Here is a 128,325-nt window from a genome sequence, read left to right as displayed (position 1 = left end):
CCAAGTGCAGAATGCCAGGTCAGTCACTTGGTCTTTAAGGGCCCTATCTTGCCTCAGCCCTTTTTTTTTTTTACTGTTTTAAAAAACATTTTAAAATAGTTCAAATAGCCGATCTACATGCTCCCTACAAGTGTCGATGTAGATCGGTTAGTTGAACTATTTTAAAATGTTTTTCAAAATAGTAAAATATGTCTAATGAGTTCAGGCATAAGGTGTAAGGCGGCGCCTTACCCCTTAGCACTATCCGCTACCCGTGAATTACGCACAAGGCAGCTGGCACTGTATCTTACGGCCACACTAGCCGCTATACATTATGCCGACTCGGTTATTTGCGCCTGGAGGTGTGGCCGTCGGCATGTTGTTGCATTATCCTTAAAATTGCTATCTTGCCCACTTCTAAAACCACCCGCTTTACGAAATTAGTTTGGTGTCTGCAATAGACATGTCGGAAGTCAGGCCTGGCGCACAACGGCACAACATTCAGAGGTCTCCTACTCTCCTAATTAAATTAGGAGATAATACAATATATTTTTTTAATGAATAAAATGTAATTTTGTTCAATCTGTATGGTAGATTTATACAATTAGGGTGGTTATATTTTTGTCTCCCTGCTCTTCTATTGAGACATTTAGTTCGTGTCAAAGGTTGTGTCTCACCTAGACACAGGATCTGACATGAATTTTGACCTGATGGTCAAGATTCAATTTAACCCCTGAGCAAGCAAGCGGCTCATGAAAAGCCAATAAGAAAGAGTTTCCCCCGCTCACCTCGCCACACACGCACACGCACACACGCACACACGCACACTTACACTCTCTCTCTCTCTCTCACACACACACACACACACACACACACACACACACACACACACACACACACACACACACACACACACACACACACACACACACACACACACACACACACGCCCAACTGTGTCTTAATAATCCGTAATGGTACAATCTTTGTCACGTAGGCTTGTAGCCTACATCAATGACATATTATGATACCAATCACATCGCCATGAATGGAATACGTTTGTAAATACATTTATTTAACCCATACCGAGCAGTGCGCGTTCGAGTTAAACTAAAATAAAGCAGTCATGTAGGCTATTCCCCATGAGACTCGGGCGGGCTGCTGTGATCCTGTGCCGCCACGTTAATAAGAGATTGGAGCGTTGGGTTTATATCCTTAACCCAGCCAGGTTGTAGCCTACATAACTCCATACCATAGGACAACTATTATTAGTGTGTTAGATATACATTTTGAAGTGTATACAAGTGTCAGACGGTCAGACAATGCTACTCCGCAGGTCTACAATAGAACAAACGGGTGCAGCCAAAGCCAACAACTGCCTGCGACCCAATCTGGGAACCCATCGCCAAATAAAAAGGAAAAACAGCGCCCTCTGCTGTTTTTTACTTATTCACTTGGCTCTGGGAGGAGCTGAACGGACGACCCGTGCGCAGGGAAACCGAGGTTTTGGTCTCCCTTCAGCCATTCACTTCCGGTGGTGCGACTATGTTTTCATTCCCACTAACAATATCTCTCCACGGAACACTAACGCCACTTCTCCCAAAGAACATGGATCGTTTTGGTTATAAGCCCACTTGTTTCTATGATGAAAGAGCAATTTAAAATGTTACTAACTTTCCGTGGTTTTGTCGGCTTCGAGGTCGCTATTGTTAAATGAGTTTAGGTTTGTTTCCAGTCGGGAACGAACGGCACATCACACGTAAATCCCGCCCACTACATTTGATTGGGTAAAGCGCGGCCTGCTTCCTGATCTGATAGCACACCCACTTGTAGCCAATGCGCATGGGTTGTCAACACGGCTACCGACAGATTCAAGCGCAGCGATGGATCTGTTCTTCAGAGATTACCTGCGACCTGACGTGAGATCTGTACAGGCGGTAGGCTGAAGACAACGTCAGGATATAATGATAAATGCCGAAAGTTTCGGGGATCTCGCCGTACGCCCATTATTTGGTCTACACCGCGTTGATAAATGAGGGCCAATGTGCTTTGAAACTTACACAGTATTATCAGGTACTCAAAGAATTTTCATAGGTCAGTAAAATTGTTAATTAATAGACTGGAACAAAGCTATTGTCAAGTAAAGGTTTATTAAATACATCCACTGCTGAGTTTACAAAACCCTGTTTACAAACATTATTAATGAATCAACAGTAAAGAATTTTTGTCTCGTTGGCAGTGAAATTACTGTACCTTTACTGTACTACATACTCCTCAACAATGTGCCAACAATAGAAATATAAGATATAAAGCCAAAAGCAAAATAGAAAAAATCGCAAAAACAGTAAGTAAAAGTAATTAAGTAAAGTGTAATATTTTATTAACTGTTTTATTTTTATTAATTTATCTTTGAATTTATCCCATGATTTTGTAACCCTTATTTTTCACCCGGTGCCAATTTTCTAAGTGATCTTGGGTGCTACATTCCCCCCACCAGCCTAGGGAGGCCAGGGCCGAGCTCATGCCTCCTTCAATGCATGAGAGCCAACTGACCTTCTTGTCACCTGACAGGGGGGAGTTTCCCTGGTTGGACGTAGTGCGTGGAAGGAACACGTTATTCCAACCAGTTCCATTCGCCTCCATCAGGCGCCCCGGCTGTCATGGGGGAGGCCGTATAGCCATAGATATAGAAACCTAGATTCCTCATTGGCCTCTGCAGTTCGTTGGAGCGACTGGTATCGCGGTCGCCATTTTAGAGTAGGCAAGCTACCATTGACACACGCGGAAGCTTGCCTACTCTAAAATGGCGCCCGAGATACCAATGCCTCAGAGCCGAAGGAGGCGTATAGGCTACCTTTATATGTCTATGGGTATAGCGACCAGGATTATTACATGTTTTTGTGAGGGTATTAACTACCCTGAGAGACACAGGGAGAACATGTAAAATCCACACAGAGTACACCCTTTCGCCAACCCCACCTAGGGTATGGGCGCTGATGACGCGGAGGAGAAGACACACCCCCAGCACCCACAGCGTCCCCGGCGGGAATTGAACCTAGCTGTGAGGCGACAGTGCTACAGACTGCGCCACCGTGCCCTCATTAACTGTTTTAATAACCCTGGTTAATTTGCTAAATCTTCAAAATCACTCAAAAACAGACATCTACAAGGCAATTAAAAAAAATCTAAGTTGTCTCAAATACACACAACAAAAATTTAATGAAAACCGTTCCAAAACAGCAGAAGCCTATTCATAGCAGTGTTTAGACTGCTCAGCAGTTTTGGTCATCTTATCGCATGCTAAAATATAGGCATTGGTCAGCTTTTGATGGAGGTCATGAACCCAACCCCATGAACCACAATTTAGCTGTTCATGCAAAAACACCTATAACCCAACATGTACGTGTCTCCAGTCAGTCCAAGTGCAGACCACCAGGTCAATCTCTTGGTCTTTAAGTCTATTATGAGGTTATTTATTGTTGATTGAATGAACACGAACGTGTGTATTTGAATGAACACGAACATGGAAGCAGGCTAAGGTGCTGGCCATACTCAAGCCAAATAAGACACCAGATGAACCAAAGAACTACCGCCCAATATCACTTCTGTCACATCTTTACAAACTGCTTGAGAGGGTCATTCTATCAAGAATAAACAACATCATTGAAGAGAACCTTCCCCACACCCAAGCTGGTTTCCGTAAGGGTCGATCAACAACAGATCAAGTGACCCGGCTAGTTCATGACATCGAAAGCGCCTTCCAGAGGAAAGAAAAGTTTGGATCAGTCTTCATCGATCTCACTGCGGCATATGACACAGTCTGGCACAGGGGCCTCTACCTCAAGCTCCTGAAGACTCTGCCTGATGTTAAGCTCGTGAAGTTCATCATGCTGCTTATACAGGACCGTACCTTTGTACTGGAAACCTCAAATGGCCAACGCAGTAAGAGAAGGAGACTGAGGAACGGGCTCCCCCAAGGCTCTGTTCTTGCCCCAACACTTTTTAACATCTACACCGCTGACATGCCTGTTGGAGAGTGCTCGCAATACACATATGCCGACGACTCAGCCATTGGATTTGGTGACAAAGCTTTTAGTGTGGTTGAGAATGCCCTTGGAAAAGATCTCTCACTACTGAGCGGGTACTTCCACAAATGGCACCTCAAGCTAAGCCTGCCCAAGACAGTATGCTCTGTGTTCCATCTTGCCAATAGATGTGCCAATACCATGCTGAACATTACACTCGATGGCACCAACGTCAGGCATGACCCCAACCCCAAATACCTTGGTGTCACACTTGACCGTAGCCTCACTTTCAAGCCACACATTCAACAAGTTGCTGCCAAGACCGCTGCCCGTGTAAACCTCCTGAAGAGACTGGCTGGCACTGGTTGGGGTGCAAACTTCACCACCCTGCGCACCTCTACCCTTGCCCTGGCATACTCTACGGCTGAGTATGCTGCCCCTGCATGGAGTCACAGCAGCCATACAGCCTCTATTGATGTTGTGCTGAACACCGCCATGAGGCTAATTAGTGGTGCCTTACCATCAACCCCTGTCGAGTTCCTCCCCATACTGTCTGGCATTCCACCTCCAGAGCTCCGTCGAAACTTCCTGACCTTGAAGCTGGCCTGCAAGAGTGCAGATGAGCCAAAAAGCCTGATTCCCCCGCCTGCTGAATATGGCCACCAGAGACTCAAACGCAAACACTTCTCCACCGAAGCTAGGAGACTCCTTACCACGAGCCCTCCACACCCTGGATGGATCCTTGACTGCTGGAACAAGCAATGGTCCAAGTCAACATCCACGTTGAGGAAGTTCATCAACTCTCCTTCAACCAACCCACCTGGGTGTGACCTACCACGGAATGCCTGGGTCAACCTCAACAGACTTCGGTCTGGAGTAGCAAAGACCCAAATCTACCTGCATATGATTGGAGTGTCTGTCACTGATCTCTGTGAATGCGGAAAACCACAGACTGTTGAACATATTATCGATGAATGCCCAATCTTTAAATCACCACATGGAGTCAGCGGCCTCATTGAACTGGATGATGATACCACTTCTTGGCTGATGTCCCAATTGCCTGTGTAGCCCTACACGAACGAACGAATGAACACAATAACTACTCCTCTATTTCCATCTACTGGTGGTCTATACACTCTGCACACCTGATCAGCCCAGGTTTTCATAGTAATATGAAATACAGTTAACAAAACAGAAGTAATAGTGGTGACAGTGTGGTATTGTAGATAACAATGATAAACACTGGTTGATGTTCATCATAAATAATGAAAACATGGGTAGTTTATGGTCAGTAATGCAGGGAACAGGATGCTGTTAAATATTCACCTCCACATCAAGTCCTTCAAACATTGATAGTCTTAGTCTGGACCCAAGCCCATGAGAATGCATGAGCTATTTACGGGTTAAGGTTCATACCATACTATATGCTTTGATGGCTGACAGCGTGTCCCAACCTGAAAACGTGGTGGATTTGCTGCATGTCACTGCCTGACTCTCTCCCCTGTTTCCTGTCTCTCTCCACCGTCCCAAATAAAGATGAAAAGTCCCAAAACTCAGACACAGACTTGAAGCTATGAAAAAACACACTGGAACAATACTATTGTCGAGTAAAGTTTTATTAAATTCTTCCACTGTTCATTTTACAAGCTCTTCTATTATTTTTATACTCTGGTATATACGACACATTATTAATGAATCACTGTAACAATAAAGCTAGTCACATGTACTTACAATACAGCTGTGACATCAATACAAAAATATGATAGGAAGATCAAAAAGCCATAATAAAAGAAAAATACCATAACAGCAAAGCATATGCTGTAAAATAAAGTAAAATATAATTAGCTCTGGCATCACAAATGGGAGCATGTCATTAAAGGCAAACATTTGTAAAATGTGTAAAAGTCTGTAGAAAAAAAACACTAAACAAAACAAGTCACACATAACGAATATATCTGCAAGCTCACAATACGTCGCCTTGCGAAGCATTTTGAGCTTGTAGATCTATTTTTGCTGTGTGACAGTGTCTTACGTTGAAGTACCAAACAGTACATAAATGGTGAAATTGCATATCGTCTCTTTCGGGTGGAAACCTCACGTCCAAAACTGTTACTTTTCAGGAATCAAATTAGAAAATAATAAAAGTAGCAGATCTACAAGCTTAAAACGCGTCGCTTCGCGCTTCGTTTCAAGCTTGTACATCTGCTACTTTTGATACTTTTGTGCGATGCTGTAGAATAATCAAGTAGGGCGTTAATTTAAAAAAAAAAACACAAAAAGTTAGAACATGGAGATAAGAGGTTTCTTCCAGACAGCAACAGTATACACATCTATAGATTGTGACGTGGGGTCAGTGTGTCAGAAGTCTTTTACATCTCACTCACTTTAGTACAGAAAGAACAATGAAGAGTCAATCTGAGAGTCATAATGATTTGTATTAAACATTTAAACGCTATATCCTTAGTTGACTGGAGTTTCTCAGGGCTCTATACCAGGCCCCCTCCTACTACAAAGAATGTTCATTGTAAATATTATAGCCAAACCAGGAGATCAGAACCTGTCATGTTGCGACGCGACCTGAACTTGTAGATCGGTTATTTTTGCTGAATCTTCACTCCAGAATAGGTGTGTACTTCTGTACAACAAAATATTTGGGTTTTTGTCATTTTCACTATTAATTACTACTATTTAACTTGACAAAGCAGAACACTAAGCTTCAGTTTGATCAATGAAGTTAAGAGAAACATCACTTCTCACACATCCAGTAGGCATTACGTGTACATGGCTCATTAGACCATCCCCTATCGTAGTATGCACAGTTGTAGTCTCCATTCTTAAGAGGCCTTCCACTGTCCCAGTACCTGCAGAGTAAACAACAAACAACATGAGGTATTTTAATCACATCCACTCAGTCACTCACATACACATACAGTGATTTTGATAGAATGACAACAGAAAAACGTGTAAATGTCTCACTGTGTTGTTGTCAGTGGTGTTCCATCAACCCAGGTCCATTTTCCTGCAATCCTGTTCAGACCAATCCATGACACATACTGATCCCCAGTGGTCAATCCTCTGATGAATTCCTGGTAATGTGTGCATTGATAGAAACAATTAATCTTCACTAATGTGTTAAGGTTTTCATTATAATAAGAATTACATAACATGCAACAATACTTATGTATGTATTATGGACACCTGAGCACGCGCGCACGCGCACACACACACACACACACACACACACACACACACACACACACACACACACACACACACACACACACACACACACACACACACACACACACACACACATCCACTAACCTGTTCTTCTTGACTGTTAATGATCACCAGATCTGCTCCTGTTTTCAGACATAGTTCTCTATTTTTCTCCCAGGTTGTCAGTTCAGTAGATCTGTAATAACAGCTGGATCCAAACTTCTTCCATCCACTGGGACACGACTTGACTAAACATCAAACAGAGTTTAACTGATGGATTTTTAATGCACTGATAATCATTTCTAACATGGAGAGTAGTTCTTCAAATAATAGTAGTCAGAGACAGTGTTGCCAGATTTTGCGAGAGAAACAAGCAACCAGGTCTACGAAAATAAGCCCAAAAGAAAAGGTTGCATGATCAGACACGAAAGGTTGCATGATCAGACACACACAGTTAAAGCATCAAAATCAGTTTAACAACTTTAACCTGATATACATTGGCTATTTGAAAACAGCTGATCTATAAACTCACAATGCGTCGCAATGCAACGCGTTGTGAGCTTGCATGTAGATCTGATATTTTCAAACATTCTTGAAAAATAAATTGATACATTTGTGAAAGACACAAAACTAGTATAAACCGGCCCAAAGTATATTTTCAGGGTCCAAGTACATATATATTTTTTTCACTTTAGAAACAAACCCACAAAACCCACAACCTGCAACTACCAATATGTACAAGCTTTACAGAACAAAATGTCCAATGTCGCTTATAATAAGCAGACATGGCAACACTTGTCAGACCTGTAGTGTAGGGTAAATGTTAGCCTGGGACCAGATGAATCTGCGAGTGCAAAAAAAAATTGCACTCTGCGATTTGGGTCTGGCACTGCTCCATAGAGAATCCATTTCCTGCTCCAGAAGAAGTGGGGGACCAATCAGGGCCCAGTATTCGAATATGGGAGACTGTAATTGGTATTTGGTTGTAGGTCTAACCAATTGCGTCGAGGGCCATTGTTTTGATCCCGCCCCTTGGGAAAAAAAACGTCCTCATGGAAGCACCAGACTCATATCCACGCAGTGATATAGTCTGGCTACGCCAGGCTAGGTAAATGTATGTATGTATGTATGTATGTATGTATGTACGTATGTATGTATTAAATTGTGTTTTGCACCTTTTTTAAGATCTACAGTATGTTTAAAGAGGTGGTGCCATGTTTTTGCACTTTTTCTGTTTTTCATGTGTCTATGAGGTTGATAGAACTTCATTAAGCCCCCCGGAGGCGGTTTTATGGTGTTTTATGTCTTCTCTGATTATTTGGAGTTTCTTCCTGGAGGCTGAAATCTTGAGGGTCAAACGTGCCAATAGAGAAACAGCCCTTTAGTGACATCACAGAGCCCCCAAAAAACATACCCTCCCCCTCATTATCATAACACAACAGGTGTGGGCATGAGGAGGAGGAGGGACTAGGACAGGTGGGTGGTGCTAAGGTGGTGGAGGAGGTGCTAAGGTGAGAACCAGGCATACTTAATGAACTGGAGGAGGTGCTAAGGTGAGAACCAGGCATACTTAATGAACATAAAACATTTTTTTTAACAATTTCTGTACACTTTTTTTTTTTGAAAAAAATCCTTACATAATAATAATACCTTATAGTACAGTCACTGGAGGGGGGTATCATGCACCCCCCGGAATTATACTTCTAATCAGGTTTTTCTTATTGGAAAAAATGTGCTGAAAATGATGAGCTATGATAAAAAGTTGTCAAAATGTCCCACCTACCTCAAAATCCCCTTTTTTGTATATGGCTCTGGCGAAATTATGTAAATGCAATATTAATTCACCAAAATTCCAAAAATAGACATGGTAGTCTGAAATTTGTCATGGACTATCCTGACACATAAGGGTAAGTAGCAGAATAGCATTTTGGGGCTTGCTACCATTGCATTTATAAATATGACCTATATAATCCCCAGAAACACAGAAAAATATACTGTCCGCTTGACAAACAACAACACAGATGGTCATTTTCCAGCACTTTCTTGTGAGTATCACTGCCCCATTTGTATATAGAAAACTTCCCATATCCCTAAGCTTTAATTTAAGCCCAAGATGACCTTTCTATCTTGAAAATTACTCTTTCTGTAGCCAAAAGTCTGCACTATACCTCAAATCGGAGAAAATATTAAATTCAGTCAGTAGCTTTCTAGAAGCCTAGAATCCAACAAGAGGTTTCTATGTGCAAATAAGATGTCTAGACAGGGTTTTTAAGCAAGCTTTATAACATATAGCATAACATCACACACAGAACAACATCCTCTGTAATGAACAATGAACTAAATACACACATTACAGTATCCTGCCCTGTACACAGGGACATTTGTAAGCAACAGTGTACAAACAATGTCCACCATATACACTAACTTGCACCATGCAGAACAAAATGCACAGTCACATTAATCAGTCATCATAGAACTCGTCAGAGTCAAACTTTGTCATGCTACCTTGTCGGGAAGGGGGCTAAATACCTAATGATTCAAAGTTAAGACAACATTTTGGCGAGGGAAAAACGACCACCACCATTTTCCAAATGGTCCCTTGAGCTGTCACCTCAATATATGTGAATGGAAATGGGTTACATGGATACCTACAAGCCTCCCCTGTACAGACATGTCAAATGTATGCATATCTCATGCAGTTTTGGGCAAGAACCATGCAGTGTTTTGCATGCAGTACAAATATGTAATTTCCGCCTATTGTAAAAAGGAGACCACTTTACTGTATCTATAGCTGTATGAGACCACTTTACTGTATCTATAGCTGTATGAGACCACTGTACTGTATCTATAGCTGCATGAGACCACTGTACTGTAACTAGAAACCACTGTACTGTATCTAGACCACCATACTGTGTATATATTGCTATATGAGACCACTGTACTGTATCTAGAGACCACTGTATTGTATAGAGACCACTGTACTGAATCTATTGCTACGAGACCACTGTACTGCATCTAAAGCTACACGAGACCACTGTATTGCATCTAGACCACTGTGCTGATCTATAGCCCACTGTACTGAATCTATAAACCACTGTACTGCATATATAGACCATTGTACTGCATCTATAGACCATTGTACTGCATATATAGACCATTGTACTGCACCTAAAGACCACTGTACTGCATCTATAGACTAGCTACTGTATATATAGACTGCTGTACTGTATCTATAGACCACTGTAGTGCATCTGTAGACCATGTAATGCATCTGTAGACCATTGTAGTGCATCTGTAGACTACTCTAGTGCATCTGTAGACCACTGCCGTGCATCTATAGACCACTCTAGTGCATCTATAGACCACTCTAGTGCATCTATAGACCACTCTAGTGCATCTATAGACCACTCTAGTGTATCTGTAGACCACTCTAGTGCATCTATAGACCACTGCCGTGCATCTATAGACCACTCTAGTGCATCTATAGACCACTCTAGTGCATCTGTAGACACCTATACTGCATCTGTAGACCACTCTAGTGCATCTGTAGACCACTCTAGTGCATCTGTAGACCACTCTAGTGCATCTGTAGACCTCTCTAGTGCATATATAGACAACTCTAGTGCATCTGTAGACTACTCTAGTGCATCTATAGACCACTGTAGTGCATCTGTAGACCACTGTAGTGCATCTGTAGACCTCTCTAGTGCATATATAGACAACTCTAGTGCATCTATAGACCACTCTAGTGCATCTGTAGACCACTCTAGTGCATCTGTAGACCTCTCTAGTGCATATATAGACAACTCTAGTGCATCTGTAGACTACTCTAGTGCATCTATAGACCACTCTAGTGCATCTGTAGACCCCTATGTTGCATCTTTAGACCACTGTAGTGCATCTGTAGACCACTGTAGTGCATCTGTAGACCACTGTAGTGCATCTGTAGACCACTCGAGTGCATCTGTAGATCACTCACTGCATTTGTAGACCACTCTAGATGCAGTACGTGCTCTCATATAGCAATAGATGTAGTACAGTGGTCTCTATACAGTACAGTGGTCTCTATACAGTATGGTGGTCTCTAGCTGCAGTACAGTGGTCTCATGCAGCTATAGATGCAGTACAGTGGTCTCATACAGCTATAGATACAGTACGGTGGTCTCATACAGCTATAGATACAGTAAAGTGGTCTCATACAGCTATAGATACAGTAAAGTGGTCTCCTTTTTACAATAGGCGGAAATTACATATTTGTACTGCATGCAAAAAACTGCATGGTTCTTGCCCAAAACTGCATGAGATATGCATACATTTGACATGTCTGTACAGGGGAGGCTTGTAGGTATCCATGTAACCCATTTCCATTCACATATATTGAGGTGACAGCTCAAGGGACCATTTGGAAAATGGTGGTGGTCGTTTTTCCCTCGCCAAAATGTTGTCTTAACTTTGAATCATTAGGTATTTAGCCCCCTTCCCGACAAGGTAGCATGACAAAGTTTGACTCTGACGAGTTCTATGATGACTGATTAATGTGACTGTGCATTTTGTTCTGCATGGTGCAAGTTAGTGTATATGGTGGACATTGTTTGTACACTGTTGCTTACAAATGTCCCTGTGTACAGGGCAGGATACTGTAATGTGTGTATTTAGTTCATTGTTCATTACAGAGGATGTTGTTTTGTGTGTGATGTTATGCTATATGTTATAAAGCTTGCTTAAAAACTCTGTCTAGACATCTTATTTGCACATAGAAACCTATTGTTGGATTCTAGGCTTCTAGAAAGCTACTGACTGAATTTAATATTTTCTCCGATTTGAGGTATAGTGCAGACTTTTGGCTACAGAAAGAGTAATTTTCAAGATAGAAAGGTCATCTTGGGCTTAAATTAAAGCTTAGGGATATGGGAAGTTTTCTATATACAAATGGGGCAGTGATACTCACAAGAAAGTGCTGGAAAATGACCATCTGTGTTGTTGTTTGTCAAGCGGACAGTATATTTTTCTGTGTTTCTGGGGATTATATAGGTCATATTTATAAATACAATGGTAGCAAGCCCCAAAATGCTATTCTGCTACTTACCCTTATGTGTCAGGATAGTCCATGACAATTTTCAGACTACCATGTCTATTTTTGGAATTTTGGTGAATTAATATTGCATTTACATAATTTCGCCAGAGCCATATACAAAAAAGGGAATTTTGAGGTAGGTGGGACATTTTGACAACTTTTTATCATAGCTCATCATTTTCAGCACATTTTTTCCAATAAGAAAAACCTGATTAGAAGTATAATTCCGGGGGGTGCATGATACCCCCCTCCAGTGACTAGACTATTATGATCAGGTTTTAGGGTTGAAAAATATCATGGCACTCCATCTTTAACTAATTTCATGAACTCACACTTCCTTGACAATAGTTCAAATATCAATAATAATAGACTAATATTCCTTTAGAAAGGTTTGTAACCTCTCTCACCTGTTGTCTCTCTCTTAAGCTGGTTTACTTCACTTTGCAATTGGTCTTTCTCCAGGGTCAAGTTGTTAAAGCTGGTTTTCCATTGGTCTCTCTCCAGGGTCACGTTGTTAAAGCTGGTTTTCCATTCGTCTCTCTCCAGGGTCACGTTTTCAAAGCTAGTTTTCCATTGGTCTATCTCCAGGGTCATGTTCTCATACTTTGTCTGTAACTCAGTAAAGGTTGAATGATCTGCAAAGGACCAAAAGTTGACAATAAACACAGTTGTTGTTATTGTTCATAATGAGATCAAGCATCTGTGTGGAAAGGAAGCTTTGAGAAGAAGAAATCTGGCATTATATTGATAATCTGTCCTATATCATTAATACTTTTTTTTAACCTCAATATGGAGTCCCTCAGAAATGTAATCTGTCATGTTGAACATGAGTGTTGTGTTGAAATTGGATGGATTTTGATTGCAATCATTGTGTGCACATTGTGAATCCACATCGTAATCCCAATAATGTGCTGTCTAAATAGTAAGAAAATGTCTGCGCTGGCAGTTATGTCTAAAAACAAATCTGGTCTAAGTGCAATTCTTTCATTCTGTGCTTAAGATAGCAGAGCGCTCTGTTTGTAAGAACGCACGCACGCACGCACACACACACACACACACACACACACACACACACACACACACACACACACACACACACACACACACACACACACACACACACACACACACACACACACACACACACACAATATCATTTGGTATTTAGACAATGGTTGGGTGTAAGAAGGCCAACTGCATTGGTTGGCAAACACTGCGCCCAGCACCGCTGAGCCAGGTGGAAGAAGGCCCATAAGTCTTAACATGTACAGTATAATAAAATACTGGTGAAGTGAACGCACACAGTATCACAATTGAAGCATCATTTCATTGTTGTAAGAGCATGAATTTGACCTTTGACCAGCTGATACTCACAGTACATGGATATGCCAATGATTCCTGCTGCTAGTAGAACACACAGCACTGTAACACACACTGCACATGCTCTGAAGTTGCCTCTCTTAACGATGATGGCTCTCTGGACAACTGGACGATATTAGTACAGTAGAGTTCAAGGTAAGACTGTATCTTAAGGTCAGGTCTATAATGCATTATGCTATTATAATGCATGATAATGCGCTTATATGGGATTATAACACTTGTTGTAAATGTTTATAATCATGTATAACAACTTATAACAAGGTTTATGAAGTATTATAAATGCTGGTCATAATGCATTATAAGCTCAGCGGACAGGTTATGTTCACCCTGTACCGTTACACCCATAGTAACTACTACCTTAAATATTGGGTGACATTACCGTGACAAGCTGCTGTAGTGAGAGAGAGAAACAATGTGAGTGTGTTACTTACATCTGACACGGTCTGTATTGTCGTACACTTTGCTCTCCTCCTCTAACAAGTCCTCCCTGTCTCCTCCAAAGTACCTCACCCTCTCTGATCCGCCTTGCCTGCCAGACATCTTTACAAGAAACAACACAAAAATGTACCATGAAGTCAATTAGTACAAGTACATGCTAATAATTTATATGTTTTATGCATCAAGTGATTACAATATAATGTACTATATTTATGAATATGTTTAAATGTTATGTTACTTACATTGTATTGTCTTGTTGTCAAACTGTCCTACAATTGTCTTCACTGTTTCAGAACAGACTGAGCTCTGTCCAGTCTGACTTTAACACTGTCCTACCCAAGTGGTGTGCGCGCACACACACACACACACACACACACACACACACACACAAAATGCAGAATAGCCAATAAACTCTTTACCACATGATGTTCAAGTGAACATGAGTCGTCAGATTCTGGCGAAAAGAGAACAAAACTACTTTCTATACTGCTGTAGATGAAACCGAAATCATAAAATAATATTTTGAAACAAGTTGTAAAGAGTCAAAAAGATATGTATAATAGTGTGTAAGTAGCACTGAGGTATAGTAGATAATAATGATAACTATTAATGATGTGAATTGATGTTCAAATAATGACCTTTATTTATGAGACCTGTTTCTCAAGACAGGAGTGTGTTTAAAACACAGCTCCTCACATCCTGTCTCCTATTATATGTGCTACAGTAAAGACAACAGTGCTGTTTATATTTTTCAATAGATATTTAGTATGTTATATGTCATTGTATTGTAACAGTACACATACATGACTTAAGATATCATTCCATACAGTGTGGTGGTAACTGTTTGTCATTGTGTATCCACTGATCTGCACAGGGAGTGGATAAGAATCAGAATCAGAGGCCCCGTACGCTGGCCTTGCGGTCCGGGCACTTTGGCTCAATGTAGCCTGACAGACCTTTGCTTCGTGTCTCTCCTCGTCTCTCTCTCCCTGTTTACTGTCAATCTTCCCTGAAAAACTATCAATAAAGGCAGAAAAATGCCCAAAACAAATCTTTAAAAAATAAATACAAAAATGATTAAAAAAAAAAAGATCTTAATCAACATAAAAGAGTTGGTGATTTTTTTTGTTTTGTGAGAGCTGTCAACATGTGCAGTTAAAGGAAGAGTTAGATTAGGGAAGAGAGAATAGAGAGGAAAGGAACACAGACCACAGAACATTACAGCTCAATAACATGAAGGCACAGACAAATGAAGCATAAATGACTTGAAGTTCAATCTACACTTTTATATACTTTTGTTCATAGATGGTTCTACAGAAACCAGAAATGCTTCTTGTGCAGGTGGGTAACATATTATCCAGCATAATTTGTTAAACCTTGTACAGTGTAAAGGGGACACAAGGTCATTATACATCAGGCTTTACTGTAGTGACCTGCCATATGCCATCACACACCAGTTTTTTGTAGAGCAGGGTGGATATCCAGGTCTCGAGTGGTGGATCCTGGCCGAGACATTGATCGTGCCCCTTGGTAATGAGGAGTCGATCTTCAAGACATGGGAAACCACAATGCATTTCACAAGACTTCTGCTGAGAAAACGAATAAAGGAAGTGAAATCTCTGATGTTTAACGTACATGAAACTGGAAGGGAACTACAGACAAACCACAAAACATTTCACAACACCTTTGACCTTTTTAACTGAGAGTACTGAGGAAAGCAGAGGGGTTTCGGTTCAGTTTCTGAAATTCAGGCTCTGTAACAGTGGGGGCCCCCTGACCTTTTGGCCCTTCGGCCTGGGCCTGACAAGCCTTCATTGATTGATTGAATGAATACTTTATTAACAGTTTGAGGATTGTGCAGAGGTACGGTTTACAAAGATAGATAGAAGACAACACAAAAAGCCCTAGGGGCTTGTTTCCATTGTGGCCCTGTGTATTAAATTCAGGGATCCAGCTCTGATCCAGCTCTGCAAAACAGGTAACACAACTGGACCGATGGCATTCTGCCAGGGTCATTGACTCGTTCCTGTGTTAATTCACGCTGCACCTCTCCCCATAATGTGATTAGCTGAGGTTCACATTCAGACCAGCAAACCTGAGCAGAATTGGATGAATGGATGTATTGGTCTGGGTTTTCAAATTGCTCCTCATTCGACCAAAAAGCCCCATATCGCATTGACCAGTCGATCTTGAAGACATGGTTGCCCACCCCTGCTCTGCAACTGGTTGTTGATGGCACATGGTCACTCACTACAGTAAATCATATGTGTCAGGCTTTAAAGCACTCTGTCATTATCTAACTGTTACAGATACTGACTGGCTGTGAAGAGCCTGCATGTTCATATGGCTGGTTTAACAACTTTTTCCCTTGTCAGTGTCACAACATTATGCCTTTGGCTGGCCTACAACCTACAATACTGTATCTCATTAATGACAATATGACAGGGGTGACAGGGGACCGGGACCCCTTGGGGGTCCTCACTGTTACTACAGGTGGGCCGCCAAATGTTTGTGTGATAGGTATTTTTTTTTTTTTACATTAACCACTTGAACCCTAGCAAAGGTCAGGTTTAAAGAGGCTAAATGTCTCAAAATACATTGGGCCCCCCCCCCCCCCCCCCCCGGCCGTTAATTCTACCGATGAGACTATCAACAATAAACGCCCAGGCAAAACCTACATGATACAATCCATAAGAAACGCCTAATGTAATAATTAAATTCAGATAGCTTGGCCTATTCATTGTGCTTGCATAACACATGGGCACAAATAAAATAGTAATTGGCCTTTTATTGAAAGAATAGTTGGTTCTCTGTTTCCTTAATTTTAGAAAATAAAGGAAAATAAATTTGAGACATAACAGAACACATAGAAAACAGCCCAAACTGCGCATTTCGGTCTATAAACAGTTGCATATTGTACAGTAGTTGCGAGGCCCAAATGCAACCACACTTTAGAAACAAGCCCAAATAAGCAACTACACTTTAGGAAAAAGCCCCAAAAAACACAACCAATAGCCACTAGCAACCACTAGCAATATTTACAGAAAAGACTTTACAGAAAAGGAAGCCCAAAGTGGCTTATAATAAGCGGACATTGCAACACTGCAGCTCAGCGCAGCCTGCGAGCCCTCGCATCCTCTGACTTCCTCCATGTTATTAGCCTACCCTCACTAGAGCTTATTTTTAACTCTATGCACTAGAGCTGTTGGGGGTCCTGCAGGTTCTAGCAGCAGCCACCGGGCTCCACCAAACTTCAGTCTACTCAACTGCCATTGCATTACGTATTTATTATTCTATTTTACCGACCGCACGGATGGGCCCCAAATGACTCTGGGCCCCAACGCAACTGTGTTGTCTGCATCACAGTAGCTACGCCCCTGTATTACGAATCCAACATATTAATACAAAAGATTGTGTGTATGTGACGGTGGCCAACTTTAAAAACCCAGGAGAAAACGGAAACTGACACGTGCTATAATGTGCCATAATAAATAAAGACCATATACTGAGTGCAAAAAGGTTTTTTTTTCCCGAGGAGACGGGACCAAGCAGGTAATCTTCTGTAATCTTCTAGTCCCACATCGTCTTCAATCTGAAATCACAAAAGCAGGGGTCAGTTCATCCGTTCCCAGATAATATACTGCGAGGTCGAACTCAGTGGGTTTACACAGCTAGTGTTGCATATGATGGTACTTACAACGACGGCAGGTATTAACCTGCCGCTGCGTTGGTTGCGCGTGCAACAGTGTAGCCACCCCGTCGTCCTTGGCTCGCTCCAGGTCCCGCTCCGTTCGATCACTTGGTCACTGTTGAATTCACTGCTTTTCCAGGCTCATCTCCTCCTCTGCATGCTCTGGTCTCTCGCAGGGTTCCTTGTCCACACGGCAGGGTTCCTTGTCCACACGGCGTCTCACACTGTCTCGGTGGTGCCGAGAGGCCCTTGGTCCCTCTTACCGCCCCAATACACTGGTCTTTTTCTCGGTTTACACTCGGCTTCCTCACCAGCTCCCACACACAACCTTCCTCTGTCCTCTCTCTTTTTGAATGAGCGCGGCTCTAGTTCATGCTCGGCTCACCGCACCCTCCTCACTCTCGATTGGCCGCCGATGACGTCGCCTACTAGGGGATTGGGCGGTGGGGACCACGCCCGAGTGTCTGTCAGCGTCTCAGCTGTTAGCTGTCATTGCTGCTTATTGCTGCTAAGTGGCTTGGGGACCGGAGGAAAAACATTGTCCAACATAACAAAATACATTTAAGACATCACAATACAGGCTTTAAAGGGGTTAAGAGATGAAAAACATGTATACATAATTAACAGAAAAATAATCATAATACCCCGTTTTCCCCCCTGTCACATGTAAACAAATAAACAAAGCAAAACATGAATTTACACATCACTGATGATAGTGCTGTCAAACAAGTCTGAATATGTCTATGAAATCTATGAAAAAGTTGAATCTGCAACACAATATAATATGTATATTATATGGGGGGGGGGTCTGCTTCATCTCTTTGTCAGCTAAGGGGTCCTTGACCTGAAAAACGTTGAAGCCCCCTGACCTACAGTACACAGTATTATGTACAGTATGTTCAGTCAGTCCAAGTGCAGACGGCCAGGTCAATCTCTTGGTCTTTAAGTCTATTATAAGGTTTTTATTGTTGATTGAATGAACAGAAGAACTACTCCTCTATTTCCATGCTTGTCTATACACTCTGCACACTGATCAGCCCAGGTTTTCATAGTAGTAAATACAGTTAACAAAACAGAGGTAATAGTGGTGACAGTGTGGCATTTATAGATAACAATGATAAACACTGGTTGATGTTGACTGGCATCATAAATAATGAAAACATGGGTAGTTTGTGGTCAGTAATGCAGGGAACAAGATGCTGTTAAACATACATCTTTCCATCAGTTCTTTGCATTTGTTCTATTGCCTACAGTAAAACCAGCAGTGCTGTTTCTATCATTGAATATATGATTTTTATTTTGTAACATTACTTCATGATCATTGTAATGTACTTGTAATAAATCTTATTCAAGGTAGTGCATTTTTTGGTTAAAACTAAAAGTTATAAAAAGAAGTTCTAAACTGCTCAAAAAAAGTTCGGAAACTTAACTTCGGTCAATTATATCTCCCCTTTAATAATACCAATTGGTATTGTGTTTTATATCATTTTTATCGTTGATTAGTCACCTTTACAACGAGGTACAGCTTGTAAGGATCGGGCATTCGTGGAATGAAAAACACAGCTAAACGTGTGGGTAGCGCCTCCAAAAAATGTGCCAAAATCACCCAATATGCTTCTGTTGGTAATCGCTCTTGTTTTGAGCAACCTGTCAGCACACACCTGCTGAGAGGTGTGTGCCAGTAGTCACAGGTGTGTGACTGCCTCACAGGTGAGTGACTGGCACCTGAACATGGGTTCTGCAACTTTGTTGAGTTTGTACTCCAAGCAGCAACACTGCCCCCATGGAAAGATGCCACGTTTGTCCCTTCAGGATAAGGCCCGTGCAATAGGGCAAGCTGGTGTGAAGCTGGTGTTCTGTTATGCAGAGTGACAGCATTATTTGATGTCAGCCCTGTTACCATTTACAAACTTAGGACTAAGTTCTGTGAGACAGGTGAAGTCAACAAGGAAGACAACAACCCAAGACCCCTTGCTTCACTGAGGAACCATAGATTTACAGGCAAGATTTGCACAACGGAACCAAACACAGATGTCAAAGTTGCAGGGCCCATGCTCAGGTGCCAGTCACACACCTGTGACTGGCACACACCTGCCTGCAAATGGTACCAGGGCTGACATCAAATAATGCTGTCACTCTGCATAACAGAACACCAGCTTCACTTGCCCTATTGCACAGGTCTTATCCTGAAGGGACAAACGTGGCATCTTTCTATGGGGGGGGCAGTGTTACTGCTTGGAGCATAGACACTCCAACTAAACAAAGTTGCAGAACCCATGTTAAGGTGCTAATCACTCACCTGTGAGGCAGTGACTACTGGCACACACCTCCAGCAGGTGTGTGCTGGCAGGTGTGTCTGTACAGGGGTACAGACACACAGGGACAGAGAAAGAGGGGAGCACAGGACACTCAGCGTTGCCATGTCCTCTGATTATAAGCGGAGTTGCCTTACTTTTCACCACAGTGTTGCCATGTCCAAAAATTATCAGCGACTTCGCCCTACTTTCACACAATACTCTCGCTCACACTGTGAGGTGGCTGTAAGTTGGATCTGCGATGCGAAGTGTACGACGCGTCAGGCTAGATGTGAGGGCCGCGCAGCGGCCCAAACTTCTAGTTTCATCCAATTAGGAAAAGTTCAAGTTCCAATTGAACACCTTGTCCTGAAATTAAAATGTATTTTCTGTTTACTAAAGAGCTGGAGACACAGGGAGACCCCTGTTACTGAACAAACACTCTATAGCAATGATTACTATGGGGATATAGAGCTATTTAACACTTATTGTATTGAAAAATATCACTAACTTTAATCGTTTTACATGTTGGTATTGAGAGAGTCAGGACAGTGATGAGACAAGATACAGTAAGTCCTTCAAACATTGATAGTCTTAGCCTGGACCCAAGCCCATGAGCTATTTTTCCATAGGTCAGTATAATTGTTTTTTTTCTTACATTTTTATCCCACGATTTTGTAACCCCTATATTTTACACCCAGTGCCAATTGTCTATGTAATCCTGGGCACTACCTTCCCTCTGCCAGCCTAGGGAGGCCAGGGCCGAGCTCATGCCTCCTTCAGTGCATGAGAGCCAACTGACCTTCTTGTCACCTGCAGGGGAGAGTTTCCCTGGTTGGACGTAGCGCGTGGAAGGAACACGTTATTCCAACCAGTTCCCTTCCCCTCCATCAGGCGCCCGGCTGGCCAGGGGGAGGCAGTATAGTGACCAGGATTACTGCATGTTTTTGTGAGGGTACCTACCTTAGGGAACACGGGGAGAACATGCAAACTCCACACAGAAAGGCCCTTTCGCCAACCACCTAGGGTATGGGCACTGATGACGCGGAGGAGAGAACACGCCCCCAGCGCCCACAGCGTCCCCTGCGGGAATCGAACCCAGGACCTTCTAGCTGTGAGGCGACAGCACTACCGACTGTGCCACCGTGCCCCTGGTCAGTATAATTGTTAATGAATGGGCTGGGGGTGCTGATGGTCAACGGGTTAAGGTTCATACCATATATGCTTTGATGCCTGACAGCGTGTCCCAACCTGAAAACATGGTGGATATGCTGCATGTCACTGCCTGACTCTCTCCACTGTTTCCTGTCTCTCTCCACCGTCCCAAATAAAGATGAAAAGTCCCAAAACTCAGACACAGACTTGAAGCTATGAAAAAACACACTGAAACAATACTATTGTCAAGTAGTTTTATTAAATTCTTCCTCGCTTGCTCAGTTTACAAGTTGATACAAATTATTTATTTTTTAAAAACTCTGGTTAAAATACGACACATTATTAATGAATCACTGTAACAATAAAGCTAGTCACGTGTACTTACAATACAGCTGTGACATCAATAAGAAAATATAATAAGAAGATCAAAAAGCCATAATGAAAGCAAAATACCATAACAGCAAAGCATATGCTGCGAAAAAAAAAAAAGAATACAATTAAGTAAAATATAATTAGCCCTGGCATCATAATTGGGAGCACGTCATTAACAGCAAATATTTGTAAAAAAAAAACAACCGATCTGAAAGTTCACAACACGTCGCCTTGCGAAGCATTTTGAGCTTGTAGATCTATCTTTGCTGTGTGACAGTGTCTTACGTTGAAGTACCAAACACATAAATGGTAAATGGTGAAATTGCATATTGTCTCTTTCGGCTGGAAACCTCACCTCCAAAACTGTTACTTTTCTGGAATAAAATTCAAAAATAATAATAATAATAATAATAATAAGTAGCAGATCTACAAGCTAAAAATGCGTCGCTTCGTGCTTGTACATCTGTTACCTTTGATACTTTTGTGTGACGCTGTAGAATGATTAAAGGACAACTTTGTTTTTTTACAACCAAGGATTATATTTTAGCTTGTAATTAAAGTAAATAAATGATGAGTGTAATTTTTTTTTCATTTACTGCTTTCTATAGTTTTAGCATTTTTTGCGATATTTTTTACAGTGGGCGGGGGCATTCTGTCCGGTGGCTAAATATGCCTTTTTTACACAATAAAAAAGGTCCGGCTGTCTGAGATGGCCAGATGTGAGTTATTGGGGGCTAGAAGAGCTACTGTAAATAATAATAAAGAAAACGCCGGGTTAATGTGTTAAAAAAATACATATTTAGCCACCGGACAGAATGCCCCCGCCCACTGTGAAAACACTGTAAAAAAGATTGTGAAAATTGCTAAAACTATAGAAAGCAGTAAATTAAAATGTTTTAACACTCATCTTTTATTTACTTTAATTACAATGTAAAACATAAACATTGGTTGTAAAAAAACAAAGTTGTCCTTTAAGTTAATTTACCAAAAAACGGAAAAGGTTAGAATATGGAGATAAGAGGTTTCTTCCCGACAGCAACAGTATACACATCTATAGATCGGTCATTTTTGCTGAATCTTCACTCCAGAATAGGGATGCTAGCGTTCATGGGGTTCATGTGATTACAACAGTTTGTAATCCTGTCAAAAGAATGTTTAGGTTTCTGTCATTTTCACTACTAATTGCTACTGTTTAACTTGACAAACACTAAGCTGCAGTTTCATCAATGAAGTTAAGAGAAACATCACTTCTCACACATCCAGTGGGCTCTACCTGTACATGTCTCATCATACCATCCTCCATCACCGTGCCAGTAGTATGCTGCACAGTTGTAGTCTGCATTGCTACGAGGATGTCCATTGCGCCAGTACCTGCAGAGTAAACAACAAACAACATGAGGTATTGTAATCACATCCACTCAGTCGCTCACACATACAGTGAATTTGATAGAATGACAATAGAAAAACGTGTAAAATGTCTCACTGTGTTGTCAGTGGTGTTCTATCCACCCAGGTCCAATTTCCTGCAGTCCTGTTCAGACCAATCCATGATACATACTGATCCCCAGTGGTAAATCCTCTGATGAATTCCTGATAATTTGTGCATGATAGAAACAATTAATCCTCTCTAATGTCTGTGTTCAGGTTTTCACTATAATCAGAATTACATAATGTGCAACTATACTTATGAGTGTACAATGGACATCTGCGTGTGCATGTGTGCACACACACACACACACACACACACACACACACACACACACACACACACACACACACACACACACACACACACACACACACACACACACACACACACACACACACACACACACACACACACACACACACAGATCCACTAACCTCTTCCTTTTGACTGTTAATGATCACCAGATCTGCTCCTGTCTTCAGACATTGTTCTCTATTTTTCTCCCAGGTTGTAATTTCAGTAGATTTGTAATAACAGCTGCATCCAAACTTCTTCCATCCACTGGGACACGACTTGACTAAACATCAAACAAGAGTTTTACTGATGGATTTTCAATGCACTGATGATCAATTCTAACATGTAGAGTAGTTATTCAAATAATAGTAGTCAGAGACAGTGTTGCCAGATTTTGTGAGAGGAAAAAGCAACCAGGTCTATGAAAACAAGCCCAAAAGAAGCAACTAGGTTAAATGATCACACACAGTTATAGCGTCAAAATCAGTTTAACAACTCTAACCTGATAAACATTGGCTATTTGAAAACAGCTGATCTATAAGCTCACAATGCATCACAATGCATCGCAATGCAACGCGTTGTGAGCTTGTAGATCTGCTATTTTCAAAAATATATTGAAAAAGAAATGGATATATTTGTGATTTGTGTTAATTTGGGGGTCCTTGATATGGAAAAATAATACATTATGAGAAAGCCCAAATAAGCAACTACACTTTAGAAACAAGCCCACAAAACTTGCAATCTGCAACTACCAATATTTACAAACTTTACAGAACAAAATGACCAATGTCGCTTATAATAAATAGACATGGCAACACTGGTCAGAGATGTAGTGGAGGGTAAATGTACGCACGCACGCACGCACGCACACACACACGAACGCACGTATGTAGTATGTATGTACGTATTTATTTATTTATTTAATAGTGTTTTGCACCTTTTTTAAGATCTACAGTATGTTTAACTAGGAGTTTTACTGATGGATTTTCAATGTACCGATAATCAATTCTAATTTATAGTTTAGTAGCTATAATAATACTAGTAGTTGGAGGTGTAGTGAAGGGTAAACCTATCTATTTATTAATTTATGTATTATATAAATAGTGTTTCTGTACCTCTTTTAGAATACATAATAAATAGCATTTCATAAACTCTTAATGCCTCTCACATTTCCCTGACAATAGTTAAAATATCAATTATTAATTGTCGTTCAGAAAGGTTTTGCACCTTCTTTAAAGATCTACAGCATGTTCAACTAGTATTTAATGAACTCACACTTCCTTGACAATAGTTCAAATATCTGTAATTTCTCTCACCTGCTATCTCTCTCTTAAGCTGGTTTACTTCACTTTGCAAATGATTTCTCTCCAGGGCCATGTTGTTAAAGCTAGTTTTCAATTGGTCTTTCTCCAGGGTCACGCCGTTAAAGCTGGTTCTCCATTGGTCTCTCTCCAGGGCCATGTTGTTAAAGTTGGTTTTCCATTGGTCTTTCTCCAGGGTCACGTTGTTAAAGCTGGTTTTCCATTGGTCTCTCTCCATGGTCAGGTTCTCATACTTTGTCTGTAACTCAGTGATGGTTGAATGATCTGCAAAGGACCAAAAGTTGACAATAAACACAGTTGTTTTGTTACTGTTCATTATGAGATTAAGCAACTGTGTGGAAAAGGAAGCTTTGAGAAGAAGACATTTTAATGTTCCTGATCGGGTGTGTTTTATGTTAATAGACCTCAACATATATAATAAAGTGAAACCACACACTATCAATTTATTGGTTATTTTATAAGAGCATGAATATGACCTTTGACCAGCTGATACTCACAGTCCATGACCTTGTCTGTGGTTCTCACCACTCCTAGAACACACAGTGCTGTAAGGCACACTGCCGCTGCTCTGAAGATGCTTCTCTCAATGATGATGGCTCTCTGGACACCTGGAGGATAAAGCACAATAGAGTTCAACCTTAATCACAATCAGAATTATTGTCACATCACAGGTTTACAGGTGTTCAACAGTGGGTAAAATGTTACTTTTTTTGTTGTTTCCAGAAAGAGAGAGAAAAAGGTAGGGGGGAAGAACGGATCTAAAACAAAGGTACAGTATCTATTTACACAACAGCATATCCATCCCTATAGTATGAGGTTAGACATAAGGTGCATGAGCATAGCAGCTGCTACAGTATACTGTTCATGATATAGAATATGTTCAGCTTCAATGTTTCATTTCAAAGTACACAGAGGGAATATTATGCTTTTAAGTGATTTGGTCCAATGGACTCTGAACCCTTCATCCTTAATTTCTGCAAATACGTTCATATGATGTACAATAATGTAGTTGAACATGTCTTCATTATAATATACAATTGTGACTTTCTCAAAAAATGTCACATATTTTCATTGTTATTCATCCCACATGGTGGCATGTCCCTTCCCTTGTAACCATCTGCAACTACTCTGGGTGTAACGGTTACGGTACACAAACATTTAGCCGCATTTGGTTTTGAAGCTATACGTTTCCTTTCTTCTAGGGGAAAAATACATAAAATGTCTTGTCTTTATTATAACTTTATTAACTTTAGTTTTCTCTCACAAGGTCTGTACGCAGGCACACAGATGAGTCAACATGGAATAATAATACAACACACAACATGGACATTATATGTTAAAGGCAATCGATCTGCCGCTCTTTCTTGATAAACACATAAATGCAACTTAAAGGGATCTTCTAATACGTGAGGGGGCCATGTTTTTTCGATTACTTTCGATTTCTTTAAATTGTTTTATTGTATTAAAATGTTTCATTTTCCAAATTCTTTTATTTTTTTTTATAAATGAAAAAAGTAATTGAAAAAGAGAGTCTGAGGTTACAATGGGTTTGTATAGGAAGGGGGAATACAATAAATTTCAAATATCTAAATGCTGAATCAAGCAACTTAAAAACTGTCTGGGGTGTTCACAAGTAGACAATTAAATGACCCAATTAAAAAAAAAAGTGACATATCCCTTTAATGCGTAATCAAGGTAAGGCACTTTGCTCTCTCTCTCGCTCACACGCACGCACGCACGCACGCACTGCAGGGTCCGTGCACAGGGACATACGTAGTCAGAGTACTTAAAATGGGCATGTAAAACTCATAAGGATAGACAACGCTTCAAGTCCCATAAATCTTTTCTCCCTTTACATTATAAAAGAAAAAAAAAAGAGGAAAATTAATTAAGTCCACCTACAGATCGTCTTCAGGTCATTACACACTGGCCAAAATTGCGATGCGGCGCAAATAAACGACCCGACAATACTAAATATTCGGCCGGCGAATTTGGACGCGTCTGCCTCTACACACCTATCATGACGCGTTTATGCGTATAAAATTCATAAAGTCAATAAAGTTATTCGCCATGGCGAAACAATGGAGTCTACATCCTCAAGTGATGATGACCTGGTCATGGTTTTATTGAATAATAAAAATAAAAAGAATAGAAGTGTTTGGGTACACCCAATATTGACCTTGACAACAGAGCCTTGGTATTGGGTACCAATATTATAGCTCAATCAGTTTCTAGGGGAATTTTCATTAACAGAATTTGATTACAAAATAGCAGAAGGAAAGAAGCCCACAGCTACTTGTCATTTTACATGGTAACGTTGCTGTTTTCGATTGGCAGTGGTTGAAAACTTTACTTACTGTAAGTAAAAGTATCAATGCCACAATGTAGAAATACTCTGTTACAAGTAAAAGTCTGGAAATAAGAAACTGTACTTAAAGTACCAAAAGTAGAAAGTACTCGTTATGCAGAGTGTACCATTTCACACGTTTTCAAATGTATACAAACATTTTGAAAATAGCATATCTACAACCTCACAATGCATCGCCATGCATTGTGAGCTTATAGATGTATATAGGGCTGAAGTGTGTTTTGTGATAATAATCAAAATCTACAAAGTAACTTAAAGGGTAAGACCACTTTGGTAGAGGTTTGGGTTGTGTATTTACCTTACCATGATGTAACTCCAAAGGTGGGCAAGAAATACAAAATAATTGCTCCATTGATTAGAAATTGATAATTCAAAATATGCTCCTCATTGACTTACATTGTACGGTAAAACAGCTCTCAAAGTCACTCTTTTAGCACATAAATGAACCCAAACAAAGCTGATTCAGATAGTATAGAGCATCACCAAACCCAGTACTGTTTTTTTTTTTATAAAAATGTCAACTTCCTGTTGATTTTACTATTTGAAGATCTAGATCCGGATCCGTTGATCCAGTCCGGGTTTTCTACTTTTTAAAAATGGCAAAATCAACAGGAAGTTGACATTTTTATTTAAAAAAAAAACAGTACTGGGTTTGGTGATGTTCTATATTGTCTGAATCAACTTTGTTTGCGTTCATTTTTGTGCTAAAAGAGTGACTTTGAGAGCAGTTTTACTGTACAATGTCACGGTATGACAATGAGGAGCATATTTTGAATTATCAATTTCTAATCAATGGAGCAATTATTTTGTATTTCTTGCCCACCTTTGGAGTTACATCATGGCAAGGTAACTACACAACCCAAACCTCTACCAAAGTGGTCTTGCCCTTTAAGGGTAAAAGTACAATATTTGCCTCTGAGATGTAGTGGATTAGAAGTAAAAGTATTGAAAGTTGGAAATAATAAAAAAAAAATGAAAAAAACGAAATAACAAAAAAACTAAATTGCTATTATCACATAAACCCTCCAAATGCCATGAATAAAATACGCAAACAAACATAATTTAAATAACTTTATGAGGTTCAAAATAGTTAACAATGCATATTTTTGCGCTGCCAAGGAACATGTTTATTTCAGCCTGTAACAGACAGTAACACACAGTGGTGTAAAGTAACTAAGAACATTTACTAAAGGACTGTACTTACTGTAAGTACAATTTTGAGGTATTTTTACTTTAAAGGAGTATTTCCAATTTTCAGTACTTTTACTTCTACTCCACTACACCTCAGAGGCAAATATTATACTTTAACTCCACAACAATTATTTGAAAACTTTAATACTAGTTACTTTGTAGATTTTGATCATTATTACAGAACTTACATTAACCACTTCTTCACCCCTATACATTTCGGCCAATCGAAAATAGCCAATCTACAAGCTCACAGATCTTGTAGATCTGCTATTTTCAAAAGATTTTTATACATGTCATACATTTGAAAATGTGTGAAATGGAACATTGCATTGACTTTAAACGTTAAAAAAAAATATATATTCGCATGAAAAAAACGCCGTATATAAGGACCTTTAGGCTTAGAAATGACATTATGACATGCAGCCACTGCCAACGGTGCACAAAATCAGCCGCACACTGTGTTTCACTGGATTTATTTTTTTTCTCCGTAGGAGATAGCATGTGGAGGAAGGAAATCTGTTGTAATGATGTGAGAAGAGAGAGAAACAGTGTAACTGTGTACCTTGAGCTCCTGTAGCCTCCACTGAGCCGGAGCCTTGGTCTCTGGCATTGTCTACATTAACGTACACTTCGCTGTCCTCCTCTACCCTCTCCTCCTCCTGTATCCTCTCCTCCATGTCTCCTCCAGCGTTCCTCACCCTCCTTGGTCTGTCTGGCCTGCCAGACATCTGTGACACAAAAATGTAACTTAGTTCATTAGTAGAAGTATATGCTAATAATGTCCATATGTTATGCATTGAGTGAGTACAATATAATATACTATATGTATGAATATGTTTAAATGTTATCTCACTTTGTCCAATACCTCTGCTGTCCTACATTGGTCTTCACTGTTGCAGAACAAACTGAGCTGCTGTCTCTTCCAGTCTGACTTTAATACTGTGCCGCCCAAGCAAGTGGTTTCGGTTTTACTTTTGAACGTGCATACACACGTGCGCTCTCGCGCGCACACACACACACACACACAATGCAGAATACCCAATGGAGTGTTTACTGCAGAATGTGCACGTGTACATGACATTCTGGGCGGGGAAAAGTGAACACAACCACTGCTGTGTACCCTTGATAAAAGAAATTGGCCTATACAGTTATTCTAATATTGAAACAGATTAGAGAGAATAAAAAAGTATATAATATAGTATTGACAGTGTGGTATTGTAGATAATAATGTATGATGTTGATTGATGTGACAAATAATGCCTGCGAACATCAGTTTGTGGTCAATAAGACCTCGTTCTCACGACAGGAGACAAAACACACTCAGCTCCCCACATCCTGCCTCCTGTTATAGGTCACACAGAAGCCTCAGGGTTACGTGACCTGGCCCTAGCCTCTCTCCAGGTGCAAACACTTCCTTGATCATCTTTTCCCTTCAATACACATACAGGCTCCTCTCATGGTATGGTTCCACAGCACACACTTGGCTGGTCTGAGGAAGGCAGGCAGCTGCCTATTTTTATTTTAGATCTTGTTGATTATAGACACCTGGTATTTATCAAAGTTGGTCCTGCATGTATTTCTCAGGCTCCTCTCTGCATTTGTGCGCTTTAGCAGCATGCAAAGAGGCCTGTTCATATGTACCAAGGTATGCTCGACTGTGGTGCTCTCAGGTGGTCGGGGAGGGCATTCCACAGTCGGGGGCGTCTGAGCAGAAGGCCTGGTCGCCCATGGTGAGCTTGGTGAGCTCGGTCAAGGCGGGTTATGTGGAGGTTAGTGTTTGTAGAGCAGAGGAGGGGTTGTTGGGAGACTAATTCCTTGAGGTAGGAAGGCGCGTTGCCGTGGATGCACTGATGACTTAACAGGGATATCTTGTATTCGGTCCAGGAAGAAACGTGAAGCCAGTGAACGGAGGATGGGTGTGATGTGTTTGTGTTTACGTGCAGCATCTAGCAAGACATTCCATGCCTGCTGATGACACAGCCAAGGGTTAGCATGTACAGGGTGAACAAAGTGGGGCCGAGGACAGATCCTTGGGGACACCGTAGGTGACAGGCCGGGTACGAGATTTAGAACCTCCCAGGGAGACGTACGCTGTCCTTCTGAAAAGATACAGAAGGAAAGCAGTCCAGTACTGCACAACACGCACGCACGCACGCACACACACACACACACACACACACACACACACACACACACACACACACACACACACACACACACACACACACACACACACACACACACACACACACACACACACACACACACACACAAAACCTCTCTCCCACCCCTTTCTGGCTTCACTCTATACACTATAGACAGTGTATCGATACTGTGGTATTGTAGATAATAATGTGTGATGTTGATTGATGTGACAAATAATGCCTGTGAACATCAGTTTGTGGTCAATAAGACCTCGTTCTCACGACAGGAGACAAAACACACTCAGCTCCCCACATCCTGCCTCCTGTTATAGGTCAAAGAACCCTCAGGGTTACGTGACCTGGCTCTAGCCTCTCTCCAGGTGCAAACACTTCCTTGATCATGCTTTCCCTTCAGCATGGTGCAGTTACTACAGGCTCCTCTCATGGTATGGTTACACAGCACACACTTGGCTGGTCTGAGGAAGGCAGTGAGGCAGCTGCCTATTTTTATTTAATATCTTATGGATTATAGACAACTGGCATTTATCAAAGTTCGCCCTGTAATTCTCAGGCTCCTCTCTGAATTGATGTTCATTAGTAGCATGTAGAGGCCTGCTCTTATGTACCAAGATATCAATGTTGCCACTACTGTATATGGCCAAACCAGCTTTCAACAAGGATTAATATGCACATTGCAGATGGAAAGCAGTCCAGTAATTGCACAACAAACCCACATACATGCATTGTAACACTCACAGGAAGTGTCAAAAACACAGGGGCAGAGAAACACATGGACATAAGGCATGTGAACTGAAAGTATCAAAACCACAGAAACCAAAAAACATCTCTCTAGCTCTCTTACTACACGCGTGCGCACGCACGCACGCACGCACGCACGCACGCACACACACACACACACACACACACACACACACACACACACACATACAGTATATACATCAATAAAGTGCAATAAAAGTTACTAATTGGCCCACAATCATTACTCAGAGTCAAACTATTTCTTATATTCATCTCTGATTGGTTTAAAGTATGCTTATCACTCTTAGATTACATTTGATACTTGATTACTTTCTATACTCAGACTTCAGCTTAATTGGCTAATCAGTAGCATGAAGCCACCTGTGCACACTCAACAGGCTAGCATTAAAACTTAGAAACAAACTCACCAGAGTTCACAAAGGTAAAAACAAAAAGAACATTTGGGCATCAAAAGAAGTTTGCTTCATCAGAAGGCTTTTTAACTTTAACATAAAATAAACTCAGCAACTTAAATTAATAAGGCTTTGTATCAATGTGGTGTCCGTCTGTGCAGAAAGCAGTGTCCTGCTCCATAGATATATATAAAGGCTAGATGGCTCAAGGGGCGGCGCAAGCGTAGCTCAACCGCGGCCATCTTGCGACGGTCACTCATAACATTATGTCTATGGTGCATATACTTTGAAATAACCATAGCGTGCTCAATTTTCATCCGATTTTCAAACGGTTTGGTGTTTTGTAAACACCAAAGATGTAGTTATGATACTGCATACTTATAATTATAATCATGTTTTTTTTTTAAAATACAATAATATCATAACTACATCTTTGGTGTTTACAAAACACCAAACCGTTTGAAAATCGGATGAAAATTGAGCACGCTATGGTTATTTCAAAGTATATGCACCATAGACATAATGTTATGAATGACCGTCCCAAGATGGCCGCCATGTGGCGACGTCGTACTCCATTGGCCAGCAGCGCGGGTGAGTCATCTAGCCTTTATATATATCTATGTCCTGCTCTGCTGCTTTCTTCCTCTCTCTGTTCTGGAATAGGGATCTTAGCCTCTTTAGCGCCCCCCACAGGAACATCAGTGTTAGTCATCCTAAATAAAGGAAAGGAACTAGATTATTCCAGTTGCAGTGAAGACATCACTGCTACTGGAGTTCCTTTCCTAACCTATTCCCAATTTATACTGACCTGCCCTAGACTAAGTTAATAGTCCTTACATTTACTCTTACTTGTGTAACACATATGAGTTGCATCAGCAACTAAAGAGTTAATTTAGGATGACTAACACTGATGTTCCTGTGGGGGGCGCTAAAGAGGCTAAGATCCCTATTCCAGAACAGAGAGAGGAAGAAAGCAGCAGAGCAGGACACTGCTTTCTGCACAGACAGACACCACATTGATACAAAGCCTTATTGATTTAAGTTGCTGAGTTTATTTTATGTTAAAGTTAAAAAGCCTTCTGATGAAGCAAACTTCTTTTGATGCCCAAATGTTCTTTTTGTTTTTACCTTTGTGAACTCTGGTGAGTTTGTTTCTAAGTTTTAATGCTAGCCTGTTGCAGTGTGCACAGGTGGCTTCATGCTACTGATTAGCCAATTAAGCTGAAGTCAGTCTGAGTAAAGAAAGTAATCAAGTATCAAAGGTAATTTAAGAGTGTTAAGCATACTTTAAACCAATCAGAGATGAATATAAGAAATAGTTTGACTCTGAGTAATGATTGTGGGCCAATTAGTAACTTTTATTGCACTTTATTGATGTATATACTGTATGTGTGTGTGTGTGTGTGTGTGTGTGTGTGTGTGTGTGTGTGTGTGTGTGTGTGTGTGTGTGTGTGTGTGTGTGTGTGGGGGGTCTGTGTGCTGTCTGCTAGGCCTCATGTTTGCAGCCAGCCACTCTGATGGCTAGGTGGAGAGAAATACTGTGAATGAATTGATGTGCCTTTGGGTTAAAGTCAACTAAATATGTGGTGATGTTAATACCTGCTGAGTATAATTAATACATTCCAGTTAATTTGAATTAAAGTGTACATGTTGTGCTAAAAATGTTCTTTTGCATATTCACACTGACTGAGGTTTACATTGTATCACCAGCTATGTTACTATGGTCAGAGTGCACTACAGAGTGAAGTTGATTTACTGAACAGTAACAGATTTATTCTGCTTTATGCAGATTTTTTTTTTTTGTGCAGTTGATTCTGTTGATCAACTGAAACCAGAAATCCCAGATAGATCCACAATCCAAAGATTCCAATCAGCTGGTCATCTCTCAGTGGTGAGGAGCCATTGAGACGTCTTCATCATCGTCATCGTCGGTGGAGGAGCACACCAGTGGAGGATTCCAAAGAGACAGATAAGATCTCACTGCAGGATATGAACTTAAGGCCTTTCAAATTAAATACTACCCGGGTAAACAAACAAAGTGAGCTCAAACAACAACGACTGACTAACATTTAACATTGAATTGAATATTGTGACTGACTGACCAATTGTTATTTTGGGTATTTGTGAATTTGTGTTTATGTATGTGTATGTATTTTATTTTATTAGTTTAGGGTTTCTTATTTCTTAGTTGCCTAGCTAGGCTAAAATAAAGTGCCATTGACTGACTTTGGCTAAAAAGAGGAAACATATCCCGTTGCTTCATTCGCTCCCTGAGCCCAACCTGAAATTGTATTCATGCAAATTTTGTATATACCACATGATTTGGTGTAGCACTGCAAGTCGCAAGTGTTACACTTGCAAATATGAGATATGTTGTGTCTTTAACCACATGATCCGTATAGTCCCTATTCTGGGGGAACATTTGGCAAAAAAAGCAGATCTACAAGCTCACTACGGCAGATTTGCGATGCGTTGTTAGCTTGTGGATTGGCTATTTGCAGTGAAGATATTTAGTGTACATCTAAACAGGAGAGGGGAGTATAGAGACTATAGGAATCAGTTCAACTCATAGGGTTTATCTCGTGAAAAACTGTCTTTGTATCTGTCCACTGAAACATTTATTTATTTGTATTTGGTTGTAACAGTATTACATTTGATTATGATACCAGCAGACAGCTGGCTGTTTGTTTTATATTCCTTGCTTTTTAATTAAAGTGATTCAGTTCTATTTCCTGATTGGAATTCCCACATAGCACTCATCAGCACTATCCTGTCAGGAGTAGATTATCAATGTTTTAAGAAAGCATGCAGATGTTGTCCACAGTTATTTGAGTCAAATTCTAACTCATGTTCTTTGTATGCAGACCACATGCACAGAGAAGGGCAGTGGCACTCCAAGGACTGCAGTTGTATCTTTAGGGAAATTAACCAATAGTGAAGACGTCAGGTAAATCAACATTTAAAGGAGGAGTTCACCCAAAAAAATATTTATTTTCTATCAATTGCACACCCCATGAAGCCTTGAATTCATGGATTTATTTTTGTTTTTGTGGCATTCCTAAGACAATAAATTGATGACCGTGTGTATTTCCGGTAGGAGACACAAATAATCTACTTTGTGTCTCCTACCGGATACATTAGCCGTTAGGAGACGGGAATCAAATTATTAGCTTATAAATGCGACAAAAACAAAAAAGAATCCATGGATTCAAGGCTTCATAGGGTGTGCAATTGATAGAAAATAAGTCATTTTTTGGGTGAACTCCTCCTTTAAGTTTAAGGCATCAAGGAGCACACGTCTCATTGACATTTGGGGGATATGTCTTAATGTTCATTTGTTAATGTGCTCCAATCTAGAGAGACAACATGGACCGGCACACCAGTGGCCTCCGAAAGAGTATCCTGGAGAGACCGTGGCGCTTCCGGCAGGCCCAGATTCAGCGCTGTAAGCTGCAGTGGTGTTGGAGGAAGAAGTGGTCGTCGACGGCCTTCCAGATGTTCCAACTGCCTTCCATGTTCTCTTTGGCATTCTTTATGCTCTCCCACATTGAGTATCCTCCAGGTTTCAAGTGTTGAGAAGATCTTCCCGTCTCTGGATAGCGAAAATCGTTCAGCACAAATTCAGACACTGAGAACCAAACTGTCTCAGTTATGGACTCTATTATTTGCCACATGGATTCACTATTTTGAGGTTGTCAAAGTCAAGCCCCCAGAACTACAGTAGAACGGTGAAGCTGCCGTTACCTGGTGGTCAAATCTGGGATTGCAATACTTCCGCATTTAAAAGGCCACTGCGCATGCTTCTACCATTTGAAACTCTAATGCGCCTGCTCAGTCCTCAAGTCCTCCGCATTTAGGCCCTCAAATGAAAAAGAAAAATGCAGAAGTAGAGCGATAATTTGTAGTGCTACAAACTACGAAAGAACAGCATGAACATTATCCGAAATAAGCAAATCTATAAGCTTGTAGATTTGCTATTTTCGGCAGAGGTTTGGTGGAGGGGGAAAAAAGAGCAGCCTAAGTACAAAACCAAAGGTTTAAGTGGTTAAATGTCTGAAAATGCATTAATATGAATCCAACATATTAACAAAAGATAATGTGTAAACAAATGCAAAACAATAACTCACCGCACTGGTGATAGTGTTGTGAAAGTCTTTGAAGCTATATGAAATCTACTAAAAAGTTAAATCTGCAACGTAATTTTATACAATAAGTAGTCTCTCTCAGCTAAGGGGTCCTTGGCCTGAAAATGTTGAAGACCCCAGCTTTAGCACTTTAAGCACGTTGTAATTCTATAATTCTATTTGACTTCAGCTGCTGAAGCAAGGGTGACGGTTTCCTTTTTTTTTTTACATCCAGGCTTTCCCCTGGACTGCACTGACTTTCAGAATGTACAGGTTAAATCTGTTTGAAAGTGATATTGTGATAATGTTGTGAATTACAGGTTTTATAACTTTTGTACAAATGTGGCAAATATTGAATGAATGTTGTTTTTTATTAATTAGTTTATTAAAAAAATGGAAAGAAGAGGTCAAAAAGACCTTCTCCCTTTGATTCTGCACCATGTGAGGATAGATTCTACCATCATGAGCGATGAATGGCGTCCATATCGTACACTGTCTGAGTTGGGCTACAATCACCAGACTGTCAACCATTCAAGGTGGTTTGTAGAACAGATGCTCACACACAGCACATCGAAAGAGCCTGGCGTAGCGTAGAGGAACACGTTTGGAGACAAAGAGGCAATCGAACGGAGCGCTTGCTGTCTGACCATCTCTGTGTTGTGTGGACAGAATGGCTGGGCCATAAACATATATTTGTAGATGCAATGCCTATTTGTTAAGAAATGCATGGTTAAGGATTCGTTAATGTTTATAAGACACTGGTTAATTGTTAATAAATACTTAACTAAGGATGTGTTAATGTTTAACCGACACTGTTCCCACTTTAGACCAGGTAGCTGCAAAAAAGTGTTAAATGCATTATTAACGATTTGTTGATGTTTATAAGACACTGTTTAAATGTTAATAAAATCGTAACTAAGGATTTGTTCATGTTTATAAGACACTAGGTAGCTGCAAAAAGTGTTAATAAATGCATTATTAACGATTTGTTGATGTTTATAAGACACTGTTTAAACGTTAATAAATACTTAACTAAGGGTGTGTTAATGTTTATAAGACACTGTTCCCACTTTTGACCAGGTAGTTGCAAAAAGTGTTAAAGGGTCTACACCATGAATTTTAACTTTTTCTTCATTTTTGTGTGTTTTTGGTCTCCCCCACCTCTCTTCTGTTCCAACAAATACCCGACTTCGAGCATGCAGGCTTTCATAGGCTATCTGTGGTTTTCATGTAAATTGGTCTGAAAACAGTCCGTCAGATTTGTTCCCCCACCCTACGTCACGTCTGGGAACAATTCCTCCCGTTTTTCAGTTCTAACAAAAAAAAAATAATCAAATTTTTAATTTTTTTAAAATATTTTCTTATTTTTTTTTTTTACTTTGTCCACACAGAACCAGGACATGACATGCATACAAACTGGCTCAATAGCGCCCCGTGCCAAACAGGACAATGTGGTATTGCAGGTGAAAGTGCTTTATAAGCCAGAGAGAAGTTAGTTGGAATGAGTATATCTGAGGCTTGATTTAGGCTCAAACCTTTTGAAAAACGTTTGAGGGACATAAACAATATGATATCAAATATTATTATTATTTTTTAAATTCATGGTGTAGCTCCTTTAATACATGCATTATTAATGATTTGTTGATGTTTATAAGACACTTCTTAAATGTTAATAAACACTTAACTAAGGATTTGTTAATGTTTATAAGACACTGTTCCCACTTTAAACGAACGTCGTGTTAACTAACATTAATTAACAGTTAATAAACAACTTATAAGACACTTCTTAGATGTTAATAAATACTTAAGTTAGGATTTGTTAATTTTTATAAGACACTGTTCCCACTTTAAACGAACGTTCTGTTAACTAACATTAATTAACAGTTAATAAACAACTTATAAGACACTTCTTAAATGTTAATAAATACTTAAGTAAGGATTTGTTAATGTTTATAAGACACTGTTCCCACTTTAAACGAACATCCTGTTAACAAACATTAATTAACAGTTAATAAACAACTTATAAGACACTTCTTAAATGTAACATTTAATTAACATCTTATAAGTTGTTAATTTATTGTCAATAAGTGTCGTGTTAATAGTATTTATAAGTCTTTATAAACGTTTATAGACACACAATAAAGTTAATAACGATCTCATAAACTGTTTATTAACAGTTAATAAGTATTTCACAAGTTGTCTATTATTTGTTAATTAATAGGACGCTCAATGCTTTATAAACGTTTATAAACACATAATAAAGGTTAATAACGTCCTTACAAGTTGTTTATTAACTGTTAATAAGTATTTAGTAAGTTGTCTATTTGTTGTTAATTAATGTTTGTTAATAGCACGTTCAAGTCCGTATAAACATTTATAAAAACATAATAAAGTTAATACTACCTTACAAATAGTTTATTAACTGTTAATAAGTACTTAGTACATTTTTTATTTGTAGAGCGCCTTTCACAGACATCAGAGTCACAAAGTGCTTCACAACATAAAAGCATAACATATCAGTAATAACATAAACAGATAAAATAAAACAATCAGTATTTTACCAGTCAGCTGGTAAAAATCAAGAAATCAATACAGGATTATGTTACAGCACAAGCTCACAAAGATTGGTAAACATAAAAGGCTATATAAAGGCCTGTTTGAATAGGTGAGTCTTTAAAAGTGTTTTAAAAAGGTCCTCCGAGGCCACAGTTTTTAGGTGGAAGGGTAGGTCATTCCATAGACTAGGTGCAAAACTAGCAAAGGCTCGATCGCCTTTAGTTTTTAGTTTTGTGGGAGGAACAACCAGCAGGGCTTGAGATGAGGATCTCAGAGACCTTCTGGGCACATAAGGTTGGAGCAGGTCACATAAATATGGAGGTGCCTGGCCATGGAGGGTTCTGTGTGTGATTACAAGAATCTTAAAATGTATTCTAAAATGAACTGGGAGCCAGTGCAAAGAGGCCAGGACAGGTGTGATATGACAGGATCTCCTGGACCTGGTCAGTAACCTGGCAGCAGCATTCTGGACCAGTTGCAGGCGGTCTAATGATGATTTTGAGAGATAGGTAAAAAGGGAATTACAGTAATCTAAACGTGATGATATGAATGCATGGATGATCATTTCTAACTCCGGGTATGAAACAACTGGTCTTAATTTGGCGATATTGCGAAGGTGATAAAAGCAGGCACGGGAGACGGAATTTACATGCTTATCTAAAAGCATGGCCTGATCTAAAATGACGCCAAGATTCCTAGGATCAGGGCATATATTTGTTTTTAGCGACCCAAGGCGGTCGGCAACATCAGCAGCAACCCTATCTGGGGCAACGATTAAAACTTTTTTTCTTCATTTATTGTAGGAAGTTGCTGGCCATCCAGTTCTTGATGGCAGATATACAGTCATGCAATTTGCTGATCATATCCATTTTATCTGGTTTGAATGAACAATATAATTGAATATCATCGGCATAACAGTGATAGGAGATACCGATGAAGCTGTTTATGATGGGTCCTAGGGGAAGTAGGTAAAGGGCAAACAGGATTGGACCTAGCACAGAACCCTGTGGAACGCCACATGTGAGTGTAGTGGATTTGGATGAAAAAGGACCAACGGCCACTGAGAAGCTCCTGTGCGATACATATGACTGGAACCAATCTAGGGCGCCTCTAGGGAACCAATCTAATAAGTTGCTTATTAACTGTTTATTAATGTTTGTTAATAGCACGTTAAATTCTTTATAAACGTTTATAAACACATAATAAAGTTAATAACTACCTTATAAGTTGTTTATTAACTGTTAATAAGTACTTAATAAGTTGTTTATTAACTGTTAATTAATCTTTGTTAACAGGACGTTCGTTTAAAGTGCTACCGACATGGGGTAGCCCACCTTAGTCACGGGTGCCAACATGGGCACAGGGGAGGGTGATCACTGGCACACTGGCATAAGTGTAAGAGAGAGGATATTTTTTAAAATAAAATATTTAAAAAAATAAAGTAGTCAATTAACTTAAGTCCCCTCACATCTGTATGCAAATACATCCTGCATATAATTATACATTCATTCAAACTCTGAACTCTGACAAGGGAGGGAGCCTGAGAGATACATACAGTAGGTGAGGTTATTGCTTTGAGTCTAATGATCATTTCAATGTCCTGGTGTGAAAGAAAATATTACAAAAGACGATGAAAAATAAAATTAAGGTTGTTATATATATATATGACTAGAGGTAGTCATGGCAAGTCAAATTTCAGTAATGTCTGTTCTTCACATTATCATCAGAACCGTTCATGTGATCATAACTTCACACATGCTGTGCTATTCTATAACAACATGAACCCTAGCTTCACTATTCTGGTTAAATTGACAGATTCTGTAACTTAGTCATACCTCTCTCTTTTTTATCTTTGTATCTATAAAAACAAAAACAAAAAACAAACAAGTTGTGCCAATATGAGATATATAGTTTTATAAGCCTGTGCAGTAAGCCTACAATACTGTACCATATAGACCAGTAGTTCTCAGTCCTTTTCATATCAACGACCCCCATATTAATATGCATTTGTCCACGGACCCCCATCTGAAAATATGGTGTGCCAGTGAGTCGAGACGTGTGTGTTGTTATAATGTTAAAAACAAAGCAGATCTACAACCTCACAATGTGCTGTGATGCCCTGTGAGCTTGTAGATCGGCTATTTTCAAATAGCCATTGTGTATAGGGTTAAAGTGTTTAAAGTTAAACTGATTGTGGTGCTATGTTAACATATTTAGCTGAGAACCACTGCCATAGTCAATTCATAGACTTGAACAATGCTGTTGTCAAGTAAAGATTTATTAAATATTTCCACTGCCCAGTTTACAAGTTGATAATAAACCTCGTTACAATACAACACATTATTAATGAATCACTACAATAGTAAAGGTTTTATATCACTTACAATACAGCAGTGACAACATCACAGGCAGTGAAAGTATTGTACTTCAACACTGTGACAACAATAACAGTATAATAAGATAAAAAATAAAGGCAAAATATCAAACACAGTTCAAATAGCATTATGTTGCAATATTTAGAATAAAAGAAAGTAAAGGATACTTGACCAAATTAACCATGATGCCACTATTTTGAGCATGACAAGATTTGTAAATGTGTAGAATTTGTAAAACTTTAAAATTGCTTGTAGATCGGCTATTATTTTTGCTGAGGGACAGCATTGTACAGAAAATTAAAGTATAGTATTGTTATGAGGGTTTGTCTGTCTGAATTCTCATTATAATGTCACTCAATAGTAAAAAGTTGGGGCCAAAGCACTGTTTTGACGCTATGGCACTCCCCAGCCGTGTTGCTTTTCAATGGCCCGGTAATCCTACCCACTGGAAGTGCCGTTCTCACTCCCAATTCGTAATTGGTTGGCACGCCTGCTGAAAACATTAAAACAAGGCAGGTGCCCCATGAGGCGTGCCGGCCGAGCGAATGCCCATGGCGAGCGGTGCCAATCATAGCCAGTTGGAATGGAATACAAAAAATAGGACTGATACTGATCATCTTTAGTAGCAAAATGTGTGTCTGAAGAAAAATAAAATGGTGGAAAATCTTGTCAGGCGCAAATGGGCAGTACATACATATACAGTATGGGAAATTGCGTCATCATCGAAGGTTTGTTTTTTATTATTGTACAACCTATGGTTCAAGCATTATAGGATGAACATTTAAGTGACGTGCTATAGCTTCACCATGAGGATGATTTGAAAAATAAAGTCACTCCTGAGATTGTAGTTGCAAAGTTTCATAATATTGATTGGTCCGATATTGCCTGAGTTTGGTCATAGACAGAAAAAAAGGAGCGAAAATATAATCTCTGCCTTCTGGCCATTCTGTCTGATATAGGCCTAACTATTAAAAATAAACAATTATTAAACTTACCACTATATCAATAAAAGAGAAAAAAAGACAAAACAGGCCAAATATATATTTAGTACATCAGAAAATAAGTGAAATCACTCGACATGTCATCACTGTAAATGGCAATTAAAAATTAAATAAACCTGTGTTCTAATGGATCCAATGAAGTTGTTATCAATGGTTGACAGTACCAAGTACATTTACTTGAGTACTGTACTTTGTTATTAGTATTTGTATTTCTGGATACTTCCCATCTCATGGGAACGAGATAAACCTAAGAAAAATCTAAATCATAATGACCAAAAAAAAACATTGGTCCAAAAAGAACACTGATCATTGGAACAAAGGCTCTTTTTTTTTCATTTCCTGAAAACTAGCGGTTTTGAACGTACAAGGTTTCCACCCGACAGCCACGATATCCTAGTTTATCACAAAAGAAGTATGGTGTATTATTCTACATGAATCACAGCTGGCAAGATGTTCATTTATCCTCCAAAGTTAGTCAATAGTCATAATAATGGTTTACATCTCACACATTAGCACAGAGAGAACAAGAACAACATTATGAAAGTCAGTCATAATAGTTCTCCGGTAGGAGACTTGTAGAGACTCTGCCGCTCATCAAATTATTGATTTAGGAATGAGACAAAAACTCAAAATCTCCATGAATTCAAGGCTTCATGGGATGTGTAATTGATAGAAAATAAGGACTTTTATTGGTTGAACTACTCCTTTAATGTGATTACAAAAGTTTGTACTTCTGTACAATAAAATGTTTGAGTTTCTTTTTTGGTACTAATTACTAGTGTTTAACTTGACAAAGCAGAACACTAAGCTGCAGTTTCATCACTGAAGTTAAGAGAAACATCACTTCTCACAGATACCGTAGGCTGTATGTGAACACATCCAATTCCCCCATCCTCCATCATTGTACCAGTATGATGCACAGTTGCTGTCTTCATCGTTACGAGGCCATCCTCTTGCCCAGTACCTGCAGAGTAAACAACATGATGTGTATTAATCACATCCACTCAGTGGCTTTGATAGAACGACAATAGAACAAAATGTAAAATGTCTCACTGTGTTGTTGTCAGTGGCGTTCCATCCACCCATGTCCATTTGCCCGCAGTCCTTTTCAGACCAATCCATGATGCAGACTGATAGGAGGTCAATAATCTGATGAATTCCTGATCATTTGTACATGATTGAAAATTAATTTTCTCTGATACGTTCATGTTTTCACTATAATCACAGAATTAGAGCACATACACATGTGATGTAACACACACACACACACACACACACACACACACACACACACACACACACACACACACACACACACACACACACACACACACACACACACACACACACACACACACACACACACACACACACACACACACACACACACACACTAACCTCCTCTTGGTTACTGTTAATGATCACCAGATCTGCTCCTGTCTTCAGACATATTTTTTTACTTTCCTCCCAGGTTTTCTTTTGAGTAGATCTGTAATAACAGCTGCTTCCAAACGTCTTCCATCCACTGGGACACGACTTGACTAAACATCAAACAGGAGTTTCACTGATGGCTTTTCAATGCACTGATGATCAATTCTGTTTATTTTATCTATATTATGTTGATTAGTTATCACTTAAACCCTATATAATGTAATTCATTGACCGGGGTCCCCCAGGGCTCTATACTATACTAGGACCCCTCCTTTTACGCTTCACAACCAGGGGTCACCAACATGTCGCAAGACTTGTCCATGTCTGTGGCAATTTTTAGATTTTGAGAAAGACATTGGTAAAAATATATCAATATATTTCATTATAAATAAAAATATGTGTTCTCTAAATATTCACAATCTAATATTTCCTCAACGTGTACAAATTAATATGGTAAAGTGTCGGGATGACATATTACATTCTTGTCATTAATTGCCCCACACCCACATCAAAGCACCAGTACATTGTCGACCCATTATCCCTAAACCTCTTTGCCATTTTTTCCTATTTTAAAAAACATTTTCAAATAGTTCAAAAAGCCGATCTACAAACTCACAACCTGTCGATGTAGATCGGCTAGTTGAACAATTTGAAAATGTTTTTCAAAATAGGAAAAAATTGCAAAGAGGTTTAGGGATAATGGGTAAGGCGGCACCCAGAATAGGGCCCTGTGTGCCCCGCCCCCATACCATTATGTGCTCACTGGAGGAAGTGGAGAGAATGAATTCCGTCTTAATCTCATGGGAAAGTGGAGATATTTTACTAAATGCTTGTTTTCTGCCATTAAATGTCAAATGGATATGAAACTAGACCAGTGGTTCTCAACCTTTTCAGGCCGTGACCCCCCCAAAATAATCATATTTGAACTGGGGACCCCCCACCCTGACAAGCACTTATATAGGATAGTAGTTGAGGCATTCAATTTAGTTTGACTACACTAAAATGTACAAATTGTGAAAATTGGTCCATTTTCAATTCCCCCCAGGTTGAGAACCACTGAACTGGAGGACAATTAGCTGACCCCAAGTTAATTATTGGGTCAGGTGAGTACAAGCAAGTGGTACAACTTTTAATGTAGTTGCGATGAGTCTCCTCTAGGGCATGGACATGCTCTATGGCTGATGTAGGTTTGCTTTACATACATGTAGCCTACTGCCACTGGCTATTGTCCACATAGTAAATAGTAATATGTATTATTATTGTCTCTGCTGCTCAATGTCGACTATGGAATTCAGCATGACTGCTTTGCTTGCTCTTTGTGGTGAGAGAGAGAGAGAGAGAGAGAGAGAGAGAGAGAGAGAGAGAGAGAGAGAGAGAGAGAGAGAGAGAGAGAGAGAGAGAGAGAGAGAGAGAGAGGTGGGGGGGGTGGAGAGGTCAGGTAACTTTAATATTCAGTGTGGTTAGGTGGGCACCAAGGAAGAGTGGGCACCTCAGTGTTAAATTGGCTATTTTGTCCAAATGTAAATTTATTTTATTGCTGTTTAATGTTCAAGCAATGTTTAAGCATTTTACAATTGCTATCAAATTTGCTATAGTATATATCCATGTCATTTTGGGGCATAAACAAGAAGTTGAAGGATAGAATTAAGTCTGATAATGATATACACATGTTCACATCATGTATACTTCACAAAATACTAAAGAACATTTTTCAAATATTTTTTTTTTTAGCATTTTGGACAAAATGGAGGTGCCCAGATGTGCCTAGTGCCCACCTATCCTGTATCCATCAGTGTTTTACTGTGTTTGCATCATTAGCTGTGCATTATTGTTTACCCCCATTATGTGCCTATGGTTTCTGTAATATTATTCACCACTTATTATGTATGTCCGTGACAAAAAATCTAATTTTGAGAAACTGTCCACCACAAGCTGGCATGGTGGTGACCCCTGTTAACAACGCAATATGTTGTGAGCTTGTAGATCTGCTATTTTCACTGTACTGTATATACTGTACACCTACTGTAGTATGACTTCTCCAGAAAAGAGACAGTAGGGTTTAAGTGGTTAAGACGGGGTGCCGTGATTTTCAGTGATCCCCCCCCCCCTAAAACATAATCATCAGGTATTGTGGTTATACTAGGAGGAAGATTTTTTTCAAAAAAGTGTAAATTGTTAAAATTATGTTTTTATGTGGACACGCCTCCAGTTCATTAAGTATACCTGGTTCTCACCTTAGCACCTCCTCCACCACCTTAGCACCACCCACCTGTCCTAGTCCCTCCTCCTCCTCATGCCCACACCTATTGTGTTATGATAATGAGGGGAAGGGTATGTTTTACTATGTCACTAAAGCACTGTTTTTCTATTGGCACGTTTGACCCTCAAGGTTTCAGCCTCCAGGTAGAAACTCAAAATAGTCAGAAGTCATAAAACACCATAAAAACACCACCAGGGGGCTAAATGAAGTTCTATCAACCTCATAGACACATGAAAAATAGAAAAAGTGCAAAACCATGGCACCACATCTTTAAAGTGGATGGGGAAATTTAATGCACTAATAAATCAATATCAATAAAACTGTACAACCAATCTCTTAGCAAGGTACAAGCACGGTATTCCCGGTGAAGCCGGTCATGTTGACATATAGCACGAAATTGGGAAAAATAAACTGTGGGAGGAGTAGCGAATAGAAAGAAAGTTTATCACGTGAAATAATAAAGTCGGTAGAGAACAATAGTCTGGTTGCCCATTCGGGCAACCACACTAATAATTATAATAATCTCTCTCACCTGCTGTCCCACACAGCACTCTCTCCAGGGTCATGTTGTCAAAGCTGGTCTTCCATTGGTCTCTCTCCAGGGTCATGTTGTCAAAGCTGGTCTTCCATTGGTCTCTCTCAAGGGTCATGTTGTCAAAGCTGGTCTTCCATTGGTCTCTCTCCAGGGTCATCTTGTCAAAGCTGGTCTTCCATTGATCTCTGTCCAGGGTCATGTTGTTGTTTGTCTGTAACTCCTTAATGGCTGAATTATCTGCAAAGGACCAAAATGTGACAATAGACAAAGACTCAGCTGTTAAGAAGCAATCAAGCATCTTTGTGGAAAAGGAGCTTTGAGAAGAAAAATGCTGGCAACATCATGAAGCCGACAGCTTCATGATGTTGCTTGCATATTCTCAGTGTAACTTGAGTTCAAACTTTTTCTTTTTACATTAAAGAAGCACTATGTAACGTTTTAACAACTATATAGCACATTATGTCCCATAAAATTATAAAGTTACGTGTTCAAGTAATGACAGTCATCCTTCCATAAATGTATAGTCCCTATTATGTCCCTGCTAGGGGCTTGACTGTATTACTATGTATAGGGGAGACAATGAGTTTCATCCTGGCATTTGCCAAGGTAGAACTGCCAGATAAGAATGTTATAAGAATGTTGCAGGTATTGAGTATTGATAGTGTTAGAGTGTTATAGGTTTGAAAAGTTTGAAAAGTTTGAAAGGTTTGAAAGGTTTAAAAGGTTCTAAAGGTTCTAAAGGTTCTAAAGGTTTGAAAGGTTCTAAAGGGTTGAAAGGTCTACGGTTCTAAAGGTTTGTCGGTGTTGAATAGTGTAAAATGTCGTTTTCTAGGGTAAAACTGTGGTTGCTAGGGTCTGATAGCTGGTTGCTGGGTTCTAATAGGTGGTTGCTAGGGTAAAATTGGTGGTTGCTAGGGTAAAATAGGTGGTTGCTAGGGTAAAACAGGTGGTTGCTAGGGTCTAATAAGCGGTTGCTAGAGTCCAATAGGGTTTGCTAAGGTCTAATATGCAGTCTATATGGTCTAATATGCGGTTACTATGGTAAAACAGGTGGTTGCTAGGGTAAAACGGTGGTTGCTAGGGTCTAATCGGTGGTTGCTAGGGTATGATAGGTGGTTGCTATGGTCTAATATGGTGTTGCTAGGGTCTAATAAGCAGTTGCTAGGCTCCACTGTAGCTAAATAGGATTTCCCCAATGAAATGAATGGGATTTTTTAGCAGTAAAAAGTGAAATATCTCTAAAAGTACAAATTATTTAAAAAAATTGAATGTTAGCCGACATGTCCTGAGTAGGCCGAACGTTGAAGAGTTGGAACGGAGTTTGTAGCTAAAAGTATGAAGGACTAGTTAGGGGCCAAAAAATGGGGGGAAGTATAGTATAGATAGAAATAGTGAAGATAACATTAGTGTGATCACTTTAGCGATCCCACAATAAATAGTGAAGATAACATTAGTGTGATCGCTTTAGCGATCCCACAACTAGAAAGTACTGTTCCTGAAGAAACAGTGTGGGATCGCTAAGAATGTTGCAGGTATTGAGTATTGATAGTGTTAGTAGTGTTATAGGTTTGAAAAGTTTGAAAGGTTTGAAAGGTTTGAAGGGTTTGAAGGGTTTGAAGGGTTTGAAGGGTTTGAAAAGTTTGAAAGGTTTGAAAGGTTTGAAAGGTTTGAAAGGTTTGAGAGGTTCTAAAGGTTTGAAAGGTTCTAAAGGTTTGAATGGTTTGAAAGGTTCTAAAGGTTTGAAAGGTTTGAAAGGTTTGTAAGGTTTGAAAGGTTCTAAAGGTTCTAAAGGTGTGAAAGGTGTGAAAGGTTTGAAAGTTGTTAAAGTATTAGTGTTAAAAGTTTTGATAGTGTTGGCAGTGTTGAATAGTGTAAAATGTAGTTTTTTTTTAGGGTAAAACAGTGATAGCTAGGGTCTAATAGGCGGTTGCTAGGGTCTAATAGACGGTTGCTAGGGTCTAATAGGTGGTTGCTAGGGTAAACAGGTGGTTGCTAGGGCCTAATAAGCGGTTGCTAGGGTCTAATATGCAGTTTATATGGTCTAATATGCGGTTGCTAGGGTGAAACTGGTGGTTGCTAGGGTAAAACGGTGGTTGCTAGGGTGTAATAGGTGGTTGCTAGGGTATAATAGGTGGTTGCTAGGCTCTAATATGGTGTTGTTAGGGTATAATAAGCAGTTGCTAGGCTCCACTGGCATGATGGTGAAGATCCTGAAGGCATACCGGATTCCTCCCAACCTACTCCGAGCAATAGAGTCCATGTACGCAGGAACAAGGGCCAAGGTGGTGACCCCAGACGGCAACAGCGAGGAGTTTGACATCCTGGCTGGGGTTATGCAAGGGGATACACTAGCCCCCTTTCTCTTCATTATAGTCCTCCATTATGCGCTCAGGAAAGCAATCAGTGGGCGAGAGCAGGAACTTGGCTTCACACTAACGCCAAGGAAGTCGAGGCGACACCCCGCAGTGGTCCTCACAGACCTTGACTATGCGGATGACATCAGTTTGCTCTCTGACAACGTGGAACAAGCACAAGAACTACTGAACAGGGTAGAGCTAGAGTGCGCCAAGGTCGGCCTCAGGCTAAATGCCAAGAAAACTGAGGTCCTCACCTACAACGTTCCACCAGAACATCAACCTCTGACTACAACAGGAGGCACTGTGCTGAAAGAAGTCGAGGACTTCAAATACCTGGGTGCATGGGTCAACTCAACTGAGCAAGATCTTAAAGTGAGGAAGGCACTTGCATGGAGGGCCCTGAATGGCATGACCAGTGTATGGAACTCCAATCTCCCCCGCCAAATCAAACTCAGCTTCTTCAACGCGACAGTAGAGTCCGTTCTTCTCTATGGCAGTGAATGCTGGACCCTGAAACCAGCCCTTGAGAAGTCCCTGGACGGGTGCTACACCAGGATGCTGCGTGCAGTGCTTAACATCAGCAAGAGTGCGCATGTTACCAACAGAATCCTGTATGAGGGAATACCAAGGGTGAGCGAGAAGATTGCTGTAAGGAGAATGAGACTAGCAGGACACTGCCAAAGGCACCGAGAGCTGCCAGCCAGCAAACTGGTGCTGTGGGAACCAACACATGGGCACCGGTCAAGAGGACGCCCCACACTAACATACGTGGACACGCTCAAGAAGGATGCAGGAGCCCATAGCACCAATGAGCTGGCCAGATGTATGGAGAAACGGGATGACTGGAAGCAACGATGGAGGGCTCGTCTGAGGACGACCTAGAGAGAGACTGTGGCTAAATGGCATTTCTCCATTGAAATTAATGGGATTGTTTTAGCAGTAAAAAGTGAAATATCTCTAAAAGTACAAATTATTTAAAAAAATTCAAATGGTAGCCAATATGTCCTAAGTAGGCTGAACGTTATAGAGTTGGAACGGAGTTTCTAGCTAAAAGTATGAATTTCCCCATTGAAATGAATGGGATTTTTTTAGAAGTCAAAAGTGAAATATCTCTAAAAGTACAAATTATTTCAAAAATTTGAATGTTAGCCGACATGTCCTGAGTAGGCCGAACGTTGAAGAGTTGGAACGGAGTTTGTAGCTAAAAGTATGAAGGACTAGTTAGGGGACAAAAAATGGGGGGAAGTATAGTATAGATAGAACTAGAATGTACTGTTCCTGAAGAAACAGTGTGGGATCGCAAAGAATGTTGCTGGTATTGAGTATTGATAGTGTTAGTAGTGTTAGGTTTGAAAGGTTTGAAAGGTTTGAAGGGTTTGAAGGGGTTGAAAGGCTCGAAAGGTTTAATGTTTGAAAGGTTCTAAAGGTTTGAATGGTTTGAAAGGTTCTAAAGGTTTGAAAGGTTTGAAAGGTTTGAAAGGTTTGTAAGGTTTGAAAGGTTCTAAAGGTTCTAAAGGTGTGAAAGGTTTGAAAGTTGTTAAAGTATTAGTGTTAAAAGTTTTGATAGTGTTGGCAGTGTTGAATAGTGTAAAATGTAGTTTTTTTTAGGGTAAAACAGTGATAGCTAGGGTCTAATAGGCGGTTGCTAGGGTCTAATAGACGGTTACTAGGGTCTAATAGGTGGTTGCTAGGGTAAACAGGTGGTTGCTAGGGCCTAATAAGCGGTTGCTAGGGTCTAATATGCAGTTTATATGGTCTAGTATGCTGTTGCTAGGGTGAAACTGGTGGTTGCTAGGGTAAAACGGTGGTTGCTAGGGTCTAATAGGCGGTTGCTAGGGTATAATAGGTGGTTGCTAGGCTCTAATATGGTGTTGTTAGGGTATAATGAGCAGTTGCTAGGCTCCACTGTGGCTAAATGGCATTTCTCCATTGAAATGAATGGGATTGTTTTAGCAGTAAAAAGTGAAATATCTCTAAAAGTACAAATTATTTCAAAAATTCAAATGGTAGCCAATATGTCCTAAGTAGGCTGAACGTTATAGAGTTGGAACGGAGTTTCTAGCTAAAAGTATGAATTTCCCCATTGAAATGAATGGGATTTTTTTAGCAGTAAAAAGTGAAATATCTCTAAAAGTACAAATTATTTCAAAAAATTGAATGTTAGCCGACATGTCCTGAGTAGGCCGAACGTTGAAGAGTTGGAACGGAGTTTGTAGCTAAAAGTATGAAGGACTAGTTAGGGGCCAAACAATGGGGGGAAGTATAGTATAGAAAGAGTGGCAATAACATTAGTGTGATCGCTTTAGCGATCCCACAAATAGTGAAGATAACATTAGTGTGATCGCTTTAGCGATCCCACAATAATAATGATAATAATTAGCGATGAACGGACCCTCGACGTTCTGTCCAAGATACAAGCCTTTAAGGCTACATAGCTTAAAGGACAACTTTGTTTTTTTACAACCAAGGTTTATGTTTTAGATTGTAATTAAAGTAAATAAAAGATGAATGTTAAAATGTAAAAATGTACTGCTTTCTATAGTTTTAGCAATTTTCGCCATCTTTTTTACAGTGGGCGGGGGCATTCTGTCCGGTGGCTAAATATGTATTTTTTTTTACACAATAACCCGGTGTTTTCTTTATTATTATTTACAGTAGCTCTTCTATCCCCCAATAACTCACATCTGGCCATCAAAGACCACAGGACCTTTTTTATTGTGTAAAAAAGGCATATTTAGCCACCGGACAGAATGCCCCCGCCCACTGTAAAAAATATCGCGAAAATTGCTAAAACTATAGAAAGCAGTAAATGAAAAAAAAAGAACACTCACCTTTTATTTACTTTAATTACAAGCTAAAATATAAACCTTGGTTGTAAAAAAACAAAGTTGTCCTTTAAGCAAATGAACCGAAACCTAAAAAAGGAAAATAATGAAAAAAACAGACAAAAAGTTTGAATAAAAAAAGGTTAGGAAAAAAAAAAAGTTTGAAAAAAAAAATGAAAAAATGTTGGGAAAAAAAAGGTTGGAAAAAAAAAGTTCGGGAAAAAAAAAATGGAAAAAAAAGTCCACCCATAAATTTTGGACTCTGTCTGGAGTTATAGCTGTTTAAAGGCCGGCCAATAGGAAGAAAGAGGGGGCGGAGCTTCAGAAATTACAGCTCGTCCCTATTGGTGGTCTTAGTCCACATACCAAATTTGGACTCGGTAACATGCTGCGAACCAAAGTTATAGCTGTTTAAAGGCCGGCCAATAGGAATTGTAGATCGGCTATTCTCACTTCCTGTTTGGCGTTGAAGTTTGACGCTTTGCCACGGTCACGCCCTTTTACGAAAACTCTAGCTTTTGATAACTTTTCATCGTTAACGTCTTTTGTGTACTCTGAGCGAATTTGAGGCGGATCCGATAATCCGCGTGGGAGGAGTTCGTTAAAGTACAACCTGTGAAAATGAAATACACAAAAATGCCACTATCAATTCAAAATGGCTGACTTCCTGTTTTGGTCATGGCTCCAAGAGACTTTTTCGTAAGTTGGGACATGATACAGGTGTGTACCGATTTTTATACATGTAGGTGAAACCGTATTGTCGGGCTTGAAGCACAAAGTTTTGTAGGGGGCGCTATTGAGCCATTAGGCCACGCACCACTTTGAGACAATTTAAATAACGTAATGTTTCGTCACTGGTAATGTGTGTGCAAAATTGCGTAACTTTTGGAGTACGTATTGCCCCTCAAAAAGAAGCGGAAGCGGAATAATAATCATTGCAGTTTCAATAGGGCTTCGCACTACTGTGCAGTGCTCGAGCCCTAAATATAGCTGCAAGCACCAATATGGGGGCAAAGCAATGCTATAAGCATTATGCAAAATGCAATATGCACAATAAGCCATATACAATAAGAAATATAGTATTTCTATATAATAGACTGAATAACTTGAGAGAAAGAAGACCATGCAATTAACAAATGGGCATTGGAAACAGCTAAGCAGAGTTCTGAGGGATTGTAGATTTTTTCTATTATTATCTTCTATAATATATATATATATATATATATATATATATATATATATATATATATATATATATATATATATATATATATATATATATATATATATATATATATATAATATTAAATACTTATCTCTTTATTATGCTGCATATAATGGCAGATTACAAACAAACTTGTCTTAAAAATTCAGTCATCAAGCAAACGTTTGCCAAATGTTGTACTTCATCTACATCTACACACAGCATAGCATAAAGTTTTGCCTTTTGTCATGCGCCATGCCCCTGTTTCACCTGAACATATGTCACAAAATTGAAAATAAATACTGTCAACTCCATTTCATGTTGTCTTTAAAAAGTACACATACATTAATTAATAAAGTCATGATTTCTGTGCTGCAATTTAAATTTAGGCCTGACAAGTCAGGGTTTGAACCAGGCACCTTCTGACTTATAGGTAGACACTCAACCTTCTGAGCTACTGAATTCTTAAAGCTTAAAGCTGTGGGAAGGTAGCCCATCCACAGATGTTCTTCTTTTTTTTCTAAATTGCCCTCTGCAATATTCATTGGCTCATGGAGGTTTAAATTCTTTTCACATACAAACTTCTCTTCAACTTGGATTTTAGATAATTGTCCATAGATTATGTGTAGAACGTTTCACACAAATTGCTAAATTTGTGGGTTTGTAGATATTGGTCCAAAGTCCATGTCTTGAGAGTTTCGTGCAGATTGCTCAAAAATCTCAGGAGAAGATAGATTTTAACTGTTTTTCATGAAATGGCGGAAGATCTAAGGGTCAGAGGTTATAGGTAAAAGTGACACGTCTGTTTAGTTGTTCATGAGGAAACGCGTATTGCCCTTACATGGCTGCCGGTCAAATGTTTGCTATGCCTGTACAAAGTTTGTATTTTTGCATATATATATATATATATATATATATATATATTATATACGAAACTCTGCAATATGGTAGAGGGCTAGGCCAAACGGCGAAGACCCGAAACTCACAACCATTGGCCAAAGGGAGTTGCTGTAAAATGCAAACTTTGAACAGGTACAACTCATGCCCTGTTTGACCCACACACAGACAAAGCTCGATTTTAGGCGCAAAGGGGTGGTATTAATCATTAAATTAATCAGAGTGTCTTCTCCCAGCTACGCTTCAACCTTGGCACACTGGCATTTAAATGACGGACTAGAAGAGATGAATAGTGTGCGACCATCAAGCTGAAGACACATGAAATGTGAATTTCACGACTGGGATGGTTTACCAGGCTACTGGGGAACTGAATGAGAGGGGTAAGGGAGGCTTGACAAGTGTGACTACCACTGAATCAGCAGGGGCGCACACCAGACTAGGCTTACATGCGCCACAATGTGTGTGTGCGCTCTCCTCTGTATGGATGTTTCTTTTGGACTTCGTGAGGCTCAGTAATGTCACATCAGTAATGTGACATAAAGACATAAAGAAAACCAGGAGACAATGGTTTCACAACATTCGTATATGAGAGGTATTTGAAGATGTTCTGTAATAAATAAGATACTACTCCCTTGCTGTCTTCCCCCTCACTACTCGTCTTGAAAATGGGCTGTTACCAATGCATAATATTGATAATCTTGCCCAGATCATTAATCTTTTTTTTAACCACAATGTGGAGTCCCACAGAAATGTAATATGAAGTCTGAAGGATTTTGATTGCAATCATTGTGCATAAATTGTGAATCCACATCTTAATCCAAATAATGTGCCGTCATAAGGAAATATCTGCTGGCAGTTAACTTGAGAGACTAACTAAAAAGCTGGTCTAAGCGCAAATGCTTCTCTCTGTGCGGAAGACAGTAGTGCACTCTGTTTGCTCCAGACCACACCTCATGTTAAGACCAGCACACACGCACACACACACATGCACGCGCGCGCGCGCGCGCACACACACACACACACACACACACACACACACACACACACACACACACACACACACACACACACACACACACACACACACACACACACACACACACACACACACACACACACACACACACACACACTCACACACACACTCACTCACTCACACACACGCTAAATAGGCACACTATAATTTGGTATTTAGACTATATGTGGGTGTAAAAATGTCAACTGTATCGTTTGGAAAATAGTAATAACAGTTAGACTGTGCCTAGCACCGCTTTACGCCAGGTAGAAGTTGGGCCCTATATCTAAACATGTACAGTATAATAAAGTACTTGTGAAGTGAACCCACAAACTATCACAAGTGAAGCATCATTTCATTATTGTAAGAGCATGAATATGAACTTAGACCAGATGATACTCACAGTACATGGATATACCAATGATTCCTGCTGCTAGTAGAACACACAGCACTGTGACACACACTGCACATGCTCTGAAGCTGCCTCTCTTAACGATGATAGCTCTCTGGACATCTGGAGGATAATAGTACAGTAGAGTTCAACGTAAGACTGTATATTAAGGTCAGGTCTATAATGCATTATGCTATTATAATGCATGATAATGCACTTATATGGCATTATAACACTTGCTGTAAATGTTTATAATCATGTATAACAACTTATAACAAGGTTTATGAAGTATTATAAGTGCTGGTCATAATACATTCTAAGCTCAGCGGACAGTTTATGTTCGCCCTGTACCGTTACACCCCTAGAAACTACTACTTTAACACTGTAAGTGTGTTACTGTGTACCTTGATCTCCTGTAGCCTCCTGTAAGCCTTGGTATCTGAGACTGTCTGTATCGCTGTCCTCTTCCTCTACCATCTCCTCCCTGACTCCTCCAAAGTACCTCACCCTCTTTGATCCGCCTGGCCTGCCAGACATCTAAAGGAACAACACAAAAATGTAACATGAAGTTAATTAGTACAAGTACACTTTAATAATGTTCACATATTATGCATCAAGTGATTACAATATGTTCTACTTTATTCATCATGAATATGTTACTAAATGTTACTCACGTTGTCTTGTCTTGTCAAACTGTCCTATTGTCTTCACTGAGCTCTGAGAGACTGAGCTGAGCTCTGTCTAGTCTGACTTTAACACTGTCCTACCCAAGTGGTTTCAGATATGCTTTTCTATGTGAACACACACACACACACACACACACACACACACACACACACACACACACACACACACACACACACACACACACACACACACACACACACACACACACACACACACACACACACACACACACACACACACACACACACACACACACACACACAATGCAGAATAGCCAATAAACTCTTTACCACATGATGTTCATGTGAATATGAGTCGTCAGATTCTGGTGAAAAGAGAACAAAACTACATCCTAGATGAAACCGAAATCATAAAACAACCTGATTTTGAAACAAGTTGTAAAGAGCCACAAAAATATGTATAATAGAGTGTAAGTAGCACTGAGATATAGTAGATAATAATGATAGCTAGCAATGCATGATGTGAATTGATGTACAAATAATGAGACCTTCTTCTAAAGACAGGAAACACAGGCAAGAGTATGTTCAAAACACAGCTCCTCACATCCTGTCTCCTATTATATGTGCTACAGTAAAAACAACAGTGCTGTTTGTATTGTTCAATCGATATTTAGTATTTTGTAAAAAATGACTTAATATCATTGTATTGTAACAGTACACGTACATGACTTAAAATATCATTCCATACAGTGTGGTGGTAACTGTGTGTCATTGTGTATCCAGTGATCTGCACAGGGAGTGGATAAGAATCAGAATCAGAGGCCCCGATCGCTGTCCTAGTGGTCCATGCACCTAGGCTCAATGTAGCCTGACAGCGCGTCACGGGTTTGAGTCCCGTTCCCGGCGACCTTTGCTTTGTGTCTCTCCCCGTCTCTCTCTCCCTCTTTCCTATCAATAAAGGCAGAAAAAAAAAAAAAAATCTTTAAAACAATTATAACAAAAAAGAGTTGGTGAAATTATTGTTTTGTGAGAGCTGTCAACATGTGCAGTTAAAGGAAGAGTTAGAATAGGGAAGAGAGAATAGAGAGGAAAGGAACACAGACCACAGAACATACTGTAACAGGTCAATAACATGAAGGCACAGACAAATGAAGTATAAAATACTTGAAGTTCAATCTACATACATTTAAATACTTTTGTACATAGATGGTACTACATGAGCCAGAAATGCTTCTCTGTATGTGGGTAACATATACAGCATAACGTTGTTGTCGGGCAGTATCTCCATATTTTAACTTTTTGTGTTTTTTCGTAAATTAACGCCCTGTTTGATCATACCACAGCGTCACACAAAAGCATCAAAAGTAGCAGATCTACAAGCTCGAAACGCAACGCAAAGCGACGTGTTTTGAGCTTGTAGGGCTTCAGGGCCTGAGACTGCCTCGCGGCCTGAGGGGCCGTGAGGCAGTCTCAGGGTCAGAATACATTATTAATGCATTAATACGATAGCACATCAATGTAAATGTATTAAGTTACGGTACCATGCATACTGTAGGTAATAGTTGAATGTGTTGTATGTATAGTATAGCCTATTCTCAAAGTTTTTCATTTATCAGCAGGGATGAAACCTATCCTTTAAATGGGAAATGTATTTTAGTGATGGTGAAGAAAGCTTACTTGGAAAGACACTTTCCGACGAACCACAATACAGACTTCTGCTGAGAAAACGAATAAAGGAAGTGGAACCTCAGATGTTTAACGTACATGAAACTGGAAGGGAACTAACAGACAAACCACAAAACATTCCAGAGCTATTAGGAAAGCAAGTACTGAGGAAAGCAAAGGGGTTTCGGTTCAGTTTCTGAAATTCAGGCTCTGTAACAGTGGGTCTCATTTGACCCAATTTCCTATAAGGCCCCCTAACCTTTTGGCCCTTGGGCCTGGGCCTGGCAGGCCTTCATTGATTGAATACTTTATTAACAGTGTGCAGATTTTACAGAGGTACGGTTTACAAAGATTGTTAAAAGGATAACACAAAAAGCCCTCAGGGCTTGTTTCCATTGTGGCCCTGTGTATTCAATTCAGGGATCCAGCTCTGCAAAACAGGTAACACAACTGAACCGATGACATTCTGCCAGGGTCATTCCTGTGTTAATTCACAATGCACCTCTCCCCTGATATGATTCATTGGGGTTCATATTCAGACCAGCAAACCTGAGCAGGAGTGGATGGATGTTTTGGTCTGGGTTTTCAAATTGCTCCTCATTTGAACAAAACGCCCCATATGGCATTGACCAGTCAATATTCAAGACATGTTTTCTCACCCCTGCTCTGCAACTGGTTGTTGATGGCACATGGTCACTACAGTAAGTCATATGTGTCAGGCACTCTGTCTTGATCTAACAGTTACAGATACTGTATACTGACTGTTGTTAAGAGCCTGTTCATATGGCTGGTTTAACAACTTTTTACCTTGCCAGTGTCACAACATTATGCCTTTGGCTGGCCTACAACCTACAATACTGTATCTCATTAATGACAATATGACAGGGGTGACAGGGGTCCGGGGCCCCTTAAGGGTCCTCACAGTTACTACAGGTGGGCCAAATGTTTGTGTGATACAGTAGGTACGTTTTTCTTACATTCCAATTCTGGGGGTCAGCTTGCAGATCGGCTATTTTCGGCGAAGGAATTTGGTGTAGAGGGAAAAAGGAGCAGACCAAGTACAGAACCAAAGGTCAGGTTTACTAAGTATTGAGGGTTTAAGAGGTTAAATGTCTGAAAATACATACATTAACACAGTGGCGTAACGAGCCGACAGTGGGCCCTGGGGTGGTCACCGCGGGCCCTGAACCCCCCCCCCCCCTGCACAGCCGTTAATTCCACCGATCAGACAATTATGGAAACGCCCAGGCAAAACCTATACATGATAAGAAACGCCTAATATGATAATCAAATTCAGATAGCTAGGCCTATTCATTGTGCTTGCATTACACATGGTCACAAATAAAATAGGTATTGGAACATTAGCCTACATTTAGGGAGATTTGGCCTTTATAGACAAAATTGTCGGTTCTCTGTTTCCTTAATTTTAGAAAATAAAAAAAAATGTATTGAGACATAACACAACACATAGAAAACCTAAAAAGTGCATTTCAGTCTATAAACAGCTGCATACTTTACAGTAGTTGCAAGGGCGAGATGAACGACGCAGCTGCCACGATTGTGAACAGACCAGCAGCAGCAGCTCAGCAGTGTTGCCAGATTCTGCGAGGTAAATAAGCCACCAGGTCTATGAAAAGAAGCGACTGGGCTACGGCAAATTGAAATTGGCCGATCTACAAGCTCATGACATCTTTTCAGATGGGGGGGTGTATTAATCTGGGGGTCCTTGCAATGAACATTTTAAAATTTTCACCAATTTTAAGTTTAAGAATCACTGGTTTAAACAACAGTAGGAAACAAGCCCAATAAGCAACTACACTTTAGAAACAAGCCCAAAAATATTTATGAGCAACAAAGAAGCCCAAAGTGGGGTCATGGGACATGGCAACACTGCAGCTCAGCGCAGCCGGCGAGCCCTCACCTCCTCTGACTTCATCCATGTTATAAGCCTACCCTCTCTACTAGAGCTGTTGGGGGGCTGTTTTTACCCACGGCACAGGTGGGCCCCAAATGACTCTGGGCCCCAACGCAACTGCGTTGTCTGAGTCACGGTAGTTACGGCCCTGCATTTACATGAATCCAACATATTAATAGAAAAGTGTAAACAAAGTGTGTAAACAAATAAACAAAAAAATAATAATAATAAAAAAAAACATTAATTTACAAATCACTGATGATAGTGCTGTCAAACAAGTCTGAATACGTCTATGACATCTATGAAAAAGTTTTAACTGCAACACAATATATGTATCTGCTTCATCTCTCTGTCAGCTAAGGGGTCCTTGACCTGAAAAACGTTGAAGCCCCCTGATCTATACAGTACAATATACCTAATACCATAGGTGAGTCAAATTAAATTGACATGTTATTGTATTGATGCATTAATAATTATCACATGGTGCCATGGACTGACACACACACACACACACACACACACACACACACACACACACACACACACACACACACACACACACACACACACACACACACACACACACACACACACACACACACCTCTCTGGCTTCACTCTATACACTATAGGCCTGTGTCTCCTACTGTTTCACAGATAAGGTGAGGTTCGGGATCCCAACCCCCATGTACAGTAGCTTCCCTTATTACATAGATATTCAACTGGCGGCTCCTCGCGGGCCACGTGCGGCCTGCGAGGAGCTTCCTTGTGGCCCCTGGCCATATTCCAAAAAATAAATAAATTCATAATTATTATTTATGTAAATATATGTTCGTTTTTATGTTATCAAAGTTAAAACAGTACAAATTATTTATCCTTCATTAGTTCTTGAAAGGCCATCTTTCATTGGAACTTAACTTAGAACCTTAAATAGAACCGAATTAGACCCGAAAAAAGGTTGATTTATATTGGTCAAATAGAACCGAATTAGACCCGAATTAGACCGAATTAGACCCGAATTAGACCCGAAAGAATTTGCGCGCGTGCTGTGTGGCCCCCAACTCCAAATCATTTTACAGTTGTGGCCCCCTGCCTAATCTAGTTGAATACCCCTGCCTTATTACCTCTGTCTGTTTCTATTATCCTATAAATTCTCACCAGTCAATAAAGGGGTGGCATGAGCTCGCTGGTCATAGCAGTGTTTAGACTGCTCAGCAGTTTTGGTCATCTTATCACATGCTAAAATATAAGCATTGGTCAGCTTTTAATGGAGGTCACGAACCCAACAACCACACAAACCACAATTTAGCTGTTCTTTCAAAAACCCAACATGTACCGGGAGACAAAGGGCGGATTCAGACTGGGTCCGGTTGCTTCGAACCGTTTCCGAGAACGATTGGCCTCTACCAGCTGGCCAGCATTCACATTGGCCAAGATTCTTGCGCACCCGAGACCATTTAAATTAACAGTAATGGTAAATATGTGCCTCATGGGGGCGCTGTTGACTATGGGGCTTTGGGATGATACAGAATGTAATTCACAGAAGAAAAGTGACTTGTCAGAGTGAACTAGACGCGTCGCAATTCAGGGCAATTGCAGAGTGTGGTTGCGCCGACGCGAGTCGCGGATCGCTGCCGTCGGGACTCGAGGAATACGCTGGGAGGAATACCATCAGAGGCTGCGCCAATTACATTGTCACATAACTCCTGAGATCACTTGCGTTTCATTTTGAGAGGATTGATCCCCCCAACATAAGGTTTTTGCATCAAACGGTTACAGTTTGAGCATTTGTGGCGCCCCCTATGGATCAAAGTGGAAATGCTTTTGGGAATTTGTTGAATAAACCACCCTTGACATGTGATTCAAATTTGGGATTGACTGGACGTTTCGTTCGTGATTTGTGGCCTTTTTTGTAAAACGGGCCCCTTCCGCTAACTTTGGAAGCCATTTACGGACGAACGGTATGGACTATCAAAATTCTGTTTCGGTCCAGATTATCGCATGGGTCCAGAGATCATGTGTACCGATTTTTGTGAAATGTGGACAAAATATATGGGAGGAGGAGCTAAAAGTGTGTTTTGAAGAAAATTCAAAATGGCGGAAAATCTATCCAGACGCAAATGGGCGTGGCCTATATGGAAAGTTGCGTAATGACCCAAGGAATCCAGGGAAAAGAAATTTTGATTTTACAACCTACGGTTCAAAAGTTATAGGCCAAAACGTAAAGGGGGCTGTTATAGTGCCACCATGAGGCCGATTGGTTTAATTATTTTTATAATAATTTCGGACAATATTATGAACCTTTCCTCCAAATCTAGTAACTCTAGCTCTTACGGTTTCTGAGAAAAAAAGTTTGACTGTGTTCCTGACGTTGTCTTCAGTTATAATAATAACAGAACAACAATACACAACCAAAGCAGTGTGTGCATTGGTCTTTAAAACCTCAAAATGTAACTCGCGTCTTTGTTATTATCAATATGATAGTCACGTCACTGATGCATCCTTGGTATTTTAGCAGTGACGTGGTATATTTATCCTTATATATACGTTCGCCACACATGTGTTTTTTGTTTATTGTTTTTCACCACTCGCGCTACTCAAACACTAGCGGGATTATTATTTCTTGTCAACATTCAAGTAGAACTATGAGAAGGTATAACCCAGCTAAAATAATGCGTCATTATAAAAATATATAAATGATATATGATTAGCAGTCCACTTCCTCCTGTTTGTACAGATGGATTCACATTGCAGCGTTCCGTACCCAAATACGCATGATCTGGATCCGAGACTACCTCCGGAGGTGGTTTCGGGTACGGTACGGTGATCCGTTTCGGGGAACGATACGCAACGTTCACACTACCACAACATCAGCCAAGTGGTCCAGGGTGCGCACCCGGGACCATAGTGTGAATCCGCCCTAAGATGCCTGCCGAACATAAGATACGATGGTGCTAACAATGTGGAACTATATGGTGTTATTGTAGGCTTGCGTGGTAACAGTCTTCCACGCCGACATCTCGCCACTCCGACTAGTGGCTTCCGCGTGCGGTTAGGGTTAGGGTGAGGGTTAGGTATAGGGTTCGTTAACGTCGGAAAGGCGACATGTCGGAAAGCCGCCATGTAACCGGCTTGCACGCACAGCTGCCACTCATTCCGTTGATTGTCCAACTGATCCAGTCATTACAGCCTTGGGTTACCGTTCTGACCTCAGCGTTAATGACATGCTCCCCCCGTCACACATCATTAGATTACTAGCCCTATAACCCCCCTCTACCCCCTGCATGCTCATATGAACATGTTCCTGATTTGTTGATAGATTGCACAGTATTATGTATGTCCAGTCAGTCCAAGTGCAGACGGCCAGGTCAATCTTTAAGTCTATTATGAGGTTATTTATTGTTGATTGAATGAACACAATAACTACTCCTCTATTGCATTTTTTGTTTACTAAAGAGCTGTACAGACAGGGAGACCCCTGTTACTGCAACAAACACTCTATAGCAATGATTACTATGGGGATATAGAGCTATTTAACACTTATTGTATTGAAAAATATCACTAACTTTAATTGTTGTCCATGTTGGTTTTGAGAGAGTCAGGACAGTGATGAGACAAGATACAGTAAATCCTTCAAACATTGATAGTCTTAGTCTGGACCTAAGCTCATGAGAATACATGAGCTATTTACGGGTTAAGGTTCATACCATATATGCTTTGATGCCTGACAGCGTGTCCCAACCTGAAAACGTGGTGGATTTGCTGCATGTCACTGCCTGACTCTCTCCCCTGTTTCCTGTCCCTCTCCACGTGCCAAATAAAGATGAAAAGTCCCAAAACTCAGACACAGACTTGAAGCTATGAAAAAACACACTGGAACAACACTATTGTTGAGTAAAGTTTTATTAAATTCTTCCACTGCTCAGTTTACAAGTTGATGAAATTCTTTCTTTTTTTAAACTCTGGTTACAATACGACACATTATTAATGATTCACTGTAACAATAAAGCTAGTCACATGTACTGTACTTACAATACAGCTGTGACATCAATAAAACAAATATATAAGAAGATCAAAAGGCTATAATGAAAGCTAAATACCATAACGGCAAAGCATATGCTGCAAAATAGAATACAATAAAGTAAAATGTAATTAGCCCTGGCGTCACAATTGGGAGCATGTAATTAAAGGCAAACATTTGTAAAATGTTCAAAAGTCTGTAAAAAAACCCTAAACAAAACAAGTCACAAATAACGAATATAGCCGATCTGCAAGCTCACAACACGTCGCCTTGCGAAGCATTTGTAGCAGCTTGTAGATCTATATTTGCTGTGAGACAGTGTCTTACGTTGAAGTACCAAACAGTTCATAAATGGTGAAATTGCATATCGTCTCTTTCGGCAGGAAACCTCACTTCCAAAATTGTTACTTTTCAGGAATCAAATAAAAAAAGAATAAAAGTAGCAGATCTACAAGCTTAAAACGCGTCACTTCGCGCTTCTTGTAGATCTGCTACTTTTGATAATTTTGTGTGACGCTGTAGAAGGATCAAGTAGGGCGTTCATTTACAAAAAAAACACAAAAGGCTAGAATATGAAGATAAGAGGTTTCTTCCCGACAGCAACAGTATGTTCTTTACATCTCACTCACTTTAGTACAGAAAGAACAATGAAGAGTCAATCTGAGAGTTAGAATAGTAGGTGGTTTGTATTAACCATTTAAGCCCTATATCCTTAGTTGACTGGAGTTTCTCAGGGCTCTATACCAGGCCCCCTCCTGTTTTCACTACACAGAATCTTCATTGCAAATATTATAGCCGAACCACAAGATCACAACATGTCATGTTGCTACGCGACCTGAGCTTGTAGATCGGTTATTTTTGAATCTTCACTCCAGAATAGGGATGACAGCGTTCATGGGGTTCATGTGATTACAACAGTTTGTTCATCTGTACAACAAAATGTTTGGGTTTTTGTCATTTTCACTACTAATTACTACTGTTTAACTTGACAAAGCAGAACGCTAAGCTGCAGTTTCATCAATGAAGTTAAGAGAAACATCACTTCTCACACATCCAGTTGCGAATAAGTGTACATTTCTGATCATACCATCCTCCACTACCGTCCCAGTTTACTGCACAGTTGTAGGCTTCATTGTTACGAGGCATTACCCTGCCCCAGTACCTGCAGAGTAAACAGCAAACAACATGAGATATTTTAATCACATGTACTCAGTCACTCACATACAAATACAGTGACTTTGATTGAATGACAATATAAAAATGTGTAAAATGTCTCACTGTGTTGTCAGTGGTGTTCCATCCACCCAGATCCATTTTCCTGCAGTCCTTTTCAGACCAATCCATGCTCCCTCCCTAGTGGTCAATCCTCTGATGAATTCCTGATCATTTGTGCATGATAGAAACAATTAATCTTCATTAATGTGTTCAGGTTTTCAGTATAACCAGAATAACATAACCTGCAACTATACTTATGTGTTATGGACACATAAGTTTAGTTGCACATAGGGCATGTGAACTGAAAGTATCTAAACCACAGGCACCAAAAACACCCCTCTCTCTCTCTCTCTCTCTCTCTCTCACGCACGCACGCACGCACGCACGCACGCACGCGCGCGTAACAGAGATTAGTGGGTTCCACTTGCTCCTTAATTAAGGGCATTTCTTATTGGTTAGTGGGCGGCACCTTATTGAGTAACACAGGTGTCCATGTTAGAGGGGTGCCAGTCTTGATTAGATTTGCCCAAGGTAAGATGTGTTCCTCAGCACACTATATTTTCAATAAGAGTTTATGTGATACTGTGATGTATACTGGTCATTCTAAACATGCTAAATTTACCTACATGAAGTAGTGATGCTTTGTATATGTTTTCAGTTAGTCATTTTGACATACCAAACAGTATATAGTTTACAAAAAACTCGCGCGTGCTAATACAAGGAAGTATGCTCTGTACTGTCAGACACGGAAAGTAAAGCAGTGTATGCTCTGACGTTGAATCGTGTGTGCGTGTCAGTCTTTTCAACACACAACATTTGGCGACAAGGATGGCTGGATTTAGCCTTCCCCCACCCGAAGTGTTTCTCACGGTGCCCGGGGAACCCACAGTGCCATGGACACATTGTCTGAAAGATTCTAATGCCAATATTGATGCGCTGGGATTCTCCAACGAGCAGCTTCCAGACAAACGAAAGACTGCTCTCCTCGTCCACTGTAAATGGTGCATTTATATAGCGCTTCTATCCAAAGCGCTTTACATTGATTGTGCCATTAACCCATTCACACACACATTCATACACCGATGGCGGAGGAAACCATGCAAGGCACCAACCTGCTCATCGGGAGCAATTAGGGGTTCAGCGTCTTGCTCAAGGACACTTCGACACTAACTCTAGGGGAGCGCCCCAGCCCGGGATCGAACTGGGAACCTTGCGGTTTTCCAGTTCACTCTACCCGGCCACTCTACCCCTGAGCCACTGCCGCCCACTGTCTCGGTACTGAGGGCCAGCGAGTTCTTGGAGCGCTCGGAACTTTAGCAAAAGGTAAGATATGGCAAGGTTAGGTTTGCCAACTCCCAGAGATAGAAATAAAGGACACCAGGATAGGTGTCCAGGATAGGTCAAACCCGGATAGGTCAAACCCCCCGAAACCCCCGAAATGCATAGAAAACTATGGTATAATGCATAGTTTATAACAGTTATAACACAATACAAACACAATGGTCTTACACCTGCATTAGGTTACTATTCATGATTTTTTTTGTTTTTATAAAAAAAAAAAGTTTTGGAGCCAAGGTATGGCACCTGCCCTTCCTTGCCATACCCAATTGACGCCCCTGTGTATGTCTGTTTGTTTTTGAAAAAAAGAGGAAGCAACTCATATATTTGAATGAAATGTATATTTCTATCCTGTGCTTCACAATAAAAAATGTTTTTAAAAAGGGAGCCGCAGAAGGGCCGCAGAGACACTGCGTTGGGTTGGGGCTGCATGCTGCCCGTGGGCCGCGTGTTGAGTAGCGCTCGTCTATACAGTCTTTTGTGGCTGATCTACGTGAGCTAACACAGGCCTGCGAGTATGGAGCGTTGCATGACCAAATGATCAGAGACCAACTGATAGAAGTCACGTCATGTGACAAGACACGAGAAAAACTATTAATGGAACCTGACGATTTGACGTTGACTGATGCAATCAAAGTAGCGTTGCACATGGAATCTGCTCTAGAATGCTCTGCTCTGCTAGCCAGCCCTGCTGCTCAACACTCAGCACTAGCACAACAGCTGCAGCAAACAGACCTGTCATCACAAGTTGCCCCGCCCACTGACGACAGCCTGGCTGTGCAGCAAATGAGTAGACAGCGCTCCACTGTGGGCCCCAGACGCAATTGCAGCAACTGTGGATCTAACTCCCATGCAACAAGGGCATCACAGTGCCCTGCCCGTGGACAGGCTTGCAGAAACTGTTCTAAACTAAACCATTTTGCTAAAGTCTGTCGTTCAGCTCCAACCAATGTGGCACAGCAGCACAGGTTTCCCCAGTCCGGTTCTGGATATCACAATTAGTAATATCCGTTCCACATGTCATTAAAAACCTGCACAGTGCAGCTGGGGGAGGTTAGCGTGCCACTCATCCTGGATGCCACGGCTGCAGTGTCGCTCCTCAATCTGACCACATACAGGAAATTATTTTCCCACATGCCACTAGGACCCCCATCCACAAGCTTGCGGGGGTATGCAAACTCTGCCATTGAGATAGTGGGCACCCTCAACCTGCTTGTCCGCTACGGTACGACGCACCTTCCCTCTTTCCCCTTTCATGTGGCACAGCGGGGAACCAACCTCCTTGGCCTGGATCTCTTCATCGAGCTGGGCTTCTCTCTAATGGACAATAGTGGTAGGGCTATAATGCAGGTCTCCTCGACAATACTCCAGCAGTGGCCAGTGCTGTTCGATGGCCTGGGCTGCTTAACAGCATTCACTCATCGACCCCTGGTTGACCCTGCCGTGACACCAGTTATTCAGCCCCTCAGGCGCCTACCACTCGCCTTCCGGGAGGGCGTCACTGCTGAGCTCACCTCCCTGCTAGAAGAGGGCATCATCAAGCTAATAAATGCAGCACCTTGGATCTCAAACCTGGTGGTCGCACAAAAAAGGTCAGAGGGTCTCCGGGTCTGTGTGGATCTGCGACAGGTCAACAAAGCTGTCATCCCAGACAAATACCCTCTACCTACAGCTGAGGAGCTCACCACTCTCTTCCATGGCTCAACAGTCTTCTCAACGTTTTTGCAGCAGTGCTATCTGCAAGTTCCCCTTCACCCAGCCAGCCGGGACCTGACAGCATTTGTGACTCACGCTGGGGTCTTTAGGTACACGCGCATGCCGTTTGGTCTTAGCTCTGCCCCGAGGCTCTTACCAAATATCACCTGACCATGAACAGCGAGAAATGTCTCTTCTCAGTGCAGACTGTGGACTTCATCGGTTTCCACCTCTCAGCAGATGGCATTTCACCACTCTCTTCCCACGTTGAGGCAATACAGCGCATCCCAGAACCTACCTCCACCACACAGGTCGCCTCGTTCCTGGGAATGACCGCTTATTATTTGCGTTTCCTGCCCAACTACTCACACACGACAGCACCCCTCCGCCAGCTCCTGAAGAAGGAGGAGCCCTGGGAATGGTCACCACAGTGCGCTGAGTCCTTTTCCATGCTAAAAACACAGCTAACTTCACCTCCTGTCCTCGCCCATTTCAGCCTCTCCAGCCCAACCTTCATAGCCTGCGACGCCTCCGCTGCTGCGGTTGGAGCTGTCCTGTCGCAGCTTCATGACGGCACAGAGAGGCCGATCGCCTTCGCATCTCGGGCCTTGACACCCACAGAGCAGAGGTACTCCGTGGGTGAACGTGAGGCATTGGCCTGTGTATGGGCATCTCTCTCTCTCTCTCTCTCTCTCTCTCTCACGCACGCACGCACGCACGCACGCACGCACGCACGCACGCACGCACGCGCGCGTAACAGAGATTAGTGGGTTCCACTTGCTCCTTAATTAAGGGCATTTCTTATTGGTTAGTGGGCGGCACCTTATTGAGTAACACAGGTGTCCATGTTAGAGGGGTGCCAGTCTTGATTAGATTTGCCCAAGGTAAGATGTGTTCCTCAGCACACTATATTTTCAATAAGAGTTTATGTGATACTGTGATGTATACTGGTCATTCTAAACATGCTAAATTTACCTACATGAAGTAGTGATGCTTTGTATATGTTTTCAGTTAGTCATTTTGACATACCAAACAGTATATAGTTTACAAAAAACTCGCGCGTGCTAATACAAGGAAGTATGCTCTGTACTGTCAGACACGGAAAGTAAAGCAGTGTATGCTCTGACGTTGAATCGTGTGTGCGTGTCAGTCTTTTCAACACACAACATTTGGCGACAAGGATGGCTGGATTTAGCCTTCCCCCACCCGAAGTGTTTCTCACGGTGCCCGGGGAACCCACAGTGCCATGGACACATTGTCTGAAAGATTCTAATGCCAATATTGATGCGCTGGGATTCTCCAACGAGCAGCTTCCAGACAAACGAAAGACTGCTCTCCTCGTCCACTGTAAATGGTGCATTTATATAGCGCTTCTATCCAAAGCGCTTTACATTGATTGTGCCATTAACCCATTCACACACACATTCATACACCGATGGCGGAGGAAACCATGCAAGGCACCAACCTGCTCATCGGGAGCAATTAGGGGTTCAGCGTCTTGCTCAAGGACACTTCGACACTAACTCTAGGGGAGCGCCCCAGCCCGGGATCGAACTGGGAACCTTGCGGTTTTCCAGTTCACTCTACCCGGCCACTCTACCCCTGAGCCACTGCCGCCCACTGTCTCGGTACTGAGGGCCAGCGAGTTCTTGGAGCGCTCGGAACTTTAGCAAAAGGTAAGATATGGCAAGGTTAGGTTTGCCAACTCCCAGAGATAGAAATAAAGGACACCAGGATAGGTGTCCAGGATAGGTCAAACCCGGATAGGTCAAACCCCCCGAAACCCCCGAAATGCATAGAAAACTATGGTATAATGCATAGTTTATAACAGTTATAACACAATACAAACACAATGGTCTTACACCTGCATTAGGTTACTATTCATGATTTTTTTTGTTTTTATAAAAAAAAAAAGTTTTGGAGCCAAGGTATGGCACCTGCCCTTCCTTGCCATACCCAATTGACGCCCCTGTGTATGTCTGTTTGTTTTTGAAAAAAAGAGGAAGCAACTCATATATTTGAATGAAATGTATATTTCTATCCTGTGCTTCACAATAAAAAATGTTTTTAAAAAGGGAGCCGCAGAAGGGCCGCAGAGACACTGCGTTGGGTTGGGGCTGCATGCTGCCCGTGGGCCGCGTGTTGAGTAGCGCTCGTCTATACAGTCTTTTGTGGCTGATCTACGTGAGCTAACACAGGCCTGCGAGTATGGAGCGTTGCATGACCAAATGATCAGAGACCAACTGATAGAAGTCACGTCATGTGACAAGACACGAGAAAAACTATTAATGGAACCTGACGATTTGACGTTGACTGATGCAATCAAAGTAGCGTTGCACATGGAATCTGCTCTAGAATGCTCTGCTCTGCTAGCCAGCCCTGCTGCTCAACACTCAGCACTAGCACAACAGCTGCAGCAAACAGACCTGTCATCACAAGTTGCCCCGCCCACTGACGACAGCCTGGCTGTGCAGCAAATGAGTAGACAGCGCTCCACTGTGGGCCCCAGACGCAATTGCAGCAACTGTGGATCTAACTCCCATGCAACAAGGGCATCACAGTGCCCTGCCCGTGGACAGGCTTGCAGAAACTGTTCTAAACTAAACCATTTTGCTAAAGTCTGTCGTTCAGCTCCAACCAATGTGGCACAGCAGCACAGGTTTCCCCAGTCCGGTTCTGGATATCACAATTAGTAATATCCGTTCCACATGTCATTAAAAACCTGCACAGTGCAGCTGGGGGAGGTTAGCGTGCCACTCATCCTGGATGCCACGGCTGCAGTGTCGCTCCTCAATCTGACCACATACAGGAAATTATTTTCCCACATGCCACTAGGACCCCCATCCACAAGCTTGCGGGGGTATGCAAACTCTGCCATTGAGATAGTGGGCACCCTCAACCTGCTTGTCCGCTACGGTACGACGCACCTTCCCTCTTTCCCCTTTCATGTGGCACAGCGGGGAACCAACCTCCTTGGCCTGGATCTCTTCATCGAGCTGGGCTTCTCTCTAATGGACAATAGTGGTAGGGCTATAATGCAGGTCTCCTCGACAATACTCCAGCAGTGGCCAGTGCTGTTCGATGGCCTGGGCTGCTTAACAGCATTCACTCATCGACCCCTGGTTGACCCTGCCGTGACACCAGTTATTCAGCCCCTCAGGCGCCTACCACTCGCCTTCCGGGAGGGCGTCACTGCTGAGCTCACCTCCCTGCTAGAAGAGGGCATCATCAAGCTAATAAATGCAGCACCTTGGATCTCAAACCTGGTGGTCGCACAAAAAAGGTCAGAGGGTCTCCGGGTCTGTGTGGATCTGCGACAGGTCAACAAAGCTGTCATCCCAGACAAATACCCTCTACCTACAGCTGAGGAGCTCACCACTCTCTTCCATGGCTCAACAGTCTTCTCAACGTTTTTGCAGCAGTGCTATCTGCAAGTTCCCCTTCACCCAGCCAGCCGGGACCTGACAGCATTTGTGACTCACGCTGGGGTCTTTAGGTACACGCGCATGCCGTTTGGTCTTAGCTCTGCCCCGAGGCTCTTACCAAATATCACCTGACCATGAACAGCGAGAAATGTCTCTTCTCAGTGCAGACTGTGGACTTCATCGGTTTCCACCTCTCAGCAGATGGCATTTCACCACTCTCTTCCCACGTTGAGGCAATACAGCGCATCCCAGAACCTACCTCCACCACACAGGTCGCCTCGTTCCTGGGAATGACCGCTTATTATTTGCGTTTCCTGCCCAACTACTCACACACGACAGCACCCCTCCGCCAGCTCCTGAAGAAGGAGGAGCCCTGGGAATGGTCACCACAGTGCGCTGAGTCCTTTTCCATGCTAAAAACACAGCTAACTTCACCTCCTGTCCTCGCCCATTTCAGCCTCTCCAGCCCAACCTTCATAGCCTGCGACGCCTCCGCTGCTGCGGTTGGAGCTGTCCTGTCGCAGCTTCATGACGGCACAGAGAGGCCGATCGCCTTCGCATCTCGGGCCTTGACACCCACAGAGCAGAGGTACTCCGTGGGTGAACGTGAGGCATTGGCCTGTGTATGGGCATGCGAACGATGGCACATGTATGTCTATGGCCGTCATTTCGCCATCAGGACAGACCACCAGGCCCCCACAACAGTGCTCTCGACGTCGGGTTCGGGTCAGAATGGTACTGGCGGAACGTCTCCGCCAGTACCATTATGACCTCATCTTCACGCCAGGCAGAGAAAACATGGTGGCAGACCTCCTTTCTCGCTCCATCACAGCCCCAACCCCTTCTGTCCCATCCAGGGCCGATGACAGGATTCTTGGGTGGGGGGACAGGTTTTTTGAAAGTGGCCCCCCCATGCCCCATGCACGTGCGCTGTCCTCGCGCGTGAATTATTTTTGCGCGAAAATTGTTCTACGCGCTAAAATGTCTGAAAATGTTTTGGTTTTAATTCGGTTATTTATTAATTTCTTATTATTTTTTTTCGGGTTTTTCTCTGTTTTTGAATTAATTTATTATTATCTTTTACCTAATTTTTTTACCTCAAAACAGTCGGGTGTCTTTGCACGATTTCACGTTGGCCACTTTAGCCACCTCAAGCCAATATATCGTCAGTTCTGTTCATAACCAGTGGTGGAAAAAGTATTCACATGTTTTACTTAAGTAAAAGTATGAACACTGCAATGTAGAAATACTCCCTTACAAGTAAAAGTCAATTCAAAATGTATTTCAGTAAAGGTACAAAAGTATTGGTATAAAAATGTACTTTGAGTATCAAAAGTAGATGGCTATTTTCAAATGGCCGAAATGTAGCCTATATAGGGGCTGAGATCTACAGCTCACAGAGATCTACAAGCTCACAGAGCTTGTAGATCTGCTATTTTCAAAAGGTTTTTATACATTTAAAAACTTGAAATGGGACATTCTGATACGAGTCCATTTTATACTTTTGCACTTTTACTCAGGCACGGTGGCCATGCACATTAAGCCCCGGCCCCGGTTCCACCACCCGCCCCTGTCCCACCCCCTGCAGCGCCACGCCAGGAGGCTGTGGTGCGGCTCGGCCTGTTACCTTGCAGGACTATGTCACAAGTTACCATGCTTAGTTTAGCTTTCGTCACAGAATCTTGCCTTGTACATAATTTGCATTCCTACTGTTCATGCTGTCGTGTTGTTCTGTCATTTTGATTATCCTTTATGTTTTCTTAAGAAATGTTTTGGTTGGGGGGGTATGCTGTTGGTTCTTTTTGAGGGGGGAGAAATGTTATGTTCTAATAACATGGGTCACACTGTGATTACATGGGGTTTGCTACTGTATATGGTGGTTAAGGTCCCTTTAAGAGACTGTGGTTATTATGGGATGCTGACGTTACGCGCAGAGCGCGCTGTGGGGTGTCGCTAGGCAACCGCCTGCCAGGTAAGCACCTCAGCAGGGAGAGTCAGTGGGACAGAGGCGGTGCACGGCCAGCCAGGCCCCGCCCCCAGCTGGGTTGCGTCGTTGACGGGCGTTACCTGCCCGTCTACCTGTGGAATCAGCCTGAAGTGAGCGCAGCTGTGGCACCCAGCTGGGGAGTGCACAAACAAAGTAAAAGCACCGCCTCTGCCTCAGTATGGACTGACTCTCCACGCTGGCCAGACAGGTGCATAGGCGGTAAGCAAACCGCCACTTATTCTCCTCCTCATTTACCTGGTGTTATATAACTCGGAGTCTAATGACTGTATCTCTTTGTTATAGGCAACCTAGGACCTGATGTAGTAACCACCGTTCGTGGACAGGAATCCCCCGCAGAGCGCGGGCAGAGGATTACGCACGGACCTTTATTGACACTGAGCCCACACTGAGGGTTGAAAGTTTGTTTTGTTCTGATTTATGATTTGAAACATTAGAAACAAGACGGCACCGGGGGAATACCCCGTGGACGTGCCGTATTCATTAATAAAACGCCCTGTGAGGCCTTCGCACATACTGTCTCCGAGTGTTGGTTTGGTTCAGTCTTCACACCGCGCTAATACAAGGAAGAATGCTCTGTACTGTGAGAGACGGAAAGTAAAGCAGTGTATGTTCTGATGTTCGCACGCACGCACGCACGCACGCACGCACGCACGCACGCACACACACACACACACACACACACACACACACACACACACACACACACACACACACACACACACACACAGATCCACTAACCTGTTCTTCTTTACTGTTAATGATCACCAGATCTGCTCCTGTCTTCAGACATTGTTCCCTATTTTTCTCCCAGGTTGTCTTCTCAGTAGATATGTTATAACAGCTGCATCCAAACTTCATCCATCCACTGGGACACGACTTGACTAAACATCAAACAGGAGTTTCAATGCACTGATGATCAATTTTAACATGGAGAGAGAGTAGTTATTCAAATAATAGTAGTCAGAGACAGTGTTACCCGATTTTGCGAGAGAAACAAGCAACCAGGTCTATGAAAACAAGCCCAAAAGAAGCAACTAGGTTGCATGGTTTACAAGTTCATATTCTTTTTTTTTTCTCATTCATACACTGTAGATATTTTTAAAAAACGGTGCAAAACACCCCCAATAGGCGGCCCGGAGAGGCAACTGTCCGGCCCGCGACGACTCCTGTCGTATTTTTTTTTTAAACTTAAAAAAATAAAATAATAATATTAATATCTGTATTACTGTTCAAGCAGACTGTAACAAACACATCTGTAAGTACATTGTTGGTTCTGGACTTATTTAGATTTTCAGTACGTAACAACCAAATATTTTAAGTAAATGGTTGGTTCTCAACTTATTTAGTTTCCAGTGTGCATTTTTTCCTTGTGTGACCCTCAACACAGGATTTAAGAATCCCAGGCCTAAAATAACAGTGTCAAATTAGCTAGATTAGAGAAAAAACGAATAAAAAACTCAACATTTTGCGCGCACTTGCACCCTAGACATAATTTGGCCCTTGGGGAAAACTAATTGGGGAACCCTGATCTACAGTATGTTTAACTAGTATTTCATGAACCTACACTTCCTTGACAATAGTTCAAATATCAATAATAGACTCACATTCCTTTAGAAAGGTTTGTAATTTCTCTCACCTGATATCTCTCCCTTAAGCTGGTTTACTTCACTTTGCAATTGGTCTCTCTCCAGGGTCAAGTTGTTAAAGCTGGTTTTCCATTCGTCTCTCTCCAGGGTCACGTTGTTAAAGCTGGTTTTCCATTGGTCTCTCTCCAGGGTCATGTTCTCATACTTTGTCTGTAACTCAGTAATGGCTGAATGATCTGCAAAGGACCAAAAGTTGACAATACACAGTTGTATGTACCGTTCATTATGAGATGATGTGTTTTATGTTAACAGACCTCAACATGTATAATAACAAGTGAAACCACACACTATCAAAAGTGATGCATTGTTTTATTGGTTATTTTATAAGAGCATGAATTTGACCTTTGACCAGCTGATACTCACAGTCCATGACCTTGTCTGTGGTTCTCACCACTCCTAGAACACACAGTGCTGTAAGGCACACTGCAGCTGCTCTAAAGATGCTTCTCTCAATGATGATGGCTCTCTGGACAACTGGAGGATAAAAACACAATAGAGTTCAACTTTAATAACAATCAGAATTATTGTCACATCACAGGTTTACAGGTGTAAAACAGTGGGCGAGGTTAGACATAAAGTACATGAGCATAGCAGCTGCTACACTATACTGTTCATGATATAGAATATGATCAGCTTCAATGTTTCATTTCAAAGTACACAGAGGGAATATTATACTTTTAAGTGTTTTGGTCCAATGGACTCTGAACCCTTCATCTTCAATTTCTGCAGTTAAGTTCATATGTCTTATGTACAATAATGTAGTTGAACATGTCTTCATCTTATAACATACGATTGTGACGATTGTGACCACCTGCAACTACTCTGGGTGTAACGGTACACAAACATTAAGCCGTTTTTGGTTTTGAAGCTATACGTTTCCTTTCTTCTACAGTACCGTAAAGGGGAAAAATACTTAACATAAAATGTATTGTCTTTATTATAACTTTATTACAGGGACAGAGCTCTCAGCTCTGTACCTGTTTTAATTACGGGGCCAGAGCTCAGCTCTGGACCTGTTTTATGCTTCGCTTTATTCTGTCACTTCTTCTTCTTCTTCTTCTTCTTCTTCTGCCACTTTTCGCAGTTCTGGCTGAACCGTGCTGTCGCTTTTTACGAAACTCGGCCATATGGTAGATGGTCATGAAAAACTATCAAAAAATACATCTAGCAATCTTTCGTCCAAAGGTGGCGCTATAGCACTCAATTGAAAATGGCAACTTTGAACAGGTACAACTTATGCCCTGTTTGACCTAGAGCCATGAAACGTGGATACTGTAATGGCCTGACGAAAATAGAAGAAATTGAAACACTCCTAATTTCTACTACCCTCGTTAGTTTCAGCAAAACCTATAAACCCTATGAATTTAAACCCCATAAGTACAGCAGTGCCGTTGCACCCCAGATAGCGCGTGCCCCGCGCCGAGAAGTTCTCAGACCAATTGTAGCTGTGAAACTATTTACCTCTCAGCACTGGAAACACACTCTGAAATGCCTATTTCTATTTATAGTGGCTTCTGTTGCATATTTTCTCACTCACCCAAGTGTCCGCTGATAAGATCAAACGGCTCGTATGAAGAAATCCTCTTAAAACTTCTCTCATAGAAAAGGGTTTTTATTTAACACTCAAGCTAATACAGGCTTTTAGCAATAATACAAATATATGTATGAAAAGGCAGAATTTCTGATAAGACAGACAACAGACCCCTAAGCTCTATCTCCTCATTTCCTAAATCTAAGGTGCCTGGCACAGGCAGAAAAATATCCCCAAATTCAACTTAATTCAACCAAGATACGGGCAATGCCATGAATTCTTGTTTGAATGTTAAATCTGGATAATATTCCTCAATTCCTGCGAACTAAAGGCTACCTAAGATTAGGCGTCCAAGCAATCGGTAATGCTAGGAGCTGACAAAAGTCTCTGTTTATTCAACCAGATTATGGGCAATGCCAAGGTCCCAGTTGAATACAGCAGAATTCACTATCGCTCCCCGCAACCTCGTTGCAGTGTGGCCGCCAAAAGGAACTAATCAGAGAGAGCTAAAAATGGGAGAAGTTCCGCGCAAGGCTATGTCCGTCGCCCCGTAAAAGGCACAAACAAGTGACACCTCACAAAAGCTTCTCTACCAAACCCCCCCAGAACAGAGATATACAGCAGTATTTATACAATTTTGGCTCCATCCGACACACCAAATATGGGATCGCCTCCCTCCGGGTTAGATCATTTCAGTAGCTAAACCTTATATGGTGCTGGTTAGATTATTTCAATAGGAAAAACCTAATATGGTTTTTCCTTCTACCAGTTAAAACATTTCAGCTGTTGCCATGGCCATTTAGGTCATGTGAGCGAAAAGTACAGTTTTTAGCAAGTCATTGAGAAAGAGGAAGTTGTGGCCGTGGTGTGACGGCTGGCATCAAGGAGCAGAGTTAGTGTCCACAGCAACAGTGAGTTGATTGGCGTTCCAACGCCTACGTTGACGCCCCCCCGCGCTTGTTCCTCTTCTTCAGCAGAGCGCGTTGCTTGGCAAGGTCACCCAGCTGCCGCGGGGTCAACACAGGCCGCGGAATGACAAGGCCATATCTTAGCCCAACCATGACACCCTCTCTTGGCCTTGGCAGAACCTCGGCCCCGTCCCTGGACCTCTCCACGTTGTAGTCAGGCCCCTCCGGATGCCCCAGGAATGTAACTCCACAAAGCTTCCTCACATGGAACTGGGTTTCCAGGCGAGGAGTCAGGGCCACCAAGCACATCATCTCAGCTTCCTGATCCTGGGGAGTACGCCACAGCATGCACCAGGGCCCTTCTGGATGGTCATAAATCACAACAGTGACAGGTGCAGCTCCCTGTGGCATGTCCCACTCACCATCGTCCCGAAAGCGGGGTTCGTATGAATGTTGTGCCCACAAGGTTGAGCCCGCTATCCATTCACCTCATGACCCTTGGGATGGAACATCACAGACCCTAGGGGAATTTCACCTACACTCCCCCAAGCTGCTTTCAGCCATACCCGCGGGCCCTCTTTCAACTGACTTTCGGAAAGGGAACCCCCATCAGGGGCATATAAAATCATGGGTTCAGCCGGGACCGGAATTGGGGTCCTCCTGCTTACAATATCTTCCTCAATTGAATGTTGGCCAGGATTCGGGTTAGGACTTGGGTTTGGACTTGAGTTTGGACTTGGGTTTGGACTTGGGTTTGGACTTGACATGACCCAAATGACTGAGTCTGAGTCCGGAGTCAAAAGAGTTAACTCCCGAACTGCTGGACCCTGTAACAGGAAACAAATGATAATCTATTTTATTCTATCACCGTATAATGTTTTTTTTTATTTTTTATTTGATACATATATAGTTTATATGTATATCATAATTCTTTTAATTTTTATTATCCATGAGCTTGGTCACGGGCCACAATCCTGTCATGGCTGCACATGATCACCTTTCCGACTCTGGTCTGCCTCCCTTTTAAAAAGGCTAAAACTAAGCCCTCTGTTAGCAGGGGGATAAGAGCAGAAATCAGATCAAAAAGGCTCAGAATCTTGAGTAATATCATTAGTGCTGTTATTAACCAATATACGACAGTGGCCCGCACCATTTCCCTCTTACGAGGCCCCGGTCTTAGAGATAACACCAGCATGGCTAAGTAAGCCAGCAGTGCACCCATAAGCAGGGCCTCGTACACCATCATAGCCAGCAGCCAGGCAACACAATGGAAATACATAGGCACCATTTGTCCCACCAGCATGCACAGGGCTATGACATACAAAGTTGGTGTCCACCATTCAAGATGGGTGTCTAGACTTCCCCTACCAACCCAAATAAGCCCCAGACCGAGCGATCGTTCACACATTATCATTCTGAGGATTGTCAGACAACACCCCAGAAATAGCAATAGCCCAAAGTGTACACGATCGCATCGTTTCTTAGGCAGAACTACTGTAAACAGTATTAAGGCCATAATGATTAACTCATCAGGGCACAGGCAATAGTTACCGTGCCACACAATGAGTCTACCAGAATAGCACTTGAAAGCTCTCTTTGAACAGGAAACCACACTTACCAGCGCATTCCCCGTGTCTTGGGTCATTGCAGCTGGGTCATAGTCAAATGTGGTTGAGTTTTCGCTGTCCATGGTCGCCTATGGTTCCGAGTGCAGTCATTTGCTTGAAGTGTCTCTTAATGATGCTGTCCTATGTATATATATATATACACATATAGTACAGCATCACACCTCACAGGCAAACTCGCCCTCTTTTAGTTTTCCCTTTTTTTTATTTTTTTTTATTCATCATACAGTCAAACCTGCGTGAACTCCTCTAAGGGTTTGTTTTCATTCACAAAACATTCATTCATTTCTATATACCTCATTGTTGCTTGTTATGTCCGCCTCGATGCAAAGGCAGCAAATTGACCTTTTGGCTTTGCACGCCGTCTCCGTGCAGCAGCTGCCTGTGAGGAGACCACAGGTTTCCTGCCTATACAGATAAGGCGGAGAGTACAACATTGCAACTTCCCTAAACCCCTGAATATGTGTTGCAACCCTTTTAACAATGTCCCCAGTAAACCTGCTGTTTGTAAGAGACCCAGCAGTATAAACAGGCCTATTAAAATCAAGGGCACATTTAACATTTTCAACCATGGCAACCCAGGTGGGTAACTGGACAGATGATAATCAATAGAGGTTTTGAACAACGTCCAGTTAAACCATTTATCAGTGGTATAAGGCCGGTGACATTCAACCTTGCCCTCACCTGGGTCCACAGAACACGAATTGTATGTCATTTCTCCTGCCATTATTTTATGGTGGAGCCTCTCGGGCACCGGCATTTTCTCTACCGGTTCCGGATCAAAATTTACATTGGCACCAAATAAAAATGTACTAATTGCAAACGGTGTCCGTCGGAATTTCGGGGATAGAACTCAAAGGTCGTCAAGTCTCGTGCGGCTGTATAATTTTGCCACTCAGACTCTCGACTCACTAGGTCCATTTCCCCCGTAACCCAGATCCCCTTACTCTGCCCAAAAGTGCAATTTGCTATCCATGTCCACTTTGTCCAGTCAGCATAATCACTCCCACTGGGAGTCATCCACTTGTTTCGTGTGATGAACCGAGCACACGTCACATTTCGTGTCGGTGCCTTTTCCCAGTAGGAGAACAACTGAATCAAGTGAGTTTCATTTAACATGGTACGATGTGTCTTCCAATTGTATGCCATGTTATCCCAAAATCTAAGTTGGGAAACAGTCCACCAATTTGAGTCACAATCGGAACCATTTAGCTGAAAGCCGGTAGCATTAATTGCACAGAATAAATCACACGCTGTTTTTAGGTCATTTTTGTCTATTTGTTTTAGACCACAAAAACAACGATCAGGTCAGGAAAGCTAACGGCATGCAACTAAATATTGCACCCGTATTCTTTCGAACCTGGTGCTTCCAACTCAGTCTCTTAGTGTCAGGTGACGCCGAAACCGGGGTGAGGGCATCCTCTAGGACGCTAACCTCCGTCACCTCCGGCTCCATCCCTCTCTCGTCACCTGCAGATCAGAGACAGCACCGACATTATTTTAACTATAAATAAATGGAGGCCCAGACCGCAGTTTTGCAAACCACGCCAAAGCCGAGGATCTGACCCATGCAGGTTCAACTATAGACCCAGATCCTCGACCGATGGTCGCATGCAAACCACTCCCTTTATGGACGGCCGGTCCTTGTCTCCAACTAGATCCGTTGTCTGCCGTTACCAGAAAATACCTGTTACCTGCCTTAGTTCTCTCGCACAACGGTCCGGCTATATCTGCACTGAAATGTTTACCTATTCCTTCGCAAACAATAGCCCGGTCTACCGTACGGGTTTTCTTAAAACCTCCCGCAGCCGCGCACCTCTCGCAAGCCTTTCTGATCTTTTGGGACTGTTTTAATGGGAGACTTTGTTCTGATATTATTCTCATCAAGAAATATTTTTACACGCCGGGCACCCACATGCCCTAGTCCTGTGTGGACCTGAGTGAGGAGATTCCATTCCTCACTCTCTGGAACCGCTATGGTCCCTCCTTCCTCCTGCCACTCGGCAGGAGTCAATACCGCAACATGCTGTATCTTAAACCTGTCAGACCGATCCTGAGCCAACGCATCCACCCCACAGTTGCCATTTGCAGTGAATGTGTCATCCTCAGTATTGGGCTGAATTTTAAAAAAAAATTAGTCGCCAAAGATTGCCCTGAGCCAACTCTTGACCCTTGACATTGATATAGCCCCGACCATCCCATACATCTAGCTCCTTATTTCCACCTCTGAAACAATAGTCACTGTCTGTAACTATCATCAAGGCTTTGCATTTGGTTTTGTTTGCGGCCATAATTCCTTCCATAATCGAACACACTTCTGACGTCTGGGCCGAACCCTTTATGTAACCTGAACGGGACCTTACCACCTTATTTCCCCGTTTCAGGATAAATGCCCATATTCATGATCTTAAGAGCGGGGAGTGGGGGAAAAGGAGTGCTAACGCCCTCTCTTCCTCGCCGTACTTGAGGTCGGTGTCCAAATAAGCTTTTGACAGGAACAAGCACGTTTTTTTTCTTTTTTCTATTATTATTATTTTTTTTTATGCTTAGCAGTCAGCACAACCCTTCTCAACTCGTGCCAGGCTTCCACCATTTCAGTGGGCATAGAGAAAGCCTCAGTACAACCCTTTTTGAGGAACCAACCTTTCCATTTATGTAGGGGAGCCGAACAGAGTGCATAACCAGGAGTGTGATTAGAAACCTCTTCCCCTTTCCCTAAAAAGGACGCTAACTCCCCTAGAGTTCCCGGGGGCGAGCTAGCAGCAATACCATCTAAATATTCTCTAGGGACAGTCTTCCCCTCTGGGGTGATATCAAAACCAAGAAATGTTAGTCTATACTGTCCCATCTCGCACTTTTTCAAGCTCACTTTCAATCCTGATTGAGCAAGTCTTAACAAGATTTCCTCAAGGACCGATAGGTGCTCTAATTCCGTGTCGGAGGTCCAGTATCAACAACATATAGTTCACCACCGAGCATGGCCTTCCACTCCCCGTCCTGCTCCATGGTTTTATTTGCTAATAGGGTTAATATTGGCCGTTCTAATTCTGCTGCTGGCTCTGGTTTCTCTGTTTCCACTCCTGTTGTTTTTGGTACATCTCTTGTCTCTGCTCCGGTCCTAACCGGCTGTATTCCTCTTTGTTTATGAAAGGGTAAGGATCGGCTTTCTCTTTTGGCCGGGGCGGGGGCCTCTGTTGGCCCTCCATCTTCCCCTTGTGAGCCTGTTTGGGGTGTTTTTGGTCCCCGAAGGAGCCTTTGGAGTTTCCCGTCTGTGAGCGAGTCTGGGGGCGGCTAGGTTTATTTTTAACCTCGCCTTCCTCCCTGTCTTGCTCAGGACGGGCCTTTGACTGCTTTATTTTTTGTTCCTGAGGTTTTTGGGCTTCACCGCGCTCTGTTTGTTTTTTCTTCGCAATGATTCGGGCAAGACGGTCATAGTTTATGGTAGCATTTTGCCGTTCAATGGGGCCCAGGAGGTTCCAGCTAGCCGCTAAGTGCGACCCACCAGGGATGGACAACAGGAGTTGTTCCTGAGTCATAATGTCCCCTGGGCACTGCTGCTCCAATAGGGTCATGGCTTGTGACAGTGGCATTTGTTCCTTCCTTATTTTGTGAACGATTTCATTTCTTACCAATTCTGCTCGGTTCTCACCCGGTGCCGCCGCCCATAGACTCAAGACACTCCATGGGGTGAATCCCTCAGGAATTGCTGCGTCTAGTTTGATGTTAAAATAGGCTGCTGCGACCTGAGAGTCGAGCATAGATTTTGGCAATTTTGTTGCACACCTGGTGACATAATCTGTAATGGTTTCATTTGGACTTTTAATGGGCAGATATGCTTCCAGCTCTCTAAAACCTGTAGGCTGAAGTGTGCTCATGGCAGTATTTATGTACTCGGGCACTGGAGGGAAAACCGTCGACGCGGATCGTAGCATGTAATGGGACCTAGACTCCAAACCCACCGGACCGGACGGGCTAGGTTGATTCCTAGCCTCCATCACATCCATGCGGGTCCTTGGAGTCGAAGATCTCATGGGAGTACCAAAGGTTGGACTAGGATTCCGAATGGGGTGGCCAGTCCCATCCGCCAATCCCGGTACAGACCCTGTAACTCTCCTTAACGCTCGATCACGCTCAACAGCCCTTTCCCTCAACAGGTCATAACCCGCGGTCATATAGGCACACTTCCAAGGAGCGGGCACTCGGGGTAAACTCAGGATCGCCTGCGCTGTAGGCGCGGACTCAATATCGTAAGCTTCTCTTGGGGTGACCGGGTACCAGTCCGCAATGAGTTGATCCTGGCCCTCTCTAGGGTGTTCCCAGTCTGGTTTCTGGGTTGCTCCAATAACATGAGGGGACCAGCTGAGACCCGTGTCCGTGGTATATTGTGTTGCTCCCGGCTCAAAAGGGAGACGCTTGACATCCACCATTCTAATGTTCTGAGTTTGGGATCTGGCATTTTGGCCAGCGGCTGTCATTCTCTTTACCGGAGCGATGGGGGGAGGAGAATTATGTTCTCCTTCTACCTCACCTCGCACGGGAGAATGATCGTCAAACCTAAGACAGCGTTCCACAGCGGGATCTGGTGCTGGCCACTGGCGCCGAGATCTGGATTCTGGCGAGGGATGAGGGGTCAATGCCCTCCTCACCTCTCTCCGATCTCTAGGCTTCCGGGCTTCGCGTTTTCCCGGGCGTGGGCTAGGTTCCCTCCCCTCGGGCGAGCCATGTGTTTGAATGGCTTTTAATGCCCTTAGGAGCTGGTCCTCCGCCCTGCCCTTATCAACCAGTACAATCAGATTGGTGTCTTCTCCCAAATTAGACATGTCATGCAGCGCTAATGCAACTGCCTTGAGCCTGTATTTGAGGGACAACCCCTGATAGTGCTGATTTTGTTAACGCGCCCTTAGCACCAAAGTTTGTTCCCCATTTGAAGTCAAACTTAAAGCTTCACGTTTAACAGCTGTCTTAAGTCTTTCAGCCAACTCAGATATCGGTGGGTCAGTGTCAGACATAGTTCTGGAGGACAAGCACAGATGCACAATACGTGAAAAATCGGTGAGATCACCTGGTATGGTCTCTAACCGTTGTCCATCACACAGAACTCTGCCCCTCATGGCTTTTCTACGGGCTTGGATAAGACTGGGACCGCCGTGTCTCCGTACCTCCGCCTCATGTGCAGGGCATTCCCGAAGGTCTGCACCATGGCACGTGATCAGAGGTCCAGGAACAGCCTCTACTCGTCCCTGGAGACCAACTAATCTGGTCCCCGGAACATAAATATCCTTTTGGGAACCCAGGCCCTTAGGCGGAAGCGCTACAATTATTGGATCACGGTGCCTGCTCAGCTCATAACAGTGGGACCTATTTTCATTGTGAACCCGTTGGGCCTCAGCGCGCATCCGGTGGACCTGCCGTTCCTGCTCAATCCTAGCTATGCGGTCATGGCGTTCCACCGGGGCAGAGCATGGGGCGGGCTGGACAGGTCGAAAGAGCTGTTCATAAGAGCCACTGCCGTCATTTGCCCGCCTATCATGCGCACGAGTGGGTTCCTCCTTGGGGCGGACCGGACAAGGATCTTCATCCATAATTTCGGGGGGTACCTCATCATATGCCGGCGGGTCATTGTGAATATGACCGCCTGGCCAGTTCTCGTCAACCTCTGCCTCAGCAAGGTCCTCAACAATCACGGCGTCTTCCTCGAAGCCCTCGTGACCTTGAAAAACTGACTGGGCGCCCTCAGAAACTCCACTAAAGGAGTCATCCGGGTCTGGGACAAGATCAGCCATTTATGATGGGCAACTTATTTTTTATCCAAATATAAGCAAACAGAATTATTGTAGATTTATTCTTATTTGTAAAATCCAAACTTATTGTAATTAGAATTTCGCAAAACAAAACCTTTTGATCAAAAATGTTTTATGGGATAAGATAATAATTCAAATTTGTTTTAAATTATAATCAAATATCTATATCTTTGGCGACAATAATTTTAAACAGGTTTCTATCCTATTTGAATCCGGTTTCTCTATTCTCGTCCTTCACGGTTTAAAACTGGCAATAGCTTTTTGCCCCGCTTTTACGAGCGTTTTGTAGATCTCATTCTGCGTTACATTACAAATATAGAGAGATCTCTCGCGGATCAGGAAACAATTTTTACGTGAGTATAGGAAGGCCTCACGGGAGAAGTTGTGAAAATTTAACTCAAAGATGTGAAACGTGTGGGCGTTCTACATCTAACAAAATTTCACGGAAAATAATTTTGAACTGGAATCACTGGTTCAACTAGACTCATTCAGAGTCTTAATAGTTATGGCATTTGGCGGTCTCTCCAAATGTCTAACTCCAAGTATTAGTGTACACTACTATTTTGGACAAAATTAACTTTTAACATCAGCGGTCTCTCTGATGTCTATTAATATAAGTCCAGCGTTCAGTTTAACATGAGCAGTCAATCTCATGTCCCTGTTCGGGCGCCATGTAATGGCCTGACGAAAATAGAAGAAATTGAAACACTCCTAATTTCTACTACCCTCGTTAGTTTCAGCAAAACCTATAAACCCTATGAATTTAAACCCCATAAGTACAGCAGTGCCGTTGCACCCCAGATAGCGCGTGCCCCGCGCCGAGAAGTTCTCAGACCAATTGTAGCTGTGAAACTATTTACCTCTCAGCACTGGAAACACACTCTGAAATGCCTATTTCTATTTATAGTGGCTTCTGTTGCATATTTTCTCACTCACCCAAGTGTCCGCTGATAAGATCAAACGGCTCGTATGAAGAAATCCTCTTAAAACTTCTCTCATAGAAAAGGGTTTTTATTTAACACTCAAGCTAATACAGGCTTTTAGCAATAATACAAATATATGTATGAAAAGGCAGAATTTCTGATAAGACAGACAACAGACCCCTAAGCTCTATCTCCTCATTTCCTAAATCTAAGGTGCCTGGCACAGGCAGAAAAATATCCCCAAATTCAACTTAATTCAACCAAGATACGGGCAATGCCATGAATTCTTGTTTGAATGTTAAATCTGGATAATATTCCTCAATTCCTGCGAACTAAAGGCTACCTAAGATTAGGCGTCCAAGCAATCGGTAATGCTAGGAGCTGACAAAATTCTCTGTTTATTCAACCAGATTATGGGCAATGCCAAGGTCCCAGTTGAATACAGCAGAATTCACTATCGCTCCCCGCAACCTCGTTGCAGTGTGGCCGCCAAAAGGAACTAATCAGAGAGAGCTAAAAATGGGAGAAGTTCCGCGCAAGGCTATGTCCGTCGCCCCGTAAAAGGCACAAACAAGTGACACCTCACAAAAGCTTCTCTACCAAACCCCCCCAGAACAGAGATATACAGCAGTATTTATACAATTTTGGCTCCATCCGACACACCAAATATGGGATCGCCTCCCTCCGGGTTAGATCATTTCAGTAGCTAAACCTTATATGGTGCTGGTTAGATTATTTCAATAGGAAAAACCTAATATGGTTTTTCCTTCTACCAGTTAAAACATTTCAGCTGTTGCCATGGCCATTTAGGTCATGTGAGCGAAAAGTACAGTTTTTAGCAAGTCATTGAGAAAGAGGAAGTTGTGGCCGTGGTGTGACGGCTGGCATCAAGGAGCAGAGTTAGTGTCCACAGCAACAGTGAGTTGATTGGCGTTCCAACGCCTACGTTGACGCCCCCCCGCGCTTGTTCCTCTTCTTCAGCAGAGCGCGTTGCTTGGCAAGGTCACCCAGCTGCCGCGGGGTCAACACAGGCCGCGGAATGACAAGGCCATATCTTAGCCCAACCATGACAATACACATATGCGTCTCCTCATGCTGAACAACTTTCACCCTCTGACTTTTGACCTCTGACCTTTAGATCTCCCACCATTTTGAATTATATGAAAAACAGTCATTGGCTCCTAACTTCTGCATTTTTTCACTTAAAAAAATCCGCTCGCATCGTTATGTCGGCAGAGGTCCAAAGTTCATGTGTAAAGAGTTTCGTGCAGATTACTCAAAAATCCCAGGAGGAGATAGATTTGAACTATTGCAGTTTTATGAAAATTATTCATCTGCCCCTAACACACACATGCAGACTCACATTTCTTTGAAACTTTGCAGAAAGGTTGAGGGTCATTCCAAATATCACTGAAACCAATCTTACTCCAATTGGCCAAAGGGGGGCGCTATAGCAATTTTTTGAAAATGCAAACTTTAAATAGGCATAAATCATGCCTCGTTTGGCCGAAAGTCGTGAAACTTGCTTACACTTGTGCCTTGACTCATGAGGAACACATGTATCGCTTTGACCAGTAAGCTCCGCCCTTGGATTGTCCGCAATTTTGAGCAGTTTGAAAAACACTTAAACCCAGGATTTTACAGCTATTTGCGTGAAATGGTATTACCTGTCTGACCTCCGTTTTCACTAGATTAGGTCTGTTGGTCCAATGGCTTCCCGCTTAAGTGAATGCCTCACAACCGCAAGGTTGCCGGTTTAAGCCTCACTTGGTGCAGATTTCATTTAAAGTGCATTGCAAACAACAAGACTGTATCAATGAATCTGTGCAAATGTTAAAGATAACCTGAAATGCTTATTTGAGTACGTTTTTTCAATGTATGACATACTTCATTCTGAAAATAGCCGATCTACAATCTCAAAACTTTTCAGATAGCAACGTGTTTCTGAGCTTGTAGATCGGCTGCTTTCACTGTTTTCGGTTGCGAGGAGACATACAATTTCTCTATTGGTAAATGGTTTGTGAACGAGTGATCTCAGTGTTGGCTTGGTTCATGACAGAAGGCAAGAGTTTATGATCTTCAACAGACAACATCAGCCTGGACAAAGCTATAGCACTATAGGTAGTGTTGCAGCCTATTAGTCAGAAGGTTGAGAGTTCGATTCCTGTTAATGGCAATAGGTTTCCATGTCTCTCTTCAATCTATTCTGTTTCCCTGGCTCTCTCTCCAGTTTCCATGTCTGTCTCTCTCTCTCTCTCTCCAGTATCCATTACTCTCTCTCTCTCTCTCTCTCTCTCTCTCTCTCTCTCTCTCTCTCTCTCTCTCTCTCTCTCTCTAGTGTTGCAGCCTATTAGTCAGAAGGTTGAGAGTTCGATTCCTGTTAATGGCAATAGGTTGAGATGTCCAATCAATCCATTCTGTTTCCATTACTCTCTCTCTCTCTCCAGTTTCCATGTCTGGCCCTGTATTATCGCTGCTTGCAGCTATATTTAACTTTAGTTTTCTCTCACAAGGTCTGTACGAATGATAAGTCAACATGGAATGATATACTACAAAAACACAAAACACTAAACGCTATTCTGCACCAATACCCGTCACCCAGGCGGGTGACGGGAGGCGTGTTGTCGCTATAACCCCAAAATTTGGAAAATCTGCCCACACACACGGGTGCGGCTTTGGGAAAGGGCACAGCGGATTCTAAAACCACCCGCAAAGGGCACACAGACACTGCAATGGCTTTGTGGAGATGGCCGGACGCACAGCGCGCACCTCTCTCTACTAGGCTATTATTGTCAACCAATCTCTATGATTCTAATTTGACTATAATCAGCAGAAGGGAGGGTGTCAATTCCTTGTGTCAATTGTATTTATATAAGATGATAGTCTATATAAAGAAGACAATTTGTGCATCTGCAATGCAATGCTCCACTTTAATAATAAATTATTAAATAACTAATTAACTGATTACAAAAATATAAAATTCTCTCTAATCAGTAATATGTAGGTGATATTTATATCTATCAAATGTGGTTTTACTGAAAGGCAAGCTTAGACTTAGAAACGAAACATCGGGTGTGTGTACCCCATGTTAAATCCCCTCAGGGCTATATAAATATATACAAGTAGGTAGGGGTGTGTGTGGATATTCAATTCAACAGGGCTGCCCCTACTAACCGTTTTCAAAATGATATTCGGTTATTCTATGAAATATATTTTTAATTGAGAAATTTTTGTTTTTTCCATATTGCTGTCATGTTTAGTTTAGTTTAGTTTAGTTTAGTTTAGTTTAGTTTAGTTTATAAGCACATTGTTATAACAAATAACAACAGCAGCTGTTTGCGGCCTTTCATCATAAAGTTTAAATATAAAAACATTGAAATCAAACAAATATGTTTAGCTCAGCATCAGCTATATAGCAGGGGTTCTCAATCTTTTCAGGCCATGACCCCCCAAAATAACCATATTTTAACTGGGGACCCCCATTTTCTTTGACTCGGTTCTACAGATAAATATTGTGAAAAGAGCAGATCTACAAGCTCACAATGCCTAGCGTTGTGAGCTCTGTTGTGGTGGTCCCGACCCACAGGTTGAGAACCACTGCATTAAAGTAGGCCCTAAGCTACAAAGGTGTTGACCACGTAATGTTAGAGGCTTTACAGGCTTATTTGGTTTCCAAAATGCTCCGTGGCGCAGCTTGTGCTTGCGCCTCATGCGCCTCATTGTTTATGCTGCCCAAAAGAACAGATCTGTAAGCTGTCGACACGCCATGACGCGTGCGTTAATAGCTTGTATGTCTGCTATTTTGGGTAGGCGACGCACATCATTACACGTCGTAATGTATCTGGGTTGGAGACTCAGAGGCTATGATTGATGTACATTTACAATAGCCTACTAGATTATAGCTGGCAGTTGTCACATTATTGTAGCTCTGTTCGGGATTATTGAACAAAGGTGGATGATGAAAAAGTTGCACTTTGCGAACGGGGACAATACTTGGATGTAACTGCGTCACTTCAGAGGAAACTAAATGGAGCTACTTCAGAGATTTTTACACAACCCTGGAATCCATTAGAATGGTGGAAATGGAACGTTAACAATAACAGCTAGCGTGAGTACATAGACCTTTCCTGAAACTGGCCAATGTATAGCCTATGCTACTGTATGTCGTGTGACTGTGTACCACCGCCCGGCCCGGGGGTCGGTCGGGGGAGGTCCATGGCTGTAGGAGCGTTCTCGTTTACGCTTAAGAGACAGCACAGACAGCAGTGTGCACTTAGATGTAGGCTATACCCAAACACGTTGACATGTCAATCTTCCTTAATAAAACATTATGTAGACTAATTAGCAGCAGTAGCCTTGGTCAGGCTGTGTGTGTAATTAAAGTGTCCTACTATTTTGATAAACATTCATTCTATGCATTTTTTTCATTTCGGGTTGGGTTTGTGGACCATCATAACTGTATTTCAGCCTCAGGCTACGTCATATAACTAAATAATTAAATAAACAGTTGATGTAATTAATTATTTGGGAGCAGGTGTGTAAGATTCCAATAGTATAAATATTTTAAATGGCTTTCATATACTATTCCGGATCTGACTAATATGACAAGTTGCTTATTGTGAACACAATAGGCTACAAATGAATTAATATACAAATGTATTTCGATTAAATAAATAAAATAATTTTGTTGCCTCACCCAGCCCAACCCAAAGCCCAACAAATACGTGACCAATTGGACCCGGCAGGAAAACAAGCCCAATGTGGCTTATAATAATCAGACCAGGCAACAGTGCAGACAGGGAGATAGGAGAGCATATATTGGATTGGGGATAACGGCTTGCGCAGTCTTCTCTTAAAGGCAATGGCTTCTGGTACAGTGATTGGTTTTATCATTGTAACGCCCAAACCACACCTATGCATAATGTAATGGATAGCGCAGGTGTTTAGCGGGTAAGGGAGGTGTCCCAGAATAGCAACTTTTGCGGGGGAACGCCCCTTGCCTAGTCCTAAATCCGATATTAGTGGCTTTAACCACTTCGGCCCTGAATAGGGTAAGTATGTGTTAAAGGCAATCAAGCTTGAGGAACGTAATATAACATGGTGCCACTTCTCTATTGAACTTCAATGGATGTGGCCGCCCTGCTGCTCGTTCTTGATAAACACCTAAATACAACTTAATGTGTAATAATGGTAGAAACAGGCACGCGCACAGATAGACTCTAGGGGGTGCTAGAGCACCTGCCCTTTGCCCTCTGGACTAGAAGTGCCCTTTTTTTAGTTTACACATCTGCATCAGACAGCATATGGCTATTGAAACAAATACATATGCAATTACGACGTACAAGATGTGCCTGTAATAAATCTCACACTGCAAGGTGCCCTTTTTTTTACTTGAGAACCTGCCCCTCAAAATGTCTGTGCACGCCACTGGGTAAAAAAGACAATTTGCTGTTTCCCTCTCTCTCTCTCTCTCTCTCTCTCTCTCTCTCTCTCACACACACACACACACACACACACACACACACACACACACACACACACACACACACACACACACACACACACACACACACACACACACACACACACACACACACACACACAGTACCGCGGGAAGCTGCAGCACTCCCTGAAAATAATGTATGAAAAAAAATAAAAATAAGAATAAATAAATACAATTATTAAAAACATTTTTGTTTTATGTTGGTCGTTATTTGGGGGGGGGGGGGGGTTAGTGCAATATGTGTTCTGGAACTGAAGCAACCGAATTAAAGTAACAAAAACCCCCAAAAACGGAAACTAACCGCAAATAATCGCAAAACTTCGCGCGCACGCGCATACAGCACCCATACCCTAAAACATTTTCCCGTGGCTATGCACACACACACACACACACACACACACACACACACACACACACACACACACACACACACACACACACACACACACACACACACACACACACACACACACACACACACACACACACAACTGCAGGGTCCGTGTACAGGAACATACGTAGTCACAGGAAATGTGGCTTATGAGCTGACATGAAACAACAGGTTGCACAATACTTAAAATGTTCATGTGAAACTCCATAAGGCTAGGCAACGCTTGTGGTAATCTTTCATTGCTGCATATGTTGCAAACAGTAAATCAACATTGTGGGATGCTCAGTACACTGTGCGTCTTTCCCATTCAAAAACCCACAAATGTTTTCCTCCCTTTACATTATAAGAAAACATACCGATTAATCCAAAGAGGAAAAAAGATTAAAGGCCACCTACAGATCGACTACAATTCTTACAGTAAGACGGTTACACACCGGCGAATATGCGAATATACGCAAAATTCGGACTCGTTCCGAATAATTAAAAGACTCTTTTTCGCTTCGCTTTTTCGCTTTTTCGCTCCATGTAAGCTTGCATTGACTTCATAAGGTTTTAAAAAAACGTATTATTCGCATGAAAAAAATCTTCCCGGTGTGTAAGGACCTTTAGGCTTAGAAATGACCTAATGACATGCAGCCACTGCCCGGCGCCACCGGCGCACAAAGTCAGCGACACGTTGTGTTAACTTGCACTGGATTTTTTTTTCTTTCCGTAGGAGAGTAGCCTTGTCAGTTCTGTAGTAATGATGTGAGAAGAGAAATAAACACTCTAAGTGTGTTCAGTGGTGTAAAGTAACTAATTACATTTACTCAAGTACTGTACTTAAGTACAATTTTGAGGTACTTTTACTTTACTGGTGTATTTTCAATTGTCTATACTTTTACTCCACTACAATTATTTGAAAACTTTAGTTACTAGTTTGCAGATATGAATTATGATATTATAAAACATATATTAACCACTTTAGCCCTATTTTATACATAGGCTATTTGAAAATAGCCGATCTACAAGCTCACAACGCGTCGATCGTATCACAACGCGTTTTTAGCTTGTAGATCTGCTATTTGCAAACATTTTAGTACTTTTACTTTTGGTACATTGCATAATTGATACTTTTACTTAAGTAAAAAATGTGAGAACTTTTTCCGCCACTGAGTGTGTTACTGTGTACCTTGATCTCCTGTAGCCTCCTGTGAGCCTTGGTCTCTGGGATTGTTTACATTGGCGTACACCTCGCTCTCCTCCTCCTTTGTCCTCTCCTCCTCCTCCTCTATCCTCTCCTCCCTGTCTCCTCCAACGTTCCTCACCCTCTTTGGTCTGTCTGGCCTGCCAGACATCTGTGACACAAAAATGTAACTTTGTTCATTAGTAGAAGTATATCTCTGCTGTCCGGCAGGAACCAGCTAACTCCAAAATGTTCATTTTTCAGGAAATTAAAAGAAAAATGAAAAAATTGAGTTAGGACGTTTTGTTTATCATTGATAAGAACAGCTGAATGGACCTCCAAGCTCACAATGCGGTTGGAGGTCAAAAGGGGATGGAGCCTGGAGTCAGCAAAACCAGCTAACTCCACCCCCCTTTGCTGAAGTTAGCTGGTTTAGCAGAAAGTTTGAAGATCCAATGGCGCTAGCTGCTTTTGTCAGCAGCACTTTTTAATACTTTTCATTAGTTCAATATATTTTTTGCCAACACACAGACGTAAAGGGTGTTCAATAGCACTGATTTATGGAAAATAAATGCAAAAGCGGAAAAATTGAGTTAGCTTGTTCCTGCCGGACAGCAACGAATTATGCTGAAAATGTCCATATGTTATGCATTGAGTGAGTACAGTATAATCTACTATATTTATGAATATGTTTAAATGTTAGCTTACTTACCGTCCAATACCTCTGCTGTCCTACATTAGTCTTCACTGTTGCAGTGAAGAAACAAACTGAGCTGCTGTCTCTTCCAGTGTGACTTTAACATTGTGCAACCCAAGCAAGTGGTTTCGCTTATACTCTTGAACGTGCATGCATGTGAAAGAGAGAGTGTTCAAAACATACCTGCCCACATCCTGCCTCCTATTATATGTGCTACAGTAAAAACAACAGTGCTGTTTGTATTGTTGTCTCCGCCAGGCCGTCCGTCCTTGTGTATGTGTGTCATTCTATCTGTGGACAGCTAATCTCCGGCACCATTGGCTTGATCGCAGCAAAACTTTGCACACACACTTCCTGGATACCAATTCGGAACCTCTGCCCCAAATGTTTCACATGGGCCTGTTATAGCGCCCCCAGGAGGCCGATTTGTTCAAAACACATTTTTTGACAGTACTCCTACAAATGTTTTCCAAAAATCCCGCAGTCATTAAACAAAACATGTCTTTCCAATTTTTCATATTTCATCCTGATTGGCTAAAATTGGCTTCCAAAGTTTGCAGGAGTACTCCGTTTTGAACAAAATGCCTCAAATCATGAACACAGCATGCAATTTCCGTAAAATTTTGCACGCACATTCCCACTACAGTATAAAAAAAAGATTTCTAAGAGCATTTTTGTTTTAAATAAAGTAAGACATGTGTTAAATTATGAGTCAATGCGAATACTATATTGCTCACTTATTTCACCATACCTCAGTTATTGTGCTGAAGTATGGGGGAATATGTATGTGACTACCATAAAACCATTATACATACTACAGAAGAAAGCGGTACGAATCATGCATAATGTCAATTATAGAGAACACACTAGTGATGAGCGGGCCGACCCGTAACCCGGTGCGGGTGGGTCGAGTCAGGATTTCAGAGGCAATTATGCGGGCTGCGGGTGAACGGGTCAGCCGCTCTCACACGCAAAAAAAAAAAAAATTACCTGCTCTTGTTTTGTCTTTATTCCTAATAAGAATAAGAATAATAACAATAAAACAGTTTGAATACACTTGGGGTGTATACTTGAAGATTATTTTCCTTCATGATTTTCAACCGCGGGGCGGGTTGAGCCATAGATTTATATATGGGTTCGCGGGGCGGGTTGAGGCGGGTTGGGTTCCGTGGCGGGGCGGGGCGGGGCGGGGCGGGTCATGAAAAAACCCGACTTAAAATGTTGTACAAATATTTATCAATTTAAAAAATAATGTATTAGACAATATGAAGAAGATGAATAGGAAAGGATTTGACTTTATAGTTATCTTTTTTGTTTGTTTTGTTTACTATATATTTGTTCATTTGTTGCTTGCTTTGTTGCTCGTTTTGCTTGTTTTTGTTTGGGGTTTTGGTTTTGTTTAAACTTGCATGCTAGTGCAAGTACTGGTTGTATGCACCGATCATCAAGTATATATTTTTTTAAATTGGATATAGGGGGCAGGTATTAATAAGAATGTATTCTTCTTCCTGCTCCTTTTCGCTCATGGGTGTATGTGATTTAATGAATTATTGAAGTTATGAATTGTGTGAACTGTAATACACTACCATATGCGAAACAAAATAAAATGAAAATAATGAAATGAAATGAAACTAGGCCGAGAAAGAAATGGCACTTGAAAATGTTCAAATTTGTCTCATGATGGCGCTATAACAGGCCAAGTCGTGTTTTTACCTATAACTGCAACGCTCTGTATAAAACTTTGTATGCACACTCTCTAGAAGCCAGAGAAAAATCTTTTCCCTGCATTTTTCACATCTACCTTTTCTAGCGCCACCAGGGGGCCGACTTATGTAAAACAATGTTTTGCATATTAAGCCTTCAGATTTTATCCACATTTCTCGCAAATCGGTACACATGATCTCTATAGTCATGTGATCAAGACAGATCTGTTTGATTTTTCATATTCCATTCTGATTGGCTAAGTTTGACATCTTAAGTTTGCAGGAGTGGCCCGTTTTGAACAAAATTCCGCAAATCATGAACGCAGTGTCCGATTGCGGTGAAAGTTAACACGCACATTCACGCTACATTGAGGAACAAGTGCCCTTTTATAGCACCACCAGGAGGCTTATTTTTGCAACACTTTTCTTTTTTATATTACTCCTATACAGATTTTGTCCAAACATCATGCAAATCGGTGCACATTATTTCTATAGTCAAGTGATCACCTACCTGCCTACCTGACCTGGCGGAGACCTGTGCTCCGAGGAGCACTTTTTCTACTTAAATATGTAATTGGTATTTTATAAAATTACTTGATTGTATAGTAATAGTAAGCATAGAATTACTTCAGATATAATCTTCGTTAAATTCCATACAGCGTGGTACGTGTATGTCATTGTGTAAACCCACTGATCTGCACATGGAGTGGATCAGAATCAACTCCACAGTATAATTACATTAAAACAATTGCGTGTGCAACTTGGGCCAGCCCGCCCATTAGACAGAGTAGGCAGTTGCCTAGGGCGCCACTAGGGAGGGGGGGGGGCAAAAAAAAAGGCTCTAGGTGGCGCTGTGGCAGAAAACGGTGGCACGGCGCTGTCAGACATAGGATAGGCTCCTGTCCTCTGTATTACTTTCTATTTAAAAGAGACCGAGGCGCTCTTATTTCTAAATGGATGGGGGGGAATATGCAGCCAGGAAAAATATTGCCTAGGGCACCAAATTGCCTAGGGCTGGCCCTCAAGCACCATTGCAGTTACAGAAAGAGTAAAGGCCAGTCCACACCAATGCAACTCCTTGCAACTCCTCGAAACAAAACCTGTATAAGGTCAGTACAGACTAATGCAACTCCTTGCAACTGCCATGTGGGGATGATGGTTGCAAGGAGTTGCAAGGAGTTGCAACTGGCCTTTGGTATAGGGAAAGAGAGGAAACACCTAACACAGAACAGGTCAATAACAGGAAGGCACAGACTAATCAAATACAAAGCCCAATAATACATAAGGTGCATATCGTCAAACCTTTGATGACACAGTATTGTGTTGTTCTAAAAACATGTTGTTGTTTTTTTAATTTCCTGAAAAGTTAATATTTTGGACATAGCTTGTTTCGGCCCTAAAGCAGAGATATGTAACCTGTCCCCTTCTGGGTTCTATGACCTGGCCCTATTTATCTCTCCCCAGGTGCAAACACTTCCTTGATCATCTTTTCCCTTCAATATGGTACTCTAACCTCGCGTCAGCAGTCTTTCCACCTCGAAGGAAAGCCTGGTATGCGTTATTAAAGACCCGTGTGATCCGGTCTAGGCCACGCCTACTGGAAAAAATAAATAATAATAATTATCTTTCCGGATTTTGCCCATCCGTTTTTTTTTTTTTTTTAAATGGAATAGAATTTCCCTGTGGGATAATACAGACGCTAAATAGTCTCCGGAAAGTACACTCACATTTATATTTAAAAAATAAGGTAAACTACTTTGGTGTGAGGAAGGTATCTACCAATTCTTATTTGAGATCGTATTGATTATAGACAGCTGACATTCATCAATGTTGCTCCTGTATTTCCCAGGCTCCGCTTTGCATTGGTGTGAATTAGCAGCATGCAAAGAGACCTGCTCTAGTGTACCAGGATATGACCCATGTATGTAGGGCCAAACCCTGACAGTGATCAAAGGTATATACTGTATGCACAATAGTAATCAGTTTATTTGTTAATCCACTTTGCATGCTATTTCTGGTTGTAATTGAGTTTTACGTGTTGGTCCTGTTGGCTGCATCAGGTGCACTGATTACCCACTTCGATTTTAACAGTGGTATGACTACAGTATATTATGGGGTGCTATCATCTTTTATTTGTATTAGGCTTAACTGCATAGCCCCTGCATGCTTTTGCTTTTATTGAACTCCCTTAGGTCCCACAGGTTTTTGTAGTATGTATGGGGTAGATTTGATCGGTTGGATTATTAATATTAGTCATATTATTAATCATAAATTTGTAATGATGAGTATTCGAACACAAATTTAAATGAAAGGGGCACCATGAAAATCTACTTATGAATAAGCACAAGCTTAATTTGTATTTAACCTTTAACTTTGAAACCACCAATAAAATAATCAAGGATTATAAAAAAAATATCAATAAAATAATAACCTTGAACAATCTACGATGATGTCTCTCAACAAGACTCAACATGCACAGTGCAGAAGGGAAGCAGTCCGGTACCACACGCATACCCACATTTTAACACACACACACACACATACGTTGAATACACACAGCACAGGATGTGATCTGCAAATTAAAAAAACACAGGGGCACAGAGACATGCATGTAGGGCATTGTGGACTAAAAGTATCAAAACCACAGGCACCACACACACACACACACACACACACACACACACACACACACACACACACACACACACACACACACACACACACACACACACACACACACAGTATTGTGGTTTTGCTGAGTGTGGTTTTGATACTTCCAGTGGGCGTGTGTGTGTGTGTGTGTGTGTGTGTGTGTGTGTGTGTGTGTGTGTGTGTGTGTGTGTGTGTGTGTGTGTGTGTGTGTGTGTGTGTGTGTGTGTGTGTGTGTGTGTGTGTGTGCCTGGCTGTGGGAGGAAATAGCATTTCTACGAAATAAAAAAATAGCCTTCGTATATACATTTCTACGAAATAACATGTGGCTGAGTGTGTGTGTGTGTGTGTGTGTGTGTGTGTGTGTGTGTGTGTGTGTGTGTGTGTGTGTGTGTGTGTGTGTGTGTGTGTGTGTGTGTGTGTGTGTGTGTGTGTGTGCGTGCGTGCGCGCGTGCGTGCGTGTGTGTTCTTCACTAGTGCTTTTTTGGTTTGCATGAGTGAGTCAGATCCACAACCATTCCCCTTCTTCCCCTGCAGTTAACCCACAGTTGCTTCTACATTGCTTCTACATGCCGCACGCACGCGCGTGCGTGCGTGCGTGCGTGCGTGCATGCGTGTGTGTTCTTCACTAGTGAAATGAATAAACGTATCATTGTAATCTTTAGAATGTCTCTGCTCACTTCTTTACAATGCAAGAAGCTGTGTAATAATTGTTCAGTCTGGGTATTGTAGCCCTCTTTAATGAGTTCTTTGGGTGACATTCCAAAGGTGGCGTAGTCGCAGCTAGTACGGTCCAGAATCTTTCTCACTCTGCCATGGTCACAATAAAAAATAAATATCATATTTGCAATAGATTGCACAATGGAATGTGCAGCACCACACGCATGTGCGCACACACACACACACACACACACACACACACACACACACACACCAGGGGCGTCAATTGGGTATGGCAGGCTATTGCAGCTGCCATACCCTGGCTCCAGGGAAGAAAAAAAAAAGAAGTACTTTTTTGATAATAAATCGGGAAAATCAGGCAAAAATAAGAATTAAATAACATAATCCTAACCTAACCCGAATCCTAACCCTAAAACCGAAATAAAGTAAACAAAAACTTGAAAAAAACGAACCCAACCCGCCCAGAACCGCACAAAAATTTCGCGCGGTGACCTCATGCACGCGCGCTGCCATACCTTAGCTTTTGCTGAACTGACGCCACTGACACACACACACACACACACACACACACACACACACACACACTCCTGTTCACAGAGAGAGAACAGGAGGTGTGATGTGTGTACACTGAACATGCAGTGCAAAGTGACTTTCTACGGGGATTTAACTTTACATATCTGCAAATGCACAAAACTGAATATTGTAGGCTAATCCACACTATTACTGTAAATGCATACTGACTAAATATGCGTTCTTAAAACAAATGTCAAAAAAAGATTATAATGTTAGATGAGAAGCAACAACGCTTGAGCAACACGGACAGTTTTAAGCCTTTTATTATTTAGGTGCAAGTATACAGAGTGACTGACGTTTTGACGATTATAATATTACTTTGTGTGCATGATTTTATCTTAAAAGTGTATTATCTCCACGAGGACAAAGGCAAGGTAGGAGTTTCTTTCCAATGGCAGCAACGCCTCTATTATCTCAGGCGACTGAAAAAGTTTGTTATGGGCCCCATTGCCCCAAGGTCCTATGGGTCATCTAATAGAGGTACCACTGAAGGGGCACGGCGCAGTCGGTAGCGCTGTCGCCTCACAGCTAGAAGGTCCTGGGTTCTATTCACGCCGGGGACACTGTGGGCGCTGGGGGCGTGTCTTCTCCTCCGCGCCCATACCCTGGGTGGGGTTGGCGAAAAGGCCTACTCTGTGTGGAGTTTGCATGTTCTCCCCGTGTCTCCTAGGGTAGTTAATACCCTCACAAAAACATGTAGTAATCCTGGTCACTATACCGCCTCCCCCATGACGGAGGGGAAGGGAACTGGTTGGAATAACGTGTTCCTTCCACGCGCTATGTCCTACCGGGGAAACTCCCCCCTGTCAGGTGAAAAGAAGGTCAGTTGGCTCTCATGTATTGAATGAGGCATGAGCTCGGCCCTGAGCTCCCTAGGCTGTGGGGGGATCACTTAGAAAATTGGCACTGGGTGGAAAAAAAGGGTTACAAAATCGTGGGGGGGAAAAAGAAGGAAAAATAAGAGGTACCACTGAGAGTATATCACTGCCTGGTACGGAAACTCTATTGACATCAACCACAAAGAAATGAAAAGGGTCATGTGGACAGCCAAGCACATTGGATGTGAGCATCCCTCCATCCAGGGCATATATGTACTGAAATCAGACCTATTTGATTCCGCACGGGAAATTCAGTTTCCTTTTTTTTTGTGGAAACTTTTATTGTGGACACCACAGTGATGTAGTCATGTCGACTACAGAGACAACACAAAGTACAACATCGAAACAGAAAAGACAAAACAAAAAAAAACTGGCAAGAACATTGACATAAATTATACATCAGTAAAAAAAATGGAAAGAGAAGAAAAAAAAGAAAATAGAAAAAAAGACAGGAAATGCAAAATACAGAGGCACAATAACTAACCGTTCAAGTTCATATTCTTTACCGCTCTTTTTCTCATTTGTTGGGTTGCTGGCCCCCCATCATCTATCCCTGCACCATCATCTATCCCTGCACCAGTTCAGTTCATCGAACGTACGTATATAGAAATTCAGTTTTCAGCTTCACCCTGCTGATTGCTGCTTAAGTGGTCAGACTTGAGCTCAGGGGAGGGGGGAGTAGTTAGAGGTTAACTGCCTTGTGACACCTCGACAAATTGCCGCACACACACACACACACACACACACACACACACACACACACACACACACACACACACACACACACACACACACACACACACACACACACACACACAGGAAGTGAGCTGTACGTTTCTAAAACACAGGGGAACGGAAACACATCAAAACCGCTCGCACCAAAAACATGAGGAAACACACACACACACACACACACACACACACACACACACACACACACACACACACACACACACACACACACACAGACACAAACTCAGCCACATGTTATTTAGCAGAAATTATATACGAAGGGTATTTTTTGATTTCGTAGAAATGCTATTTCCACCCACAGCTTACTCAGGTCCTGACAGCTGTGGTCGGTCTGTCTGTCCGTAATCATCTGCTAATATCCAGAAGCAGTAAGTAAAAACAATCTGGTAAAATGTAGGTATATGTGACCAGTGGTGGACAGTAACGGAGTAAATGTACTTGAGTACTGTACTTAAGTACAGATTCTGAGGATCTGTACTACTTGAGTATTAGATTTTTTAATACTTATTAAGGTCCTTTCACACGGCAAGCTGCCAACGTGCGTATGTAATTCATTTTCAATGAGAGGCGGGCGATTATTTGGGACGCACGGAGAAGTCCCATTTATTTTAAAAGTGATGATAAAGTAGGCTATGCTCTAGGAGGGGTGGGATGATTTGATTGACAAGCTACACAACCAGCATTCATTCTCCGCCCCCGCTCTTGATTGACAAGCTACCCAACCAATACTGGTCCAGTAGCATTCTGCAGCATATGACGCTATATGACGAGATATTGAAAGATGGCGGATTTGAAATTCCTGAACAATCGGCTTCATTTACGGTCTGTAGAAACCAATGGCGTAGCTTCGTCCAATCTTTTTGTACAGTCTATGGTTCTGGGGATATTAAAACCATGAACACTCCAAAACCTGAACAAACTAGCACACTATAATGTTCAAAGGAAGATATACCTTTTAAGTGTCATGTTACACAATTGTTTTGCAGTCTTGAAAAAATCACACCCTGTGTGAAGGTAGCGGCGCCTTTGATACATTTTGTCATCGATATGTGTTTATAATGTGTTTATAGCCATCTGTCACGTGACGCTTGAACAATCACTTTGTTGACGGGTCTGACCAATCAGAGCGTTGACGGGTCTGACCAATCAGAGCGTTGACGGGTCTGACCAATCAGAGCGTTGACGGGTCTGACCAATCAGAGCGTTGACGGTGAACACGGACAAAGTCAGGTATAGAGCAGGATCCGCTCTATACCTAAAGGTATAGGCCCTCATTTATCAACGCGGTGTAGACCAAATAATGGGCGTACGGCGAGATCACCGCAATTTTCGGCATTTATCAATATATCCTGACGTGGGCTTTATCCTACGGTACGCTGAGATCTCACGTCTGGTCGGGACCAGTTGTTGACGTTGGCTGCACCCGTTTATTCCATCCTAGACCTGCGGAGCAGCATTGTTTGACTGTTTGAGAGGCATTGGACACCTAATCCACTCATAAATCTGTATATCTACACTAATAAATAATCCCTGTGAAAATATAACATTTTATAAAGTAATTTAAACAAACTGCTTTAACAGTCATTCAGATAAGATTGTAGATCTGTCTGTATTGAAAATAGCAGATCTACAAGCTCACAAGCCAGCAACGCGTTGTGAGCTTGTAGATCTGCTATTTTCAAAATATACGGGCGCTTTCTGCGAGAGCACTCTTCTGCGCGAGCACCGGTCTAACAGGCGGCGCTGCTGTTATATTTTCATGGCCACCGGGAGATCAGACATTTAACCCATGGTCCAACACACAGCCTTCATTCATTAATGTTCTCTCCAGGCTATCTCTCATTAATGCGGAGCGGGACGGGACTCGCCCGTCCGACGGTCCGAGTCTCACTGGGAAATGGGAATAGCCTACATGAGGGCTTTATTTTAGTGTAACTCGAACGCGCACTGCTCGGTATGGGTTAAATACATTAATCTACAAAAGTATTCCATTCATGCCGATGTGATTGGTATCATGATATGTCATTCATGTAGGCTACAAGCCTACGTGACAATACGCTACGGGCGTGTGTGTGTGTGTGTGTGTGTGTGTGTGTGAGAGAGAGAGAGAGAGAGAGCGAGCGAGAGAGGCGTGTGCGTGTGCGTGTGCGGCGAGGCCAGCGGGGGGGGGGGGCTGTTTCTTATTGGCTTTTCATGTCTTTGGTCGTATTCTGGTTCGTCTTCATGTCGTAAAATCGGGGCGTTTGTGGAATATTTATGGGGCGTGTTATTTAAATGACGCTCGTTTCAGCCGTGACATTTATCAACGCTGGGACCAAGTGTAAGCTCGGATCAGCTGTGTAGGATGCGTTGATAAATGTGACTTCGACGTTGGTGTACGCCGAATATATGGAAAAATATACGGCGGTTTATACGCTGCGTTGATAAATGAGGGCCATAGAGCCTATACCTAAAGGTATAGAGTGGCTAGCGCCGCTAAAAATAATAATAAATTAATAAAACATCAGAACCATCACACAGCAGTGACACCACCATGGCTGCCTCGAGAGTGCCTGCCCCAATCCCCCACTGGTGTGGGTTGTAGTTAGCAGTCTACTACACCTGGAATGCCATATAATACATATACATCAGCTTAGCTCCAGTCGACTTCCAGTCTCCTCCCTCCAGCCTTCATTCATTCATCCCTCCATCCATTATTTGTATGCATTCATTCATCCCTCCATCCTCCTCTCATTCTTCTCTCACTCCATTCCACCCTCCTTCCATTTAGCCCTACCTCCTCTCTTTCATCATGCCATCATCATCCAACCTCCACTCCATCCATCCTCCCTTCCTTAGATCAGCTAAAACATAGTCTGTTTGGTCAGTGACATACGCAGGGTGTACTTTTGGCTCCACCCCCTCAGCCAAAAGTACATGCGTATGTCACTGATCACATGACCTCAATCAATCATCCAGTTCTAGGCAACATAGAAGGGGGGGGACATTTTTCTTATTTCCACACAACAGCTCTAAGGTGTATTAAGGACATAGTTCAATGTTGAAAATTAGTGGTATTCCCATTAAGAGAGAAATGTGTGGAGATAAAAACACCTGCACAAATCAGCGTTGTTACGCATGCGTGTCAACATTTGGGTGTGACATCATACCAGAGATCTGGACAGCCTTATATATAAGGTATCGGAGATATCAGAGAGAGAGAGCTATCGAGACATTTACTTACAAGAGTCCCGGAGAGATAGATAGATCTATAAGTGTTAAGAGAGAGACACACACACACAGATAGACGAGACAGAAACAGACGCAGAGAGAGAGAGAGAGGGAGAGAGAAAGATGTTGTGTTGGTCGGTGACCCTGAAAAGAGAACTGTCCGCTTTCGGGGGTGACCCCGGAAGCGGACTGGTTCAGTGTGCTGCCGTGCCAGTGGGGGACAACGTTTACTGTTTTGCCGGGACCAGCGACATGGATCAGATTGATGTACAGGTCTTCAACACAGTGTCTTCTCACTGGATGAAGTTGTCCCCGGTAACAAACGAAAAAGGAGAACGTCCCCTCGAGGTTCCCTCCCCGCGCTCGGGCCACACAGCTGTGCTGATAGAGGGTTTCATCTACATCTGGGGAGGAACAGTGAAGTTTGAGACGATGGAGAATGGCTACAAAACCACAGACCACTGCCAGGACCCTATTCTTTATGCATTAAATGTCGACACCCACAGATGGTTAAATCTCGAGGTTTCTGGGACTGTTCCAAAGGGGAAAGAGGGCCACTCGGCTTGTGTCTTAGGGAAGGTCATGTACATCTATGGAGGAAGAGCCCATAGCACCCGTAGCTCTTGTGTTGATACTGACTTGTACAAGTTGGACACCAGCACAATGGTCTGGGCTTTAATTAACACCGGAGGCACTTCGTCATGCATTTCATACCATCACTCTGCCACCATCATCGGGACAAAGATGTTTCTATTTGGGGGAGCTTTCATGACGTACAACAACTACATCAGAGTGTTTGACACAGAGACCAACTGCTGGCTGAGCAGACCTTCTGCACAGCTTCTTCCAGAGGGACGCGCGTTTCATGCAGCGTTTGCCTATAATGGAGAGCTGTACATATATGGCGGCTACAACAACCATGGTCCGAACCTCAACGATCTGTGGAAATTCAACCCAAAGACCTTCTGGAAGAGGGTTGAGCCCAAGGGGAAAGGTCTGGATTGGAAGTGTGGTATGTTCAGTTGCAAGGTGAGAGATCGTTTCTTCCTCTTTGGATACACAGCCCAGACACAACAACCTGTCTGCTGTTGCTTACAGGCCTTAGACTTAAGTCCTAGTCTGAAGACGTTATCAAAGCTAGCAGTTATTCAGTACGGTCTGGAGCAGTCGGGACTTCCACACAACCTCAGGTGGGAACTTGTAGCCATGACAACAACAAAATAAAGAAATACGATTTATTTTTTTAGAAACCAAGGATTATATCGTCGGTGTCCAGCCGGGACCAGCTAACTCCATTTTCAGTTTTTCTTTTTTTTTTCATAAATCAATGCTATTGAACCCCCTTTACATCTGTGTAAAGTTTTTTTTTATAATAACCTATGAAAAGTATTAAAAAGCGCCTCTGATGAAAACTCCATTGGATCCTCAAACTGTCCGTCAAAAACAAACAAATCCCCTCTCCTCTCATGCTCTCCACTGCTGCATACTATATATACAGGGTTTTTGCCAATTGTCAAATATAAATACTACAGATTTAAAAAAAAACGTAATTCAGACTTTCTTTTTGACCAATTGTCAGATATAAATTTGGACAGTTTTCACTGTGTAATTTCAGCGTTAAATCAATATGCAGGATGTGACTGAATATGACTCATGTCAGACTGCATTCGTGCTTTACCCTCCACCTTTAGCAGAGACTTTAAGTGAACAGTCATTTGCTCTCGGCTCTGGTCACCGTTTTGCGGGGTGTTTTCATCAACCCATGACTGGAAGGTTTAGGCAACACACAACACACAACAGTGTAATAATAAAATGTTGATGGATAGGTAAATGCAACTGTGGTTGTTATTGTTAGTGCAGTAGGCTACAGATTTGATAGGCTACAGATTCTATTATTCATGAATGTATTTTTTATTGATATGCCATTTATTTATTGTTGGGGTGCCATGATTGCTTTTGTTAAATACATTTAGTATTGAGTATTGAGGCAGAATTGTTTGTTGTACTCAACTGTAGAAGAACAACAGTGGTAACAGTTAGATCCATGGATGTTTCCAATGCATGTTAAAATAAAAGTTGTTTAAGTACAGCATTCAGCTTGATCTATAGTATATGAGGATGGCGCACACCATAAATAGCTGATCTCCAAGCTCACAATGCGTTGTGATTTTAAAAATATAAGGTTTTCTTCATTTTCTGAAAAATGTATATTTTGTTTTTCATTTCCTGAACAATTACCATTTTGGAGTTAGCTGGTTCCGGCCGGACAGCAGAGATATATTATATATTAAGAGCGAGAGATCACAGTAAAAATCCTAAGCATTCTTCCTCCATACTGTGAGAAAAACAGCATCTGAAAGTTTGATGGAATGCATTTTTACACATGAGTGCAGTGACCACTTTAACATTGCATCTTATGAGTGGTGGAGTTAATTTGGTGCCGGCCTGGACGCGCATACTGGTTCTCATCAGTGTGACGTTGTCTGTTAAGGGGTCTATTGCTTGCATGTTAGACTACAACTTTTATTTTGAAGGACAAAGACCACATGATTTCCCACGTGGTCACGTGACTTCTTTGTTTTGATGAAAAAGGATGATTAAAGGATGACTGACTTTTCAAATGATAACCATTTCAGGCTTTTAGATTCCAGATGAATTAAGAAAAACAAAGACAAAATATAAAAAGTGCTCCTCGGAGCACAAGTCTCCGCCAGCAGACTTGTGTTGTGTCCTATCCGTCCTGTCTGTATAGACAGGTTTCCTGTTAGTAAACATTGAGAGGAATATGACCGCGCAGCTGCGGGGGGAAGCCTATGGGTGCGTTTGGAAATTACGCACCGGAGCACACTCGCCTATTAGTTTGTATTGGCCAGTGCGCTCACTGCCGCTCAGGGCTGTATTTTCGAACGCGCCTTCCACCCCCAGGCATGCGCAGATTGCGCATTCTGCTCTGTGATGACGTCGCTCGGAAACCCGTCTATAAGTGTCCTATCCGTCCTGTCTATGTAAGTGTCCTATCCGTCCTGTCTGTGTAAGTGTCCTATCTGTCCTGTCTGTGTAAGTGTCCTATCCAATTGTTACAGTATCCGCCATTTCTCAGCCATTTCGTGATTATTCCTGTCTTACCTCACTTTGAAAGAGGCTAAGACTCTTTCAAAGTGACACATGTATTTATAGGCCGCTATACGTCACTAGCCAATCAGATCACACTATTTCACCGTATTGTCACGTGTCACGTGAGGCTTGACCAATGTTAGCTTGACATGTGGAAAGTGAAAACAATGTCTCCTGGCGGAGACAATGAAGACCTGGTATACTGTACCTTTGTCAGTCCCAAATCAAAAAATGCCAAAATATAAATCACAAAATCACAAAAATGTTGCGTTATCGCAATTATTTTGTGGACAAGAACATTTGAAAAATAAGCCCATTTTTGGATTTCTGTTCTGGGATGAAAAAAGGATCAAAACCTTTTTAGGAGGTTTTAGCATTGTCAGTCCCAAATCAAAAAATGACAAAATATAAATTACAAAATCACAAAAATTCAAGTACATTTTGAATTCCAGACTTTGAGTATTTCTATATTGCAGTATTGATACTTTTACCTAAAGAAAAATATTTGACTTTTTCCACCACTGACAGGTGCCTCCCTAGCCGCTCGGAGTATACGTGCAAAGATCACCCTCCTTGCCCAGCTTACATCCCTGAACACGACCAATTGTGTTCGAATAGACACCACCTCGGCCAAACCGTATGCACCGCTGGTGGATTCTAACCCCTAGACTTTGCGGTGGTGGACCGGTAGAATACTACTTTACCAATAAACCACTTTTAAGAGATAAATGTGTGCAGATAAAAACACCTGCGCTAATCAGCGTAGTGCAGCAGAGAGACACACACAGTCGGACGAGACAGAAACAGACGCAGAGAGAGAGAGAGAGAGAGAGAGAGAGAGAGAGAGAGAGAGAGAGAGAGAGAGAGAGAGAGAGAGAGAGATGTTGTGTTGGTCGATGCCAAGCCACTTTATGTTCAGTTCAGACTGGGGTGTGCTAGTTTGTTCCGGTATTGGAGTGTTCATGGTTTTAATGTCTCCAGAGAAAAGGGCCCACTACTTATGGACTCCAATGGCAAATCAGAGTTGGAAGAATTTGTATAATATTATTAAGTAAACCACGATTCTTTCACTTGGCAGAGAATCTCCCAGGACATCAGACATGGCATGGCGGATGCAGTTGAAGGGCTTAGTATCAGCACTAAACATTGAGCCTGGTGATCCATAGGCAGGCAGCTTCTCAACATTTGCAGTGTGTATGGTATTGAAAATGATGTCATGTATAGTGCCAGTAAGAGTGTTGTTTTAATCTGTAGAACTAGGACAAGGGTCAAATATTTCCTGATTTTAAACTTTCTTTTAATGTTCTCAATGTCTGTAGTAAGGTCAAGTATCTCGGCCATTTTATTACAGAACACATGACAGACGATGATGATATTCACAGACAGTGCCGCAGGATGTATGCGCAGGCGAACATCCTCGCACTTAAGTTCAGTATGTGCTCTGAAGCAGTTAAGATCACTCTGTTCAGAGCTTACTGCACACCACTCTACACTTCCCACTTGTGGTCAAGGTACTGTATAAGAGAGCTAGTTTTCAGAAATTGCAAGTTGCTTATAATGATGCAATGAGAATTTTACTCAAAAGGCCTAGATGGAGCAGTGCAAGTGAAATGTTTGTGGCTGCAAGAGCCTAATACTCTCCAAGCTGTTCTTAGGAATCTAATGCACAGATTCATGTGCCGTTTGGATGAGTCTGAGAATAGCATCATTGTCAATATAAATAACCCTGTGAAGAGTTGCATCAGATATACCTCTAGTCGTAGGAGACATTGGCTTAACTGCTTGTATTTATAGCTGTCCCAATTTATTGTGTAAAGGACTGTTTTTAATTCATGTTTATTGTTGGGGTATGTATTTGTATGTATCTATGGTCCTTGAGTCTGCAATAAAGACATTCATTCATAGGCCCAGCAGTGAGCAGAACCTCAAAGTGAACTGTGGTCAGTAAAATATCAGCCAAGGGCCTCAACACTAAATGAGGAGAAAATGGAATCAAGTTGGGAGATTTACTTTTTTTTTTAAAGACCAGACCTGTGCCCGTCGTTCACCGGCCTACTTGGGAACAATGAAAATAGGGAGTGCATGCCCCACCCTGTTATGCAATACCCGTTGTCATAGCACCCGTTTTACCGTCTGTCTGTCTGTCTGTCTGTCTGTCTGTCTGTCTGTCTGTGCCCCTTTTGTGCCCATATATGGAGATCTCTGTATCTGTCTGTCTGTCTGTCTGTCTGTCTGTCCACAGATCTGTGGAGACCGACAAAATCCGACCGACAAAATCACAAAAATTGAGCATTTTCCTGAGAAAATTGGAAAAATGAACCCATTATTGTCTCCGCCAGGAGACTATGTTTTCACTTTCCGTCCCCGTCCCCCCCTCGGCCAAGCTAACATTGGTCAAGCCTCACGTGACACGTGACAATACGTTGAAAGAGTGTGCTCTGATTGGCTAGTGAGACGCATGACGTATAGCGGCCTATAAATAGATGTGTCACTTTGAAAGAGTCTGTGTCTCTTTCAAAGTGAGGAATAATCACGAAATGGCTGAGAAATGGCGGAGCAATACATTATGTAGACACACTGGTGTCATCACAATACGTAATATAAATAGCTTAGACAGGATTAATCAATATTTGCTGGCGGAGACTTGTGCTACGAGGAGCACATTTTCTAGTTTGATTTTTGTTCTGTGATGTAAACATTATAAAAACCTTTTGTAAGTGCTTTTAGCGTTGTCAGTCCCAAATAAAAAAATGCCAAGATCCAGTGGTGTAAAGTAACTAAGTACATTTACTCAAGTACTGTACTCAAGTAAAATGTTCTGTACTTTAGGTTGCATGACTGGTCGGTCACAGGGATCAGACACTAAAAGATATTTCTGTGTGGAGTTTGCATGTTCTCCCCGTGTCTCCTAGGGTAGTTAATACCCTCACAAAAACATGTAGTAATCCTGGCCACTATACTGCCTCCCCCTGGTCAGCCGGGGCGCCTGATGGAGGGGAAGGGAACTGGTTGGAATAACGTGTTCCTTCCACGCGCTATGTCCAACCAGGGAAACTCCCCCCTGTCAGGTGACAAGAAGGTCAGTTGGCTCTCATGCATTGAAGGAGGCATGAGCTCGGCCCTGGCCTCCCTAGGCTGGTGGGGGGAGTGTAGTGCCCAGGATCACTTAGCAAATTGGCACAGGGTGAAAAAAGGGTTACAAAATCGTGGGATAAAAATTATTAAAAAAAAACAACTAAAATATATTTCACCAGGACGCAAAATAAAGATGCAATATTTTATTTTATTTATTACATCTCAGAGGCAAATATTGTACTTTTTACTCCATTATAATTATTTGAAAACTTTTAGTAACTAGTTACTTTGTAGATTTTGATTATTATTACAAAACATATATTAACCACTTCTGCCCCATATACTTTTCGGCCATTTGAAAATTGATGATCTACAAGCTAACAATTGTGAGCTTGTAGATCTGCTATTTTCAAAAGATTTTTGTACCTCTTAAATGGGACATTCTGCATAATGAGTACTTTCACTTTTGGTACTTTAAGTACATTTTGATGCCAATACTGTTGTACTTTTACTCAAGTACATTTTGAATTCCAGATTTTTACTTGTAACCCCTAGACTTTGCGATGGTGGGCCGGTAGGCTACTACTTTACCAATAAACCTTTTAAGAGAGAAATGTGTGGAGAAAGAAACACCTGCGCAAATCAGTGTTGTTAGGCATGCGTGTCAACACTTGGGTGTGACATCATACCAGAGCTCTGGACAGCCTTATATATAAGGTATCGGAGGTATCAGAGAGAGAGAGCTATCGAGATATTTACTTACAAGTAACACACAGATAGACGAGCCGGAAACAGAGAGAGAGAGAGAGAGAGAGAGAGAGAGAGAGAGAGAGAGAGAGAGAGAGAGAGAAAGATGTTGTGTTGGTCGGTGACCCTGAAAAGAGAACTGGTGCATTCCGAAAGCGGACTGGTTCAGTGTGCTGCTGTGCCAGTGGTGACCCTGAAAAGAGAACTGGTGCATTCCGAAAGCGGACTGGTTCAGTGTGCTGCTGTGCCAGTGGGGGACAACGTTTACTGTTTTGCCGAGACCCACAGTGTCTTCTCACTGGATGAAGTTGTCCCCGGTGACAAACGGAAAAGGAGAACGTCCCCTCGAGGTTCCCTCCCCGCGCTCGGGCCACACAGCTGTGCTGATAGAGGACTTCATCTACGTCTGGGGGGGAACAGTGAAGTTTGAGACGATGGAGAATGGCTACAAAACCACGGACCACTGCCAGGACCCTATTCTTTATGCATTAAATGTCGACACCCACAGATGGTTAAATCTCGAGGTTTCTGGGACTGTTCCAATTGGGAAAGAGGGCCACTCGGCTTGTGTCTTAGGGAAGGTCATGTACATCTATGGAGGAGAAGCCCATAGCACCCGTAGCTATAGTATTAGTACTGACTTGTACAAGTTGGACACCAGCACAATGGTCTGGTCTTTAATTAACACCGGAGGCACTAGGTCATATGTTTCATGCCGTCACTCTGCCACCATCATCGGGACAAAGATGTTTCTATTTGGGGGAAGACCTATCCAGACGTGCGACAACAACATCAGAGTGTTTGACACAGAGACCGACTGCTGGCTGAGCAGACCTTCTGCACAGCTTCTTCCAGAGGGACGCATATGTCATGCAGCCTTTGCCTATAATGGAGAGCTGTACATATATGGCGGCTACAACAACCATGGTCCGAACCTCAACGATCTGTGGAAATTCAACCCAAAGACCTTCTGGAAGAAGGTTGAGCCCAAGGGGAAAGGCCTGGATTGGAAGGGTGGTATGTTCAGTTGCAAGGTGAGAGATCGTTTCTTCCTCTTTGGATACACAGCCCAGACACAACCTGTCTGCTGTTGCTTACAGGCCTTAGACTTAAGTCCTAGTCTGAAGACGTTGTCAAAGCTAGCAGTTATTCAGTACGGACTGGAGCAGTCGGGACTTCCACACAACCTCAGGTGGGAACTGGCAGCCATAAACCCTACAACGACCGCGACGGGGCAAGGGGCCCTACCGCAGTATCAAGAGTAGAACCACCAGGTTTTGGTGCAGTTTTAATCCGGCTGCTGTCAGACTGCTGAATGAGGCATAAGCCTTGTTCAGCAGCCTGACTATAGGCATTACTGTCTAGCTGGTCTCTGACCTTTTTTGCTCTTCCTTGAACACATCTGTGGATTATACCAGGGACAAAATGACTTGGACTTAGCTCTTCCTTGGACCCAGCTCTTCCTTGGACCCACCTGTGGATTACAACAGGTACAAGTGACGTTCTTTTTTTTCTCTCCCTCATGGTACTTGCGGATTATACCAGGGTCAGTCCATTTTATGTGGATTATGCGGTCGACACGCACTGTTTCTTTAAGCACCTTAACCAACGGTCATAAGTATATCATGCAAAGTATACATTGCTGCTCAGGGACCTACGTCATATTTTTTTTTCTCAGGTACTAGTGTAAATATGTAGATAACTTGTTTGGCTCTTTTGTTGTTCTCTTATTTGATCTCACTTCTCACTTATATATGTCAGACAGACAGAGATCTGTCTGTCTGTCTGTCTGTCTGTCTGTCTGTCTGTCTGTGTCCCTTTTATGGCCATATATGGAAATCTCTATGTCTGTCCTTGTCCCTTTTATGCCGATATATGGAGATCCCTGATGTCAGTATATGCCCATATATGGGCATGGCCATATAGTAAAGTATACATTGCTGCTCAGGGACCTACGTCATATTTTTTTTTCTCAGGTACTAGTGTAAATATGTAGATAACTTGTTTGGCTCTTTTGTTGTTCTCTTATTTGATCTCACTTCTCACTTATATATATATATATATATATATATATATATATATATATATATATATATATATATATATATATATATATATATATATATATATATATATATATATATATATATATATATGTATATATACATATACACACAGATTATTGGGCAGGTATAAAGAAACCTTGACCATTACAAATATATACATCTTTGGCCTACAAATATATACTGTCTGAATGAAAGCCATACTATTTTGGCACACTGAGTATAGCAACATTGTATGCCTTTCATTGCTTTCAAGGCAAAAAACAAACCATGTCACTCTGCCTTTCATGAATATTCAAGGCAAAAAAAGTACCATATGTCATTGCTATGCGCTAACTGCTAGCATCAAACTCCGCGGGAATTGATAGTTTTAAACTCTCTAAAATGGATCTAAAATGTTGTGCTTACCTCGACAATAAGTGTTGTCCCTATCTACTTCAATGGACTACTTTATTTGGGCTGTTTGCTGGATTTTTTTTTTTTTTACGAGGCACAACAAGCGTGCGTGCGCACACACACACACACACACACACACACACACACACACACACACACACACACACACACACACACACACACACACACTCTCTCACAGGCTGCAGGCTGCAGGCAACCCTAGAAGTGGCTGCACAGGACAACATATTTGCATTCCTGTGAGTGATGGTCCCTACACTGAATGGACTCGGCCGTGGCTGTCTGTGAAACGGATGATGGCCGTATCGATTGACGGACGCGCTATTGTTCTCGAGGGGGTGGTTTCACACGTTCTTCAAAGCTCACGGTACACCTCGCAAGTACCCGCGGTACACTTAGTGTACCATCTACCGCGGTTGATAAACACTGGTCTATAGCACCCGTTTTACCGTCTGTCTTTCTGTCTGTCTGTCTGTCTGTCTGTCTGTCTGTGTCCCTTTTGTGCCCATATATGGAGATCTGTCTGTCTGTCTGTCTGTCTGTCTGTCTGTCTGTCTGTCTGTCTGTCTGTGTCCCTTTTATGGCCATATATGGAAATCTCTATGTCTGTCCTTGTCCCTTTTATGCCGATATATGGAGATCCCTGATGTCAGTATATGCCCATATATGGGCATGGCCATATATGGGCATATGGGGTGAGTGTTGACAGTTCTAGAAAGTCCTTGTGCAGTGGGTCTGTGGAGAATGTGTGAAACTGACTGTGTGCAAACTGACTGTGGAAAGTGGACTGACTAAGTAATCAAATGGCAGGTGTGTGGAATTTGCCAAATCAATCCTAGGCTGGGGTTGCCATGGCAATCAATTGGCTCATTTAGGCAACAGCCATAGCCTTTTCTGGCGGTTCTGGATAACCGCCTATCCGACCGTCAAAATCACAAAAATTGAGCATTTTCCTGATTTTTTCCTGAAGAAAATTGGAAAAATGAACCCATTATTTGATTTTTGTTCTGTGATGTAAACATTATGAAAACCTTTTGTAAGAGCTTTTAGCGTTGTCAGTCCCAAATCAAAAAATGCCAAGATCCAGTGGTGTAAAGTAACTAAGTACATTTACCCAAGTACTGTACTTAGGTATAGTTTTCTATACTCTTACTGCTACTCTCAGAGGCAAATATTGTACTTTTTACTCCACTATAATTATTTGAAAACTTTTAGTAACTAGTTACTTTGTAGATTTCGATTATTATTACAAAACATATATTAACCAGTATATTCTGCCCCATATACATTTCGGCCATCTGAAAATAGATGATCTACAAGCTAACAATGCGTTGTGATATGAAACATTGTGAGCTTGTAGATCTGCTATTTTCAAAAGATTTTTTATACATTTGAAAACTTTAAATGGGACATTCTGCATAATGAGTACTTTTACTTTTGGTACGTTAAACACATTTTGATGCCAATACTTTTGTACTTAGGTTTGAATTCCAGACTTTTACTTGTAACAGAGTATTTCTATTTGCAGTATCGATACTTTTCAAAAACGAAAACATTTAAGCACTTTTTCCACCACTGCCACTGACAGGTGCCTCCCCAGCCTGTCAGAGTATACGTGCAGTGACAAAGATCACCCTCCTTGCCCAGCTTACATCCCTGAACACAAACAATCTATATATACAATTTGAATCCTGCGCCATGTCGGTTGTCAGTATGTATGTATGTAGCCAGTGTGACGTCATATGACATCACGGTCGTGACATCACGATGAGACACGCCAGTGTGACGTAATCTCACGACAGCATGACATCACATCCTACCTATAAATAGGTAGGATGCACCAGTTCGACGGCTTCCATCCTCAACACAACCCACGCCGACGACCCTTTACACAAATAAACTGCTAACTTCATCTCCTGCGATTTCAACTATCTTTTCACATTGTACACCACTGCACACTCCCCACAGGTCTGCCATACCAGGTCTGAGTAATCACAAAGTGGGTTTTGGTCATTGGAGAGGTGATGCACGTCACCTCTTTCTGAAGTGGGTACTTTCAAAGCCTGCCGTGGATTTAGGAGAGCACAAAACTCTCTCTCACACTGTGAGGTGCCTGTAAGGTGGCACTGCAAAGTGAACGACGCGTCACGCTAGACGTTCGGGCCGCGTAACGGCCCGAACTTCTAGTTGTGTACGAATAGACACTCGGACAAACCGTATGCACCACTGGTGGATTCTAACCCCTAGACTTAGCGGTGGTGGACAGGTAGGCTACTACTTTACCAATGCACCACAAATGTGTGCAGATAAAAACACCTGCGCAAATCAACATTGTTACGCATGCGTGTCAACACTTTGTGTTGTAGGTGTGACATCATACCAGAGCTCTGGACAGCCTTATGTATAAGGTATTGGAGATATCAGAGAGAGAGCTATCGAGACATTTACATACAAGTGTCCCGGAGAGGTAGACAGATCTCAGAGAACAGACGCAGAGAGAGAGAGAGAGAGAGAGAGAGAGAGAGAGAGAGAGAGAGAGAGAGAGAGAGAGAGAGAGAGAGAGAGAGAGAGAGAGAGAGAGAGAGAGAGATGTTGTGTTGGTCGGTGACCCTGAAAAGAGAACTGGTGCATTCCATAAGCAGACTGGTTCAGTGTGCTGCTGTGCCAGTGGGGGACAACGTTTACTGTTTTGCCGAGACCAGCGACATGGATCAGATTGATGTACAGGTCTTCAACACAGTGTCTTCTCACTGGATGAAGTTGTCCCCGGTGACAAACGGAAAAGGAGAACGTCCCCTCGAGGTTCCCTCCCCGCGCTCGGGCCACACGGCCGTGCTGATAGAGGACTTCATCTACATCTGGGGAGGAAAAGTGAGGAATGGGACAATGGAGAATGGCTACAGAATCACGGACCACCGCCAGGACCATATTCTTTATGTATTTAATGTCGACACCCACAGATGGTTAAATCTCGAGGTTTCTGGGACTGTTCCAATGGGGAAATATGGCCACTCGGCTTGTGTCTTAGGGAAGGTCATGTACATCTATGGAGGAGAAGCCCATAGCACCCGTAGCTATTGTATTAATAATGACTTGTACAAGTTGGACACCAGCACAATGGTCTGGTCTTTAATTAACACCAGAGGAACTTCGTAAACGGTTTCATGCCATCATTCTGCCACCATCATCGGGACAAAGATGTTTCTATTTGGGGGATATACTTTCACGAGGTACAACAACGACATCAGAGTGTTTGACACAGAGACCGACTGCTGGCTGAGTACACCTTCTGCACAGCTTCTTCCAGAGGGACGCATATGTCATGCAGCCTTTGCCTATAATGGAGAGCTGTACATATATGGCGGCTACAACAACCATGGTCCGAACCTCAACGATCTGTGGAAATTCAACCCAAAGACCTTCTGGAAGAAGGTTGAGCCCAAGGGGAATGGCCTGGATTGGAAGGGTGGTATGTTCAGTTGCAAGGTGAGAGATCGTTTTTTCCTCTTTGGATACACAGCCCAGACACAACAACCTGTCTGCTGTTGCTTACAGGCCTTAGACTTAAGTCCTAGTCTGAAGACGTTGTCAAAGCTAGCAGTTATTCTGTACGGTCTGGAGCAGTCGGGACTTCCACACAACCTCAGGTGGGAACTGGCAGCCATAAACCCTACAACGACCGCGACGGGGCAAGGGGCCCTACCGCAGTATCAAGAGTAGCACCGCCAGGTTCTGGTGCAGTTTTAATCCGGCTGCTGTCAGACTGCTGAATGAGGCATAAGCCTTGTTCAGCAGCCTGACTATAGGCATTACTGTCTAGCTGGTCTCTGACCTTATTTTTTTGCTCTTCCTTGAACACACCTGTGGATTATACCAGGGACAATACTCTGTATGACCTCTGACCTCGCCTCTCAGTCAGGACTACAGACTCACTCCCCATTAACCACCACAGCATGAAAACTCACCTCTTTTGACCTCACCTCACCTCATCCCCTAGGACTCTTTTCTCCTTGTATCACTACATGCACCTCACCCCCTAGCCCTAGCTCACCCCTCCAGCACTAAATTGTTTTTGTTTGGACTCTACTTATGTGGCCATTTACCCTGTTGTTGTTGACTAGGGTCCGTGACATTTACTCTGATCTTGCACTTTGTAAGTTGCTCTGGAGCGTCTGCTAAATGCTTAAATTATAAGTAGACTGTTATTATTATTTATTTATTTTATCAAGTCACTTCATGTTCACTTCAGACTGGGGTGTGCTAGTTTGTTCAGGTTTTGGAGTGTTCATGGTTTTAATGTTCCCAGAGAAAAGGACCCACTACTAATGTGGACTCCCGTGGCAAATCAGAATTGGAAGAATTTGTATAATATTAAGTAAACCACGATTCTTTGACTTGGCAGAGAACCTCCCAGGACATCAGACGTAGCAAGGAGGATGCAGTTGAAGGGCTTAGTATCAGGACTAAACATTGAGCCTGGTGATCCATAGGCCCAGCAGTGAGCAGCACCTCAAAGTGAACTGTGGTCAGTAGCATATCAGCTAAGGGCCTCAACACTAAATGAGGAGAAAATGGAATCAAGTTGGGAGATGTACTTTTTTTTTTACAAGACCTGTGCCCGTCGGTCACTGGCCTACTTGGGAACGATGCAAGTTGGGAACAATGAAAATAGGGAACGCATGCCCCACCCTTTTATGCAATACCCGTTGTCATAGACCATATTCACACGGCGGCCATATTGGAATTTAACATTGAAAGTGCCGCCACCCGGGGTGGCTACTTTCATTGACTTCATAGAAACATGGCCGCCGTGTGAATATGGTCTATAGCACCCGTTTTACCGTCTGTCTTTCTGTCTGTCTGTCTGTCTGTCTGTGTCCCTTTTGTGCCCATATATGGAGATATGTCTGTCTGTCTGTCTGTCTGTCTGTCTGTCTGTCTGTCTGTCTGTCTGTCTGTCTGTCTGTCTGTGTCCCTTTTATGGCCATATATGGAAATCTCTATGTCTGTCCTTGTCCCTTTTATGCCGATATATGGAGATCCCTGATGTCAGTATATGCCCATATATGGGCATGGCCATATATGGGCATATGGGGTGAGTGTTGACAGTTCTAGAAAGTCCTTGTGCAGTGGGTCTGTGGAGAATGTGTGAAACTGACTGTGTGCAAACTGACTGTGGAAAGTGGACTGACTAAGTAATCAAATGGCAGGTGTGTGGAATTTGCCAAATCAATCCTAGGCTGGGGTTGCCATGGCAATCAATTGGCTCATTTAGGCAACAGCCATAGCCTTTTCTGGCGGTTCTGGATAACCGCCTATCCGACCGTCAAAATCACAAAAATTTAGCATTTTCCAGATTTTTTCCTGAAGAAAATTGGAATAATGAACCCATTATTTGATTTTTGTTCTGTGATGTAAACATTATGAAAACCTTTTGTAAGAGCTTTTAGCGTTGTCAGTTCCAAATCAAAAAATGCCAAGATCCAGTGGTGTAAAGTAACTAAGTACATTTACCCAAGTACTGTACTTAGGTATAGTTTTCTATACTCTTACTGCTACTCTCAGAGGCAAATATCGTACTTTTTACTCCACTATAATTATTTGAAAACTTTTAGTAACTAGTTACTTTGTAGATTTCGATTATTATTACAAAACATATATTAACCAGTATATTCTGCCCCATATACATTTCGGCCATCTGAAAATAGATGATCTACAAGCTAACAATGCGTTGTGATATGAAACATTGTGAGCTTGTAGATCTGCTATTTTCAAAAGATTTTTTATACATTTGAAAACTTTAAATGGGACATTCTGCATAATGAGTACTTTTACTTTTGGTACGTTAAACACATTTTGATGCCAATACTTTTGTACTTAGGTTTGAATTCCAGACTTTTACTTGTAACAGAGTATTTCTATTTGCAGTATCGATACTTTTCAAAAACGAAAACATTTAAGCACTTTTTCCACCACTGCCACTGACAGGTGCCTCCCCAGCCTGTCAGAGTATACGTGCAGTGACAAAGATCACCCTCCTTGCCCAGCTTACATCCCTGAACACAAACAATTGTGTACGAATAGACACTCGGACAAACCGTATGCACCCCTGGTGGATTCTAACCCCTAGACTTAGCGGTGGTGGACAGGTAGGCTACTACTTTACCAATGCACCACAAATGTGTGCAGATAAAAACACCTGCGCAAATCAACATTGTTACGCATGCGTGTCAACACTTTGTGTTGTAGGTGTGACATCATACCAGAGCTCTGGACAGCCTTATGTATAAGGTATTGGAGATATCAGAGAGAGAGCTATCGAGACATTTACATACAAGTGTCCCGGAGAGGTAGACAGATCTCAGAGAACAGACGCAGAGAGAGAGAGAGAGAGAGAGAGAGAGAGAGAGAGAGAGAGAGACAGAGACAGAGAGAGAGAGAGAGAGAGAGAGAGAGAGAGAGAGAGAGAGAGAGACAGAGACAGAGAGAGAGAGAGAGAGAGAGAGAGAGAGAGAGAGAGAGAGAGAGAGAAAGAGAGAGAGAGAGATGTTGTGTTGGTCGGTGACCCTGAAAAGAGAACTGGTGCATTCCATAAGCAGACTGGTTCAGTGTGCTGCTGTGCCAGTGGGGGACAACGTTTACTGTTTTGCCGAGACCAGCGACATGGATCAGATTGATGTACAGGTCTTCAACACAGTGTCTTCTCACTGGATGAAGTTGTCCCCGGTGACAAACGGAAAAGGAGAACGTCCCCTCGAGGTTCCCTCCCCGCGCTCGGGCCACACGGCCGTGCTGATAGAGGACTTCATCTACATCTGGGGAGGAACAGTGAGGAATGGGACAATGGAGAACAGAATCACGGACCACCGCCAGGACCATATTCTTTATGTATTTAATGTCGACACCCACAGATGGTTAAATCTCGAGGTTTCTGGGACTGTTCCAATGGGGAAATATGGCCACTCGGCTTGTGTCTTAGGGAAGGTCATGTACATCTATGGAGGAGAAGCCAATAGCACCCGTAGCTATTGTATTAATAATGACTTGTACAAGTTGGACACCAGCACAATGGTCTGGTCTTTAATTAACACCAGAGGCACTTCGTCAACGGTTTCATGCCATCATTCTGCCACCATCATCGAGACAAAGATGTTTCTATTTGGGGGATATACTTTCACGAGGTACAACAACGACATCAGAGTGTTTGACACAGAGACCAACTGCTGGCTGAGCAGACCTTCTGCACAGCTTCTTCCAGAGGGACGCATGTGTCATGCAGCCTTTGCCTATAATGGAGAGATGTACATATATGGCGGCTACAACCACCATGGTCCAAACCTCAACGATCTGTGGAAATTCAATCCAAAGACCTTCTGGAAGAAGGTTGAGCCCAAGGGGAAAGGCCTGGATTGGAAGTGTGGTATGTTCAGTTGCATGGTGAGAGATCGTTTCTTTCTCTTTGGATACACAGCCCAGACACAACAACGTGTCTGCTGTTGCTTACAGGCCTTAGAATTAAGTCCTAGTCTGAAGACGTTGTCCAAGCTAGCAGTTATTCAGTATGGTCTGGAGCAGTCGGGACTTCCACACAACCTCAGGTGGGAACTGGCAGCCATAAACCCTACAACGACCGCGACGGGGCAAGGGGCCCTACCGCAGTATCAAGAGTAGCACCACCAGGTTCTGGTGCAGTTTTTATCCGGCTGCTGTCAGACTGCTGAATGAGGCATGAGCCTTTTTCAGCAGCCTAACTATAGGCATTACTGTCTAGCTGGTCTCTGACTTTTTTTTTGCTCTTCCTTGAACACACCTGTGGATTATACCAGGGACAAAATGACTTGGACTTAGCTCTTCCTTGGACCCACCTGTGGATTACAACAGGTACAAGTGACGTTCTTTTTTTGCTCTCCCTCATGGAACTACTTGCGGATTATACCAGGGTCAATCCATTTTATGTGGATTATGCGGTCGACACGCACTGACACCTTGCACCTTAATCCCATGTATAACACACTGACTTTTTTGTCTTTTATCGTGCTTTTCTTTTTTTTTATCTAAGCATTAACCAACGTTCATTTGTATCTCATGCACCGTATACATTGCTGCTATGCTCAGGCACCTACATCATATTTCTTTTGCTCAGGTACTAGTGTAAATATGTAGATAACTTGTTTAGCTCTTTTGTTGTTCTCTTGTTTGATCTCACTTCCCACTTGCCCCCCCCCCCCCCACTCTTCTTCCTCCCCCTCTTCTTTCTATGGAAATAATGTTGCGATGGGAACGATGTTCGAAAGCGAAAATTCACCCACTTTTTTACCTTGTAAACCTGTGATGTGACAATAAACCTGATTCTGATTCATGACAACAAAATAAAGAAATAAGAAAATTAAAGCCCAATAAAATAAACGCAACCCTAACTAATTCAATGGTTCTAACTAACCATGGTTCTAACTTTTTCATGCCAAGGACCCACAAGTTGTATTTGACCGCAGACCCCTAGCCTGGTAAACCATCCCAGTCGCAGAATCACAGATTCTTCTGCAGAAGACACGACTGGGATGATTTACCAGGCTAAGGGGACCCCTATCTGAAAAGGTGTTGTGCCAGGGACCCCCAGAAGAGAAGATTTATGTAGATAAAAAATGTCCAGAAATATCAGATGTACAAGCTCGCAGTGAGCTTGTACATCTGCTATTTTTGAATAGCCAACATATAAATGGATAACGTGGCTACAATGATTGTGATGCTGTATTAACTATTCTTGCTGGGACCCCCCCCCCCCCCCCCCCCCCACCACCATTTACCCTGTTGTTGTTGACTAGGGTCCGTGACATTTACTCTGATCTTGCACTTTGTAAGTTGCTCTGGAGCGTCTGCTAAATGCTTACATTATAAGTAGACTATTATTATTATTCATTTTTTTATTTTATCAAGCCACTTCATGTTCACTTCAACCTCCCAGGACATCAGACGTAGCAAGGAGGATGCAGTTGAAGGGCCTAGTATCAGCAGTGCAGCACTAAACATTGAGCCTGGTGATCCATAGGCCCAGCAGTGAGCAGCACCTCAAAGTGAACTGTGGTCAGTAGCATATCAGCCAAGGGCCTCAACACTAAATGAGGAGAAAATGGAATCAAGTTTTGATTTGCTTTTTTTCTTACAAGACCTGTGCCCGTCGGTCACTGGCCTACTTGGGAACGATGCAAATTGGGAACAATGAAAATAGGGAATGCATGCCCCACCCTGTTATGCAATACCTGTTATACCCGTTGTCATAGCACCTGTTTTACTGTCTGTCTGTCTGTTTGTCTGTCTGTGTCCCTTTTGTGCCCATATATGGAGATCTCTGTATCTGTCTGTCTGTCTGTCTGTCTGTCTGTCTGTCTGTCTGTCTGTCTGTCTGTCTGTCTGTCTGTCTGTGTCCCTTTTATGGATATATATGGAAATCTCTATGTCTATCCTTGTCCCTTTATGCCGATATATGGAGATCCCTGATGTTATCAGTAAATGCCCATATATGGGCACATGGGGGGGGGGCGTTGACAGTTCTAGAAAGTCATTGTGCAGTGGGTCTGTGGAGAATGTTTGAAACTGCCTGTGTGCAAACTGACTGTGGAAAGTGGGCTGATATGACTAAGTAATCAAATGGCAGGTGTGTGGAATTTGCCAAATCAATCCTAGGCTGGGGATGCCATGGCTTGCCAATTGACTCATTTGGGCCACAGCCACAGCCCTTTCTGGCGGTTCTGGACAACCACCTATCCGACCAACTCGACGCCGGGCACTGCACTCCCTCGGGTCGTCTGTGACGTGTGTGGCAAATTTGAAGTCGGGCGGTTGGCGTGGATTACAGACATACATACAGAGATTCGGTGCATTTATTGAAAGATAGCAGTATGGGCCAATTTGTATCTATCTATCTATCTATCTATCTATCTATCTATCTATCTATCTATCTATCTATCTATCTATCTATCTATCTACGTATCTGTCTGTCTTTAGATCCTATTGCTTGCATGTTAGACTACAACTTTTTGAAGGACAAAGACCACCCCCCCCTCTCTCTCTTTCTCTCTCTCTCTCTCCCCTCATCCTCCTTCTCCTTCTATTTCCTGCTTCATTCTCCCCCTCTCCTTCGATTCCTCCTCTCTCTCTCTCTCTATCTAACTTCCTCTCCATCTCTCCATCTCTCCTCTCCTTCTCTCTCCCTTGTTAATGACCAATAACTTAAAGCCTTATTGGTCTTGGTTCGCTCTGTCAGCATTCTCTCTCTCTCTCTCTCTCTCTCTCTCTCTCTCTCTCTCTCTCTCTCTCTCTCTCCCTCTCTCTCTCTCTCCCCAGAGTCCACACTTCTGTCATTATCTCTCACTTTCTTTCTTCTCTTTCTCTTTCCCCCCAGTGGTTCTCCTTCTGTCCTTTATTTCTTTCTGCCTCGTTGCCTTTTGTCCTTTCTTCTCTCACTCCCACACACTCCCTGTGCGTCCTGTTAACTACCACTTCCATCTACTGGAGCCATGCCAGAGGAGAGGAGAGGAGAGGAGAGGAGAGGAGAGGAGAGGAGAGGAAAGGAGAGGGGAGGAGAGGAGGTGACAGACTGATTGACAGACTGGAGACTGCTGATTATCCTCACATTCATTTGCCTACTGTACTTAACATTCACCATTCCTCTTAATAGTCTATAATAAAGGGCTCCATATAATCTTGAGAATTGCTTGTGTGACTTGGATCTTTGGAAATGGATTCTCTCTCCATCTGTATGATTATAATAATCTCATTAAGCTATTTTTTGAAACAGGCCAGAGGGTGACTTCCAGTCCAATAGAATCATTGTCTTGGCTGCAGCCGTTCCAAACATCAAGCCTCTTGCTCTTCAGGCGTGACTGAGTGCTTGTGAGCTTCTCTGACCAGCCAAAAAGAGCAACTTGAGGGTTGGGAATAATGCCTCTTTCATAGACCCAAGAAAACATCCTGACGACATGTCACACCGAGGATATGTACTGATAGATAAGTTGAAGGTAATCGGTTTTGATTTGAAAACTGGATGAAATCCTATCTGGAGGGGAGAGAACCAGGTGGTGGATGTGAACCATAGACTGTAAAGAATATGGTTTACCACACTTGACGGTAATACAATCAAGTGTAAAGTCCAGCCAAAACTTTGTTCACTTGTATTGAGAGAATATTATTGTAATGTAATTGTGACTATGCATGCACCTTGCACCGCATAGGCATTAAAAGCAAAACTTCAGACCTCTCCACAACACCAGAGGGAGCTCCACTGATCTCATTCCCCCGAGATTCTGCACAAACATGAACGAATTCATCTATTATGCCACCAAAATGTGGAATGCCCTACCAACAGCCATCATAAAGTGTGACTCCCTACCCTCCTTCAAAACCGCCATAACAGAGCACCTGTCTGCAATTTGCAACTGGACCTAGCCTAGAAGTCCTTCTTTGAATGCCGTTGACTCGATAACGCGTCAATTGCTAGTTTGTCCAGTTGGCCGTCGACGCGTTAGACGCGTTAGACGCGTTGGACGCGCGTTCATTGTTTAATCTCTCATCGCGCTATGCTGTTTATATTTCAATCTAGGTTTCGAGTTCCACTTACTTCACCCACATATGCATCCGGTTTCATGGCTGGGGTTCCGTTTCCGGTTCTCTTTTTTTTCCGCGGTCATTTTCGGCCAGAATAGGGAAAAACACGTTTTTTCACACGGTAGAAAATACGAACGGAGAGGTTCTCTTCTATTCTCTTTGGTCTGGGTGACGATCAGTCATCGGGGTCGTGTATCACATCGTATTTTTGGCCGATCGGACAATCTGAGGACACGTCACATCCGGTTATGACTTATACAGTGTTTGGCCTGTGTGGGGGGGGGTCGAACGAGTCAGCGAGCTGATCAAGCTGTCATTTGCTGCTGCCTACTGGTAGAACTGTCGTATGGTTTAAAAACCCACTCAAGACAATTTATTTGAATGAAAAATTACAAAATAGCAACAAAAACAAAAACGAAAATTGCTGGCACTGGGGGAGTACTTTATGAAAATACTCTGGCAGTCAAAGAGCTAGCTTGCCAAAATAAATGACCCCCTAATACTTTTCTGTAAATATACTTTAACTGCTCCTAGTATTGATGATCTCTTGTATATATTGTATGTCTTGATGAATTGAATACACAGGACCACAATGGAAACAAGCCCTCTGGGCTTGTTATCCTTTTAGCATTATTGTATAACTGTACCTTTTGCAAACTGCTAATAAAGTATTCAATCGATAGATAAATACGCACGCACGCACTCACGCACACACACACACACACACACACACACACACACACACACACACACACACACACGTGAATTGTAAGAGTCGTTTTTTTATTAAACGTCAAGATATGCCATAGCAGCTGTTTCAGTTTACACATAAGCAACACGATAAATAGTAAATCATTCTTCACATTTATAAAATAATGCAGAATGGATGGGTCACCGTTCACGGTGGTTCAGGTAGTAGTAGTAGTGAGTCCAATTACGTTTTCGATCTTTCATTTTGGTGTTATATGTATAACCATAAATGTCTTAAAAATCCTTAAAAACAAAGCAGTCATATGTAATAAAAAAAGAATCAATACATACTGTACTGTATGTTTACAGTTGCACTATGTCGTTTCAGGTATCAGTGGCCACTTTGGACACAAATAACGTGAAAGCCAACGTCTTTGCCTTCATTACCCAATATTCTCTGCTTCCCTGCTCAGTTGCGCAAGTGACGTGACACTCTATCTTTGACTCTTTTGTCTGAATTGGCGTGGCTTTGCAGGAACTAGCAGTGAATGACGCTTTGGAAAGCTCCATGCCTGTGAGTGTCTGCTCGTGCACTGCACAGGGCACAGTCATGAGTTTTACACAGACACACGTGGGGGGGAACAAACTCAGACAGACGAGCAAACTCAGACACTGACACGCAAATGTCTTACAATGTTTTAGCATGGCTGTTTACTCTCCCTGCTTACACTTGTGTGGGCTTTTATATGGTAGATTCTTACCCATTATACACACTGTCATTTGCATAATTAACGTGTCAGTCGTCTTACCATTGAAGATTGTCAATGTTGGCTACTGCATCTTCATGACATTGACTCCACTGTTGACTCTTTGTTTTCGGTAGTTTGACAAATTTTGTTTCACTCAGTGTTCTTCGATCCACTTTGTAAACACAAACAAGCATGGCACAAAGATCCGGTGAGGGAGCGCTGTGATTGGTCAGTCGACGTGTTTGTTTGGCAGTTCTGCCTTGGTGTGACCAGCGTGATTTAGTAGGAAGGGGCGGTCCCCTTCCTGAATTCAGCCAATCGCAAGCAGGTAGGGGCAGTGCTAGAATTATTAGCAGATCTACAAGCTCACATCGCATCGCAATGCGATGTGAGCTTGAATGCCTGGATGAAACTCATTTTCCCCTCTATACATAGAAATACTGTTAAGTCTGTACATTTATGGAAAGATGTTTGTTATTGCTTAACATTTTAACTTAATTTTATGGTACATAATATGCTATATAGTTGTTACAAAGTTACATAGTGCTGCTTTAATGTACAAGGCTGTTGTTTAGACCTAGAAAATCTACCTAAAACGATTACATCATGAACTGTCTGTCGCTAGATGTTCATGTAGTTAGAACAGGGATCGCAAACGTTTTTCCTCCATTTTATGGGGGAAACGTTTTGGCGCCCCTACACTTGAATTATTGTGCAATTTCAAAGTTGAAATAAAGCATATTTAAAAATGAATTGGTAGCCTTGAATAGGAATATTTATTAGAAAATACATTTACAACGTTGTGATTACTGTTCTTATCAACGTGGTTTAAAAGCTACAGAAAATGATTTCTGTTCACATGTGTAAATGATAGCATAATAGCCTATATTGTCAGAACCTTGATAAAAAACGAAAAAAAACAAAAACGAATCAAACGCATTCACAGGCTATGCTTTTTAAAAACAAATAACACCGACTTAATTGGAAAGACACATCTTTTTTTTCCAGTAATGTGCAACCCCACCTTCCACCTTCTCCCCCAGGCCCCACTCGGGGGTCCCCCGACCCATAGTTTGAGAACCCCCCCATGGGTCTAGATGAAGTCCTTGGACAGCGACTCTCCAAAGTTGGGCGCGGCGGCGAGGATGGCGATGGTGCAGACGATGTTGAAGAGCCCGAAGCCGACCAGGCAGAGGCGGTCGACCACGGCCGCCGCGAACCTCCAGTCCTCCTCGAGGCTCATCCGCCTCTCCTGCTCCCTCGCTCGCTCCACCAGGTACCGCACCTCCGTCAGGAGCGCCTTCATCTGCCGCTCCTCCATGGGGGACTCCTCGAGACCACCCCCGGCCTGGGCGCCGGGTACCGGACCACCGCCCGCCGCCGTCGCCGTCGCTCCCCCCGCCCCCTGCCCATCGGAGTTTGAAGGGTGGAGGTCGGGGGGAGAGAGGGGAGTCGCCCGCTGCTCGAACGGAGGACCCCTGACCGTGGAGGAGGACGAGGAGGAGGAGGAGGAGGAGGAGGAGGAGGTCGCGGGGAGGTGCGGGTGGTGTCCCCCGCCTCTCTCGTGGCTCTTGACGGAGTTCTGGCTCCTCCACCCGGAGGCGGCGGCGGCGTGGGGGAGGTGGCCGTTGAGCTGCGGCTGGTGGAGGTGGTGGTGGTCGGGGGGGTGGAGGAGCTGGGAGCGGGGGAGGAGGCTCAGGGAGGAGGTGGTGTTGACGATGGAGGAGGCGTTGGTGGTGTCGCGCGAGGAGGAGGAGGCGGGGGAGACGACGGTCCTGCTCGGGGCGTCCGGTTGTTCGCAGCAGGGCCGCGGGCGGTCGGGCCGCTTCATGCGGAGGAAGCGGGGGACCCAGTGGAGGAGGACTAACTGGACCTGGTGGACGGAGAGGTCAGAGGTCAGGGCACACACACACACACACACACACACACACACACACACACACACACACACACACACACACGTTTGTATTGCTATACTTGTGAGGACATAGGACGTTTGGGACGGCAATTTTATGAATGCCTTTTTGACCCCCTGACCAGGGGGAGGCAGTATTCACCTGTTTCCTAGGCTGTGTGTTTTCCACTTCCTGTCGATTTCATTGGATATCATTGGTCAACTGACCAGTTTCATTGGATTTCATTGGATCATATCGACAGGAAGTGGAAAACACACAGCCTAGGAAACAGGTGAATAGAGACCAGGATTACTCCATGTTTTTTGTGAGGGTACCTACCCTAGGGGACACGGGGGGAGAACATGCAAACTCCACACAGAAAGACTATCTTTTTTTTAACATAATTTTTATTTGTCACGAGTAAATATTCCCTTTGTTTTGTTTGCTACATAAAAAGATAAAAAAGACGTTTCAAAAGACAGTGTTAACAGAAACAAAGCACAACATCTCATGAATTAAAAACAATAGCAACATTTTCCAAAAGTATTTCATAAATAAAATCAGATAATTTCCTTTTTTTAACGTTTAAGAAGTAATGAAAATAGCAGATCTATACACAAGCTTGTAGATCTGCTATTTTTACTAGTTTGGGTCCCGTGGGTCTAATTTCTCTTTTGGGTCTTGAGCTAAAACATTTGGGAACTACTGAACCAATATAGGCCCCTGGGAGATTGATTACTGAGGTGGAGCACAACACCTACCATCAGCTCCCGCACGACTTTCTGCACCGGGATCAAACCCATGACCTTGTGGTCCAAAGGCGAGAGATCTACCAACTGATTTTAACAGTATAACAACCATTTCTCTTGTGAGGACCATGCAGGGAAATTGTTCT

The 128,325-nt window shown here is 42.3% G+C and overlaps 4 protein-coding genes across 5 annotated transcripts in view; all 4 read right to left on the bottom strand.

Annotated features, from left to right (window-relative positions):
* Positions 1–6,737: 6,737 nt before the first annotated feature.
* LOC311042603 (uncharacterized protein) lies at positions 6,738–14,424 on the bottom strand. The gene is made up of 7 exons (XM_084053424.1): positions 14,358–14,424; positions 14,109–14,217; positions 13,672–13,782; positions 12,705–12,932; positions 7,329–7,471; positions 6,981–7,090; positions 6,738–6,865 (listed from the first exon to the last, which is right to left on the bottom strand). The coding sequence occupies exons 2-7, from the start codon at positions 14,215–14,217 to the stop codon at positions 6,751–6,753; spliced, it is 816 nt and encodes a 271-aa protein (XP_083909550.1). The 5' UTR covers positions 14,358–14,424; the 3' UTR covers positions 6,738–6,750.
* Positions 14,425–22,658: 8,234 nt separating this feature from the next.
* LOC311042602 (uncharacterized protein) lies at positions 22,659–55,265 on the bottom strand. 2 transcript variants are annotated; one of them, XM_084053422.1, is made up of 7 exons: positions 55,193–55,265; positions 54,923–55,055; positions 25,170–25,280; positions 24,667–24,936; positions 23,491–23,633; positions 23,111–23,217; positions 22,659–22,998 (listed from the first exon to the last, which is right to left on the bottom strand). In XM_084053422.1, exons 2-7 carry the CDS (start codon positions 55,053–55,055, stop codon positions 22,872–22,874), a joined length of 891 nt encoding a protein of 296 aa, XP_083909548.1. In that variant the 5' UTR covers positions 55,193–55,265; the 3' UTR covers positions 22,659–22,871. The 2 variants fall into 2 exon arrangements, with proteins under 2 accessions (XP_083909548.1, XP_083909549.1); XM_084053423.1 differs by lacking the exons at positions 22,659–22,998; positions 23,111–23,217; positions 23,491–23,633; positions 24,667–24,936; positions 25,170–25,280 and adding exons at positions 40,773–42,567; positions 42,657–42,763; positions 43,002–43,144; positions 45,827–46,066; positions 54,531–54,641.
* Positions 55,266–62,776: 7,511 nt separating this feature from the next.
* LOC311041904 (uncharacterized protein) lies at positions 62,777–92,110 on the bottom strand (the record flags this gene model as incomplete). The annotated part of the gene is made up of 6 exons (XM_084052386.1): positions 62,777–63,926; positions 64,043–64,143; positions 73,184–73,326; positions 74,082–74,267; positions 74,455–74,565; positions 91,945–92,110. The coding sequence occupies 6 exons, from the start codon at positions 92,108–92,110 to the stop codon at positions 63,803–63,805; spliced, it is 831 nt and encodes a 276-aa protein (XP_083908512.1). The 3' UTR covers positions 62,777–63,802.
* Positions 92,111–126,622: 34,512 nt separating this feature from the next.
* The window catches only part of LOC311042601 (neuronal acetylcholine receptor subunit alpha-7-like), a 14,813-nt gene continuing 13,110 nt past the window's right edge, over positions 126,623–128,325 (bottom strand). The window contains exon 9 of the mRNA XM_084053421.1: positions 126,623–127,408. Within this exon, the coding sequence (XP_083909547.1) occupies positions 126,629–127,408 (780 nt within the window). The 3' untranslated portion in view covers positions 126,623–126,628. The remainder of the gene's footprint in view (positions 127,409–128,325) is intronic.

This window comes from Gymnoscopelus microlampas (genome assembly GCF_963454915.1).
Source record: "Gymnoscopelus microlampas genome assembly, chromosome: 3".
Lineage (NCBI taxonomy): Eukaryota > Metazoa > Chordata > Actinopteri > Myctophiformes > Myctophidae > Gymnoscopelus > Gymnoscopelus microlampas.
Note: the sequence above shows the minus strand (reverse complement) of the source record. Positions and strands in the feature narration are given on the sequence as shown.

What these genes read in the sequence shown, in the direction of transcription:
- LOC311042603 (XM_084053424.1), bottom strand. Translation starts at nt 14,217, where the DNA reads ATGTCTGGCAGGCAAGGCGGATCAGAGAGGGTGAGGTACTTTGGAGGA. An exon ending in CAATACAGACCGTGTCAGAT is followed by an intron (nt 13,783 to 14,108) that starts GTAAGTAACACA and finishes AATATCGTCCAG; the next exon opens with TTGTCCAGAGAGCCATCATC. An exon ending in ACACCACTGACAACAACACA is followed by an intron (nt 6,866 to 6,980) that starts GTGAGACATTTA and finishes TTTACTCTGCAG; the next exon opens with GTACTGGGACAGTGGAAGGC.
- LOC311042602 (XM_084053422.1), bottom strand. Translation starts at nt 55,055, where the DNA reads ATGTCTGGCAGGCCAGGCGGATCAAAGAGGGTGAGGTACTTTGGAGGA. An exon ending in GGAGGCTACAGGAGATCAAG is followed by an intron (nt 25,281 to 54,922) that starts GTACACAGTAAC and finishes TTTATCCTCCAG; the next exon opens with GTGTCCAGAGAGCCATCATC. An exon ending in GCTTAAGAGAGAGATAGCAG is followed by an intron (nt 23,634 to 24,666) that starts GTGAGAGAAATT and finishes TTTGATGTTTAG; the next exon opens with TCAAGTCGTGTCCCAGTGGA.